This window comes from Equus quagga, chromosome 10 (assembly GCF_021613505.1).
Source record: "Equus quagga isolate Etosha38 chromosome 10, UCLA_HA_Equagga_1.0, whole genome shotgun sequence".
Lineage (NCBI taxonomy): Eukaryota > Metazoa > Chordata > Mammalia > Perissodactyla > Equidae > Equus > Equus quagga.
This window is the reverse complement of record NC_060276.1, coordinates 98,245,616-98,389,794: the sequence shown is the minus strand read 5'-3', so window position 1 is coordinate 98,389,794 and position 144,179 is coordinate 98,245,616. Positions and strand designations below refer to the sequence as shown.

General features: G+C 40.1%; 1 protein-coding gene and 2 pseudogenes across 5 annotated transcripts; 1 reads left to right on the top strand and 2 right to left on the bottom strand.

Annotated features, from left to right (window-relative positions):
• Nucleotides 1-31,500: 31,500 nt before the first annotated feature.
• On the bottom strand, nucleotides 31,501-40,405 carry LOC124245512 (myoneurin-like; annotated as a pseudogene).
• On the bottom strand, nucleotides 36,748-96,418 carry TAB3 (TGF-beta activated kinase 1 (MAP3K7) binding protein 3). 5 transcript variants are annotated; one of them, XM_046673169.1, is made up of 12 exons: nucleotides 96,243-96,415; nucleotides 82,541-82,643; nucleotides 78,999-79,083; nucleotides 78,631-78,753; nucleotides 69,998-70,121; nucleotides 67,888-68,079; nucleotides 61,978-63,439; nucleotides 60,731-60,891; nucleotides 54,942-55,035; nucleotides 51,740-51,823; nucleotides 45,028-45,129; nucleotides 36,748-40,901 (listed from the first exon to the last, which is right to left on the bottom strand). In XM_046673169.1, the coding sequence occupies exons 6-12, from the start codon at nucleotides 67,987-67,989 to the stop codon at nucleotides 40,753-40,755; spliced, it is 2,154 nt and encodes a 717-aa protein (XP_046529125.1). In that variant the 5' UTR covers nucleotides 67,990-68,079; nucleotides 69,998-70,121; nucleotides 78,631-78,753; nucleotides 78,999-79,083; nucleotides 82,541-82,643; nucleotides 96,243-96,415; the 3' UTR covers nucleotides 36,748-40,752. The 5 variants fall into 5 exon arrangements, 3 of the variants coding, with proteins under 3 accessions (XP_046529125.1, XP_046529126.1, XP_046529127.1); XM_046673170.1 differs by lacking the exon at nucleotides 96,243-96,415 and adding an exon at nucleotides 95,878-95,997; XM_046673171.1 differs by lacking the exon at nucleotides 45,028-45,129.
• A 16,013-nt stretch (nucleotides 96,419-112,431) lies between these two features.
• Nucleotides 112,432-113,169, top strand: LOC124245511 (tRNA 2'-phosphotransferase 1-like; annotated as a pseudogene).
• Nucleotides 113,170-144,179: the final 31,010 nt, after the last annotated feature.

Genomic DNA, 144,179 nt, shown 5'->3' with positions numbered 1-144,179 from the left:
TGGATTCTTTTTTTTTTTTTTTTTTTAAAGATTTTACTTTTCCTTTTTCTCCCCAAAGCCGCCTGGTACATAGTTGTGCATTTTTAGTTGTGGGTCCTTCTAGTTGTGGCATGTGGGATGCCACCTCAGCATGGCCTGACAAGCGGTGCCATGTCCGCGCCCAGGATTCGAACCGATGAAACCCTGGGCCACCAAAGTGGAGTGTGCGACCTTAACCACTCAGCCATGGGCTGGCCCCATGGATTCTTATTGAATTCATCTTATTGACTCTTTAGGCTTCTTGGACCTGGATGTCTATTTCTTTCTCCAGGTTAGGGAAGTTTTCAGCAATTATTTCTTTGAATAAATTTTCTGCCCCTTTGTCTCTCACTTCTCCTTCTGGATCCATATAACATAACATTATTCTATATTATTATATAATATCATGTAATATTATATATCATTATAATATATTATTATGGTATATTACATATATTGCTCCACTTGATGGTATCTCATAAGTCCCTTAAGCTATCTTCACTCTTTGTTTTTGCTCTTCTGATTGAATGAATTCCATGGCCCTGTCTTTGAGTTCTCTGATCCTTTCTCCTACCTGTCTAGTCTGCTTTTGAACCCCTCTATTGAATTTTTTATCTCAATTATTATATTGTTCAGCTCTATGATTTCTATTTGGTACTTGTTTTATATTTTCTATATCTTTATTGAAATTCTCACTTTGCTCATGCATTGCTCTCCTGACCTTGGTAAGCATCTTTATGACTGTTATTTTGAACTCTCTATTAGGTAAATTACCTGTATTTCATTAAGATTAGTTTCTGGACATTTATCTTGTTCTTTAGTTTCAAACATATTCCTTTGTTTCTTCATTTTCCTTGAATCTCTGTGTTGGTTTCTGCACATTAGATAAAACAGCCACCTCTACCAGTCTTGATAGGCCGGTCTTGTGTAGGAGATAGACCTCATCAACCAGCCCAGCCAGAGCACCTGGTTGCCTCTCAAACCTTTCTGCCATCTTTGTTCTCAGTGGATCCCAGTAGTTGAGGGTGTAACACCCATCAATGTTCCAAAGGGGAGAATATCTTTCAGCACCTAGGTGCAGGCCGTTTAGAAGCTGGACGCTCAGCAGCTTGTAAAGTATGCTGTCAGACCCCTTCCTGGGAAAGACTGGTGGTGGGCACTTTTTCCTGCTATGTCTGCATTGAGCCCTGGTGTGATATCTGTGGCAAGTGCTTGCACACCCATTAGCAATCACTTCTTTCTTTGCTGTAGTCCTGTGGGACTCATGAAATGCAAGCCCCAATGGTTCTCAGAGCTGGGTTATTTGAGGGCCCATCCTTCAAGTGGCAGCCTTTAAAGTTGGTGTGCTAGGTGTGTGGACAAGCTCCTTCCAGGGAGATGCTGGCAATTTGGCTTTATTGTTGGAGGAAGCTGGAGGGGGGAGGTTGGGGAAGTGCCCTTCAGCTCTTTTGGACTCTGGGGAAGATCACAGTCAAACTTAGATCCATGCTGATTGGAAGCTGGACTGTTAGGCAGCAGCTTGCAAAGTATACAGTCAAACCCCTTCCAGGGAAAGATTGGGAGATGGGTACATATCTAGAATGTTTCTAGATATGACACCAAAAGCATAAGCAACAAAAGAAAAATAGATACATTGGACGACATCAAAATTAAAAATTTTTGTGCTCTAAACAATACCATCAAGAAAGTGAAAAGAGACTCCAGACAAAGATGGTGACATAAGAGGCTCTTGAATTTCTCTACTTCCATAGATACGTTGAATATACAGCTACACACAGAATGAATTCCCGGGAAACACATTCCCTCTGCACTGAGCCCAGGGGGATAGCTGCAACAAGTGCCCATGTGCCCATAACAACTGCTTTTTTGTTTGCTATGATCCCATGGGACTTGTGAATGCAAGACCCATTGACTTTCAGAGCCAGGTGGTTTGGTGACCCATACTTTGAGAGGCAGCCTTCAAGTTGGGCCATTAAATGTGTGGTTCAAACCTTTGGCTCCTCGGGGACAAGCTGGGAATTGGGGATTCCCTCCCAATTGTATGGTGCTGTGCTGGGGGTGGGACTTATGGTGAGAGACTGTCTCAGCCATTCTTACCCATTTCGATATGGGTATTTCCTTAGCCACCCAATGTGTAAGAGTCACTCAACTAGTTTCTGGATTTCTCTCGAAGGGAATTCTCTCTGTGTGTAGCTGTATATTCAGTGTATCTATGGAAGTAGAGAAATTCAAGAGCCTCTTATGTCACCATATTTGTGTGGAGTCTCTTTTCTCTTCCTTTTTCTTTTTTCTTTCTTTCTTTCTTTCTTTCTTTTTGTTTTTTTTGAGGAAGATTAGCCCTGAGCTAACATCTGCTGCCAATCCTCCTCTTTTTGCCAAGGAAGGCTACCCCTGAACTAACATCTGTGCCCATCTTCCTCCACTTTATATGTCGGACGCCTACCACAGCATGGCTTGCCAAGCAGTGCCATGTCCGCACCCGGGATCCGAACTGGCGAACCCTGGGCTGCCGAGAAGCAGAACGTGTGAACTTAACTGCTGCGCCACTGGGCTGGCCCCTCTTTTCACTTTCTTGATGGTATTGCTTGGAGCACAGAAGTTTTTAATTTTGATGTCGTCCAATGTATCTATTTTTCTTTTGTTGCTTATGCTTTTCGTGTCATATCTAGAAACAGTGGCGTAATCCAAAGTCAGAAGGTTTACTCCCATGTTTTCTTCTTCTAAGAGTTTTATAGTTGTAGCTCTTACATTTAGGTCTATGATCCATTTTGAGTTAATTTTTGTATAGGTTGCAGGGAAGAGGTCAAACTTTATTATTTTGCATGTGGGGATCCAGTTGTCCCAGCACCGTTTGTTGAAAAGAGTATTTTCCCTTGTTGAATTGTCTTGGCACCTTTGTTGACAATCAGTTGACCTTAAATGTAAGGGTTTATTTCTGGACTCTCAGTTCTATTCCATTGATCTTTATGTCTATCTTTATGCCAGGACCATGCTGTGGCTTTGTAGTAAGTTTTGAAGTTAGGAAGCGTTAGTCCTCCAACTTTCTTCTTTTCAAGGTTTTACTGGCTTCTGATCCCTTGCATTTCCATATGAATTTTAGGATCAGCTTGTCAATTTCTACAAAGAAATCAGCTGGGCTTCTAATAGGTACTGCAGTAAATCTGTAGATCAATTTGGGGAGTACTACCATTTTAACAATGTCGTCTTCCCATCCGTACACATAGGATGTCTTTCCACTTATTTAGATCTCTAATTTCTTTACACCATGTTTTTTAGTTTTCAATGTACAAGTCTCACACTTCTTTTGTTAATTTTACTTCTAAGAGTTTTCTTCTTGTTGATGCTATTGTAAATGGAATTGTTATTTTACTTTTCATATTGTACATTGCTAGTGTATAGAAATGCAATTGATTTTCTGTATTGATCTTGTATCCTTCAACCTTGCTGAACTCATTTATTTTTTTGTTTTTTTTTTTTGTTTTTTTTGTTTGTTTGTTTGTTTGGCTTTTTTTGAGGAAGATTAGCCCTGAGCTAACTGCTGCCAATCCTCCTCTTTTTGCTGAGGAAGACTGGCCCTGAGCTAACATCTGTGCCCATCTTCCTCTACTTTATATGTGGGATGCCTACCACAGCATGGCTTGCCAAGCAGTGCCATGTCCACACCCAGGATCCAAACCAGCAAACCCCGGGCCGCCGAAACAGAACGTGCTTAATGAAGCAGAACTTAACCGCTTCACCACCGGGCCGGCCCTGAACTCATTTATTAATTTGAGTAGTGTTTTAGTAGATTCTTTAGGACTTTTTGTATACAAGATCATGTCATCTATGAATAAAGATAGTTTTACTTTTTCCTTTGCAATATGGATGCCTTTTCTTTCTTTTTCTTGCCTAACTGCTATGGCTAGAACCTCCAGTACAATGTTGAATAGAAGTGGTGAGAGTGGGCAGCCTTGTCATGTTCCTCATCTTAGGGGGAAAGCATCTGATCTTTCACCATTAAGTATAATGTTAGCTGTGAGTTTTTCATAAATGCCCTTAATCATGTTGAGGCAAATTCCCCTTATTCCTATTTTGTTGAGTGTTTTTATCACAAAAGCGTGTTGGATTTTGTCAAATGCTTTTTCTGCATCTATTTAGATGGTCATGTTGCTTTTGTCCTTATTTCTATTAATATGATGTATTACATTGATTTTGATATTAAATCCATCTTGCCTTCCTGGGATAAATGCCGCTTGGTCATGGTGTATAATCATTTTTATATTTATTTGGATTCAATTCGCTAGCATTTTGTTGAGGCTTTTCGCATCAATATTCATAAGGGATCTTGATGTGTAGTTTTCTTATGATGTTTTTGTCAAGTTTTGATATCAGTATTACTAGTCTCATAGAATGAGTTGAAAGTGTACCCTCCTATTCTGTTTTTTGGAAAAGATTGTGAAGGATTGGTAATAAATCTTCTTTACATGTTCAGTAGAATTCTCCAGTGAAGCCATCTGGGCCTGGGATTTTCTTTGTGGGAAGTTTTTAATTTTTTTATTTGTTACAACCTTATTAAATTTTTCTATTTCTTTTTGAGTTAGTTTCAGTAGTTTGTGTTTCTCTAAGAATTTGTCCATTTCATCTGTTTTCTAATTTGTTGCCATACAGTTGTTCATAATATCCCCTTACAACCATTTTTATTTCTGTAATGATGTCAGTAGTGATGGCCCCTCTTTTGTTCCTGATTGAGTGATTGGAGTTCTCTCTCTTTTTATTCTGGTCAGTCTGGCTAAAGTCTTACCAATTTTGCTGATCTTTTCAAATAACCAACTTTACATTGATTTTTCTCTAGTATTTTTCTATTCTCTCTTTCATTTAATTCTACTCTAATCTTAATTATTTCCTTCTTTCTGTTTGCTTTGAGTTTAGTTTGCTCTTCTTTCTCCAATGTCTTTAGGTGGAAGATTGGGTTATTGATTTGAGATCTTTCTTTTATAACGTAGGTGTTTACAGCTATAAACTTCCCTCTAAGCCCTGCTTTAGCTGCATCCCATAAATTTTGATATCTTTTGTCTTTATTTTATTTTATCTTTTTTTTAAATGTTTTTTTTTGAGGTAAGATTAGCCCTGAGTTAACATCTGCCACCAATCCTCCTGTTTTTGCTGAGGAAGACTGGCCTGGAGCTAACATGCATGCCCATCTTCCTCCACTTTATATGTGGGACACCTACCACAGCATGATGTGCCAAGCAGTGCCATGTCTGCACCCAGGATCCGAACCAGCGAACCCTGGGCCACTGAAGCAGAATGTGCGAACTTAACCACTGCGCCACCAGGCCGGCCCCATCTTTTGTCTTTTGATGGGTTGAGTCTGAGTTATCTGTGGAATGTTTGGGTGGAACGATTTTGTAGGAAGATGAAAACAGGCCTGGAATTTGAGAGAAAGTTCAGGACTAGCCATAAATGGAGATAGGAGTCATCAGTGTCCAAGTGATAGTTGGCAGGGGGTGGATGGGTTTGTCCAAGGAGAGGACATGGAGTGAAAAGAAAACAGGGTCAGTGATGAAACACTGTGTCAACAACATGAATATGATGCACAGGGGAGGCGGAATCCAAGAAGGAGGCTAGGAAGTCATCAAGAGTGGGAAGAACCCTGGAAGGTCTGAGGTCTTAGAGGCCAGGACAAGAGAGAAGCAGCTGCAGTTAACCTCACAAGGTCAAGTGAGACAAGGCCTGTGACCATGGCATTCTCAAGTTGAAAAACACTTTCAGCAAGCAGTTCGGCAGAGTCCAGTCTGTGGCAGAGGAATGGGCAGTAGTCAAGAAAGAGTAGAGAGCTAACTCAAGCAACAAGTGTCTATGAAAAAGACTGGGAGGAAATGAGTGGGGAATTTAAAAGTACATTTAAAAAGTCAGAGTGATTCATGCACATGGTTCAGATAATACCGAAGGGCTACTATTGACAAGCAACCATCTTCCACCCAGAGGTAAACACTGATAACTGTTTCTCTGCTCAGTGTTGTGTCTCTAAGTCATGTTTATACAAGTTCCTGATTTCACAACGAGAAGACCCCAAAAAAGTTCTTTTTTTTTTTTTTTTGAGGAAGATTAACCCTGAGCTAACTACTGCCAATCCTCCTCTTTTTGCTGAGGAAGACTGGCCCTGAGCTAACATCCATGCCCATCTTCCTCTACTTTATATGTGGGATGCCTACCACAGCATGGCTTTTTGCCGAGCGGTGCCATGTCCGCACCTGGGATCCGAACCGGCGAACCCCAGGCTGCTGAGAAGCAGAACGTGTGAACTTAACTGCTGTGCCATCAGGCGGGCCCCCCCAAAAAGTTCTTGATTGATCAAATTTAGATAAAACCCAGTGGCTTTCTGTTTTCACATATGAGGATTGAACTCATTTACACCTATGCCTTATCTTCCTTTTCCTCCCAGTAGAGTCATGTCACTATTTTAGTTCCCTACTCAGTTGCCATTGAAACTTTTAATAATATGCTTAGAGCTCTACTTCTTATGTCATCAGTTATAGCCAGTGTCCTTTCTCTCCACTTTATCATATTGGGACCTCAATGCCAGTACCCTCTTCATGTCTCCCTTCACCGGTCTCACCTCCCTGCTTCTGTCATATGTACTTTTACATTGACCACACTGATAACTTTTATACTCTAACTTCTAACCACAGTTCAGTCATTGCGGCTTGGCCTCCAGGTTGATTCTAAAAGTTAAAAATCAGTAGTGTTCGTATTGCTATGACTTTGTTAACTGTAGAACCAAATTGGGTATTAATGTGTGATTTCCTGGAGTTTCTAAGAAGCGAGAACACTCGCTTCTGTCCGCCTGTTGTCATCTGAGTTGATTGCCTCTGCACAGCATCATCTGGAGGCTTCTTTTCATTGCTCTGCTGAGAGGCACCACCTGGTACCTAGTTACCATTTCTCCTCCTCCTTCTTTACTCCCTCATTTTGCCAGAGCATATCCTCTAGAAATTTCTCCAAAAGGGTACGGAAAAGGTAAACTGCTGAGTCCTTGCTTGGTCTAAAAGTGTCTTTATTCTGTCTTCACACCTAATTGAAAGTCCTTAAGTATATAATTTTAGTTGGAAAATCATTTCTGCCCAACACTTAGGATGAAAACCCATGTGGTGTTAATGTTGAGCGTTCTGACACCAGGCTGATTGTTAATTCGTTTTAGGTGATGTACTTTTTTCTTCCTGGAAGCTTTTTGAGTCTGCTCGTTTTTAAGAAGGTCTCTGTGAGGTGTGCAGGTCTTCCGCTATTTATCCAGGTAAATCCTAGTATTTTCCTTAAACTGGAGGAACATTCTTGCGTCTCTCCTTTGATAAGTTTCTCCCTCTGTTTTCTCTCTGGAACTCAGGATTTGGAGACTGAACCTCTTGAGTTGAGCCTATTTCTCTTCGTTTTTCTCCTATTTTCTCTGGCCTTGTGTTTTGCTGTACATTTGGGAGATTTCCTCAACTTCCAACTTTTCTATAGATACTTACTATTTGAGTAATTGTATTTTGTAATTTCAAGGGGTTTTTATTCCATTCTGATTATTCCTGCTACAGCATCATGTTCCAGCTTACTGAACACAATTTCTATTCATATTTCTCTTACGGAAATAATGAGCTTTGTTTTCTTAAGTTTTCTTCTGATCCCTGAATGATCTTGGTTTTTTGCTGAGGTTAGTTATCTGTTCCTTGTAAGTTGCAGGCTTACTCAACTGTCTGGTGATCCTTGATTGTTGGTTATTTTAAAGGGCTCACTGGGCACAGGACTTGTTCTCTGGCAGAGTGTGTTGGTAGGAAGCTGCCGGTAGCTCCAATTTGTTCCGTTTCTTTGGAGAAATGTCCTCAGTTTTGTTGGGCTTTGCTGGATGATGAAACACATGGTTGCAAGCAGTTTTGAGCTGGAGTTTGGGAGAAGAATGCGGGGATTTGATGGTTTTCCATTCCACTTCTCTCTCCCGTCCTCCACAGAACCTGTAGACTCAACCTGAAACCTGTTCAGGACCTTGCGGTAATGTTGGCTGTCTCCTCGGCTGTAAGATCTTTCGCACATATTCTAGATGCTGGTTACTCCTATCTTCTGTCGTCAGTCCACTCATACTGCCCACCAGAAATTTGTTGTGATCGCTTGTTCCTCAATCGCCCCCATTCTGTTTGTTTAATGTTGTGGGTTTGTAGCTTTTTATTCCTTTATCACTTTAATGGAGTCTTGATGGGGAGAAGATAAATACTACCTGTGCCCATTCCACAACTTTGAACTCAAATTCTTGAGGATTTTGGGGGGAATAACACTTTTTTTTTTTTTTTGGCGAGGAAGATTGGCCCTGAGCTAACATTTGTTGCCTATCATCCTCTCTTTGCTTGAGGAAGAATCTCCCTGAGCTAACATCTCTGCCGATCTTCCTCTATTTTGTATGGGGGACACTGCCACAGCATGGCTTGATGAATGGTGTGTAGGTCCATACCTGGGATCCGAACCTGTGAACCCCGGGCTGCTGAAGTGGAGCACACAAACTTAACCACCACGCCACCAGGCTGGCCCCAGGAATAACTTTTTATGTGGATATAAAAATCATTTTGCAGGGCCGGCCCAGTGGCGCAGCAGTTAAGTTCGCACATTCTGCTTCAGTGGCCTAGGGTTCGCTGGTTGGGATCCCGGGTGCGGACCTACACACTGCTTGGCAAGCCATGCTGTGTTGGGCGTCCCACATAGAAAGTAGAGGAAGATGGGCATGGATGTTAGCTCAGGGCCAGTCTTCCTCAGCAAAAAGAGGAGGATTGGAAGCAGATGTTAGCTCAGGGCTAATCTTCCTCAAAAAAATATCATTTTTCTCTATTTGCTTTATCATTGTCACATGTGTGTATACTATATATACATATATGTACACCTATATACATATGCACATTTTTTCTGAACAATTTGAACGTACATTAATGATACTATCCCTTTTATCGCTATATACTTCAAGTATATATTTCCTAAGAATTAGACATTCTCTTACAAAAGATAGTACGATTTTCAAAATCAGGAAAATTATTTGATATGATACTACCTAACCCATGGTCAATATTCAAATGTCAATTTTCATGATAATGTTTTTATAGCAAATTTTCCTGGTCTAGGAGCAAATTCAGGATCTCACACATTACATTTAGTTGTCCTGTCTCTTTAATATAGAACAATTCTTCTGCCTTCTTTGTCTTTCCTAACATTGATATTTTGAGGCCATTGTTTTGTAGAGTGTTCCTTAATATTGAGTTTCTCTAATATTTATTTACGATTCAATTCAGTTGCGCAGTTTCGGCAGGAATACCACATGAGTGACGTGTAATTCTCAGGATGGTCTCCTGTCAGAAGCCACCCAACATGGGTTGCTTGCGTTGCTGGTGATGCGCACTTTGCCACTCGTTTTAGTTGGGGTCTGCCAGGTTTCTCCACTATGGAGCGACTGTTCTTTCCTTTGTAGGTTGTAAGCTGTTTGCGAGGTGATGGGGAATTTGAGGGTGGAGAAGCCTTGGGCATATTTGAGGAGGAAGGAGCCAGTGAAGAAGCAGAGTTTAGGGAAGGTAATTGAAAGCATGGGATCCTGGAGGCGGGGAAGGAGGGGTGCCACTGTGAGCGGATGCTCCTACCAAAAGTGTAATACCAAAGCATGGCAGCCGGCCCGGTGGTGCAGCGGTTAAGCGCGCACATTCCTCTTTGGGGGCCCCGGGTTTGCGGGTTCGGATCCCAGGTGTGCACACAGCACCGCTTGGCACGCCATGCTGTGCTAGGCATCCCATGTATAAAGTAGAGGAAGATGGGCATGGATGTTAGCCCAGTCTTCCTCAGCAAGAAGAGGAGGATTGGTACCAGTTAGCTCAGGGCTAATCTTCCTCAAAAAGAAAAAGAAAAAAAAAGAAAATATATGGGGCTGGCCTGGTGGCATAGTGGTTAAGTGCGCACGTTCTGCTTTGGCAGCCGGGGGCAGCCAGGGTTCGCCGATTCGGATCCCGGGTGTGGACATGGCACCGCTCAGAAGACCATGCTGTGGCAGGCGTCCCACATATAAAGTAGAGGAAGATGGGCACGGATGTTAGCTCAGGGCCAGGCTTCTTCAGCAAAAAGAGGAGGATTGGCGGCAGATGTTAGCTGAGGGCTAATCTTCCTCAAAAAAATTTAAAAAAATAAAAAGAAAAACCGTGGCAGTCCTACGAACAGGCATGTCGTTTGCTTTTTCACCAAGGCGGACAGATCTGATTCACAGATGATTCACTTTATTTCAGTGCCTTTCAAATCTAGTGCTCCTTCTAAAACCGGTAACAGGGGTTGTCACTGAGGAGCAGAAGTGGACAGGTGAGGACAGAGGTGGAGGGGCCGATTTTCTTTCTATGCTTCTCTGTAATATTTGGATGATAAGCCTTTTGGTTACATTACCTATTATAAAGTACAAATTGAAAAAGAAAACTTTTCTGATCATTCTGAAAAGTAGTTGCTAATTTCTTCTCTCTACAGGTCTAATTTGACCAAGGACATCAATATTCATATGGCTCATAATTATCAAATCTTATATCTGTAGCATTATCAATATTTTGTTTGAGCACAACTACTGTTCCCTTTCTTTTTTTTTTTTTTTTTTTTTTTTTAAAGATTTTTTTTTTTCCTTTTTCTCCCCAAAGCCCCCCAGTACATAGTTGTGTATTCTTCGTTGTGGGTCCTTCTAGTTGTGGCATGTGGGATGCTGCCTCAGCGTGGTCTGATGAGCAGTGCCATGTCCGCGCCCAGGATTCGAACCAACGAAACACTGGGCCGCCTGCAGCGGAGCGCGCGAACTTAACCACTCGGCCACGGGGCCAGCCCCTACTGTTCCCTTTCTTTACCTTCTTTTTGTCTTTTTAATTAAACTTTTTGTTTTGAGACAACTGGAGATTCACACACAGTTGTAAGAAATAATACAGAGAGATCCTGTGTAGCCTTTACCCAATTTCTTCCCATCTCAAAAAACGAAGATACAGTATCATAATTGTGTCACATCGATACAGTCAACACATAGAACATTTCCAACATGACAAGGATCCCTCCTGTTGCCCTTTTATAACCATAACCGCTTCCCTTTGTTGATGTAAATAATCCATAATCGATCTATAAATCAAAATTGCAGTGAGTTTATGATATGAGCCAGGTCTGAGGACTATAGGCCAGGGGCTTCCTTCCCAAGGAAGCAAGCGCTCCAAAGAAGTGGGGTGTACGGGGTGATTATATACCATCTTGGAGCAAAGAGCAGACATCACATATGACAGGAATCCCTCTTTTACGCTGAGCTAGCACAGCAGGCCAGTGGTCACCAGGTGAGCACGGCAAGTCGGTGGTCAGCAGATCTGTCATGAATCCTTAGTTTCCAGGAAGAAATGCTTAGCCTAAAGAAATGCTGCTATGGGGGAGGCAACATCCCTATCTTTAAGGGCACCATTCTTGGCTTTGGGACACTGTCAATGTTTGAAGCAGATGTACGATGCATGCTCACTAGGCCATGTCAGGCCTTTCTGGAAAAACAAGGTCAGGCCGAATTAATCTTAAACCAAATGGCTTCCTCATATCCTCCAATATATCCTATTGCTTTTCATTTATTCATCACCTCCCACCCTCACTCTTCCTTACCACCTGTGAGTTCAACTATTTAAAATGTCTTAATGTGTATATATTTAATGAAACAAAGATCTTTCTAGATGTGTGCTCCTATGATATCAGAGAAGAAGCATAAGAGAGCCTTTCTTTTCCCTGCCTTAATATTAGTTTGTAAATTGGCTGGCGAGTCTAATTCTGCCTAATAAGATGATGTAAATGGCAAACATTCACGATCTTCTGTAGCAAAGGCTAGTAATCAAAGGCTTACTACTTTATTTTTTTTAATAAAATTTCTGTTTTGGAACAATTTTAGATTTAGAGAAAAGCTGTAGAGATAGTACAGAGAGTTCCCATACACCCTTCACTTGGCTTCCCCTAATGTTAACGTCTTACATAGCGATGATACAGTTGTCAAAACTAAGAGGTGAATATTGGTACGTTACTGTTTACTGAACTCCAAACTTTATACTTGGATTTCACCAGTTTTTTCATTAATATCCTTTTCCTATTCCAGAATCCAATCTAGGATACCACAGTGTGTTTAATTATGGCATTAATTTAATTATAAGAATTCATCCTGGGCCGGCCTGGTGGTGCAGTGGTTAAACGCGCACGTTCCGCTCTGACAGCCTGGGGTTCGCTGGTTCGGATCCCGGGTGTGGACATGGCACCGCTTGGCACGCCATGCTGTGGTAGGCGTCACACATAGAAAGTAGAGGAAGATGGGCACGGATGTTAGCTCAGGGCCAGGCTTCCTCAGCAAAAAGAGGAGGATTGGCAGTAGTTAGCTCAGGGCTAATCTTCCTCAAAAAAAAAAAAAACAAAAAGAATTCATCCAGGGGCTGGCCTCTTGGCCAAGTGGCTAAGTTTGCGTGCTCTGCTTTGGTGGCCCAGGGTTTCACTGGTTCAGATCCTGGGTGTGGACATGACACCGCTCATCAGGCCACGCTGAGGCAGTGTCCCACATGCCACAACTAGAAGGACCCACAACTAAAATATACAACTATGTACTGGGGGGATTTGGGGAGAAAAAGCAGAAAAAAAAAAAAGATTGGCAACAGTTGTTAGCTCAGGTGCCAATCTTTAAAAAAAAAAAATTCATCCAGTGTGCGTTAGACAACAAAAAATTATAGAACAATTCTATTTCTGATCCTAAAATACGTGCATGTTAAGAGGCTATCCAAATCCAGCCAATTTAATAAATAACATCAGTTTAACATTTTTCCAGGAAACTCTGCCCTAGTACCCGAGGAAAAATTGAAGCAATAAACTGAGGGGCTATTAACGTGTTTCAAAGCTGCTTGGGGAATTGTGCTCATGTTGTTTTATGGTTATTTGCTTGCGAGAGAATTAGAACTGGGATTTTTTTCCTTTTTCTTTTGAGGAAGATTAGCCCTGAGCTAACTGCTGCCAATCCTCCTCTTTTTGCTGAGGAAGACTGGCCCTGAGCTAACATCCGTGCCCATCTTCCTCTACTTTCTATGTGGGACGCCTACCACAGCATGGCTTGACAAGTGGTGCCATGTCCGCCCCCAGGATCCGAACTGGTGAACTCCGGGCCACGGAAGTGGAACGTGCGAAATTAACCGCTGAGCCACCAGGCTGGCCCCAGAACTGGGATATTTTTAAAAAGGAAAATTGAAGGTTCACAAAAACAGGTACCATTGTCCTTCAGCTTATTCCCACTTTCTGGGTGGTGGAAATACAATATGATAATTATTTTAGAAGTCTTCCTTCAAACTTATTCATTTATTTCCACACTCTTTCATCAGATGTTTGCTGAATATGCCTACAGTATGCCAAGCACCGTTTTAAACCCTTGGGACTCCTGGGTGCAGAGTGGACATCCCGAGTATAAAGGGTTCTTGGTCTCTACCCACACATCGCAGCCACTGTCTTCATGGCTGTAGCTGTTAGTGATGCCGTTTGCCTCCACAGGTAGATCCACGTCACTCACACATTTAACAGTCACCTCCTCCGATGACACTATACTCGCCACTAATCCTTCTTTGCAGATAAGCAGTGGTTTTCCTCAGCTGTGCTGAGAAGGGTTTTCTAGCACACTCTGGCTTTTTCTGGTGGGAAGAGGCTTCCACAGTGTGACTTGCAAAGAGACTGCTTATATTCTACTCACTGCTTCCCCCCACCCCCCAATCCCACTGATGCGGGTTTGGTGAGTCAAGGAGTGAAAGAAAGATTTCTTGGACTCTCAAGGTCTGGTAGAAGTGCTCTTTTATTCAGAGAATAGCATGGGGACAGGACCCATGGGCAGTGAAGAGCCGCAACGTGTTGAGGGTTAGAGCTAAATTTATAAGGCTTAGGTATGTGAGTTATTTCTTTACAAGACAAAGGAAAGATCATGAAAAATATCGTTAAAATGGTAGCAGTGCAGGTGGGGTCTGGTTATTGGGTGGTCCTATAACTTTAGATAAGAATCAGATTGGATCAAGCCAGGACGTTTCCGGAGGATGATATAGATCATAGGTCTGAAGGACCAAGTCACCTTGAGCTTCTCTCCCTGGGGCAGCCTTGATCCTCATCACCATCATCAAGTGTCCTCTGGGCTACAGCAATCTTTTTTTTGTTTTTGTTGTTGTTGTTGTTGTTTTTTGTTTTGTTTTGAGGAAGATTAGCCCTCAGCTAACTACTGCCAGTCCTCCTCTTTTTGCTGAGGAAGCCTGGCTCTGAGCTAACATCCATGCCCATCTTCCTCTAGTTTATACGTGGGACGCCTACCACAGCATGGCTGCCAAGCAGTGCCATGTCCGCACCCGGGATCCGAACCAGCGAACCCCGGGCCGCCGAGAAGCGGAACGTGCGAACTTAACCGCTGCGCCACCGGGCCGGCCCCCTTGGGCTACAGCAATCTTAGTTTAAAACTATCCTCTCCGCAAAGAAGGCCCCACAGACTGCATGATTTCTTTATATAAAAGTGGGCAAACTGATGTATGATGGTCAATTAAAATAATGGTCACCCTTTGGGGAGAACTAACCCTGAGAGACCGCAAAGGAGCCTTCTAGGTGCTGGAAATATTCCAAATCTTGATGCGATGGTTACAGCAATGTCTACATATGTAAAATTTTTCAGGCTGTGTGGTGAAGATTTATGTGCTTTTATCAGTAACTCATATAAGGAAACAGACTTATTATCCTCTCTAAATTCTTGCTATCTGTGATATTATAGTTTATAATGAGACACATATATTTGTGCTTTCAGGGCACAGAGCTCCTAAAGCCTTTGGCATTTCCTAAGTGAGGAGAATGATAAAGATGTCTTTGTTATGTTAATGAGGTGACTTCTGGCATGCCCCTAAGTCACCTAAGGATGGGGGCTGGTTGCCAGGGGAACCAACCATGTGATTAGAGAGTTGGAACTTTCAGTCCCATCCCCCAGACCTCCCGGGAGGGCAGAGGGGCTGGAGGTTGAATCAATCACCAACGGCCAATGATTTAATCAATCGTGCCTATGTAAGGAAGCCTCCATAAAAACCCAAAAAGGACAGGGTCCGAAGAGCTTCCTGGTTGAACACGTGGAGAGGTGGGAAGAGCTGTGCGCCTGGAGAGGGCATGGACGCTCCGAGACCCCGCCCGGACGTCTCTTCCGTCTGGCGGTTACTGAATTATATCCTTTTACAATGCACCGGTGATCTAGTAAGTAAGTAAGATGTTTCTCTGATTTCTGCTGCTCTGGCAAATTAACTGAACCTGCGGAGGGGTCGTGGCAACCGCTGATCTATAGGCAGTGGGTCAGAAGTACAGGGAACGACCTGGACACTGCGTTTGGCATCTGAAGTGGGGAGGGAGGGGGCAGTCTTGTGGGACTGAGCCCTTACACTGTGAGATCTGACTCTATCCCCAGGGAAATGGTGTCAGAATTGAGGTGAATTGTAGAACACCCTGGTCAGTGTCACAGAGAATTGGATTGGTGGTGTGAAAAAAGCCACATTGGTCTATCTTTATAGAGTTTTTCCACTTAATCTTCTCATGTTTCTTTACCTGTATGTGTTTATTATTTTCACATCTCTCTTGTGTATTAAACTCTTTCTTTAGCTTTGCGTTATAGGATATTAGTAAAATCCCTGTATGATACGATGGAGGGGTTTCTGGAGTAGGTTGGAGTAGCGTGGAGAATAAAGATTCTCCTTGAAACAATAGAAACTCTTGGAAATACCACCAACAGAAGCCATACACTTGTATGCCGTAAACTCAAACTCAGAGGCTCTAGAACTAAGAAGCGGATGTGGAAAATGAATTCTGCAGGACAATTAGGGGGTCCGTCCCAGACCTGGTGTTTCTGGGAGTCCCCAAGACCCTTTCCATGTGTCCCCAGTTCTGGTGGGCGAAGACTGTCATGGCTAGAGGAGCTGGGATTCCACTGCTGAACCAACATGCCACTGGAGTGAAATCCTCAGCTGTGCCTTCATGCCCGTTCCTGATCATTTCAAAATTTCTCCACTATTTCTAGGGCCGGCCTGGTGGTGTAGCAGGTAAGTTCGCACGTTTCGCTGCGGTGGCCCAGAGTGCGCCGGTTCGGATCCTGGGTGCAGACATGGCGCCGCTTGGCAAGCCATGCTGTGGCCGGCGTCCCACATATAAAGTAGAGGAAGATGGGCACAGATGTTAGCTCAGGGCCAGTCTTCCTCAGCGAAAAGAGGAGGATTGGCACAGATGTTAGCTCAGGGCTAATCTTCCTCAAAAAAAAGAAAAAGAAAAAGACTTGTCTCAAAATTTCTCCACCATTTCCGCTCCAAAGAAGAAAGGCACAGGGCGCTCCTTCCCTCTGTTTTTCTCGGTAGGAGACTGAACCTAAAGAAGGGCGCCGGCCCAGAAACCCTGCAGTTAGCTCAGATCGGGCACACCTCCTGGGTGGCTTAAGCCAGAGCTGCTCTGGCACTGCCATGCAGCCGTAGTCTCACAGTGGGGGCAGAACTGTCACCTCCTTTTAACCTTCAGCTGAGACTGGCTTACCATATCGAGCTTCTCTTTCCCTTATGACAAAATCTCTCTCGGTGGTCCCGCTGTTCGCTCATAAAATAGCACTTTTGTCAGTTCCCTTCCTCAGCCCCGGCAGCCGCCTCCACTCATTGCCCCAAGTATACCAGACATTCATTCAACCGAGTCCTCAGCAAGCATTTATTATTTGCCAGGCAATGTGCACACCGTGTATTCGTGTCTATAAGACGTCACTGGGGACATGGGTTGAGTTTTTCTTTTGTCCTATGTGTCCCCTCAGCAGCATATAAATCAGGGAATGGAATTAAGTAGAAATATGTTGCTTAAATCTACCTACCAGAAGATTCAAGTCCCAGCCCCAAGTCAGGCAAAATGCTGTTACGTTTCCTTCTAAGAGTAGAGGAAACCTAGAATATTCCACATGGAAAGCCTGCCCATCACCCAAAGGTAATATGTTTATAGCAATCCCAATAACTGATTACCAGAAAACAAGCCAGAGTTCTAAGGCTGAGATTGAAAAGGAAGGGTGGGGGATGGAGAAGGGACGGGAGACCTAGGGAGAGAAAGGGAGGGGGAGGGGAAGGGGAGAAAAGAGAGGGGGGAGGGGTGCGGGGAGAGCGAGTTCTCCAGTTCTTTTCATTTGACTTTTTCTTGTGCCAAAAACAGCAGCACAAAATTGATCAGAATTGAAAAAGAGTTAATGATGTGAGGATACTTGAGGCCAAATAGATTTTGATGAGCATGTGATTCAACCAAACCTATGACTCACTTCCAATAAGGACACACTTAAATGTCTCAGAGGGAAGGAGCCCTACTCCCAGGGAACTGGCAAAGTCAAATTGTTGAGACGGATTGCTTCATGCACAGAGGATCTCGGGTATTTCGCTGAAGTAGGTGGCGTCTCCCAACAAAATCCTGGTGCTCGGACACCGTAACCAGGCTTGTCTTGTCCAGTGGTTCTGATCCCTGGCTGGAGATTAGAATTACCTAGGGAGCTTTGTCAAAATAATGATTCCTGGGTCCCACCGTCCATAAATTCTGACTCAGGCAGACTAGGGTGAGGTGTGAAGAAGATCTAATCCTGTAGACCAGCGCTGTGCCTTAGAAGGTTGAGGAATAATCTGTGGTCCACATTGGTTTAAAAAGATAATAAAGGGAATAAAACAATAATCCATCCATCAACTGAAATTCCTTAACTCCCGGAATCTTAGGGGACCCGATCATTAGGTATCATGCTCCAGGTGAACATCCTTAAAGACCAAACCAAGGACAAAAGTCATCCGCTCAAAGCTGGGGTATGAAACTTAATCTCCTCAAGTTTCTATGACTGAGATGGACGAGTTCCATCCCATTGCTGGAGATGAGACAGGGGGCTCCCTCAAAGGAGACCCAGAGACGGGAAATGAGATCAGCAGATGCTGCTGTCAAAATCCCCACTTGTGACAGTTACATTGAACTCAGGAACATAAGGCAGCAGTCCATTCGAGTCTTAACTTCACACAGTGGTGAACTCACCTGATGCCAAACCTCGCCCAATCCTCCTTCTGTAAACAATCATAATCAGTTTTAGCTTGGTTTTAAAACCATGGACTTGAGATACAATTTAGAATTCTAAACCTTTTTTTTTTTTTGGTGAAACAGTTCAAAAGACCCTAAAAATTAGACACATTTTAAGTGGCAATAGCATTCGAGATACACATGCACACACTTTTGTACCTGCAATACACATTGCTTCGTTTATTTCATCTCAGCTCCCAGGGAGAGAGTATGTGGAAGAATTAATTTGCAATTGGAGTAAGGCGTGGTCTATAAGAATTTTCATCAGGGCACACACAATGATTCTGGGGAAAAATGGAAATCTAAGCAGACAGGGTCCATCTTGTGTCCTATATTTCTCTATGAATGGACAAAGATTCACATCGCCAACAGCAGAAGTATATGCAATTATTTTTATTGGGATATAATTGACATACAACATATTAGTTTCAGGTGTACAACAAAATGATTCGATATTTGTATATTGCAAAGTGATCACCATGATAAGTCTAGTTAACATCCATCACCATACAGTTACAGAATTTTTTTTCTTGTGATGAGAACTTTTTTTTTTTAGGAGTAAAACATGGCCTCCAGGAGGCTGTTTATTAGAAGATTCTGGTTCAAGCCCCATGCCAGCTTAGCACGGCAACCCACTCAGGCTCGCCATTCTTGTGTCCTGCTGCTTCTGCTTCTTCAATGATGTGGACCAGGTGGGTGTGTGTGGGGGGGTGCCCACCGGGCCCTGGCGGGTGGCCTCCTGGGCCATGGTGGTGCCCTGGGCCATGGCCAGGGGGGTGCCCACCAGGCCCTGGAGGGGGGCTCCTGGGCCATGGTGGTGCCCAGGGCCGTGGCAGTGCCCCTTTGGATATGGCTCCCTCCTTATGGGGCAAGCACAGAGGGTGACAAATGGAACACCTGAGAGTGCAGAGCAGGGGAGCAGGAGGAAGTCTCGAGAACTTTTAAGATCTACTCTCTTAGCAGCTTTCAAATATGCAATAGAGTGTTATAAACTATAGTCGTCATGTTGTCCATTGCATCCCCATGTCTTATTTATTTTATGACTGGAAGTTTGTACCTTTTGACCCACTTCACCCATTTGGCCCACCCCTCAACCCCTACCTCCGTCCGGCAACTACCAATCTGTTCTCTGTATCTATGAGCTTGGTTTTTTGTTTTCCTTCGATTCCACGTACTAGTGAGATCATACACTATTTGTTTTTCTCCATCTGACTTGTTTCACTTAACAAAATGCCCTCAAGGTCCATCCCTGTTGTTGCCAATGACAAGATTTCATTTTCTTAATGGGTGAATAATATTCAATTGTGTGTGTGTTACATTTTCTTTATGCATTCATCTGTTGATGGATATTTAGGTTGTTGATATATGTTGGCTATTGTAAACAAGGCTGCAGTGAACATAAGGGTGCAGATATCTCTTTGAATTAGTGTTTTCATTTTCTTTGGATAAATACCCAGAAATGGAATTGCTGGATCACATGGAAATTCTATTTTTAATTTTTTGAGGAACTTCCATAGAGTTTTCTGCAGTGGCTGTACCAATTTACATTCCCACCGGCAGTGCACAAGGGTTTTCTTTTCTCCTCATCCTCACCAACACTTGTTATTTCTTGTCTTTTTGCTAATAGCCATTCCAACAGGTCTGATGTGATACATCTCATTGTGGTTTTGATTTGCGTTTCCCTGATGACTAGTGATGCTGAGCATCTTTTCATGAACCTGTTGGCCATCTGTATGTCTTTGGAAAAATGTCAATTCAGATCATCTGCCCACTTTTTAATTGGATTGTTTGTTTCTTTTCATTGAGTTGTATGAGTTCTTTATATATTTTGGATATTAACCCCTAATCAGATATGATTTACAAATATTTTTCCCCCATTCAGTAGGCTGCCCTTTCATTTTGTTGATGGTTTCCTTTGCTGTGCAGAAGCTTCTTAGTTTGATGTATTCCCACTTGTTTATTTTTGCTTTTGTTGCCTTTGCTTTTAGCATCAAATCCAAAAATTCATTGCTGAACTGATGCCAAGGAACTTGCCACCCATATTTTCTTTTAGGAGTTTTGTGGTTTCAGGTCTTACATTCAAGTCTTTAATCCATTTTGAGTTGATTTTTGTGTGTGGTGTGAGATAGTGGTCCAGTTTCATCCTTTTGCATGTGGCTGTCCAATTTTCCCAACACCATTTATTGAAGAGACTCTCCTTTCCCCACTCTATATTCTTGGCTCCCTTGTCATAAATTAATTGACATATATGCATGGGTTTATTTCTGGGCTCTCTATTCCGTTGATCTATGTGTCTGTTTTTATGCCAATACCATAGTGTTTTGATTACTGTAGCTTTGTAGTATAGTTTGAAATCAGGATGTGACAAAGATTCACACCACCAACAGCACAAGTGGAAATTTTTTTTTCCTCTTCTCCCCAAAGCCCCCCAGTACATAGTTGTATATTCTAGTTGTAGGTCCTTCTAGTTCTGCTATGTGGAACACTGCCTCAGCATGGCTTGCTGAGTGATGCTAGGTCCACGCCCAGGATCCAAACCGGTGAAACCTAGGCTGCTGAAGCGGAGCACACGAACTTAACCACTCAGCCATGGGGCCAGCCCCAGGACATGTAAATTTTAATGTCACCATTTTGTGGGGTTTTTTAAATGAAGTAAACAGTGTTTTATTTATTTTTCTTTTACCTATTTTTTTATTGAAATACATCTGACATATAACATTGTGAAATTTATGGTGCACATGTAAATTGGGTAATTTATATACAGTAATATGTTTGCCATTGTAGCAATAATTAGCATCTCTATCATGTTACCATAATTATCCTCTCTTTTTAGTGATTGGATTAAAGCAATAGTTTAAAAAACTCTTATGACTGAGAAAGGAGTAATGAAATAGTGACTCTTGGTATGTTGTTGTGGAAATCTCTATAATTATATTTAAAAATCAGAGTGGTGGTGCCAGCCCATGGCATAGTGGTGAAGCTCGTACGTTCTGCTTCGGTGGCCCAGGGTTTGCCAGTTTGGATCCTGGGTGCGGACCTATGAACTGCTCCTCAAGACATGCTGTGGTGGCATCCCACATAGAAGAACTAGAAGGACCTACAACTAGGATATACAACTATGTCCTGGGGCTTTGGGGAGAAGAAAAAAGGGAAGATTGGCAACAGATGTTAGCTCAGGGCCAATCTCCCAAAAAAAAAAAAAAATCAAAGTGGAAAATAGATTATGATTCTCTTGTATTAAGATAAGGTTCACCTGGGTCTAATTTAGATTTTTGAAAGTCAGTGTTACAGAGCACTCTTGTCAATGAAGATTTGTGGCAACATTGTGAAAACTAGATCCAGTCTGGACGCAGCATTCAGTGAATCACTTTGGAGAGCACGGTTATGGTTGGGTACCTAAGGTAATTTGATGTCTTTACAAACTTTTGACATCATTTTTAAAACTTTTTAATTTGGAGATAATTGCAGACCCATAGGAAGCAGCAAAGTAGCACATAGAGTCCCGTGAGTCCTCATTCGGTCCCCCCAATGGTGACATCTTATGTAACCGAAGGATAATACCATGATAGCATTTTATATTAATAATGGTTTTGGGTTCAGTCAAGATTTGCAGCAAACAGGCTGATTGAGCAAATAATTTCATCTGGCACCACTGAAGAAGATTGCACAGAAAAAGAGTGGTGGCATGTTCTTTTCAGATAAACAATGTGTAATCTTAGAAGAGGTGTCATTCATGTACACAAGAGAGCCCTTCACTAGTTAGGACATGTTTTGTTTAAGCTTCATCTGCTTTAAATTTAACACAATGCATCCTAATGGTTAGCTGATCAACCTTTGATTCTCTCTAAATTCATACATCCTCACAATTTTAGTTGAATGTCTTCTATACTCAATTGCCTATAATTAATGTGACAATCTTTAAGTCACATAATAAGACATTCAATTCTGTTGAGTAAATTGTGCTATTCTAAGAGATGATATGGCAGTTAAAGATCTAATGATATTCCTACACATTAATATCTCAATATAAATAATCATATTCACTATTTGATATCTGTTTAATTGAAGTATATATAGATATTTTGGCAAAGCAGCTGTAAGGGAGGAAGAACTATTCCTTTACCTTCTAGGTCCTTCTGGCTGGTCTGAGAATTAAATTGACATGAGACAGAATAACAGGAGAAAATCAAACAAAGTTTAATAACATGCATACATGGGGAAACCCAGGAAAACTGAGTAACTGTCCCAAATGGTCACCACGTCAAATGCCATCTTCAGCTAAAGACAAAGGAGGATGTTGGGGGTAGTGGTTTGGGACTTCAAAGGGGAGGAAGGCAATTCACATGGAGATGGAAAAGCAAATGTTTGGTAAACAAATGCTTGCTTGGCCATCTATAGACAATGTGACCCAGAGAGAGAACTTTGATAAAAATGGGCTTGGCACAGATCCTCCCAGCCTGCCATACCCAGAGTTATCTATGGTGATGGCCTGTCCTGGGACAGGCTTTCTATCTTAAATGCTTTTAGGCAGTTAGGGGAAACTCCAGTTTCTTTCAGAGTCTTTTGTTCTTAAAAATAATCGAGCCAAAGACACATTTTAGGGTGGCAAATTCTGATCTCCCACATAACCCATCCACGTGGATGAATGAACAGAGCTAAGACTTCCAGTATTTTACTTTAGGTTTACTTAAGTTTATAATCTATTCTGTAAGCATCTTAAATTTGCCTTCTAGGCATGCTGAGACCTCAGTGATATGGACTAGCAAAGTGGAAGAGGAGCTGAGAACCATCAAGGCCAAGACCAAGAGAGCAAATTTGATCACACACTTGGTCCTAGGGAAGCGTATTTTGCATTTTTAAACAGAACATTTTCCATAACTGAACCTTTAAACATGTTGGTATAGTCTATGCACCTGTTTTTCAAGATGAAGAAAGACATAATATTCTGCAGAAAAATGTCCCCAATTCAGAGCCCATCATTTGCTTTACCTTTTTATATCCAAACAAGGTTAGATAATTCCAACTGTATTTTAAGAAATATCCTTTACATAGGGGATTTGCACTGATCTGATCTTGACATCGTGTGGACAGGGGTGTGCCAACACATCTAGTCTGGATCAAGAAAAAAATATTTTTAAAGGATGAAGGAAATCTATTTGGGTTGTAAAGAAATCATAACTTTGAAATTTTTTTTGGATTATATCACAGTTTGCTCATATATGCATTTTACTTAGCATTTTGAAATATACCAACTGAAATATTTATTACTAGATTTAATAGCTTGGATTTACTAGGAAAGGAAGAAAAGCCAGATGATACAAGTTTAAATCATCTGAAACGGGTATTGCAGAAATTTTACTGGTGCAGTTGGAAATGGAAACCACTCTAGTTATGCCAAGCAGGAAGTTATTTAACACAGGGAATTAGACGCTCACATAATCGTTGGAAGGGATGGAGGAGGAGGAGTCTGGAGGGGCCGCCATGGTCTTTCAGATCACACTGATGGAACTGAGATCCAAAGATGAGGAAAGTCCAGAAAACTCCAGAAAAGCATCTAGTTCCATGCCCTCCTCTCCACAAAGCTGGTGTCTAAACAGTGATGTGGGGAATCTGGCCACTGCAAAAATTCATTTCTGTTAAGAACTATCAGCAACCCCTGCTACAAGATGATTTGTCTCTCCTCCTCCATCCAAATCTCACATGAATTGATGGAACTTAAATTGTATCTAGTTAGCGGAAGGCTGTCTGGGAAATAAAATTTTCAACCCTCTAGCCCTCATAATAGAAGGAGGAATGCCAAGTGCTAATTGACAATATCTGGGACTGAAGACATATATACGCATTTGGAAATACCATATGTATATATGTTACGTGGTTTAGCATGTCCCAAAGAATATTTTATGGAACATTCATTCGGCAGGTATCAATCAGGAAGAAACGGGATTCATGATGAAAAGGGTCTAGGGATCCTTGCATGCCCATCTTTTGGAGAGTCGCGGGGCATATTAGCATATTAAAGATCTTGAGAAGGCCTACAGCAGAGAAGTCCTCTTTTCCTGTCTGGAGGGCACACAATATACTATAACAGTGGTTGTCTCTGGGAAGTGGAAATAGGGCATCAATGACCGTTACTTGCCACTTTCTACCCTTCTAAACCAACAGAATTTGATACAATGGTGAGAAATTTTCATCTTTTATAAAAATAAGGTTTGTTTTCCTTCTAAGGTTCAAATAAAAATTTTAGGTGTAAAAGCTGTGGGTGTGAGCCCCATGGATGAAGGAGCCCGTGTGCTTTTTACACCAGAGGAACAATACGAGTGTTTTCAAAGTGAGATCTTTGGACTCCCTGTATCAGAATCCCCTGGGGGAAGAGTGGCTTATTAAAATCAAGATTCTGGGTCCCTCTTGAGATGTACTGTCAGAATTCTTGAGAGGGGGACCTGATTATTTGCATTTTTTAAATGGAGGCCCATAATTTTTTTCTTTCTTTTTCATTGTGGTAAAATAGACGTAACAATTTGCCATTTTAACCAGTTAAGTCCACAATTCAGTGGCATTAATTATATTCACAGTGTTGTGCAACTGTCACCACTATCTTGTTTCCAAAACTTTTGCATCACTCCAAGCAGAAACTCTGAAATCATTAAGCAATAGCTCCCATTCCTCCCTTCCCCCAGCCCCCAGTAACCTCTAATCTACTTTCTGTCTCTATTAATTTGCCTGTTAGAGATATTTCATATAAGTGGAATCATACAATATCTGTCCTTTTGTGTTTATTTCATTTTTTGTGTTTATTATGCTTATTTCACTTAGCATAATGTTTTCAAGATTTGTCTATGTCATAGCATGTATCAGAATTATGCCTTTTTTTAAAAAATGGCTGAATAATATTCCATTGTATGTATATACAGCATTTTATTTATCCATTCCTCTGCTAATGGACACTTTTGTGCTGTTTCCGCCATTTGGCGATTGTGAATAGTGCTGCAATGAACATTGGTGTACAAGTATCTATCTGAATCTGTTTTCAATGCTTTTGGAGGTATACCCAGGAGCGGAATTGCTGGGTCATATGGTAATTTTACATTTACATTTTTGAGGAACCACCATACTGTTTTCCACAGTAGCTGCACCATTTTACATTCCCACCAACAACGCACAAGTGTTCCAATTTCTCCATATCCTCACCAACACTTGTTATTTTCTGGGGTTTTTGAAATTTTTTTATAGCCATCCTAACAGGTTTGAAGTGGGATCTCACTGTGGTTTTGATTTGCACTTCTGTAATGACCAATGATGTTGAGCATCTTTTCATGTGCTCGTTGGCTATTTGTATATCTTTGTAGAAATGTCTATTCAAGTCCTTTGCCTATTTTTGAATTGGGTTGTTTTTTGTTGTTGAATCGTAGGAGTTCTTTACATATTCTGGATATTAAACTTACCAGATACATGATATGCAAACATTTTCTCCCATTCCATAGGTTGTCTTTTCACTTTCTTGATAATGTCCTTTGATGCACAAAAGTTTTTAATTTTGGTGAAGTTCAATTTATTTATTATTTATTGCTCATACTTGTGTCATATATAAGAATTCATTGCCAAATCCAAGGCCATGAAGATGTATCCTTGTGTTTTCTTCTAAGAATTGTACGGTTTTGGCTCTTATATTTAGGTCATTGATACATTTTGAGTTCATTTGTACATATGGTGTGGGGTGGGGGTCCAAATTCATTCTTTTGCCTGTGGAAATCCATTCGTCCTAGCACCATCTGTTGAAGAGACTATTCTTTTCTGCATTGAATGGATGAGGCACCCTTGTTAAAAATCAGTTTGCCATAGATGCATGGGTTTATTTCTGGACTCTTAATGTTATTTCACTGGTCTACTCATCTACTCTTATGCCAGTACCAGACTGTTTAGATTACTGTAGCTTTGTAGTAAGTTTTGAAATCGGGAAATTGAGTCCTCCAGCTTGTTCTTTTTCAAGATTGTTTTGGCTATCCAGGCCTCTTGAGATTTCATATGAATTTCAGGATCAGCCTTTCTATTTCTGAAAAAAAAGCTGTTAGAATTTTGATAGGAATTGCATTGAATCTGTAGATCACTTTGGATAGCGTTGGCATGTTAATACTAAGATGTCTCATCCATGAACATGGGATTTCTTTCCATTTATCTAGGTCTTTAATTTCTTTCCACAATGTTTTGTAGTTTTCAGTGTTCAAGTCTTTCTTTTAAATTTACTCCTAGGTATTTTATTCTGTTAGATGTTATTGCAAATGGAATTGCTTTCTTAATTTCCTTTTTAAATTGTTCATTGCTGGGGTATAGAAACAACTGAGTTTTGTATGCTGTTCTTTTACTCCCACAACTTTGCTGAATTTGTTAACTAGCTTTAGTAGCTTTTATTTTTGAGATTTTCTATATATGGGATATGTTATCTGAGAATAGAGATAGTCTTACTTTTCTTTCCAACACGGATGCCTTTTGTTTCTTTTTCTTGTCTATCGCTCTGGCCCTAACTTCCAGTACAATGTTGAATAGCAGTGGTAAAAGCAGGCATCCTTGTCTTGTTCATGATCTTAGGGGGAAATTTTAATCTTAGCTTTTAATCTTTCACCACTGAGTATGATGTTAACTGTGGGTTTTTCATAAATACCCTTTATCGTGTTGAGGAAGTTCCCTTCCATGCATAGTTTTCTGAGTGTTTTTTTTTTTTTTTTTTGAGGAAGATTAGCCCTGAGCTAACATCTGCTGCCAATCCTTCTCTTTTTGCTGAGGAAGGATGGCCCTGAGCTAACATCCGTGCCCATCTTCCTCTACTTTCTATGTGGGACGCCTGCCACAGCATGGCTTGCCAAGCAGTGCCATGTCCACACCTGGGATCTGAACCTGCGAACTCCAGGTAGCCGAAGTGGAACGTGTGAACTTAACCGCTGCACCACTGGGCCAGCCCCTGAGTGTTTTTTTTTTTTTTTATCATGAAAGGTTGTTGGATTTTGTTAAATGCCTATTCTGCATCAATTGAGATGATCATGTGGAGTTCCCCCTCTTTTTTCCATTAATGTGATATATTACATCGATGGATTTTTCTTATGTTGAACTCCTGCATTCCTGAGATAAATCACACTTGGTCATGGAGTATAATCCTTTTGATACGCCGTTATATTCAGTTTGCTGGTATTTTGATGAGGATTTTTGCATCTATTGCGTAAGGGATATTGGTCTGTAATTTTCTTTTCTTCTGATGTCTTTATTTGGCTTTGGTATCAGTGTAATGCTAGCCTAATAGAATAAGTTAGAAAGTATTCTCTCCACTTCTAGCTTTGGAAGGGTTTGAAAATAATTGGTGTTAATTCTTCTTTAAATGTTTTATAGAATTCACCAGTGAAGCAATCTGATCCTACACTTTTCTTTTTTGGGAGGTTTTTGATTACTGATTCAATGTCTTTGCTTGTTATAGGTCTGTTAAGGGTTTCTATTTCTTTGTGAATCAGTTAGGTAACGTGTGTGTTTCTAGGAATTTGTCCGTTTCATTTAGGTTATCTAATTTGTTATTCTCTTATAATCCATTTTATTTCTGTAACATGAGTGATGTCACCACTTTTACTTCTGATTTTAGGTATTTGCCTCACTTCTCTTTTTCACTTCATCAACCTAGCTAAAGGTTTGTCAATTTTGTTTTTCTTTTCAAACAGCCACCTTTTGGTTCTATTGTTTCTCTCTTCTTTTTCTATTTCCTATTTTATTTGCCTTTGCTCTTTTATTTCCTTCCTTCCACTAGCTTTTGGTTTGGTTTGCTCTTTTTCCAGTTCCTCAAGGTGTAAAGTGAGGTTATTAAGATCTTTGTGTATGTTTTTTTTAAAATACAGGGATTTACAGATCTAAATTTCCCTCTGAGCACTGCCATCATTTCATCCCAAAAGTTTTGTTGTGTTTTCATTTTCATTCATCTGTAAGTATTTGCTAATTTCCCTTGTGATTTCTTTTTTGACCCATTGGTTGGTTGCATATGTTGTTTAGTTTCCACGATTGTGAATTTTCCAGTTTTCCTTCTTTTATTGATTTCTAATTTCATTCTATTATGGTTCGAGAAGATACTTTGTGTAATTTCGATCTTTTACAATTTCTTGAGACTTGTTGGGTGGCTTAACATATGTTCTGTCCTGGAGAATGTTCCCTGCGCATTCCACTGTTGTTGGATAGAGCGTTCTATGTGTCTGTTAGGTATAGATGGTTTATAGTGTTGTTCCACTTCTCTATTTCTTTATCGATCTTCTGTCTAGGTATTTTATCCAGTATTTAAAGTGTTATATTGAAGTCTCCAACTGTTTGTATAACTATTTCTCCCTTCAATTCTGTCAGTTTGCTTCATATATCTTATAATAATAATGATAGTTTTAAAATAGTAATAATGACGTAATGATAATAATGCCTAACAGCTTTTGAGCATTTAAAATGTGCTCGGAACTATTCTACATGCTTCCAATATAATAATTCACTCAATCGTCACGCCAACCAGTGAGGTAGAGTGCTTTCATCATCCGCATGTTACAGGTGAGGTGAGTGAGTTTGAGGAAAATAAAGCAACTTGTAGAAGACAAGAAACGTGTAGATAGGACAGGCGGTCCGCCTGAACAGCTGGAATCCGTAACCATTAATGGTCCAGGCACTTCTCACTCCTTAAATAAGGGAGAACCCTGTAATAGGAATGTGTGTGGCATAAAAAAATGGAGTACGTAAGTGTGTGTGCTTATCATTGGAGGAATATGTTTATTTTAGAGAAAAAAACACAAATGGAGTGTTTCATTCATTGTGCTTCATTCACTGGGGCCATTCAGAAGGTGAACTTTTGTTTTTTGTACCTAAACGTTAATCCTGAGAGTAATTGATATTTGCTGGTGGAAACTAGCATACTGATGCGGTAGAAAGACATGTTTGTTCTTTTGTTTATTTGGTTTAGTACAAATACTTTAGTACAAGTCCTCCTTCTAAAATGAAAATATTTTGTGATACAACAGCAGAGATTCTAACTTTATGTCTGGGCCTCAAACAGCTTCTGTATAGGGGCCGGCCCAGTGGCGCAGTGGTTAAGTTCGCATGTTCTGCTTCTGCAGCCCGGGGTTTGCTGGTTCAGGTGCCAGGTGCGGACATGGCACTGCTTGGCACGCCATGCTGTGGCAGGCGTCCCACATAGAAAGTAGAGGAAGATGGGCACGGATGTTAGCTTAGGGCCAGTCTTCCTCAGCAAAAAGAGAAGGATTGGCAGCAGATGTTAGCTCAGGGCTAATCTTCCTCAAAAAAACAAAAAAACCCAAAAATTTTAAAAAAATCATTAGAGAAGGAAAGTATGAATAAAATTGACAAGATTTGGTAAGGTAGGGAAGCTACAATTTTCTTGATTATCTGTGTAGATCCTGTAATTGTCTCTCACAGATTTCTTTTTTTTTTTTTAAGATTTTATTTTTCCTTTTTCTCCTAAAGCCCCCGGGTACAGAGTTGTGTCTTTTTAGTTGTAGGTCCTTCTAGTTGTGCTATATGGGACGCCGTCTCAGCATGGCTTGATGAGCCGTGCCATGTCTGCGCTCAGGATCCGAACTGGCAAAACCCTGGGCCACCAAAGCAGAGCGCATGAATTTAACCACTGGGCCATGGGGCCGGCCCCTACAGTTTTCTAGTTTTAATGAGAAGCTTTTCTTTCATACTTCCTTAGAAAAGTTACTTCCAATTGAATATGTCAAGAGAAAAACAGCACAAAAATCTTGGTCAGAAATCTGAAATTCCATTTTCTTCCCCATAGTTTATTTATTGGTCTATGAACTATATAAACAGCAAAACTCTTGGGCTGATATTATAATAAATTTTGCTTAAATTTTGAGGAAAAAAGAATAACAAAAATCTCACATGAAAAGTAAATCATATTAATAGATTATATGTTGGATGGATTACAACGCAGATTCTACCTAAATAAATGAAGGGCAATTCTAAATTACAAAATAAAAATGGAATAAAGGCAGCTTGAAAAGAAAATTTAATTAAAAATTTTAAAAATTCAAAAATAAAAATGTAAATAAATAAATTAAAAACAATTTTAAAGTACTGCCATAGCAATTCATTCCTCAGAAAGCTGTGTGTAAATGGCAAGATTTCATCTTTTTGTAACTGATTAATATCCCATTGTGTACATATATCACATCTTTATCCATTCATCCATCGACGGGCCCTTAGGTTGCTTCCAAGTCCTGGCCATTGTGAGTAATGCTGCAATGAACAGAGGGGTGCATATCTTTTCAAAGTAGCATTTTCATGTTCTTTGAACAAATATACAGAAGAATAGCTGGATCATATGGTATTTCTATTTTTAATTTTTTGAGGAATCTCCATACTGTTTTCCATAGTGGCTGCACCAGTTTGCATTCCCACCTGCTGTGCACCAGGGTTCCTTTCTCTCCACATCCTCTCCAACGCTTGTTACTTCTTATCTTTAACAATAGCCATTCTGGGTGTAAGGTGCTCTCTCATTGCGGTTTTGGTTTGCATTTCCCTAATAATTAGTGGTGTTGAAACATCTTTTCATGTGTCTGTTGGCCATGTGTATATCTTCTTTGGAAAAATGTCTGTTCAGATCCTCTGCCCATTTTTTTGACCGGGTTGTTTTTTGTTGTTGTTGTTAAGTTCTATGAGTTCTTTATATATTTTGGATATTAACCCCTTATCAGATATATGATTTGCAAATCTCTTCTCTTGTTAGGTTGACTTTTCGTTTTGTTGATGGTTTCCTTTGCTGTGCAGAAGCTTTTTAGTTTGATGCAGTCCTATTTGTTTGTTAGTGGTTACCAGAGGGGAAGGTGGGTAGGGGTAGGGCAAAAGGGGTAAAGGGGCACACGTGTACAGTGACGGATGGCAACTAGACTATTGGTAGTGAACATGATACAGTGTGTACAGAAGCCGAAATATAATGATGTCCACCTGAAATCTATATGATGTTATAAACCAACGTGACTTCAGTAAAAAAAAAAAAAAAAGATCATAAAAAAAATTGAACTCTACACTTAAGATTGTTGCATTTCAATGTAGGCAAATTTTATTCCCTCAAAAAAAAAAAAAAAACTTGAATAAAGAAAAAAAAAGCTAGGTGCTATGTAGACTTGAAAGCCAAAAATCAAAACGATCATTGCACAGTTAAGATGCAGCATCAGGTGCTTTTACGTCGGTGAAGGAAAGTTACCAGATACTTAAGTTTACTAACAGAGACATTGGAGCAATTCCGCAGTCCTCACGAAGTCAGTTCCAACAACAACAACAACAACAACTCAACTCTACTCCCCAGCTCACCACGGCAAAGCATCTGACGGAGGAGACTGATGATCAGTCCTAAATGGGAGATCTAGTTAGTGGTAAAGTCATTTCAGAAAGCTTCAAATCCCGGCTTTCTGACACAGGACGTTTCTGTAGGGAATCTTGTTCTCTCAAAGCACTGGAATCGAGAGGTGTGTCTGTTCCAGAATGGACTTTCATTTTATGCTTTTCATTTTTAATAGCTTTGTAACAATTTCTACATAAGTGGCCTTTCTCAATGAGATCAAACGTTTTTGTTGAGCTAAAGTTTTCCCACAGAAAACCGCTGTGTGGCTTTCCCTTGTATGTTCCGAGCACGCCTGATAGGAGACCTAGGGACAGCAAATGGCTTCTCGCGTGTTTGACACACGCAAGGCCTTCCTCTGGTACGCCTGTGAATGTGACAGGTCAGTGTGCTGGCCTGGGTGAATCTTCGTCTGCTCCTGTCATAGACATAGCAGCTTCTCTCCACTGTGGATCCTTCCGTGAATCTTCAGTTTACTAGAAACTGTAAATTGTAAATCACATACATCACGTTTATAGGGTTTTTCCTCACCACAACGCATGCAGCTATGGATGAGGAGCTGGCATTTGTGAGCAAAGCCTCTGTCACCAAGGTCACATTTGTACGGCTTCTCGCCTGAATGACTTCTCTGAATTTTCAGCTGGTTACACTGGGTATCTTTCCATATATGTGGCAGGCCTAGTGTGTGACTCCTTTATGTGTACTCACATACCTTCTCAAGGTGCTGGCTTCTAAAAACCCTTTTCCATGCGCGTCACACATCAGCTTGGCCTTGAAGTACCTCTCCTCCAGCTCTTCCCTGCAGCTCTGCAGCTGTAAGGATTCTTGACACTGGCCACATCAGACGCAGCGTGTTCTCTCAGAGGATAGCTGAGCTGTGATTTTCCACATTTCGCTTTCACTGTTGGAATTTGCACAAAGACATCTTGTGCTGGAAATGTATTTCGTCAACTCAAGATCTGAATTATCATTTCTTTGAGCAACTTGTTCTGAGACAGGTGTGGACAATTTATTTGGATCTAGAAATAATTCAACAGACGCCTTCTCTAAAACGTCGCTGACATACTGCACTCTTTTATTCTGCCCTGTTTTCTGGGAATTGAAAGGCTTCTCTTTAGTTTGAGATAATGCCTTTGCTAAAGCCCCTTGTTGAGGATTTGCCTGAACCAAATCTGACTTTATTTTTAATTCTAGTTTTCAATCGAGTTATTTAGGAGAGTTTTTAAGTTTTCTTCCAGGTGGCTTGATTTGTTTCAGTAATTTTTAGATTTAATGTCTTGCAATCAGAAAAATGTGGCCTGTAGAATTGTTCTACAAATTGAGGTTTTCTTGATTTGTTTTTTTCTTTGTTTGCAAATGTTTGGTGGACTTGTGAAAGAATATTGAGTTGATGTGAGATAGAAAATTTCATTATGGAGATTTAACCAAGGTGATTATAATATTCACTATTATGATGTCTGTTTTGCATGTCACAATCAGAGTTGTGTTCGAGTTGTACATAAAGATTTAGGAGAATTCTGATGTCACCTTTGCTTATAGTTTATCTTTGTAGGTACTATTTTTTAAACCCTCCCCCTCCAATGTTTCTTTTTTCTTTATTTGTTGCTTCTCCCCTGTCTGCTGTGTTCCTTCCTTCTGGTATTCCTTGTTGCATTTTCTGGATCTAGAATTCACTCTTTTTACGTGTTAGCTCTTCACCTCTTTATGCCTTTCCTCTGAATTCTAGAATAATTTCTCTTATGGGCTCAGTTTTCTGCAGTTTCACTACCTGTGTAGTTCAGAATTTCCTAAAAGGTAGTTTTCATTTGAAAGCAACCGTTTCTGATCTGACTGATCCTTTTTGAGAGATAGGACATTGCTGTAAATTTTGTTTGGAATTAAAATGAGAAATTAAAGTTTTCTCTTTTGCGCCGATTCTGTAGAATGAGGTCCTTTCAGAATGCTAAATCTTTCCATACATTCACTGATTTTTAAGGGATTTTTTTAAAAGATTATGTGGGTCACACCGCTCAAATCTTTTAATCCTTAATGAAAAAGAAAGCATAGTTTTCTACTTTTTTCCTGTAGCTTTATTTTTCTCGGTTAGAAATTACTTGATTACAGAGTAGAGAGGAAAGACAGGGAAGTTCACTGCTTTGCTAAGCGTTTGTTTTTAGCCAGTCAACAAGCGAGCACCAGGGGGCGCTGCTTTAGGTATTTATCGTGGGCTTGAAAACTGCTCCCTGGAAACTCGACAGGACAAACAACTTAGTTTCTTCAACAATTAAGTGTCAAGAAAAAAAGGTTGGAGGCAAAAGTTATAAAGGAATCTTAAAAAACACATCAACCAATCACAATAGAATCAATCTTGTCTGACTCCCAATTCCAATGAACTATTTTTTTTTAAGCTACTCATTGTATTTATGGGAAAACATCGTTTGAACACTGACTGGATATTTGATAACATTAGGCAATTATTTATTTTTAGGGGTGATAGTATTATTCCTGTTTTTCAAAAGAATCCTTATCTTTTAAATACACATGCTGAAAAAAACATGGATGAAATGAAGTCTTGAATTTGTTTCTGAATGATGAGCCGGGGGGCAATACTTGGAGATGGATACAGGTTTGGCCCTGAATTGATGGCTGTTGAGGAGGAAGATGCTACAAGAGGATTCATTGTACCTTTGCCTACTAACTCTCCATAAGAAGACATTTTACCAAAAAGAAAAAACAAATTGCTCCACTGGAACCCAAAGCTAAGCCAAGTTTTTTCCTCCATGTTCTTTGTGGCAGCTTGCAGTTACGCCTCTTATCTACGTGGCCCACCACTCCCCTTAAGTGCCTTCCTTATTTATTGAACCGTGGCGCAAGAGACAGACAGTGAATGTGGCCGCCTCTCGTGCTTCCTGGCCAGCACGCAGATTCTTCCATCTGCCTGCTGCTCAGTTTGGGGTCTTCGTGGGCTCTGCTGGGGAGTCCCATGGACCTGCTTTGCAGGTTGACCTTCACTGGCAGCTGGAATTGTGGGCTGGCTGACGCTGTTTGCTACAGCCCTCGATACGTCCCCATCTGCACATTTCCTACTCCGAGAACACCCTTTCCTATTCTCCAACTCTTAAAAATGTTTTCAGTAATTACTTCAGTGGAATTTGGGAAGAGAAACTCAAACTGTAATCTTGAAATAGGAGTCCCCCACCATGTGTGACCATTTGGTTCACTGTCAAAGTGTATAGGGAATGCAAGCTATTTCAATCTGCTAACCCAATTTTCTCCTCCCCTCAACCCCAAATGTCTTTCAAATGATTATCTTTTTTTGAATCATGTACACCCAAAACAGACTATTCTTAGTGATTTAAAAGAAATCAGAATTGGGAGACGGGATTTAGAAATGGTTATAAATATTCGCACTTCTTCATCCAGGGAGTACAACTACCTTCAAACAGCCTCAGTCCCCAAGAGAATAAATGTACAAATAAGTCAAAAGGAAGCAAAGTAACACAGAATATAGTAACTAGCATTTTCTTCCCAACCACAATGCAAAACTCCAGGACTCTGGGCTCCATCACCTGACTTTTCCCACACTATGGATTTCTTAGCACCGGAATGTCATGAAAGCGTGTACAGGAGCACACCCACCACCGTTCGAGAGGGGGACAAGCGAGATGATTGGAGCGCTCTTAGAATCTGAAACTGGCAAGCCAAAGTCTCACCCGCATATACTCTACTAAAACCTCTGAAGCCTCCATCATGAAACATCACCTGGGAATGACCTAGGAAAAGGCCAAGAGGCCAAAGTCAGGAAGTCTTTGGAGGAATGCAGGCAGGAGACAAACACTGGGTGTCCCACACTTACCAGTGCCCTGCACTTCTGTGTGGAACACAGAGCTGGTCAATACTTACAGAGAAATCATTTTCTGAACAGCGGGACTGCATATAGACACTGTAATTCTCACGGTGCCTCTCTAGCAAAATGAGCACCATAAGGAATCACTATTGTAACCAAACAGATTTGAAGTAATTTTCTATTTCAAAATGAATCAGTTGTTTAAAAGGGACAACCCAGGATGTGGGAAATGACAAGGGGAGGAGGGGAGTAAGAAAAATACTTCACAGACTATTTTTCAAGTTATCTTTGATGCTCTTCCTGTGCATTACTTTACTGTCAAAGGTGGTGGAGGGTCACCAAATAATTGATGAGGGAAAGCTTCCTTACGATTTCCCATAGAGAGAGGTAGAGAGGAAGGGAAACTATATTTACAGATTCAAGATGTAAGAGACATCAATTTCAAGCATTCCAGTTGGACCCTAATTTTAGATTTTTTTTTTTAAAGTTTCAGATTCCTTGGTAAATTTAACACTAAATATTGGTATTAAATTATCTTGTAAGGTGTCATATGGTGCTTATGTTAAAAAAGTTTATAGATGAATTGCTATGATGTCTGGGATTTGTTTCAAAATAATCAGGGAGTGGATGAGAATATGGATGTGGTAGGATTGCTTATACATGGATAATTTTGGAAGCTGGGTAATGAGACAGCGGGGGAGCATTTTTAATTCTTCTGTACTTGTGTATGTTTGCAGACTTTCATATGCAGTCATGCATCGCTTAGTGATGGGGATGTGTTCTGAGAAATGTGTCATCAGGCAACTCTGCTGTTGTGCGAACATCATAGAGCGTACTGACACAAACCTAGATGGAATAGCCTACTACACACCTGGGCCACATGGTACTAACCTCACGGGACCACCATCCTCTGAGGTCCATGGCTGACTGAAGCATCCTTGGGCGGTACACGACTGTACTAACAAAATGCAGTGGAAATGATTTTGACTTTGCTTAATCACTGAAAAGCCTATGACTATAATTCATCTGTGGTGATTTCAGCGCAGAAGTTGGGAAGGTTGGCTACAGACCAAGATGAGGGTCAGGACCTCTGCGATTGTCTTTGAAAAACTAGCTGCAAATGATATAAAGATAAAAAAAGAAAATTACTCATTCTTTTGTAAGTAACATACTGAAGTGGAATGAAAAATGTAAGTTCCTAACATATTCCACCTTTTATATAAAATTTGTTTAAATATACTTTTGCCCAATTTTTGAATTAACATACACTAAATATCCCAAATCTAACATTACTACACGTTCTAAGAGAGGAGCAGAAAGATTAGGTTTCTGAGACAGCATATTTCAGTCCAGAAATATGAATGTTGGAACTAGGGCTGGTTTGATACTATAAATCATCTCTAACTACACAGAAAAGATGCAGAATGTAGTGTTTGCTTTTAGTTTATTAATTTATTTTGCAGGAATCTGACTTTCCGAATATGTACTGTTTGGAGGTACGATGCATGCATAGCCTAATTTAAAATGCTTTGTACAATTTCACCTCAAAATAATTTGATTCACAGCATACACAGAAATCTGAAAGAGACTGGTATTTACAAGATTTAATAAGTTCTTGCTGTTTTAATGAAGAAACTGATCAATTCTTTTACAGTAGAGAAACATGGACATTGGGTGTCATTATAAATAAGAATCAGAATTGTTCAGTCTCAAAGCAATATTTCATGGCTTTAGAAACTAAAATTCAGTCATCATTCTATTAATCTCTGAATGCCCAAGCCATGCAAAATCTACTCGTATTAAATATTTGGGGATGCAAATAATACAGAAAAAAAAATGCATGTCTGGTGAATGTGAAAACGTCATCAGAATTAACTTTTACAATAAGAAAATACTGTTAATTCTTTCAAACAGATACAGTAGTGGTGCAACACAGACAGTGCCCAATTTATTCTGATTTTTTAAAGTAATATTTCAATTGTCATTTTTCTTTCTCTACAGATATACAGACACACTGTAACATGGACTCATTCAAAGTCTGAACAATAATTACAATATTAAAATAAATCAACTTTAACTATAAAGGGACATCGTCACATTCCAGGATACATCATTTTTTATGCCTTATATTCTTGCTTTTGTTTATATACTGTCAAAGACATTACAATTACCTTTCAAAATACGATATAAAATTGAGTTTCCACAGAAAGTTGGATATGAACCCTAGATAACTGGGAAAAGCAATGACAAGATATAAGGAAACATTTATTTCTTTTAATAATTAAAAAGTACTAAATTGAGACCAGCTCCTTAAAAATTATTAAACTGCTCGTCACACTTCCCATTTCTTTCAGGGAAATAAACAAACAAATTAACAACACTTTCCCCACCATCATTAAATCTGCTCTAAAACTACCCTTTTTTTTTTTTTTTTTAACAATGCATTTCTTTTGTTTCTTTAAAACCCCCTGCCTCCACACTCTCCCAAACAAGGTCACTATCAATTCGAAACATTTTACAATGTTCAGAAAGTTTCTGGCTCCTCTATTACCACTTTAAACATTTAAGACCTACTCCAAAATTTAAGGGGCAATGTACTTTAACAAAACGGCAGATGTGCTTTCTAAAAACCCAGTTTCCAAAACAGCGAAATGACGTAAAATGTAGAGTCAGGTCTATGTGTTACCAGATACATCAAGCTAGTCGTATTTGAAGAAAACAACTTTTTACTCGAAACAAGATGTACAACAACTGATCCAAAGAGCACAGGCGCCTTGGCAGGCGGGCGCCAGCCGCTGCGTGTCCTACCACTGAAACGCCGATGGCCTGTCACAGCAGGCTGACCGCGAGATCCTGCTGAAAAGGCACCTTGAAAGGTGACTGAATTCTTATTCAAACTGGTCACAGGCAAGTAGTAGTCTATATATGGGACAGTTAAATATACCAAATTTATCACTGTCAAATAAGTTTGCTTATTTTAAAAACTGAATATAGCCGATGTTGGCGTATGAAACTTGTGCACAACCAGAAATGAACACATAACAAAACTTCCTTAAAATCAGTCTCTGATGTCTCATATCCCACCCTCTACACCTTTCAAACAGACTGGTTTCTCATTTTCCTGGCAGGTGAAAACAATGATTTACTAGATATATCACCAAAGGACTGGAACCATGCATCTACTGTATGATAACAGCTCAGTAACCTGGACGGATGGTCATGCAATAGTTTTAAAGTCATCTACATGGTTTTAATAAAGCATCAAATTGTTTTCATACATGCTACTTTCATTCTCAACTGACAACTGCCAAGTTAATTGCTGCCACTTCAGCATATCACTAAGAATACTGGTAAACCTTTAGCTAGAACACCAAGCAGTATATATATTATTCCCCTAAATGGTTACTTACTACCAGTAGGGTTGACCATCACTAAAGAGATATGAAACCATACAAAGGCACAGGCACTGGCATATGAAAGAACAGCGGGACTGACAGGCTGTTAGGGGAGACTGACAGGCACCAGTGTTACAAAAGCCGTTAAAGAATGCTGTTTTCAGGTTAATGCTTTTAAGCCCATCTGCTTTCTCACCATGATTTTCACAGTTTTGCCACAGTTGTTGTAGGAGAGATGTTTTATCAGTGTAATTACATAGCCACGTTTACTGTGAGACGAGTGGATATTTTTTAGAGAATTTTCCACATAGGAAAAAACGTCTTCAAAGTTGTAGGTAGAGTGTGAAATTATAATTTTGATGGAAAACTGATGAGTTATTATGCCTTTGGTTTCATTTTGCTATTAAGTGCAGCTTGTTTTTCCAGGTCTGCCAGAGATGACTGCTAAATTAGAACACAAGGACAGCTTTAAGAGTGCGTGTGTGCACACTGGGGGCACCTGGTATGGGAGAGTGGCTATTCCTAAGGTTCTATCAGGTGAAATCTTTTAGGATTAGAAAATCTACCAATTTTGTTGCTGTCTGTATTCACCCAAATAAGGGCAAGATTCCAAAATCCAATTCTGAGCTAAGAAGGAAATTCAATCATGGTAGAGACCTTAATTAAATGTCTTATTGATGATTTTCCAGTGGTGCACCCATTGAGTCATATGATTTTATATCTCTTCAGTTATTCACACCCTAAAGTTCTGGTTTCATAAATAAGGAGTGCTTTATTATCACCTGAACTACCTGAATGAACTCAATATTATCTCTGAATACAGTATGTTAAATTTTTTCAAAGTCCTTTGTCATCACCTTTCTTTTAATCATATTTCTTGACTAGCCTTCTCTTCCTCCCCAAATAATGCAGTGTGCAACTTTTATGATATTGGCCAAGTGCAATTTCCCTCACGCTGGTTTATTAACATACATGCAAATAAATCTTTATTGAACAGATAACATTTTTCTTTCAGCTAAGTTAGGATTATGGCACAAAGTATTATCTGTGCTGTAAACATCATGAATTTATCACAAATTGGAAAGAGGGAAAAAAAGGCCCTATGGACTGCAAACATTTCTTATAGAACCACAGCTGAGCTCAAGATTTCCAAATGGATTTTGGAATAGATTTATATTTGGCATACATTCACTGTGCTATTGGCAAAGCGCAGTTTTACGAGAAGGTCCTTCATAAAATCATACTTTGTAAGGACTTGTTTGTTATTTTTAAAACCAATGGCCTAATAAAAGCATGCAGTAACTTAAAAAATCTATCTATTATGTGGTGTAATTAGGTCTTAGTTACCAGTGTTGATACAGCTTGATGAATCATTGTACAAGCAAAAGGGATCTTATCACCTCTGATTGTACTCTCAAACAAAGGGCACCATATGCCTAATTCCTGACTGCTACAAATCACATTGTAAAACATCTTGTTTGTGTGTTTGAAATTACCCCCGAAAAAAGCAGCAATTACAGATAGCCTTATAATTTTGCCCAAAAAAACCCTACCCCCATCCTGGGTGCTTTTTCCTGTCCTCCTCTTCAGCAGGAAGCAACGGGAAGAAGCATGGGGAGCCTTGGCTTTCCAGAGAGCTGTGACCAGGTAAGTCTGCTCTGGGAATTCACAGTTTGTCTGCATCAACTGTAACATGTCACACTGTGATTCAGAGTTCTAGTTTATAAAATAAGGGTCGCTCAGCAGTAACTTTAACAATTGGGATTCCACAGAAGAGCTCTAGGCTTCTCTGTGTACGTTCTTTCAGGAGTGACTCCTTTCCCAGTTTCAAGTATCCTTTTCTATCTCTCACTCTGCAGTGAGTTAAGAAAGGGAAAAAAACCCTCCCCATTTCTCCTGTAGTGAGCACAAGCAGCTACAGTGTTCCTCCTCCCCCCACCACGGAAGCTGAAATGAAAAGGCTGAACAGATTCCCGGGGTTTTCTTTTCTTCTAATGGGTGCTCAAAGCTTCACTCTCAACCTGGTGCAGACTCTTCTGAATTCAAGTGTACCGTGGCATCTCACACTGCTCACAGCGATTTAGTGCTGGGTGGTTCAGAAAGGTGCAGCTGTCACAATTCCATGGGGCCCCTTCATAGTCTTCATCTCGGGGTTGTGTTCGAGGACTCTGTTTGGAGCCAGTTAGATGCTCTGAGGGAAGTTAGGATTAAAAGAGAGAGAGAGAAAATAGACTGAATTTCTTCCAAGTATAATCCAAACTGAAATGAAAAACTATCCAAAAAAAGCCCCGGAGGTCGTTTCCTACCTTACCTAATGTGAAAGCCAATGAGTACACACAGCTACTCGAAATGCAGAACCAAACAGGAAGTTCATGATATGTATTCTACTTTGTTCTGAACAATTTTCTTTTTCGCTCTAAGAAGATAGATACAAGTCTAGCATAGATTACTTTCCTAGTTCAGTATCCATAGATAGTGGATAGTTATGCTATATTCCAGCCAAACGAAAAAAATGAGAAACGTTACATTCTGCCTGGGTCGTCCTTGACAACTTCAGCCTGCCGCGTCTTCCCTGCATAGTACTAGCTGTACGATATTAAATGTGGGCCTTCTCCCAGGAGATCTTCAGCTCCACAATATGCATGGCTTTAATAATACTGGTTCATAAATGGCACTGACATTTCATAACAAAGTTTTTCCCAGAATGGTAAAAAGATAACGACTCTACAGTTAGTTTCTCACAAAGCTAAATTAATTCAAAATAAAAGGTCTTTTATTCTCAGATTCTTTCCTACCTTTCTGGCATTAAAATGTCCTTCAGATCTTAGTTTTAAAAAATGTCTATACCTGGCAACCTTATGTTGGTTCTTGGGATTTTATGTTAAAAACCTGAAACTTATCTTACATGCCTCCTAGGTCCTCATTCTCTCTGGCCTTGTGCTCAAAAAGGCTCTTTGCTTCTAGGTTAATCAGTAAATCCTCTTATAGGAACAGTCCCTACTGAAAGTGAGGTCAGTGACTAAAAGGCTAAAGACCTCCAGATGGAATTCGCCCTGGAATCTGGAGCAAGGTCAGGAGGCCAGAAAACATACGTGTGAAAACACTGGAAACGCTCACTGTGAACTGTACACGAGATTACGATCTAAGGTAAGCAGTCCTCCTAAGCAGGGGACAAAAGGCACTGAGATCTGGGGACGCTTTCAGCAGTTACCATTGGGGCTTAAGCACATCTTCCACTGGAAACTAATAAGCTGACTTGTGGTTTATCAATTTGTCTTTCATGCCAAATGGCTGGCGTGAACATTCCCAGGAGGTAAAGAGAAGTGAGTTCTAGACCCTGAACCTTTACGGAGGCAGAAGGCGGCTCGGGCTCAACCAGGAAGGTGATCTGGGCCTTATAACAGAACCAAAAACTCCTGGGTTCTTCAGCCTATTCCTAGGACTAGAAAAAGGAGATGAACTTGTTTCTCCAGCCTCAACTGACGCTTTTAACTGCCCTTATCACCCACCTTGTATCTTTTGGCTCATAACTCCAAAAAGATGCAGATTTTTAAAACAGTTTTCTTTTTTGTCTCGTGGAAGAATAAAATGTATATTGTTAAAGCTTTCTGTTACAGAAAAAATGTTCTGTGTGCCATTTCCAGAAAAGATCCTTTCTCATATAGTAGTCTTTACCCTTTAAAAGAACAAAATGCTCCGAAAACCGAACACTTAAAAAAAACCTTATCTTACTGCTGTTGGTTTTTAATAGACAGGCTCTAAAAACTCACTTTAATACTTTTCTAGGACAGGCGACTTTTTATGTTATGAAGTATTTATCACAGGGTGGGAAAACTTAAGATATTAAACTACTAAATGGTTACATTCTGTCCGTCTATGCTAACTCCAAACAGCCTTCAATTTTAGATTGTGGCAATGCAAATGTTTAATATGAAAAGGTTTTTCACACTCCTCTTTTTTCCAAACTACACACATAACTGATAAACCTCTTTGAACCTAACTAATCCAGGATACCTAGGGATTCTCTTGACTGTTTAATACTGTAGGGGAGGAAAAATTTTTCCCTCTACCTTTCTGAATTCTTGGCTGAGACCCTCCCTGTAGTAAAAAGACAGATTAATAACAGAAAAACAAAGTTTATTAACACGTCTACCTCACATATACGCGGGAGAGACCCAGGAAAACTGAGTAACTCCCCCAGATGGCCCAAGCTATCACCTTAAATACCATCTTCAGCTAAAGACAAAAGAAAGATGTTGGGGTGAAGGAGCCAGTTAAGGGAGGTTAACAGGCAAAGCACAGTAAATAAGGGTCAGGTTTGTTATGTAGATTTAAGCCAGTGCCTTTCTCCACTGATAAGATTCTCGTGATCCAGAGTCACAAGACTCTAAGTACAGAGAGACACTTAAAAATGGAGATTGTCTTGATAAATGTAAATATCCCTTACAAAAGGGTAACTTCATCCTGTTTTCAGAGCTGCTCTTGCAGTTTCTCAAAACAATCCCAAGGCCAAAGGCACATTCTAGGGTGGCATATTCTGCTACCCTTCAGCACCATAACGCTTTAATTTGGAATAAATCACTCTGAAGTAACTTAGCAAAAAATATATTTAAAAGGCATCTAATTTAGAGTTATCGTTGATCCTTACAAAAGACACTGTTCATTCCGTCATAGGGAAGTACTGTTTAAAGGGAAGCATCTAAAATCCGAAAGATGTTTTGGCTGTCTGCTTTCATCTGATTTACAGGTAAGAAATCTTTTCTTTTTCATGGAATATTTAAGAAATTAAGATATTTCAGGCCTCATGGAAAATAAAAACTGAAAAGGATACGCATAGTTATACACAAATAAGAACTGAAGTAAATAGGTTTTTCCTTTAAGACTTTTTTTTTTTATTAATGTTATGATAGATTACAAGCTTGTGAGATTTCAGTTGTACATTATTGTTAGTCATGTTGTGGGTACACCTCTTCCCCCTTTGTGCCCTCCCCCCACCCCCCCTTTTCCCTGGTAACCACTGATCAGATCTCCTTGTCAATATATGAACTTCCACCTATGAGTGGAGTCATATAGAGTTCGTCTTTCTCTGACTGGCTTATTTCGCTTAACATAATACCCTTTAAGACTATTTTTAAGTGGATTAATTGCAATAGACTAAATTTCCATTAAAATGACCATCCTCAGAAACATCACAAATCAACAATTTATCAGTTTAATCAATACTGTTTATATTATATAGTAATTAGAATATAGAAAACAAACTACTCAAAAGGATGCAACTAAAATTTCAAAAATTCTAAATATTTTCTAGTTTCTAAGATAAATGAAAAACTCATAGAAAAGCTGTTAATTTTCCAATAATGGGAAATATGCCAACGGTAAAGGAGGAAGGATCTGTTTTTTAATTATATCAAGTATAATGTTTCATTCTTGGCTTATTCTTAGGTTGGGATCTTTCCATCATTATTGTTTCTGTACTAAGGGGAATTTAAGAAATATCAAGTAGAATACTCGCACAAACTCAAACATATATAATATTTTTAGAAACCTTATTTCAACTGAATCCCAGGATAAAGTGCAAGAAGCATTAGAAAACTTCAGCGAGAAGTTATAAAGTCCAGAGCTTTCAAGTTTTTAAAATTATTTACTTGGCCTTGCTTTCTAGATACTAGTATCTTAGAGTGATCTGTCCAATATGGTGGCCACTTGAAATGTGGCCACTCTGAATTGAGATGTGCTGTAAGTGTAAAATATACATCAGATTTAAAAGATGTAGTATGAAATAAAGAATGTAAAATATCTCACTACTAATTTTATATTGACTTCTTATTGAAATTATAATACCTTGTATATATATATATACAGTCATGCACGGCATAATGACGTTTTGGTCAACGATGAACTGAATATATGATGGTGGTTCCATAAGGTTAGTACCATATAGCCTGGGTGTGTAACAGGCTATAGCATCTAAGAGGTTTGTGTGAATACATTCTATGATGTTCACACAATGACGAAGTCACCTAATGACACATTTCTCAGAATGCATCCCTGTTGTTAAATGGCACGACTGTACTAGATTAAAGATATTAAAATTAATTTCATTTGTTTTCTTTTTTACATTTTTAATTTGGCCACTAGAAAATTTTAAGTAATGTATGTGGCTTGTATTACATTTCTATGGGACAATGCAGCCGTAGAAACTCAATAGAGTAACTTTTTAAAGAAAAATAAAGTCGGTCTTTACACGTCACTCTTTGTGGGTTAGAGCATGTCTTTGGACATTTTGCAAAAACTCTGGACACACAAGTACGAACCATCTGCAGCTACTGCCTGGGTGTCATGGACGTCCGCCTGTACTTTGGAGGTCACGCTAATTCTTCGGGCTTTCCTCTCAATTGTGCAGGGGTCTGACGAGTCTGCATAAGAAGTGAAGCCAGGAAGAAGGGATCAAGCCATTCATTAGAAGAGTGGACAAGCTCACAAGGATCGCTCACAGGACTCGCCCAGGTGAGTGCTACCCTTTCTGTTACTTCATGTTGCCTCACCTTCTCCTCTGAGGGCATATTTAATCCTGCTTTCACAACCTATACAGAGCAGTGGCTCGACAACTTTTTCCATCCTCTGCAATTACTTGGAATAAGTGCCTTATTTCACCAGTTTCCCACTTTCTAGTGGGTTAGGGGCACAAACTTAGTGATAGTAATTCAATGTCAACGTGTAAGCAAAATTTAGGAGATTATACTTTAGCAATTCCCTGATTAAGCAAGTTACTAGAAAGTATACTGTCCACCTAGGGCTAACTAAAGAAACCATTACAATATTAAACTACAACAGTTTATAATTAAAGAGGAAGAATAGCAGTACCTGAAAAATCAGAACTGAACACCATGTACTGATCCCACGTGCTCCCCAATCATTTTCACAAATTCCAATTACCGATGTGTATAAAAGCCCAGGAGACACTTTACAACATGTACTGCAGGTGTCCCCATTTCTTGCTAGGGTATTATTTCTATTAATTTATAAGTTATTAGTAAGTAGTCCTTTGTATTAAGTAAAAACAAAAAATGGCAGACATATTGTTTGCCCTTAAGAACCAAAAAAGATCTTGCATTTTCAGTTAGTTCTGAGCCCTTATATATAAACAGTCCCCTAGCACAACCCAGGTTTGGAAATCACTGCTCCAGAATCCTAAACTGGTGCTCAGGCACTTAAACACTCCATTATCAGCGTAAACAAAAGCAGAATAAACATCTCCTTAGGCTCCAAAGAATAAGGTTAAAGTTCTATTATAGTATCACACCTCCTTTCACTGACTCTTAGGAACAACCCTACAAAATACACAAGCTGAGCATTTGGACTGATCACCTCTCTGGTGCACAGACTGGATCTGCACAAGGTCAGGTGGCCAAGACAACCGGGACTGGCACGCAAGCCCAGGGACACCAAGGCCAGCGCCCTCTCCGCTATGAGTTATGAATGATAGGGTGAGGGGTACTTGCTGAATCAGCTGAGGGAGGAGCTTACACGCATACTATATTGCCTAACTGCAAAGTCCAGTCCTAACAGGTTTCTCTGGTTCCCTGTCTTTCCTTCTGTTTCTTCCTAATTATCACACTTATTATTCAGATCAACGTGTAAATTCCTCTTGGATTTCTAGCATACATCTGTACATAAACTCCAAGACATTTATTCTAACCAATAAACCAATTCTACGAGTTATTTACATTTTAATTGCTTTTTAAACTTAAGTGGTACTGCAAGATAATCTGTATTAAACTAGATAAACTTGTAGAAAAGGCCGATTTAGTTTAAAAGAAAACAAATTTGACTTCAAAGAGAAAAACAAATAGCTTTTATGAATCTGTGATAAAAGGCTTCCTAAAGAATTATAGAATTTAATCAAGTTCTGTTGTTTTATAAGTTTTAACAGAAAAAGGTGAAAGGTTTAAAAACTACACGGTATATAACAGCACCATTTTATACTCACCAACAGCATGTATTACCTAGTAATTAAACCTCAATTCGATTTCTAAAGAAATTCACTTATAGTGAAGATGTTCCTTAGTTGGCTTTCTGGTCTACTTCTACTAAAGCTCTGCGTGCGGGGTGTAAGCTGCTCGGGGTAGGAGTCGTGTTTTGCCTCTGTGGCGCCCAGCATCTGTCTACATCATCCATCTACATATTGTGCATTGGAGACTTATTTAAGAAACTGAGAGAAATTGGAATCCCATTACGGCTGACTCTAAGGGACTATCCAAGATAGTTGGAGCTAATTTTGTTTGAATTCAAAGTGCCATAGAAAAGAGCCCTTTTAGTGTAGAGGCACCTGTAGAGGGGTAGATGCAGCTTGATATTAAGGGCACATTAAGGCAAGCCTTGCCAATTCCCAGCTGAGAAGTACCCAAATGGGAACCTCTCACCTCAAATACCTGGTGTTGGTCTCAACCACAGAAGGCAGAAGGACATCCCTGCAACACTAATATCACCACTGCTAGAAAACTGTGAGTGAATTCTCCTTTTCTTTGTGAGTTTTTGAGGTAAAATATATACGATGAAATAAATACACAAACCTTAAGTGTACCACTTGACGAGTTTTGACAAACGCATACACACCTGGGTAGTCCAAAGCCCTATCGAGACTTAGAATATCACCATCCTCCCGTGAAAATCCTCCCATGCCCTTTCCCAGTTCATCCCCAACCTCAACTCCCACAGACAACCACTGTTCTGACGATTTTTTTAAAACCATAATTTAGCTTGTTCTAGAATTTCATATAATGGTCACACCATTTTATACTTCCGCCAACAATGTGTAAGATTTCTGATTGCTCTATATCCTCACTAATGTCTCATATACCTTTGGAATTTTAGCCATTCTTGTGGGTGTGAGGTGGTATCTCAGGATATTAATTTGCCTTTCCCTAATATCTACTCAAGTTGAGCATTTTTCATGTGCTTATTGGCCATTTATGTATATTCTTTTGTGAAGTGTCTGCTCAAATGTTTTGCCCTTTTTGGGGGGAGGGCGGGGTCTTGTTATTATTGTGTTATAGAAGTTTCTCATATTCTGGATACCAGTTCTTTACCAGATATGTTTTGCAAATATTTTCTCCCGGTCTATGGCTTGCCTTTCCACTTTCTTCTTAATTGTGTCTCTTGATGAGCAGAAGTGTTGAATGTTAATGAAGGGTAATCTACCAATTGTTTTTCTTTTCATTGCTTCCTCTGTCCTGTCTAAAAATTTTTATCTACACCTAAGTTGCAAAGATATTCTATGTTTTATTTTGGAAGCTTTACAGTTTAGCTCTTACACTTAGGTGTGTACGACCTCTCTCAAATTCTTGTGTATAGAATCAGGTAAGAATCCAAATTTGGCTTTTTTCCATATGGATATCCAGTTCTTCTGGCACTGGTTGTTGAAAAGACTTTCCTTTCTTCACTGGTTGCTTGGGTGCTTTTTGTCAAACGTCAATTGGCAGTATAAGTGAAGTTCTAGTCTGCGCTCTCTATTCTGTTCCAATTATCTATTTTTTTTTAATCTCTGTGCCATTACCATACTGTGATTACTGTGGCTTTATAGTAAGGCCTAAAGCTGGTTAGCATAAGAATTTAAACTTTGCTCTTCTTTTCTGAGACTGTTCTGGATATTCTAAGTCTTCTCCATTTCCATGTGAACTTCAATTTCTACCAAAAAAGAAAAGCCTAGGGCTGGCCCTGTGGCCGAGTGGTTAAGTTCATGTGCTCCGCTGCAGGCGGCCCAGTGTTTCATTGGTTCAAATCCTGGGCGCGGACATGACACTGCTCATCAAACCACACTGAGGCGGCGTCCCACATGCCACAACTAGAAGGACCCACAACGAAGAATATACAACTATGTACCGGGGGGCTTTGGGGAGAAAAAGGAAAAAAATAAAATCTTAAAAAAAAAAAAAGAGAAAAGCCTAGTGGATTTACAATTGGTAGTGCATTGTATCCACAAATCAGTATGAAAAGAACAGGTATCTTAACAATATTGATTTAATCACAAACATGGTATATTACTCAATGTACATATCTCTGGTTAAATTTATTTGTGCCATGTTTTTTGATGGTGTGATTTTCTTTCTAATTTCATTTCCCAATTGTTTGCTAATATATAAAAATAGAGTTTTTTGTATACTGACCTTGCATCCCAAGACCTTGTTAAATTGACTTATTATTTCTAATAGCTATTTTTCAGTATTCTTAGGTTTTCCTTGTAAATGAATTTTGTCAGATGCTTTCCCTCTATCTAATGAAATGATCATATGCCTTTTCTCCTTTATGTTGTTGATAGTCCATTCCTGAGCTAAACCCAACTTGGTCATGATGTTTCATCTTTTTTAGATATTGTGAATTAAGGATATTTTTACTTTTATGTTCATGAGGGATATCGATCTGTAATTTTGTTTTCTTTTCGGGGGATGAGTAGGTAATGTCGCCTCAGGTTTTGGAATCAGAGTTCTGCTGGCTACATTTAAAAAAAAAAATGAGAAGTTTTCCTTCCTCTTCTATTTTCTCCAAGAGTTTGTTTAAGGTTGGCATTATCTCTTTAAATGTTTGAGAGGGGACTGGCCTTGTGGCCAAGTGGTTAAGTTCGTGCGCTCTGCTGCGGCGGCCCAGGGTTTTGCTGGTTCAAATCCTGGGCGCAGACATGGCACTGCTCATCAAGCCATGCTGAGGTGGTGTCCCACATGCCACAACTAGAAGGACCCACAACTATGTACTAGGGGGCTTTGGGGAGAAAAAGGAAAAATAAAATCTTTAAAAAAAAATGTTTGAGAGAAGTCAACCACTAGTGAAACTATCTGGGTCTGGAGTTTTCTTTGTGGAAAAATTTTTGATAATGGATTCAATTTCTTTAACAGATATATAGCTATTAATATTTCCTATTTAATCTTTCAGTAGGTTATATTTTTGAAGGAACATGTCTATTTCATCTAAGGTGTCGAGTTGATTGGCGTAAAGATCACATTCCCTTTTTTTTTTTTTTTTAAAAAGACTGGCACCTGAGCTAACATCTTTTGCCAATTTTCCTTTTTGTTTTTCCTTCTTCTCCCCAAAGCCCGGCAGTACATAGTTATATATATTAGTTGTAGGTCCTTGTGGTTCTGCTATGTGGGATGCTGCCTGAGCATGGCCTGATGAGAGGTGCTAGGTCCGTCACCAGGATCCCAACCAGAGAAACCCTGGGCCGCTGAAGTGGAGCGCGAACTTAACTACTCGGCCACGGGGCCAGCCCCAACCTTCCCTTATTATTTTAATGGATAACCCATTTTTCATTTCTGATTTTGGTAATTTGTGTTCTTTCTCTTTTTTTCTAGATCAGTCAACTTTAGGGTTTATTGACTTTGTTAACTCTGTTATTTCTATTTTCTATCTTCTATTTACTTTGTTCCTTTCTAGTTTCTTAAGGTGGAATTTTAGGTCATTGATTTTAGATCTTGTCTTATATAAGTTTTTAAAGCTATAAAAATTTCTTTCTAAACACAAGTTTTAACTATTGTGTAGTAAAGAAAATCTTGAAATTTCTCCAAGTGATAGGAGTGTCTTTATTATTTATGGTGGGCCCTTCAGACCATACCTGAGAATTTATGCTAATGAGGTAGCTCACGTCATGTCAGACATACTGTCCACCATTTCTCATCAACTTAGTCCTCTGTTCCGTTAACAACTTTTCAGTGCACTCCTTTAAATCAAGTAAGTAATGCTTCTTTAAAAGACACTCAGGCAAAATCAAGTTTAAAGACTCTCATATTATTAATCCAAATGGTTAAAAGTGATTTTAAATGCAGATCAGATGAAACATCTATGGTAGTATTAAACAATAAAAAGAAGAACAAATACTTCACTGCAACCTATAAAGGAAATACTTAAAAAAACACTCCGTACTGAGCTTAAAATATATTGAAAGCTATTCAACCAAAATATAAGTAATTTAGGTCAGATAACATTATTTAGATAGAGTTTATACATTCTCTGATTAAAAATGTCTGATGAGATTTTAAAATGTTACATCCTTAGGTAATTTTTTTTTTAAGTAAGGCATTCTCCACTATTCTATCTTCATGATCAATCTATCTTGACTTGCTTAAAGCAAAAAGGATTAAGATATGAAATGCATATACTTTAGCTCAGTCTTTTTTTTTTTTTTTTTAAGATTTTTTCCTTTTTCTCCCCAAAGCCCCTCCAGTACATAGTTGTATATTCTTCGTTGTGGGTCCTTCTAATTGTGGCATGTGGGACGCTGCCTCAGCGTGGTTTGATGAGCAGTGCCATGTCTGCACCCAGGATTTGAACCAATGAAACACTGGGCCGCCTGCAGCGGAGCGTGTGAACTTAACCACTCGGCCACGGGGCCAGCCCCTAGCTCAGTCTTGAGAATTTATAAAACATGGGCCATTATTATAATAATGGGGCAGAAGTTTATCTAAATTCAATGACAACATTTAAATTTAATTCAAATTAATTTTTTAACACACTGAAATGCCAATTGAACATCTGGTACATAAAAATAAGGAGAACAGGTTTGATGCCTTTAATGTTACATAGAAATGTGATTCTTCCAAATCTTGGTTATGTAGGATTTATTTTTATTTTTATTTTATTTTTTTTTGAGGAAGATTAGCCCTGAGCTAACATCTGCCGCCAATCCTCCTCTTTTTGCTGAGGAAGCCTGGCCCTGAGCTAACATCTGTGCCCATCTTCCTCTACTTTATATGTGGGACGCCTACTGCACAGCATGGCATGCCAAGCAATGCCATGCCCGCACCTGGGATCCGAACCGCTGCACCACCGGGCTGGCCCCAGGATGTATTTTGTTTTTGGTGAAAAAACACCTAGGATATCTAATCGTTATGCTCCCTGTTGAGAACACAAGGATTCTTTCGTGGCCTGTCAATTAAATAATCTTAGATTTACTGCAGATCAAACTTTCCATTCTAACGTAAGACTTTTAAATTTTAATATTTACTTCTATGATGTTTGTGACATTTCCCTACTCACCTTTTTTAGATGGCTTGGGTGGTACAACTGGGCCAGGTTCTATGTTGTCATAAAAATTATTCATGGCTTTTGGATCAAAGTTTCCTGTAAAGAAAATAAAATCACCAGGCATTTAGAACTCTTTCTCCTGCTATTGAATTTTTTGTTATTTATCTAAGAGGGGAAACTGTTTTCCAGGGTTTTAAAACTCATTATATCATCTTACCCTCCTCCCACTGAAATTTGTGAGAAAAGATCCAAGCAAACTACCACACCAGTGTCCTGTCTAAAAATCTGTCACCCAAAGGAATATTTTTCTAACTGTAAAGCTGAGTGTCCTTAGGCAGGATTAAGCATGTGGCGCATTTAGGGAGGGAAATGAAGAAGAGAAATGAAAGGATGGCTGAACTGTTTTCGCCTTTTTAAAAAAATTTTAATGAACAATGAAAAAATTTAAATATTGAAAGTTCACTTTCATGTCTTTCATAATTTACCTTAAAATTTTATCCATTATAAATTCAACTGGGGAAGAAGCCAAATATATAAATTTACAAAGATTAATCAAGTTGCACGATAGCAGTAGCTCATGGATTCCTATCTTCAAGAAAAACTTAAATGTTGCTTACAGATTTCTCAATGATAAAAGATGACATGGCGCCAATTTCAGAATAAGAGAACAATCCCTGAGAATTTTGTCTTGCCACAAAATTTTCACCTCTCTCAAAATGTTCACTCTCTGATCTACCTATGTCTATTTTCAGCCGCATCTCCTGCCATGAGTCCTCCAAGGTCACTTCGGATCCAGTGGCAGCTTTGCTGTGAACCTAACACTGCAATCTGCTTGTTCTGCACAATTCTAATTAAGCTTTATAACTGTACTTTTGCTTACTTACAGAAGATGCTATATGGTACTGGTAGTTCAAATATATTGGATCTCTTTATTTCTAGACCTAATTTTTTTCCCAACAAAAGAAAACCAACAATAAAGATGCTCTTCATCAAATCATTCACTGATTTGCATCTAGTCTAAATTTCCCCAAAAAATGTCCAGGTTCCTTCTCTCACTTTTTTAAAAGTTTAGATTGGAAACTCAGAATAAAATTTTTCCAGAACACGAAAGAGTAGAGTTTAGTATAAAATGGATATATTTGGACCCTTTATGAAAGGAGATTTAGAAATGCTTAAGCACCAAAAAGAGCTCTTCGCTGCCCAATGGAGACCAAAAACACAGCTCTTCGCTTATAAAACCTTAGTAGTGGTTTCCCCGGCAGGAACTATTTATTACAAATGCTTTTATCCATTTGGATATGCTATTTTAAGATAGTTCTGAAAATAATTCCTATGATGGCTCATGAAAGCCACAATGCTATATTAATTGGGTCTTTTTATACTTTAAGATGCTGCATATATATTTCTTCAATTACTTAAGTTACAGCTGATGTTCTAATTTCTAGATCCCATAAGGCTTACTATAATTAGCCTAACCAAATGTTTGAGTGTTTCTTTCTTTGCTTCAAAGAACACACAGCAAAAAAAAAAAAAAAAAAAAAATTGATGAAATCTTCTAATATAGTAGCCATAGTTTGTATAACCCCCACATTATGCATACTAATTCTTTCATTGCTTAAAACTAGTAGGCAGTAGAGTGACTAGGCTTCTGAAAATAACTTTAAGGGTACCTGACTAGGTTGCTCAACTTTCACATTCAAATTTGCTTCTGCCTATTGTTCACACAGTTCCTTATTTTTCGGGTTGTCTTGCTTCTACTGTTTAGTCTTGCCTAAAAATGGCAATGGGGTACTTTATTATATACTCTTAACGTACAGTAGAAGCTCTCTTAGCTGCCATGGTGGGGGGGGGGGCTGATTAAAACACAAAATTGTTAAGAAAAATCACATGTCAACTTTAATATAACAAAATATATAAACATAGCAATATTTTAATGTTGGACCAAGATCTTTCCTTTATGTCTATTGACTCAAGTTCTTTATCGTCTTTCTTACCTAAACTATACCTATGATGACCTAAAGTGGGGGTGGGCAAACTTTTTCTGTAAAGGGCCAGATAGCAAACATTTTCGGCTTTGTGGACCTATAATGCAGCCTCTGTTGCAAGCCCTCAACTGTGCTGCTGAAGCATAAAAGCGGCCCAGACAATAGGCAAACAAACTGGCATGGCTAGGCTCCACTACAGCTTTATTTACAAAAACAGGCAGCAGGCTAACTTGCTTAACCCTGATCTGTACTTTCCTGTTTTGATTTCTTTAGAATGGAATAAGAAAGATACTTTAATTTGAGGATAGAATCCTGAGAGAGATTTTTATGATTTTCCTCCTTAACCCTTTTCAGTTGTTTTCACCCATATCTAATGCACAGTCCCTATTTTTCTTAGTGAGTTGCCTTTGAGTCTTTAAAAAGCATTTGGTTTTTATAGAAAAAGCTTCTCCTGCATTCATGTCAGTTTAAGAGACATTAAATTAAATTACAGAAGTACAGTAATTGGCATAGACACGTTTGGGGAAGAGGCACAACTGACTATTGCTAAGTAGACAATCCAACTGATGGGCAAAAGCACATGGCCATGCCAGAACACAGCCTCCTAGTCAGGAGGATGCAGTGGCTGTGGACTCGGTCAGTTTCTATTTTACAAAGGAAATGAAGAACATCTCTAACCTAGTAAGCTGGGTAAATGAAAGTCAGTTAAGAGAGCTTCTACTTACTGCAGTTCACTTCTGTAAGAAATCCAATAAAACAAAACCTCTAAGATAGAGTTGGATGTTTTCATGCAATAGATAAAATATAAAAAAGTGGCATATGGAATTTATTTTAAAACTGAGAAATCTGATATTCTGATTTGGGATCCCTATTTTTACAGATACTTTAGATGAATATCACACAGTATGAATCGAATAAGTTTTAGATTTAAAACCCGTCAATTTATAAAATATTCACAGTAAATGACTAAAAGAGGATAAACGCAGAGTAACAACATAGAACAATCTTAATGATAAGAACTTAATGATGAAATTGCCGAAGTAAAACTATTTTTTGATCCTTCAAATCTGATCTCTTGACCATGGGGTTGGAGGGATCTCTTTACCAGGACTGGAATCTTATAATGGATAAAAACTCTCTCTTAAACTTGTAAAACCAAATGATTGCTATTTAAGCAGCTTAAAACACCACACTATTACTTATGGTTTACCAAATAATCAAGTCTATACCTCTAGATTGAAGGAGGTCAACTTCTTTCAGTGTACAGTCAACATTTATCTGGAGTTGTCTGTTCATGCTTCTCAATCTTGTCATTTCCTCAGGCTAGTAAGAAAGGACCCAAAATAGCAATTGTGGGAAAGTCATTATCAAGCCCAACATTTAAGAACTGCTATTCATGTTAATCGTTCTGATTGGTTATTATCAAGAATATGGCCTTAGTCCACAAGAGGGCATGTTTAAGAAGTCCTATATGTTATGTTTTTCAAGGAATAGTCAGGTATAATGGGGACGTCAGTGTGGCCACATATAAACAAAATCTGCATAAAATGTGGCAGACTAATACTAGACTGTGTTCTATCACACAAAATACTCCCATTTTAATCACAGAGCACTGAGAATACTTTACGTCTATGTTTTCATGATAAGGGAAAACTGTAAGGATAAATCTTGTAAACAAGCAATGTCCATGATTTTAGTCTTGTCCAGGCTGGTAAAAATTACAACAGTACTAATTTTAACTAGAGCTTACTAAGTGCCAGGCACCGTGTTCACCAGAATTCTCTCACTCTTAAAACAATCTTTCAAGGTAAATACTAATATCACTCCCAATTTATAGATGAGGAAACTAAGGCACAATGAGGTTATATGATTTTCCCAAAGTTATAAAAGCTAGTAATTGGTAAAGCTAGAACTTACACAGAAGTCTTCTATATAAATTTATATAAGAAATCTTTTTGTCTTTTTTCCTAGATCGAAGGAAGCAATTAACGTAGCACATGAAAATTTCAGGAAGAAATGGATTCCATTCTTTCTCCAACAGTGTTTCCTTCTGCCTCGACCTTTCCAGTCCAGCCTGCTCCCTAGGCCTTTGAAGGGCATACATGAGACACAAATGTGAAGAGAGCCCTACTCTTCAGTTAAATACAGCTTTTTGGAAGCCTTTATTTCCCCTGACATTCTGACTTTCTTTACTATTTACATATACATATATATATAGTAAAAAATAAAGTTAGGGTTTAGACTCCAGAAGCATGGGTAATGAAGCCTTCAGCACAGCCAGGTGGTAACTCAGTTACTAAAGTGATTTCAACTATATAAAGTAAAAGATAAATATCTGCTATGATAGGAAGACAGAATAAAATCCTCTTCTGTTAAAAAGATGTATTCTGCTAAAAACCAAATATATTAAGAGTGGAGAAAAATGAGCAAAAGGGGCTATCTTAATTCACAATAAGAAAAATGAGGAAAAAGGGCTATCTTAATTCACAGTAACGCAAGATCTTATGCTGTGTTAGGAGGTGTCATCGGAATAGGTGGGAATGCCCAGTAAATTAAAAGCTATCAAAAGTTTACAATAAGTGATAAAACGGGCAGCATATAATAAGGGCCATAATCCCTTAAAATGCTAGAGGAACACAGAAGGCATTTAGAAATATTAGGGATTGCTTTTCTTTTCTCATTCCTATGGGCAAACCTTATGTGACATTAACATGTAAAATGTTTACATGTTTACAGCTTGTCTATCAGGCAATATCAAATGAGTTTAAAACATACCTGAGCATTTATAGTAAAGATTAAACACTTGTTCAGGGGTTTCAAAGAGTGATGCTGTCTTCCTAGGAATTTGTGAAAGAAGCTGTTTTCTTTGTAGAATCATACTGGGAAGTCAACTACTTGAAGGAGCTGATCCTTCCTATTTTATTTTGGGGATGGGGGGATGTTGCAGCCATGGTGGTCCCAAATAGTAAAGCTCTGTAACTAAGTATGGAAATACTATAATACACTTTATAGTCAAGAGGCTACTGCACATTTGCTTATAACAACAACAAAAACAGCTCCGGTCAACAGGCTCACTTCCAAAGACAGTAGAAGCACTGGAACTCACCAAACTGACAGTTTGATGATTCCTATGTCCCTTTTCATAGCTTCTGATTAAATTTGGGGGGAAAAAGCTCTTTCATTTGTCAAAAAATATGCTGTATTTTCATGGAGGAGGGGTTTCAAGATTCGCTGTGTGTAATTTAGAGTTGTTTGTAAAATACCAGGATGTTTATATCTAACATCTCAAAGTAAAAAATTCTAAGCTTTTTTCAAAAGGTGACCAGAAATACCTTATTAAGTCAACTGTTTCAGCACTTTAAGAAGTTGTCTCACAGAGACCAAGGTAAGACCAGTGATATTCTTTGGTGGCTTGGCCCCAATCGTGCAGCTGGGGACTCAAAGCTGTGGGTTAGTCCGAAAATCAAATCAGAACAGGATTGGGGGGGAGGGGCGGGGAGACGGACTTGGGGGAGGGGTAGTCGGCAGCTCTCTACTTATTAAAATCTTATTTACCCTGCAAGGTATAACTTAAATTCCCCTCCTCCAGGAAACTGTCTCATCTTTGACCCCTACTAGCAAAAAGCTAACATTTCTACCTCAGAACTCTGAAACTACTTCATATCACTGCCACTGAGCTGGCCAGCACTTCTGATTTACTGTCTTACGTTATCTTCTCTCTCTCTCTCTCTCACACACACAAATGCATATCGTGTCACATACAGATCTCTTTAAGAGATGACATCTTCCACAGCATCTAATACAATGCTTTGCAAATAGCAGATTGAGAAAATGATGGCCCTCATGCATCTCGCACTTCTGCCCTTCTTAGAAAGATTATTTTAAATCCCTCTAAGTTTCTGCAACTGCATATGTAACTGGTCTCAAATGTGCTTTCCAGTCTCACCAGGCACACACATTTCTAACCAATTTTTTTATACACTGCTTGATAAGAAATTAGTTTGAAAACTTGAAAGTAAAAAAAGTCAATTCTCTATTGCGTAATCCTACATGAGTGGGACAATGATAAGGATAGCCATTTACTGAGCACCTACTCCACTTAAGGTACTTTACATACAATGTCTCTTTATTTGACAAGATTAAAATGTACTTGTTATAATGCCCTCTTACAGATAAGGGAAATCAAATGCAGAGAAGTTAGATATAGCCAGCAAGTACCAGAGCTATTCTGGCTCCACAGCCTATATGGAAGCTTGCAACTATGTCATTGTGCCTCAAACGAGCCCATGAAGAAAAAAAAAATTCTAACAAAATATTTATTTCTTGATTAATTTCCTACATAATATACTCTCATGCTTATACATGGTCCTAAAGTTAAAAGGAAATCAAAGTTTTGCAAAATGCTTCCGATTTGTGTACATATAGATATCTCAAGTAGATTTTTCAACATTTATTTTACAAGAAGACTTACTATTTGTTGGGCATTGTATAAACTGTTTAATGTATATTATCTTATTTAATCCTAACAAAAATCCATGAGATGGGTACTCACACATATTGTAGATAAGAAAACAAGCACAGAGAAAGTTACTTATCCAAAGATATGAGTGACACATAAGTAGCAGAAGTAGGTTTCAAATTCACACCTGAATTGGAAGCTCACTGTCTTAACCACCACATATAATTGTCCCTCAGCCGTGCACTCCTAATAGTCTTGCATTTTACTTTAGGCCTGGCAGCAGAAACACATGGGAATCACACACTCAAATTTCTCATCTCTCAAATATTATCACCCAAATGAGCTACCAATTTCTGAAGCTGGGTGATGGCTATGGTGGGGGGAGGGGGGGTTCACTATACTTTTCTGCCTATTTTATATATCTTTGAAATGCTCTACAATAAAAAGTTAAAAATAAAGTTACAGCCCAGGGCAGCAGTTTCACCAACTTCCCTCTTTTTCTAAGGAAGTCTTATCAATATAAGCTCTCATCTAAAATCTGTTGTTTTGAAGTAGCACTAACCTATACTACATTAGACAGCTGTCCACTTCCAACAACAAAAAGTCAACAGGGCTTTATTGAGCAGGGATTATCACACAGCAAGAGCTTCCTAGACAAAGCTTATAGGACTATTTTAGAGACAATGACTTCCATGCTACAAAGAATTTGTTTATGCTCTACAAGTACCTAAAGGGCTCCAAAGTGCCCAACAACCATAGGTGGATTCCCACATAGGTTACGCTCTTCAGCATCGCCCCCAATCAGGGGGTTCAGTTAAGATTTCAAGTGAGGAAAAAATGAGGCAGAAATTTGATTTACACTAATACTACCTTTCACTTAAAGATAGCTTTGTAATTTTCCAAGTGTTTTAAGTACAACCCTCCCTTCTTACTCTTAATATTGACTATACTTAGGAATTTAGACAATATTAGAAAAAATTTCATTAAAATATTAAATATGCCTATTTCTCAATTATCTCCTCCTCAAAAACTTCTACTGGTTCCCTATTACCAGCAGAATCAAGTTCAATCACCTCAAGCTTAGGGTCTAAGCCCCACTCCACCTATGCCCATTAACTTGTTAAGACATCAGAAATCTCAGCTGAAGTGAGAACTGTATTTACTGCCTCCCTAAAGTCAGTCTCCGTCTTGCCCTCAAGCCTTCGTTACCTCCTGTTCTTTCCCCTTCTAAATTGCCTTCCCCTTTGCTCACTACCTATAAGCAATATTATACCACTGAGGGCACTGGTTCCTCACTGTTTTTCCCTTCAACCTAATAACCTTATAAAAATCAGATGAAAGCTACAGACCCGCTTCCATATCAACACACATGTGAAACTGCACATAATTTCAGGTATTTACAGATCTCCTTTGAAGCCACAAACCTCAGTTAAAAACTGCTCTATGAGGGCAGAGCTGCAGACATGCTGTCTTCCAAGAGGCCTGACATACCTGCCCACTTCTCTAAACTTGCAAACTCTGAGAGATTACTCTCCATTTAGAGAAGGTAGAAAAATAAGGAATGGCTCTGTGGAAAAAGTAGAGGTTAAGGCGAGCCCTGAAGAACAGATAGTATTTATACATGCAGAGCTTTAGAAGGGCATTCCAACTGGAGGATAATGTGAGAGAGTGGAGTGAGAGAGTGGAGAAGTGTGTCAAGTATATACAGAAACTAGTTGATGTATGAGTTCTCTCATGACCCGTGAGCATACATGGCACTTACCACTGTAGTATAGTTATCTGTTGATGGATCTATTTCTCCCACTAGCAGGTATGCACTAAGTACCTAGCATAGGACCACATTCATAAACTAAAAATATGCTTGTTGAATGAATGAATGTGAAAAGGTGAAATGACATGTTGGATCATAGAAAGCTTGTGACGTCACAAGATTTTAGAAGACTGGTTTCAAAATGTTCAGACTTGTTTACGATGTTAAGAATTCATAAATATTAATAACATGTTAAATAGATATTATCTGAATCCTTTCATGAGAGCAGTTCCTGTTAGGACCACCGGCAATACTGTCGTCTTAGTTTCTACAGCTATTCACACCCAACAAAATTGCTCTGCCTTAAAATAGTCTAGAGTCAACACTTTCCCCAAATTCAAACTGATCTCATTCTAACTCGTTTGAATTAATGTACTTAGAAAAATAACATATTTTTGCTTAGAAGAATAAATGAACACATAAGAACTATTTACAAAATATGTGGTCACAGTGCACTTTTCATTTCTATTTTGACAGAAAGCAATTTATGGTAAATGAGATGCTATACCCTGATTGTAATGGTCAGTATTTGAAAATTCTGATGAGCCTATGGAATTTATACATGTGAAAAAAAACATCAAATTATGTCAAATTATCAAATTTGAGAACTACTGAAGGCAAAGTCCTTCATCTATTGTTTAGAAAACAGAAACAAAACTCTGCCAGGAAGAGAACCTAAAGGAAAAACAAGCGGCCTAGACAGCCAAAGCGCCCACCTTCCTATCCATACATCCCAACAGGTCACTTACCGTTGGGGTTGCAGTGCTGCAGCTGACCCTTCTGAGCCGTCTCTGCATCAAGTCATGCTCCATACCGTTCACTTCAGCCTTCAACCGCTCTAGCTCCTCTTTCTCAAGTTTCAATTGCTTTGCTAACCTCTCCATCCTTGCTCGCTGATGTAACAGCAAGGCTATAGCATTACAGATAAAGTCATTGCAGAGAATAACAATGAACAAGTGACCAGGAAATTTTTATATGCACTGCTAACGTATAAAATACCCATAAGGAACCCTGTCATCCAATTTGAGTTGGCATTTATTCTCATGTCTTTCTAATACTACTCTCCCTCCATATCTGCTTTAATTTAGCTCTTGTAACTACTGCCAAAATGACACCACCTCTACATCCCTCTTTCCCTAGTTTCCCTAAGAATCTCTTTAACTATAGCTGTGTGTGTTTTAAACAGGCTCAATACCACACATAGTGAATTACAATCATAACTACTTCCCTTCTTATATACTGAAAGGTATATAAGGTAAATTCTCAGGTATCTTGAAATAGATAGACTTCTAACATACTCTATTCTCCTTTACATTTAGTTAGGCCCACTATTAACTAATCCAACAATGTTTTTCATTACTAATCCCGCTTCTCTTAAATATACATTACTTATAAATATCATTAGACCCTTGAGGAGATCTTCTTTAGAAAAGATTCAAATTCTTTCACCTAGTGAACACTAGTCCACCCTCTATGAATACTTTTTCCCATTCTGTAGTTTGTATTTTTGACACTATCAACTTCACTTGTCTATATTTTTCTCCCAATGTTCTTCCTAAAACAAAGGCTTATTACGTCACTATTATCATGTCTACATTTTCTTTTTTCTTTTCTTTCTTTTTTTTTTTTTTTTGCTGAGGAAGATTCACCCTGAGCTAACATCCACTGCCAATCTTCCTCTTTTGTATGTGAGCTCCCGTCATGGCATGGCCACTGACAGACGCGTGGTGTGGGTCCATGCCCGGGAACCAAACCTGGGCTGCCGAAGTGGAGCTCACCAAACTTAACCACTAGGTCACTGGAGCTGGCCCTACATTTTCATATTTTAAACAAAGTCTATAGATGACTCTGAAGCACTAACCCTATTCTTAATAGTAATGCTATTGCCCAATATTTAATAAATACTAAATATTTAATTAAACTAAACTATTTTGTTTTGAACAGGAGATTGCTGCCTCCCCACAAAGATCAAATTTCATAAAAGGGTGAAAATTACCTTGTGTATAGGCATAGTCATCTGATCCAGAACTAGAACTCCTCTGATACCTATGGCTTCCCTTTTCTCCCCCAGAGCCCGGTATCACTGAAATGGGCTGGATAGGTTCTGGGGCTGCAGAACGCTCTTCTTGGTCCACTAAATTTAAAAGATTTTCAGTCGTTGCTCGGCCTACTGTAATTTTAAAAACTGTAGTTGGGTTTGGTATCACCCGAGGAGATGGTGATGGAGCACATGAAGGTCCGGTTGGCTGTGTATATGTAATATACACAGGGTTAACACTAAATGGAGGTTTCGGTTGACCGGATATCCCTCTTGAAGGAGAACTTGAAGGTGGCGTGGTGGCTGTGTACAGAGAATGCTGATTCCGTGGAGACGGTTGATTACTGATAGGTGAAGGACTCCTATTAATTGCTGTCCCAGGTCTCTGAGAAGGTTCAACTGTAATTTCAATCTTCTTCATGGATCCTTTGGGTAAGCTAGATGTTGTGTATGGGAGATAGGCTACCGAATGGCTTCCCTGTTTCTGATAGCTAGGAGGTCCTTGTTGATATGGATGGGGTGGAGTAGTTGAAGGACTAGGTGGCATAAAGACATGAGAACTTGGGTGGCCCAACTGGGAAGGTTGCACTTGATGCTGTGGAGAGCTGAAGGGTGAAGGACACTGAGAAGGAGGTGGTGAATGGTAAGCAGCTTGAGGAATCTGCTGTTGTTTGGGAGAATACTGAGAAGGCTGATAGTTCTGTTGATGTGGATAAACAGGTAAAGGACGTTGGCCATAATGAGGCACGGGGCCCTGCGGTGAGGACTGCCATGGCGCACTCTGAGGAGTTTGTCTTCCTGGTGAACTCTGAGATGTCTGTCTAATGTAAATAGAACCAGGAGACCCATAGAGATTGCTTGGAATTTGTGGAAGAATTTGTAAAGCTCTTGGTACAGTCTGTCCAGAGGGTAGGTTTTGGGATACTGTAACAGTAATTGGATTTGTACTATACCGAGGTATGTGCATGTATGAAGGAGGTGGCGGCGGTGGTGGTGAAGGCCCTTGCATAGCAGATGGATTCATTCCTGTTTGCATGGAAGATGGCTGTTGAGGTGGCTGTGAAGGAGGAGTAGCTGCACTTCTATTCTGTTCATTCATAAAAAAAGGATTGTAATTGGGAGTAGCAGCCACAACAGCTGGAGCCGAGTGTGGTTCCTGAACTAAACATATCAGCTGTTTACCTGCTGCATGCTGTGGATCAATATGTCCATCACTTGAGCTATGTACCAGTGTTCGACCACCATTAAGTTGTGCTCCATCTCCTGGGTGGTAGCTACCAGGAGAATGGATACCCAGGTTAATATGCAAAAGGCGATTTCTATTCATCCTGTTGTCATCTGGACTATGGTATTCCATATATAAGTATTTGCTACTCTCCTGTGAAAGGGCTCGGCAACAGGCTTCAAGATTGTTGTTATTCTAAGGGAGAAAAATGGTAAAAGTAACATTGGCAAAATTAACACACCCTAATAGTGGAAGTCAAGCTTTGCCAAAGAGTTATGCAAATACAATTGTCCTAGAATAATTAGAGAACACTACTTCAAGCACAAAAAGCTTCACGGTCATCTATCCTGAAAAGGAGATTCCAAACATTTCATATTATTGTACAGACATTTAGCTCACGTGACTAGTACTACCACTACTGCTACTGCTACAGAAACGTAAAGTACCTACTAATGAACATTGTGACTCAACCCCAACTGTTCTGACTCCAAATCCAGGACTCATTTTATACTTGTTGCATCTCAATAAATTAAAATGTTGGGCTAATCTTGGATTCACCACAATTGCTGCAATATACAAGTATAAGTAATATCCATCATTAATATTTAAACTGATAAACATGAAAATAACGATGTTTTAGTTTTCAAAAGACCACAAAAGGAGAAAAAAAATTATAATGAAATTCCTGAAGAGTCAAAACAATAAAAATTCTAAAGCAGCCTTCACTTTCCTTTTAACCAAAGTTATCACTATATAACTTCAACTGTCTGTATCATTATGAAAAATTAAGCTAAACAGAGAAATCAGTAAAAAATAAGCCCACTTTTTGAACTATGGTTCTATGACTTTACCAAAGCTATGGCAATTTAACACAAAAAACCAAGTCTTGACTGCCTTAACGAAATTCATTCACGCTCCCAGAGTCTCAAAACTTTATCCACTGAAAGGTAGCTGGGTAAACTTGCAAAATCATTTAAAGATTTGATTTTTTTGACTTATATACACACGCAAAGATGGTAATAGTAAATTGACATTTTAGATGTTCCAATCAGCAGTAGTCAAACTAATAAAAGGTTCCCGCTTTTTTAATTTTAGGATGTTATAACGTAGGTTTTCCATTAAAACACAGAATTCAGAGTAATAGTAAAATTAGGTTAGTAAAGTAGTAAAGTGACCATGACTGCTTTAAGTTTCAAATAAAACTCTAGTTTTTGTTCTCCCCTTAATCCACAGGTTTATAAACAACTTGAAGGAGAGACTTTATTTTCGCTTTTTGTATTTTTTTTTCTTTAGATAGCTGTCAGTGACATCTTCTAGTAGGCACTCAGTTTGAATCCTCCGGCTCCAAATTTGCTTAATATCAAGCTTCTCTCTCTCAATCAACGTGATTTTCAAACAGGATAAGAAAAAGCCCAGGGGCTGGCCCTGTGGCCGAGTGGTTAATTTTGCGTGCTCTGCTTCAGCGGCCCAGGGGTTCACCGGTTTGAATCCTGGGTGTGGACCTAGCACCACTCATCAGGCCACACTGAGGCAGCGTCCCACGTACCACAACTAGAAGGACCCACAACTAAAATATATACAACTATGTACTGGGGGGCTTTGGGGAGAAGGAAAAATAAAAATCTTTAAAAAAAACTTTTTTAAAAATGAAAAAAATTTAAAAAGAAAGAAAGAGAAAGCCCAAACTTTGAGTTTTCATTATTATTTTTCTTATATTTCAACAATTATGTTTTTTTCCTATGGCTCAGAAAATATTTTTTAAAGTATTTGAATTTTAGTATCAAAAACTTTATATAAGGAAAAGGATAAAAGTTATCTATGGAGTTTGATACAGCCAATTGTTTAAATTTCTGAGAATTCATTTTGCAAAGGTTTGCTTGACTGAATCTCTTCTACTTCCTAAAGCTTCAGTATAGTAATGTACTTTTGGCCTGACATCCTCTCTCTTGAAATTACTGTTATAGTGGAAAGAACAGTGGGAGTCAGGAGACCAAGAATCTAGAACTGGCTTTCCAGTTAACTAGTTAAGCGCCTGTTGTCAAGCCATGTAACTTCCCAGGATCTCTTTCCTCATCTGTAAATTACTTGAGTAGATGAACCCCAAGCACTCTCCCCACTCTGAAATTGTGGCATTGTATGTCCTGTTTTAGGTTTAACCTTATTTGATTCTCAGCAGAAGTGAAGTGTTTCATTTTTACATAAAATGTACTTTTTCCTAAAATAAATATATAGTAATATATGTATGTGCATATCTATGTATATTTATGAACTAGAGAGAAGGTCATCATAATTGAGAAACTTTAAGTTATTTCAAAGGGAATGAATACTAGCGTTTTAGGTTTAGCAAATTTGGAGCCGGAGGATTCAAACTGAGTGCCTACTAGAAAATGTCCCCGACAGCTATCTAAAGAAAAAAATATATAAAAAGTGAAAATAAAGTCTCTCCTTCAAGTTGTTTATAAACCTATGGATTAAGGGGAGAACAAAAACTAGAGTTTTATTTGAAAACTAAAGCAGTCGTGGTCACTTTACTATTTGACATTTTTATTAATGATCGGGAAATTTCATGTTTTCTACACTGAATTAGGTAGCCTAATCAGTATCATCACAAAAAGGATCCAAATTCGAAATGATACAAAGTTGGATTTGTCAGCCAATTTAAATGCATGTCTACAGTGACAAGTTGAGTAAATTTTTTTTAAAAAAGAAATTAAAACCACAAATACAAGATATTTAAGTATTATCTTTATGGAAGTATTTTCAAAAGAATACCACCAGAATAGATGCAAATGTCATATCTGACCTGCTAAATGTCTTAAAAGAAAAAAACTGGATAAAAATTTATCAAACAGTAAATATGAAGAATAGTTAAAGAAATCAAAATTGTTTAGTTGGATAAAGAGGTCAGAATTTTTTTTTTAAATTTTATTTTTTTCCTTTTTCTCCCCAAAGTACCCCGGTACATAGTTGTATATTCTTAGTTGTGGGTCCTTCTAGTTGTGGCGTGTAAGGGGTCAGAATTTTTAAGAACATATGAACACTCTTGAAAGGACTTAGGCACATAAGCGTCATACTCCTAAAAAGTGATCCTAAATCAAGGGATGACAGACCAGAGAGAGGCTTTAAGGCTTGTATATGAAATGCAAACTATTGAGTCTCATATTTTCATGCCAACAGAGAAACTTTCCAGAGCCAGTAGGTGGTAAGTCTTCCTACCAATAAACTCTATTAATGCCAAAGGGACAAAAAAAGTAAAAGACTTAGGACAATGTAAGTTATCAACAAATGTTCAGAGTTGAATTTAAAGTTCCATTCCTTCAGTTTACTAAGTGAGATGAAGACACTAAGCTATGAAAAAATACAGGTAATAAAGGGCTAAATAAAATTAAGTTAAAAATAAAACAAGGTTAGAGCTAGGTGCGGTCCTAAGATAGGTGTGGAAGGTGACTGCTAGGAAGTGGTTTTAACTAGAGGCCTCACTCATGTTTGGTTTCATGTCAGTGGGAAGTACCTTTGTTCTACCAGAGACCAAAATGGGGCTAAAATAAAGAGTGTAAATTCAGACTGGGAATGTGCGTTAGAAAAAACAAAAGCAAGCTATAGCACAAAACCCATAAGCCCAAAAGTCTAGACCTAGTAGAAGGGCTTGCAAATAAAGGAAGCAGCTCTGTTACCAGCACTGTTCAGTGAGTCTATTTCTGATTAACCTCAACTGTATATAGACTTAGGCTGTGTCCTGAGCCGCTCACGCTGCAGTAAGGTACAGTTTGCATATTGCGCCATAAGGCGGAGTTTGAACTGATCGTGTGTGCGAGAAGTCCAGTGGGCAGGACAGAAGTGCTGCTCCCAAAAGTCAACCAAATAGGGAAATGTTATAACCCCAAACCTACTGAGATCCTGTGAAGGATGATGCAAAACTCAACAGGGGGAGTGTTAGGCCTGTTTCTCTGTTGCCCCTTGACTGGGAAGACATGTTCTATCAGAGATGAAAGACTTATTTCAATAAAAGACAACAAGACAAAAAGAACATGATTAAACTAAAGAAAGTAGCCTTACACTTACAAATTAGGCATTAGTAAGCATTTACCAAGTAGAAAAACAATAAGAAGTGGACTTTACAAACTTTGAAAAATAGGTTCAAGAGAACATAGTCTAAGAAGTTATAATGATAAATTTGAGATTCAAAATTCAATTCTAAGGATTTGGGAACTGATGAGACAACCCAAAAAATTTAAGAAGGGAAATGTGAGGAGAACCTTTTTTTTTTTTTTTTTTTGCTGCATGCCTCTACTCTTTTCTCTAAATCAGTGGTTCTCAATGGGGGAGATTTTGCCTCCCATGGGACATTTGACAATGTCTGGAGACATTTTTGGTTGTCACAACTGCAAGGATATTATTGGCATCTAGAGGGTAGAGGCCAGGGATGCTGCGAAACATCCTATAATGCACAAGGCAGACTCCAACAACAAAGATTATCCAGCCCAAGATGTTGACAGTGCCAAGGTTGAGAAATCCTGCTCTAAATGCTGCCCCCGCACCACATATCTAAGAAAACTTAACTGAGTTCTAGTCAGCACGACACAAAGCCAGCTCTAATAAGGAAAACTGTAACTTAATATCACTATCAATGGTGGGCAATCTACCTGTAACATGCACTGAGACACCACACCCTCTGGAATCTCAGGGAAACGTTGTCGGAGGTCATGGAGAACCTGCATATCAAGCTGTGGACTGCTTTGCGCCATGCCAGAGCAAATGGTGGTCAAGTTTCTCTCAGGAAATGGATGCTAACCGGCCTTCCAATAGCAATGATCTTCCAACGCTACAATCATTTTCTATTAAAAGAAATTAAAGTATGGTTAAATTTAATTACATATTTCACTTTATTCAAACAGAAATCATCAATATATTAAAATGGAGAGAACTAAAATAAGTATATCTAATTCCAAAGTTGGAAAATTGACAAATTAAATGTAGCCAAAGCCCTTCTGATGTAATACAGCCAATCACTGGTTTAAAAAAAAGCCAAAAAAAAAATTCCCCAAAACTTCAGTTTCATTTTACTGTTTAAAAAAACACAAGCAGCTAGATTAAAAATAGAGTATTATTCTTTGGCCACCATATTTTTCTAGCCTTGAGAAATCCTCCTTGTGTATAATCATTCAGTTTCCCAAAGGCTATCACATCACTCCTCTAAAGCAGAGGAATCATTTTAATGTCTGAAATAATAAAATAAGGAAAGACTTGATAACAACACTGCAAGGCATACTTGTCCTCTTTGCCTTATATTCTCCCTATACTTTGAAGCCAAAAGGTTCAAATTTGAAGTCCAGGTAAAGGAAACCCAACGTCTAAATGAAACAACTGGGCAAAGAAAAATGAAAATGGAGAATCTTTTGTTTTCAAAGATGATGCTGGTAGCCTACTATCAGCCAGACCTGCCTAGCTAGGCCTTCGCCTAGTTCTGTGCGACTGGCACAGGTGCGAAGATGGTGGGATTGGCGGGGACAGTTTGATTAGAGGTAACTGACCTCAAATCTCACTGGCACTAGTCAAATTAAGCACCCATATAAATAAAGGCAACTACAGTCAAGTGCTGTCTAACAGCATTTCAGTCAACGCTAGACTGCATATACAAGGCTAGTCCCGTAAGATTAGTACCATATAGCCTAGGTGTATAGTAGGCTGTACCATCTACGTTTTGTAAGTACACTCTATGATGTTCGCACAACGAAAAAATCGCTTAACGACACATTTCTCGGAACAAATCCCCGTGATTAAGCAACACTTGACTGTAGTAAAGTAATAATGAAATGATAAATCAACTGGTAGCATCAAGGGACAATTAACTGATCCACTGTTTAACTTGTATTTCCCATTTTTAAAAGGGAAAAAACATACAGTGTATACCATACAATCTCGTAATATTTTTCCTGTGTTCACTCACTAGATAGTCAAATATTTTTAAGAATGAGAAGTAAACACCTGCATATTCATAGGATACACGGAAACCATGATTATAAGATACATGTCTAAACCACACACATATGAGAGTATCATCCCACACCAGATCTTTTATTTCTTGCAAATAGGCCCCAAAACTTAAATTACACCATTACTTGGGGCAATGTAGAGAACTATGGAGAATATTTTAAAAATAAAAAATGCTTAAGGAAAATATTGAATTACTTCTGCTGGTTTATAATTACATATGTAATTAAAAAATAAATATGTAATCTGAAATTTGACTTTCATTATAGGAAAGGAATTTCATTTTGCATGCAATCTGCTGACTTTTACTGGGCATCTAGCTCTCTCTCTTCTTTCTAAGCCAAGACTGTCAAGAGTTATGTAGGGGCCAGCCCCATGCCCAAGTGTTTAAGTTCAGCGTCCTCCACTTCAGTGGCCCGGGTTCACTTCCTGGGCATGGACCTATACCACTTGTCCACAGCCATGGTGTGGTGGCAACCCACATACAAAAATAGAGGAAGACTGGCACAGATGTTAGCTCAGGGCCAATCTTCCTCAGGGGGGAAAAAAAAAAAGGTGGGAGCTTGTTTGTTAGAATAACCTGGAAATCAGCTTGAAGAGGCTCCCGCTGGCTAAATCTCTGACAATTTGAGCACCAAAATAATTAAAAATAGTAATGAATTATAGGCCTGTAGAAAAGAGAAACCCATGAGTCCACATCAATAATAAGTAGACAGTTAAATACAAACATACATAGATGGAGAAGGGAGGGCTTTTGCTTACAGTGGAATCCAGCTGGTAAATGTGCAGAGAGTGTTGGAGCTGGAAAAATCATCATTTTGCAGCCATCACAGTACAGACTACTTCAAGCAAGAATCATCAAAGGATGCTAAATCTAGGGGGAAATCTGGATAAAGAGTAGGATATATTAATAAAGTGTTTCCCCAAAGAATTGCTTATTAGTTGCAAGGGGGAAAAATTTAACTATAGAGTGGATATAGCCAACAGTCTCTTGACTAGGTAATCAAAACATCACCAATGAGGGACAGATGCACAGCATACACCTCCTGATGTGATACCCTGAGAAGAATATATCATTATATGGTATTCCAGCCAGAAATGCATAACCTGAAACTACTCATGAAAACAGATAAATCCAAAATGAGAAATGTTCTATTATTAAAAAAAAGCAGGGAGGGGGCCGGCCCTGTGGCCGAGTGATTAAGTTCGCACGCTCCAGGGTTTTGCCAGTTTGGATCCTGGGCACCGACGTGGCACCGCTCATCAGGCCATGTTGAGGCGGCGTCCCACATGCCACCAACTAGAAGGACCCACAACTAAAATATACAACTATGTACTGGGGGGATTTGGGGAGAAAAAGCAATTAAAAAGAAAAAAAGATTGGCAACAGTTGTTAGCTCAGACGCCAATCTTTAAAAAAAAAAAAAAAGCAGGGAGTAGGGTAGTGAGAACGTCATCTTAAAATTGCCAATGTCGGGGCCGGCCCAGTGGTGCAGCGGTTAAGTTCGCACGTTTCACTTCTCGGCAGCCCAGGGTTTGCTGGTTCAGATCCCAGGTGCAGACATGGCACTGTTTGGCTAAAGCCATGCTGTGGTAGGCATCCCATGTATAAAGCAGAGGAAGATGGGCATGGATGTTAGCTTAGGGCCAGTCTTCCTCAGCAAAAAGAGGAGGATTGGCAGCAGATGTTAGCTCAGGGCTAATCTTCCTCAAAAAAAAAAAAAAACAAAACCACAAATTGCCAACGTCATACAAGGCAAAGGCTAGAAAAATATTACAGATTAAAGAAGACACAGCCATAACAACTAAATCCTAGACTGGATCCTATACTAAATGAAGAAAATATTTAAAAAAATAAATGGATCAACTGATAAAATTGAAATGTGGATGATAGATTAGGAAAAGTATTCTACCAATGTTAAATTTATTGAATCTACTAAGTTTACTGACTTGATAACTGCTGTAGTTATATATGAAAATATCCCTATTTTCAGGAATTAAGCAATGAAGCATTTAGGGGTAAAGGGCATGACATATGCAACTTACTCTCAAATTGTTCAGGAAAAAATACATATCCTATATATGTGTGTATGCACACATGCACACAGAGGGAAGGAACAAATTACAAAGCAAAAAGGGAGAAATGTTAACAACAGGTGAATCTGGTTAAAAGGTATACCATGTTCTTTGTACTATTTTTATTCTTGCAACTTCTGTAAGTTTGGAATTATTTCCAAATAAAAAGTCAAAACAAAATAAAACCAAACAGAAAGCCTGCAATTCTGTTAGGGGCTATGCATTGTTCACCACTGCATTTGCACCTAGTACCTGTTCAAGTGTTTGTTAAATGATGAAGAATTAAGTTTACTATACTAAACCAATCTAGCTAGTAAGACAGAGAAATATATATATGAACCTTTAGATGAACCTTGCCCCCCTCCTCCTGCACAAACTCCCAATAAAAATTTGGGGGTATCAGAGATCACCTATGTAGAGTGATTTGTGAATGCTTATAAAAAAAGGAAAATAGGGTTAGGCCACTGAATCAATGAGAATATTTTTACAGTTTGCCCCTTTTAAAATACCCCAAATCCAAAATGCTAAGAGATTCTACCAGATTAACAATCTAGGCTTTAATTTAAAATGCAAACTATTTCAAAGTCCTTAATGTTAATTTTTTTCTCAAACAAGGTTTGAATTATCCACCCTTTTGATCAAAGCAAACATTACCTGCCATTTTCACAGTAAGGCAATCCATAATTTGCACTAGCCACTGGAGTCCTAACTAGATGAGCAACCTTGCTAAGTCACTGAAGCTCTAAGGCAGCGCTGTCCAATAAAAATATAATGTAAATCATTTTAAATGTTCTAGTAGCCACATTAAGAAAGTAAAAAGAAACAGGTAAAATTAATTTTAATCTCATTTAAACCAATATATCAAAAATACTGTTTACTGCTTTAACATAAAATCAATATAAAAATCATTGATAAGCTATTTTACATACGTTTTTCAAAATAAGTCCTTGAAATCCAGTGTGTATTTCACACTTACAGCACATCTCAATTCGGACTGACCACATCTCAAGTGCTAAGCAGCCACCAGTAGTTAGTCACAGCTACCTTATCGGACAGCACAGCTTTAAGACTTCAGGATTTTCATTTAAATGACAGGCTAAGACCTAGAACTCTTAGATTCCAATTCAGCATGTCCTTTAAGGGTATACAACTGACTAGGCACAGACCAGGTATTTATTGAATATTTGTTAGGTGAAATGAAAAAAAAACGGAATTCACTGAATTTAATGATAGGAATGACCTTAGGTAATCAACTCTGCTTGTGTCTACAGAAATAACAGCTTTCCTACCAGGAATGATTCCTCAATATTTGAGGGGCTAACCACATTCCGAATACTTGATGACTATTTAATCATTGTCAGTAAAGAGATTCTGAAACACGCAAAGGCTTAACTTGAGCTTTCCTAGTGGCTTCAAAGAACAGTTTTATTCATTCTCAATCCTAATGTCAAGTCTTTAAAATATAAGGGCAATACAATTGCCTTTTTATGAGAAGAAAGAAAAGGCAACAAGGGTCAACAAGAACAAAGAGGTTTCAGGCGTCAAGAGCTTGGGCTCCGTGTATTTCAAAGCTCCTAGGAGCTGCTAGCTCTCAGCTTTGTCAGCCATCAGAACCTCAGATGCTACCAAGGCCAAAGGTACCATTAATTTTATCACTATTATCGTCAGCTATCACTTACTAAACAACTACGCCCTGAAAGGTAGCTATTATCATCTCCACTTTACAAATAAGAAAAGAAACTCAGAGAATGGGCATATGGCAGAAACATGACTCAAACACAAGCCTGCCTTCTCCAAAATCTCTGTTCTTTCCACTATGTCATTGGTAGGAATCAAGGACGTTCCCAGCAGAGCGATGATGAGTGCCCTTCTTTGACTGGCTGGGAAAAAAAGAAGCAAACCCTCATCAGTTTTATCATCCAAATAGGAGCTTACAGGCATTTGCAAGGTGGAGGGCTGAGAGGGGAGGAAAGAATCCTTGTACAAACAAGCTGTTTTAGGACACACAAGAGGCAGAGCTAAAGGGAAGAAGTTGCCTTTAAAAAAAAAAAATGGTTACAAATACTTGCCTTTGAAAAAACATATTAGAAAGCATCTTTAAAATTGAAGCCAACAACTTACACGCCCACAAAGATGGCTATCGTCTGAAAAAATGATTAATAGTAGACCTACTTTTTGAGTAGGAATCTAAACTGATAAAAATGTATTCTCTTTAAGGGCTTATGTATGTAATCTTAATAGTGGTTAGCACTCTGTCCTGTACAAACATTCGCTCACACAAGCATTAACAGACATGGATAATCATTAAGTATTTCAAAATAAATAACACTCTCAAATAAACTTAGTAATTTCTTGATGATTATTAAAATGTTAATATACTTCTTTTAAAAAAGCAATTTCCTGGGCCGGCCTGGGCACAGTGGTTAAGTGCACACCTTCTGCTTTGGCGGCCCGGGGTTTGCTGGTTTGGATCCCGGGTGCAGACACGGCACTGCTTGTCAAGCCATGCTGTGGCAGGCGTCCCACATATAAAGTAGAGGAAGATGGACACGGATGTTAGCTCAGGGCCAGGCTTCCTCAGCAAAAAAGAGGAGAACTGGTGGCAGATGTTAGCTCAAGGCTAATCTTCCTCAAAAAAAAAAAAGCAATTTCCTTTCTGCCCACTGGGAGGTTAAGCCAATAGATAGTTAACAAACAGAATATATTCCAGCCAATAAGATGGGCCTGTTTCCTTAAAAAGCACTTAAAGTTTTACACTAAAGTACTACACTGTATTTTTGTATTTAATTAATCCCATAGAATACAACTACAATGGAACATTGGCATATAGTATATTACAGATTTGGATATGGTGCAGATCAAAACATACAATCTATTCCAGTCCATATATATCAATGAATACAACAACTATGCAAAAACATATGGACTTTGTTTCTTAACAACTTTATAATAAAGTGATGGGTGATGATTTGACACCTTAAAACTAGGCAGAGGACTCAAGCAGTATCTGAACTGTCCTGGCTAGGCCAGGACGTGACCCCACTCCTGGAACACCCTTGAAACACCTCCAGTAAAGCACAGATGGCCACAGCTGTGGAATGTGGAGCTACGTAGGCGGTGACCCTAGATCAAGAAAGCAGAGATATCGAAGGCCTAAATCCTCTGATCGTCACCCAGTCCCGAAGCCACATAAACCAGGAGGCTGCAGGGTGGAGCCTTTACCGCCTCGCAGCCTTGCAGGGACTCCTGTAACTTCTGAAGCAGGAGGAGAATGGGGGGCCAGGATGGTACGCTTAGCAGGAGAACCACTCTGAGGCTTCCTCCAGGGGGGCAGCTACCCACCTCGTTCAGAAGTGCCAGCACCACAAGGCCCAGTGGGCTGTGTCCCTCAGAAAGCAAGTGCTGGGATTTCTCCCACAGAATTCCTGCTCCCAATCAGAGAGGCAGGTCCCCCAGAGCTCTGCTCTGATGCCGCCATTCTCCACACTCTAGAAAATGACCTCGACACCGAGTGCTTTGTTTCCACAGACTTTTCCAAGCTCAGCAAACGTGCAGGGCAGTGTTGCTGTGGCCGTGACTGTTTACCTCTGCCAGAATTTTAGTTCACTTCCTAAAATAATCATATCACAGGTTACAAACCAATGGTCTGTGGGCCGCATCCAGTTCATTGATCTGCTTGGTTTGGCTCTGGCAGTGTAAAAAAAAAAAAAAAATTGAGCCACACTTTAAAATAGGGAAATTTTACATAAAACTGTGGATATCTAGCTTTTCTCTGAAAAAATCAGAAGAGCTAGCAACAGTAGGCAACAATTGGCTAAAGCTGAGGCGTTGCTCCCATTTAGAAAGGACACATACTCTCCAGCCTGCCTAGTTCCTACACTCCCTAGGGTGTCCCACATACTCAGGCCAGCCTTGCTTCACTCACTGATATACTTGCTGGGTCTGTGACACCTGAAATGTGTTCGACAGTGAGGTTTAAAGATAATACTCTATCAGTCTAGTCTAGTGTGTCTCAACAGTATGCTACTGATGTGGTAATCTGGGCACAATAATTCTTCATAATGCGAGCCTGTTGTGTGTGTTGCAAGGTGCTTAGCATCCTGGCCCCTCCTGTAAAATCCCAGCAGCCCCCCCAAGTGGCCCCTGGACAGGCAACAGGATCTCGGGCTGACAACCACTACTAGCATGTTGTTTGGTGAGGCGAGCATTTCCCAAGTTTGAAGAAAAGTTAGCATCGTCCTGAGAGGACTTTTAAGATTAAAAATAAAGGAATCATTCATTTTTCTGACTGGTCTTGTCCAAGTAATAACGGTTGAACAAAAACACGTATACTAGTACAAAGCTTTGGAACATTCATCCATCTTCTTGCTGTTTTAGAGGTTTTAATTTTAGATAGTATTTCTTGAGCCATATCTATGTCCCAGGCGCTGTGCTAAGTGCTTTATCTCATTTAATCTCTGCTATCATCCATGGGAGACAGAATAACATCATCCACATTTTACAAATGAGGAAATGTGAGGCTCAGAAAGGGCAAATAATTTGCCTGTGGTCACACAGTTAACAAGCAGCAAAGCTAGGATACAAACTTGAAGGCTATGCTTTAACCATTATTCTCCTGTACTGTTGGCCACATGGTAAGACTTTGATGATATCATAACTCTTAAAGACAGTGTAAAGTTTAAACCAAAACCTGCTTTTAAAACAAGAATTTTTGTACCAGGTTGTGAATTCTTCAAGGTAAACAGCAACAAAAAGTGGCTGACATTGGGGCATAACAAATGGTCTTTTACTGGCAGAGGTAAGGGTCCTAATTTCAGGATTTTGCACATTTATATGCAAAGGTGCTACCAAAATAACAACAGAGAGATAGGAATATGGTGATTATTATTTCCCTTAAACGAGCCTTCCAAATAATTTCTCAGACAATTGTCCTATATGATTTTCCCTACAGTGGAAACCATTTTGAAATAGTTACATATTAACGACATCTATCTCATACTGTTATATTCTCAAAAGAGATATACTATGGATCAAAATAATATTCATATTAAAAGAATCATCAAAAGCATTTTCGTTTGTCTGTTTGTTTTGTTTTGTTTTGTTTTGTTTGAGGAAGATTAGCCCTGAGCTAACTACTGCCAGTCCTCCTCTTTTTGCTGAGGAAGCCTGGCCCTGAGCTAACATCCATGCCCATCTTCCTCTACTTTATATGTGGGACGCCTACCACAGCATGGTGTGCCAAGCAGTGCCATGTCCGCACCCGGGATCTGAACCAGTGAACCCCGGGCCACCAAGAAGCGGAATGTGCAAACTTAACCGCTGTGCCACCGGGCCAGCCCCATCATCAAAAGCATTTTCACATTAAACGTAGCCCCCCAGAAACAAATAGAAACATATTCAGATTAAATTTAAGCTTAACATCCTCCCCCTAAGTGACTATCTGTTTGCCAGCTGTCACCTATGCAGGACATATCATACAGGCCACCCCCTGCCTTCCTCCACTAACCTGTCCAACAAAAACAAAAATAAAGGTACTTGGCATCTCCTCCCAGTTCCGAGGTCAGTAACAAAGAGGTAAGATATTAAAAAATAAACAAAGTTTAATGACCTTCTATAATGGTGTATGAAAAAGAAATGCAAAAGCCTTCATTCTTATTTACTAGAAATATTTTGTTCAATTAAGAATATTGAATTGGTGGTTGGGAAAAAATGGTATCTAGGTTAGAGAAATCAAAGATTTCCTTTATAAAGTGACTAAAAATATCTCAAGAACATTCTGGAAAAGGCAAAACTATAGAGAAAGTAAAAAGATCACTGGTTACCAGGGGTTTGTGGGGAGGAAGAGAGGGTTCATGGGTGAAGCATAGGAGATGCTTAGGGCGGTGAAATTATTCTGTATGATATTGTAACGGTAGATACATGACATTATGCGCTTGTCAAAACCCATGGAACTTTATAAGACAAAGAGCAAACCTTAAAGCATGCAAATTTTAAAAAGCCTTTTAGGAGGTCAGGGGAATCCCAGGAAGGAATGGAGACCGTATGACAGCATCTAACTGTATTATAAATGTATGAAACAGTACCACTGCAGGGGATGAGGGAGGAAAATGCTGATCTAAATAACTTTAGAAATGAGCGGAATCTATAAGACTAAAAGCAGAGGGAACTGTACATAAGCACTGTACTCTAGTAACAACCTACAGAAATGATCCCTGAAAGTACAGTCTATAAGCATTGTACTCTACTTGATAAAACTGTTTCCCACGGGGGTACAGGTTGACAATTCTGATACATATCTATACACGTATACTAGGGCTGAACAATTAAGAAAATGAATGGTGAATGGTAGGAGCCAGGTTTCTCACTGTTATAGTGGAAGGTTACAGACAAGCAAGGGGAGAAGGCTAGAATGATAATGGATTAGAGTTGGAGATATCAGTATGATCTCATGTTTAGCTTAATATTGATACAGACAGATATACAGAAATGGGATACACAGAAATATTTATGGATGTGCATAAATATACAGATAGTATATACACGGGATTTCAGCTAAGAGGGCCTAGAGGCAACGATATCCCAGTAGCAACAAGCACACCTAGCACCCAGATCTTGATTTCCAATAGCACTCTCTAATAAAAGGAACCAGGGATTTGTAGAGAAATTGCTGATTCTAGAACTAGGACGGGGATATACAGGATGAGCCTGGAGTATCTTGTAGTGCCAGAAAGTAAGGATGTGCTCAAAAGAAGAACCCTATTACAATAGGGGCATGTCTAAGTGACACAGGAACCAACAGAAAGAGCTCCCAATGGCCAAAGCTGGAAAAATTTGAGCCAAAAAATAAATAAAGTAATATTGGATTATGACCCAAAGGATAAAATAAATATCCATGAGCCCATACTAATATAAAGAAATAACTGAATGAATGAATAAATAAATAAATGAGGGAGAAGAGACAATCTCCCACACAGAAGAATTCCCCTTCAGGAAATGGAGCATAACTCCCACTCCTTAAGTGTGGACTACACATAGTGACTTCTTTCCAAACAGCACAGTACAAAAAGGGGTTTTTTAAAAAAAAGGAGTAACTGTACTCTTACAGGTAGAGAAACCTGACAAACACCTTCTCAGCCAGGTGACCAAAGTCAACATTCACAGTGATAAATCATGTTGACGGTATATACTCTTGATACAATGTGATGAGAATGTGAGAATGGCAGTTTACCGGTAGTCATCCTCCCAAAAACCCATAACCCCAGTGTAACCGTGAGAAAAACATCGGACAAATCCCAACTGAGGGGCATTCTACAAAATACCTGATCAGGTCTCCTCAAAACTGACAAGGTCATCAAAACAAGGAAAGTCTGAGAATCTGTCACAGCCAAGAAGAACCTAAGGAGACATGATGACTAAACGTAACATGGTATCCTGGTGGGATCCTGAAAAAGAAAAAATACATTAGGTAAAAACTAAGGAAATCTGAATAGAGTACAGACTTTAGTTAGTGACAATGTTTTAATACTGGTTAGTTAATTGTAACAAATGTACTATGCTAATGAAAGCTGTTAATAATAGAGGAAACTTGGTGCAGCGTAGATGGGAACTCTATTATCTTCTCAGTTTTTCTGTAAAATTAAAACTGTTCCAAAAAATAAAGTATATTTAAAAGTTTTCTTTTAATTACCTCAAGATGGTTTATGAGCCCTGGCACAGGAGTCTTATACACATCTCCAGCTCTGAAAGCACCTTCTTTTCAGTAGTCTGGAAATCTAACAAAATGAGATAGTTATCCTTTTGTTAACTTCTCAACTCAATACGGAAAAATGACAAAAACTCATAGACTTCTGGTGCCTTAAAGTAACAGCAGACAGGATGCTAGACCATACTTTTAGGTCAGGTGGTTCTTTCCCAAGTATCATCATAAGCTGAATTTCCTTCTTTTCCTTTAGGTCACAAATATCTTTCACAGTAATTAAATTCTACATTATCCCACAGAAGAGAGCAGCAGTTCAAAGAGACAAAAAGATAGGCCATGGCTTGTTTTCTTAAGGCTTCTGTAGCACACCTGGTTGTGACTTACTATCCTGAGACCCCATTCTACTTAGAGAAGAAAGGATGAAGCCTGGGCCTAGGAAGCATATATAAAATTTCAATTGCATAGCCAAAATAGTATATAACTTTAAAAAAATGCTATTATATAACCCATTTCTGTTCCATGAAGAGCAATTTATCTAAAGAATAGTAGCCTTAATAGCTTATTTTGACAGATGAGCGTTCTCTCTCCCCATCATTTAGAAATTATCTTCATTCTCAGTAAACCTAGTCATTCAATGTTAACTTTATCATTTTAGGGCAAATATTGGCTTATATCAAAGCTATCATGCATATAACTTTCTAATTAATCTCCTGACTCAACCTCATTTTATAACCACAATAGAACTAAAATGACACACCCTATTTATATACTGTATATTTTCAGTGCTTTATCATACTTTTTATTTTTTAATTTCTCACTTTATCTTAAACATTACACAAAAAATAAACTTTAAGTATGAGCAAGAAGTACCGTGCACCTACATGAATGCTGTTTTCTACCCCGTGTAATCTTTTTCTAATCTCTGATACGACAATGCAAAATCTACCCCACATTCATATTAACCTTCTCCCATCAACTTGACTCAGCACAACTTTCTCCCCTTCCTAAACGCCTACAGAAGTCACTGTGTGTTTATTACTACTTTCAGCACTTGAAATGTTTATTAACTTTTTCTTCCCCTCTAGGTTTTATCACCATAAATCTTGAGAACGAAAACCAAACATGCTCTTTGAACTATAGTGCCTTGTGCACACTAAATACTTAGTATAAATGACAAAATATAGGACTTTAAAATAATTGGAAATCTAACTTGCTCTGGCTGAGGTGTTCCAAGGTCTTTGTTGGGACAACTCTTATTTGACTTATTTAAATATGACATTATTTAAAAAGAAAGACAGGACAACCTACTGGTAACATATGCCAGACACAGATCATCTCCACATTTTATTACTTAAGGAGATTACTTAGAACAGTGTTTTTCAAATGGTGGGTTGTGACCTATTAGTGAATTGTATAATAAATTTACTGGGTGATAACAAGTATTTAAGAAAAAAAAAGAAGGAAAGAAACATAACAGAAAATATCAGAGTGCTTCACACATTGTATGGTAACATTATTTCAAAAAACTTCTTTGAGGTATGTGTTTATGTGCAAGATGATGATTAAAATGTATTTCTTACTGTGGGTTGCTCTGAGAAATACTGACAGAATATGGTGAGGTGCTCTAGGTTATACAAGAAAAATATCTGCTACCTTTCCTTTTTATCTGAATAGATGGCAGCATTCTAATTAACAAAGTGGAGTTATCTGAGAAACATCTGGATATGAAAGCTGAAACAACTTAACCCTTTATGTTATCAATTTTTGTGTGACTGTATTTTCCTCAAATGCAGCCTTGATGTCTTTTCTGCAGCTCCCTCACACACACTATTTAACCTTCTAAAAGATTAAAACGAAAAAAAAAAGAGTAACCAGTCTCATTAACTCAGAAATTCAAGACCACAAACTGTTGGAATTTCATACTGGAAGAGTTTGAAAGATTAACAAAAATGCCATTCATAATCACTTCTTTAACAACGTCTAACCTGACAATACTCCTGACTCCACGGCTCACTCATTTAATAAAATCTGAGCACTCAGCTTGGAGATACAGGAGGCCCATGCCTCGAAGCGAGAGAGACACACTGATAGTTCTAATAGAGTGGGATTAAGTCCTATAAGTTGTGAGAAAAAGAAACAATTAAGGACAAGGAAAAGTAGCACCAAGGAAAGCTTCACAGAAGAGAGAACATTTAAGCTGGGTTGCAAAGAAGCACAGGATTTTTAAAAATAAAAACAATAGAATTATAAAGCTGGAAGGAACTCTACACATCATCTACCCGAGTCGTTCTCAGCTGGGGGCAATTCTGCCCCGCAAGGTAAATTGGGCAATGTTTGGAGACATTTTTGGCCGTCATACTGGGGAGGGGTGCTATTGGCATTTGGCAGGCAAAGGCCAGGGACACTACTAAACATCCTAAGTACACAGGACAGCCCCTGACAACAATTATCTGGCCCAAAGTGTCAATAGTGCCGAAGGTGAGGAACCCTGAACCCAACGTCAGTACAATCCCCTTGTTTTACATGAGATAACCAAAGGCTAGATGGATTTAAAAACTTGCTAAAAAGCTAAGATTATAAAACAGGCCTCATAACATCTTGTCCAGTGTTTAATTCACAACACACACCCACGTATGTTATTACACTACGAAACAGATGTTAAAGAGTGGGAACATTTTTATAAGGTGGAAAAACAAACTATCTAGAAACCAAAGCTGACACTGCTATATAGTCTTTCTTGATATAGATCTACCACCGGCTCAAAGCAAGAATTATATTGTGGGGGGCCAGCCCCACGGCCGAGTGGTTAAGTTCGTGCGCTCTGCTTCGGTGTCCGAGGGTTTCATCAGTTTGGATCCTGGGTGCAGACACAGCACCACTCATCAGGCCATGCTGAGGCCGCATCCCACATGCCACAACTAGAAGGACCCACAACTAAAAATATACAACTATGTACCGGGGGGCTTTGGGGAGAAAAAGGAAAAATAAAATCTTAAAAAAAAAAGAACTATACTGTAATAACACTTTAAAAATTATATCCTTATTCATTAATACTAGATCTATCATCTATACAACTGAGGTACTGATATAGATCTGAGATTAAGAAAAATTACAATAAAAACTAGAAAGCTGGAAGATCAGCACATGCACACACACCTAGTACTCCTTGGAGCAGGTCTTTCAAGCTCCAGCAGCTTCAGGTACTGCGTGTCTAGGTTCTGAGTGGGATGAGCCCCTTTGATTTCAAATCAACTGCTAAATTACCCTTTCGTCTGCTGGTGAGGTTTCTAGTAGCAAATAAATTGTACAAAGAATTTGCTTAGGGTCCTGACTTGGGGCCTAAATCTAAACATGAAATCACCTGGACATTTTTATTTTTTTCATCCTTGCTCTTAAATGCACAAAAGGGATGAGGATGAGGGGATGGGTTAAACAAACATGTGAAGAGCAATACAGATTAGTTTTCAAAAAAGTTTTTTGCTCTAATATGGCTACAAGAATACAGAGACACACAGATATACACTCCTTACCTCTAATTTTTCAATTGGTGAAACTTCAACTAAGATACCTTGTCCAGTTTGACATGCAACAAGTCACGGTGAAAATCTTGAAGAAAAGGCTGAAGACGCTGTCCTAAAAAAATGAAAGGCCAAAGAGGTAAGATTCAAACTGTGAAAGGTTTAAAGAAGACAGCACAAGCAAGTGATACAGTATATGAATGAAAGGTCAGGAAAAAGAAAGCAGCCATCTGTATACCTTTACTAACTGAAATTTTAGTGAATAAGATTTACATTCCATAGATACTAAAAGAAAGTTCAGGGGCTGGCCCCATGGCCTAGTGGTTAAGTTTGGTGCACTCCACTGGGGTGGCCTGGGTTCAGTTCCTGGGCATGGACCTACACCACTCGTCAGCCATACTGTGGCAGCAACTCACATACAAAATAGAGGAAGATTGGCACAGATGTTAGCTCAGGGTCAATCTTCCTCAAGCAAAAAGGAGAAGATTGGCAACAGAAGTTAGCTCAGGGCCAATCTTCCTCAGCAAAAAAGAAGAAAAGAAAAGAAAGTTTACCTGACTGCCTGAGTCACCCTGCTACCCTTTTCCAGTCACCTCTAGTGGCTAAGGCAGAGCTGGCAAAGCAGAGGGGACAGCCAAAGCTTTTCTGAGGTTTTGGCTTCAGAGAAAGCTGGCAAGAGGAATCTTAGTTGCATTCCTGGCAAACCATCAGGGGTCCCTGCAGCTCCCTATAATAAGTACATTAAACTATTGTATTAAATAAGTTATTAAATTGTAATGAGTTTGACTACAAAATTGTGCTGAGGGCCTTTAAGGGCCAGAGGTCTTTTTTTGGGGGAGGAAGATTAGCCCTGAGCTAACTGCCACCAATCCTCCTCTTTTTGCTGAGGGAGACTGCCCCTGAGCTAACATCCGTGCCCATCTTCCTCTACTTTATATGTGGGATGCCTGCCACAGCATGGCGTGCCAAGCGGCGCCATGTCCACACCCAGGATCCGAACTGGTGAACTCCAGGCCACCGAGAAGCGGAACATGCGCACTTAACTTTTGTGCCACTGGGCCAGCCCTGAGGGCCAGAGGTCTTTAAATTTAAACAACTCCATACTGAGTCTGATTTATTCTCTGGTAAAGAAGCGGAATTTTTAAAACTTCCACACCCCAAGTGAGCACCATACCCTCACTGCAAGGCCCAACAGCGAAAGGGGCTGACGGTTTTTTCTTTGTCCCCTCACTACCCCTTCTCAGTAGAATCAGAACTGCTCACTCAGGACCGGGAGGCCCTCGACAAGCCAAGCCATGAAATCACTAGTCTACCATTCAAGAGTAACTTTAACTTCCTCAAGAAGGGACAACAGTACTTATCAGAAGCCTTAGTGAATTAAAAAAGAGTCTGAGCTAAAGAAGAAAGCAGACTCTTGGTTCCTCACTAGGGGACCTTAACAACTCAAGAACTCATTAGTAGATATTTCAGGTTAACCAAATAGCCCTAGTGAATGAGGAAAAAGTTCTTCCATAAAGAAAAATTTCAGCTAATCATTGCAGAACTGATCAAATTAGAACAATCACAATTTTGCACCTTTCAATTAAATAGCTAATCCATGCAATGACAGTCGATGGACGGTAAAAGCATTAGGTGAAAAGTGGACCTTCATGAAGGGATCAAGCTGTCACCACCTGAATCCTCTGATGAATCAAACAAACCGACTATAAAAAAATCATTTTAGACAATTGGAAAAACTTGAACATGGACTAAGTATCATATATGTTACCAAGGAACCATTATCAGGTGTGTTGTATATAACAATGCATTGCAGTTATGTAAGAAAATGTCTTGTTTTATAGACATTATTTAGAGATTAAATGTCTTTGATAGGCTATAAATTCTCAGCAGAAAAAAGGGTTGGGGGAAGATGAAACAAGTATGGTGAAACGCTGATGACTGCAGCATCAGAGGTTCACTGAACTTGTTATTCATGTACACTCGGAAATGTTCAAAATAAGAACAATCGGGCCAGCCCCATTGACCTAGTGGTTAAGTTTGACGTGCTGTGCCTTGGCAGCCTCGGTTCAGTTCCCAGGACTGGACCTACACTGCTGTTAGAGGCCATGCTGTGCTGGCAGCCCACACACAAAAAATAGAGGAAGACCGTCACGGATGTCACCTCAGGGCAAATCCTTATACCCCCACCAAAGCAATCTTGAGAAAGAAGAACTAAACTGGAAGCATCATGCTCCCTGATTTCAAACTTTATTACAAAACTAATTAAAACAGCATGGTATTGGCATAAAAACAGACACATAAATCAGTGGAACAGACAGCCCAAAAATAAACCTACACATGTGATCAATTAATTTATGACAAAGGAGCCAAGAATATAAAGCGGAGAAAGGAGAATCTCTTCAATAAATGATGTTGGGAAAACTGGACAGCCACATGCAAAAAAATGAAACTGGACCACTATCTTATACCATATCCCCAAATTGATTCAAAATGGATTAAAGACTTGAATGTAAAACCTGAAACCATAAAACTGCTGGAAGAAAACATAGGTGGTAAGCTCCTTGACATAGGTCTTGGCAATGATTTTTTGGATCTGACACCAAAAGCAAAGACAACAAAAGCGAAAATAAACAAGTGGGCCTACATCAAACTAAAAAGCTTCTGCGTGGCAAAGAAAATCAACAGAATGAAAAGGCAACCTAATGAATGGAAGAAAATATTTCCAAATCAGATATCTGATAAGGGAATAATATACAAAATATAGCTATTATCAAAAAGACAAGAGGGCTTGGCCCGGTGGCGCAGTGGTTAAGTTCACACGTTCCACTTCGGCGGCCCAGGGTTCACCAGTTCGGATTCCGGGTGCAGACATGGCACCACTTGGCAAGCCATGCTGTGACAGGCGTCCCACCTATAAAGTAGAGGAAGACGGGCACGGATATTAGCTCAGGTCCAGTCTTCCTCAGCATAAAGAGGAGGATTGGCAGCAGATGTTAGCTCAGGGCTAATCTTCCTCAAAAAAAAAAAAAGACAAAAAATAAGTTTTGGTGAGGATGTGGAGAAAAAGGAGCCCTTGCGCACTGTTGGTGGGAATATAAATTGATGCAACCACTATGGAAGACAGTATGGAAGTTTCTCAAAAAATTAAAAATAGAATTACCATACGATCTAGCAATCCTACTTCTGGGTATGTATCTGAAGAAAATGAAAATACTCACTTGGAAAGATATATGCACCCTCGTGTTCAATGCAGCATTACTTACAGTAGTCAAGATATGGAAACAACCTAGGTGTCCATCAATGGATGAATAGATAAAGAAATTGTGGCGCGCGTGTGTGTATACACACACACACACACACACACACACAAAATAGAATACTATTCAGCCATAAAATGAATGAAATCTTGCTACTTGTGACAACATGGATGGATCTTGAGGGCATTATGCTAAGTGAAATAAGTCAGAGAAAGACAAATACCATATGGTCTTTTTTATATGTGGAATCTAAAAAACAAACTCATAGATACAAAGAACAGATTGGTGGTTTTAAGAGATGGGGAGTGAGGGTGCGAGAAATGGGTAAACTGGGTTTTTTAGTTAAAATAAGTTTTAAAAAAATTTTTTTAAAAAAAGAAAGAGGAGGTATATTCCTTAACTCATTCTACAAGGCCACCAAAATCTCACAAAGACAGTACCAGAAAACAAAATTAGAGGCCAATCTCACTCAAAAACAAAGATCCAAAATTCCTTAGAAAAATAAAAAGAAAATGTGATGATGACCAAACTGGGTTTATTTCTGGAATGCAAAGTTGATTTAGCATTAGGAAATCAACTGATATAATTTGATTCAAGGAGCAACATCATACGATTACATTAACAGTAGGGAAAGCATTTGATAAAATCCAGTATCATTCATGATATAAGCTCCTACCAAACCAAGAATAGAAACTTCCTTAATTTAATAGAGTGGGAAAAAATTAAAGCAAATGCCACATTTAGTGGAGAAATGTTGAAAGTTTTCCCTTTGAGAAGGGCAACAAAACAATGGTGCCCTCTATCACTACTACTATTCAATATTAGAAGCTAAGTACTAGTTAGCACAGTAATAAACAAATAAAAGTATAACAATTTGAAAGGAAGAAATAAAAAGACTCTAAAGAAAAATTACTAAAAGCAATAAACAGCACAATTGCTAGGTTTTGGTCAATATAAAAAAGTCAATTGTATTTTTATAAACAACAAACAAAATGAAGTCTATAAAAATTTACGATATCAAAAAATATCAAAAATCTAGGCATAAAACTCTCAAAAGTCGTGAACGACTTTCTGGAGAAAATTATAAACATTATCAAGAGAAATTAAAAAGGATCTAAATAAATGGAGCAGTATATTGTGTTCATGAATCAGAAAACGATATGATAAAGATGTCAGTTCTTCCTAAACTGCTCTGTAGATTCCATACAAACACAATCAAAATCACAAGTTCGTGTGTGTGTGTATTTGTGGTGTGTGGAAAGTGACAAGATGATACTAAAATTCATGTTAATGTGCAAAGGGCCAAGAATAGCCAAGACGCTCTCAAAGGACAACCAGGTGGAAGGACTTGTTCTACTCAACATCGAGACTTACGACAAAGCCATAGTAAAGGAGACAGTGTGGTATCAGTCCAAGGACCGACAGAACAGAATAGACAGCCAAGAAACAGAACCCTAGACATAGGGATATTTGACTCCTGACAACAGTAGGAAAAGATCGTGTGCTGGGACAGTTAGCCATCCATGTGGAAAAAAATAATATTGTCCCCTTTCTCACATGATGCACAAAAATCAATTTCAGGCAGACGCTAGACCTATACATGAAAGCCAAAATAATAAAGCTTCTGGAGGATGAGAGAGAACAGGAGAGGATATTTTAAACTGAACCTGATCTGATGTCTAGTTTAAACATTAAATAATGATAATTCATACTACATTAAAATTAAGAACTTTGGTTTATCAAAAGACGCATTAAAAATAAAAAACCATGCCCTTGCAACCAGCAAGGGCTCATTTCTAACATATAATAAAGAACTTCTAAAAATCAGCAACAAAATAGGCAAAGAAGTACATAACACATTTTTGAAGGAATTCCACCCAAAATAGCTATGAAAGCACAAATCTCAGTCACCTAGAAGATTTAGTTATGAATACGGACACTTTCCCTGAGATTTACAGAGTAAAGGAGTTTATTATATATTAACTCAAAAATTTTTTAGATGCCCATATTAAAACAAACCAGTTCTCCTATTCTTTCTCCAGTCAGAATTCTAAAAGAAGTATTTATCATTGAAAAAGTCCTGTTTAAGAAAGCTTTGCCCACTCCAAGGTCACAAAGACATTCTCCAAAAACTGAAGCCTACCTACACATCCCTCAACAAGAGAACAATACATAGTAACATATTTACACGATGGGATATATACAGTAATGAGAACCAGTAGTCTACAACTACACACAATGTAGCTAAATCTCACATTCATAAGGGTGCACAAGAGATCACAGTGAGATTCCATTTATATAAAGTACAAAAGTAGGCAAAACTAATCTGTGATGTTAAAAGTGGGGAAATAATTGGAGGACAGGATGATAAGTGACCAGAAGAGCACACAAAGGGGCTCCTAGGTGGCTGGTAACATTCACTCTCTTGATCTGGGTGCTCGTACACGAGTGGGCTCAGTTGGTGAAAATCCACTGAGCTGTTCACTACTGATGTGTACTTCTACACATATATTAAACTTTAATAAATTATTTTTTAAGTGTAAAGCAGTATCTGTTTTTCAAAATTGGTTAAGGGATACAACAGCAAAAAAGTTTGAAGTCCATTGCTTCAGGTCAAAGCACAGAAATAACTAACAAAAACTAAAAAAGCAGGTATTAGACAACATGCTAGTTACCAAAAAATATTAATAGAGGTGTCAAACCAACTAGTGACTCTCAAACTTACAGTAACATTGGTTAGAAACTATTCGAATCCAAAAAGATAAACTGATTTATAACTAGATTTAGTGACTAGTGTTGATTCATAAAGATCAAAGACACGCAACTCGATCTTACAGGTTTTTATTAAATAAGAGGGTCTTTCAAACCTCAGAAATGAACTAATAAACGCACACATCTAGTCAAATTTCCTAACTTTACAAATGAAGAAACCAAGGTCCTTTGAAGTTGGGTGATTTATACAAGGTCATAAGCAGCTCTCAGTAAGTAGAAACAACCTAAGTTAAGTTCACCCCTCTCCCAATTTTCTGTAAGTTCTAGGGGATTTCCACCCACCAAGAGAATTTGTTTACTGGCAGTGTGTCTCAATGCATATCATATTCAATTGAAATATTTTCATCCAAATGTTATCAACTCAAAATTAATTTCTTTGCCATCCATGACTAATAGCCAAAAGCTCTTTCTGAGGCAGAAAAGATAAGACTTTCTAGAAGTCAAGTTCATGCTGTGCAGCCTAACAGATAACTTTCTGTTTACGCTAAATGATGACTCTTACGTCAAACTTAAGGCATATGTGATAATTTAGAATGACAATGGCACCACAGCATATGGTACTCCTGAAAAAGACTTAAAAAAAAATCAATCATGACGACAAACTGAAACCAGTACGTATAAACAAATGTGCTAAGTAATTGACATTAAATTATTGTACTAAATATTAATTTCTTATTAAATCATAAGTACAAAAAATTAATTTCTCCCATTCATTCCAGTTACCTTCTATATCCAATATGAAGAAAATATGCTTTCTATATAACTTTAACATTTTTAAAAGGAAGGATGAGTTGTCATTTTGAAGCTAAATCCATCAAAAGTGAACAGTACATAAAACAACCCATTTAATCCTGTGAAAACATTTTTTTAAATTATAAAAATGCTTTAGTCTCTACCCCATCCCTATAGCATTCTTTCCACTCTCATTAAGTCTCTCTACTTTTATGTCAAACTATAAAGTTCAGGGCTAAGATGAATCCCTGGACTTGCCATCACCAGGGGAAACCCCTGGCCTTTTGAGGACCTGCAGACAACTCAAATCAGAAAATGGTTTTGTGGCCACAGAAACTCATTCACTAAAGAACAGGAGATCTCAATGATATAAACGCAAACAACTAAAAATGACAACTAAATGCAACGTGGTATCCTACATTAGCAAGAAAACTGGTGAAATCGAATAAAATTGCAGTTTAGCTAATCTTAATATACCAATGTTAGTGTCTTAGTTTTGACAAATGAAGCATGGTTATGCGTACCTGGGTGAAGGGTATACGGGAACTCAGTACTATCTTTGCAACTTTTCTATAGATTTAAAATTATTCCAAAATAAAAAGCTTACTTAAAAACAAAGGACTTAGCGTGAACTACCAAAGGTTGAGAAGTTTGTACCTCAGTTCCAACCCAATCAAATGTCCACAGTCAGTACCTTCAAGTAATGTATCGCCATCCCCGCAAGGCCTGCATAGGGGACAGGGGTGGGTTCACAGAAGAAATGTTACCTATTTCTCCAATGTTACTAAATAAAGTAAACCCCAGAAAAGCCTCCAAAAAAAAAAAAAAGATGCTTACTTTAGGCAGGGATGAAAATAAAAAGTTATGAAACCATCTCAGTGGATAAAGGAGGAGACCAATCCTATTTAAGTACAACAGATATGGGCATGGACACCCAAGCAAAGGGGCGGGAGTTGGTGTAATTCTAAAGGCTCTAAAACAGTAAAGCTTCATAATAAATATATAACACTTCTTATGCACTCACCTATGGGCCAGGTGCTGTTCTAAGTGCTTTATATATATTCATACATGTAACCCTCCCAAGAGCCCTGTAAGCTAGGCAGTATCTGTACCTGCATTTTACAGACGAGAAGTCCTGTAAGCAATGGAACAGAGATTTGAGGGCAAGCACTATACTACACAGCCTTTTGAGGAGCCAAGCCAGGAAAAAGCTCCCGCCTTCTAGAGATCAGGTCCCACCCTCCACTCTCTCCTCAGCCTCCACCAGAGGAGAAAGCCCTCCGCCCAAGGCTTGAGTCCTTGCTAAAATCACAAAGGAATGTGACCCCGCTGCCGCATCTTCGAGACTGTTCTCATAATCTCTCAGTACCCATTCTCAGCGCATGTTCTTGCTGAGACACTATTATACAGAGAAGTTCGTTTTTAGTACTATCAGTCTTCAAATTCAGATATGTTGGGCTGGACAGGGAATCTGAAGGCCATATATGACATTATTTCTGTGGGAAAATGGTGCTGATTTCCAAAAAGAAAGTCTTATAAATGGACCATTTAGAAATTGAGGCTCTGTCTACGCAGACTCTGGTCTTATAGATGCCAAGATAATAAAACAGATTTTAATAAAGACACTGTGGTTATTCAAATAACCAGTTTTGCTCATACATCAAAGTAGCATAGTTCCTTATACTTAACACAATAGGAATGGTGTTACTGAAAAAAATTAGCTTAATATGTTATGGATTTCCTGCCCTATGGCCAATTTTGGATATATCTAATAGTTAATACACTGTTCTCCCGGGACCCCCATAAGCTTTGCACCAAAAAATTACTACTGAATAAACAAGTATATCTTTCACACACACACATCCAAGACAGAAGAGGTGTCATTTCAGAAGGTAGCTAAAGTAGTAACAGCAGCAGTAATAATGACAATGACAATGTAATAATAACAGGAAGAACCAACTTTGAGCATTTACCATTGCCAGGCATGTTCTAAGCATTATACATCCTCTGGCTCATTTAATCTGCACAAAAAAGTCCTGTGAGGTAGCTATTACACGATCCCAATTTCAAAAATGAGGCAACAGGTCAGAGATTAAGCAATTTGCCAAAGACCATCACAAAACTAGTTAAGTGTCAAAAGTAAGATTCGAACATCTGAGCCTTTTACCTCTAGAGATCACGTTTTTAACCACTGCACTCTGTGTGTAATGAAATAATTTGGTAAACTCTTTTTTTTAATTGAGGTAACACTGATTTTGGTAAACTCATTTTTAAAATAAAGGGTGCTTACTCAAATTCATTTTTAAAAAAAGAGTGGTTTGGAGATTAAAAAGAACACCCATCTTGCCTTTTATTAGGAATGTTCTTCAACCAAGCTAAGACTGAACACATTCATGGAGAACAAATTTAAAATATATTTTACTTTGATCACTTTGAAATCCCTCACTTAACTGTTTGAACACTACAGACAGCGCTAACAGCATCTAACTTCACCAAGACTACTAAAACTTTACTTCAAAATCTTCAGGAAAAACATACTGTCCACATTTACCATTAGTTAAACTAGGGTAAAATAACTGCACGAGTTCCAAGACCCTTGAAAAGTTTCAAAACAGCAGCAAGAAATAGTGGGAACAAGATATTCCTTTCATGACAAAGCAAAACTGTTCTTTCCACAACACTGTAACATCTGCTTTAATGACAAACATTAACCTGAGATGGACTGAACTTCAACTGTATTTCAAAACATGTGCCTAAATGCAGAAATTCTTCACTGACAATCTAAAAAGGCTATCAGTCTATCTCCTAGAAGAGCCATCTGATCCACGTAACACATCTAATTTTGGATAGCTAAAGGTGCACTCCCTACCATCCCACCGAATGATTAACAAAAAGCACCGAACCTCCAACAACTTCTAGAGCACAAGCTGATTTTTTAAAATCATCTATTTGAATCTCAGAAGTTGCCTTCCCAGGAAACAAAGGTCTATGTACCAGGTTTCCAAACCAGCACACAAAAGCTTAAAGCTTAAACACCCATAAGGTTACAGAAGGATAATAAAATACCAGACCTGCATGGGCAGTGTTTCTATGGGAAAACCCATTTAGCATTCAACTTAAACTAAAAGCAACTGCCCCTGCCCTATTCAATTCTGGAAGTCGGAAACTATTCTTTCCTCCCCTACCTGGGAGTCTGAGCTCCCCTAGGACCACAGGCCTAGGCTTCCATGTTCAAGGCAGAGCCACGAGGAAAGGCGGTGCATTAGGCTGCAGAGTTAGAAGGACAAAAAGGCAGAGCTTCGGTGGGAGGAGATCCTGAGATAAGAAAGGCAAAACCTACTTGGGAGAGAAGGATGAAGGGTGAGATGGCAGCTAAAAGGAGAGAGGACAAAGTGCGGGGGTCGGCGTGGGCTGTAGAAAAGGACGAGGGAACAATGCCTGCTCCCGCAGCAGTGGGTTTTGACACACTCTCCTCCTTAACGCTTAGGAGAGGAAAGGAAAAGAAAAAGAGAAACCATGGCAAGAGTCTTAACACTGCCTCCCTCACTCTGGCTACTCTCATTCTCCTTTTCAAGAAAGAACGGACTGGGCTAAGGGGTCTTGTCCAAGTCCCTCTTGACCTTCTAGAGCACCGGGATTCGGAGAAGGGGAATCGACTTAGAGGAGTCTCCTTGCCCACCGTGTCAGCAGCCACTCTGCCCAAAGACTTCAGCGTCAACTGAGAACTACAGCAAGGCTCCAGTTATCAGTAGAGCAGTGTCAGAAAGAGGAAGAAAAGGAGAGAAATCTGAAGCAGGAGGGAAGTGGGATGTTGAAGGGTCGGACAAATAAACGAATAGAACTGCCCATGAGGTAAACTATAATAAATGCTCTTAAATATTTAGGATTAACTCATTTTGACAGTTCCAAATATTTCATCAGGTCCATTTCACTTTTAGACAAACGAATATTTGTGGCCATGGGAATAAATTGAGGCTTATTATGGGGAAGGTATAAAAATAAACTTCTAAAGACATCTGAGACAATTTCCTGGTGTCTTTTCTTTATATAGTGGCAATATAAATCATTTCAGAAAAGCTTTTTTATTTACTTGGTGAGCACTCAGTTACATTATCATTCGTCAATTTTTTCACCCAATAGCCCAAATACCATGAGTAATTACCTTCACAAATAAGGAAGTATGTTTAACTCTTTCTTGGGAGTATAACTATAATGAAAAACTTGCTCCTTCAGACCAAACGCTGCCTGTCAGGACTCCAAGGTATTTCAAGCAAAGCTCCAAACTCCATATAACACACACACGAGCAGATGTGTCCTGAGGAGCACAGGACTTCTTTTGCCTCCAGCCTCTAATGCCCATTGCTTCCGGGAGATACGGTTACTTAACCGAAGGCTCCCAAATAATTTATTTCTTAAAAGCAGCAGCAGCAAATCCCAAGTTCCATAATAACTTTCCCAGAACTTTCAGCCAGGGGTAATTAATTCAACAGGTAAACCTAACCAAATAACCTGCTGGAGGATGAATGCCAGACACTTAACAACCTTTCCTTTTTTTTAAATTTCAGCAGCTACTCTTCCAGATGAACTCTCTCTTGAGTAGAGATAATGGCCAGGATTGGCAAGTCAGCAGCACATCAAAGATGCAAGAGCAGAGACCAGTGGGGGACAAAAGTCACTAATGGCTGTGCACTAGCAAGACGTTCCTCCTGTTTGCCAGACATCTCAGATACTGCCTGGGAACCCGGAAAGTCTTTTATTCCCTAGCCCCATAGAAGATTATGCTGGATCCCAGAATAGCTGCCGTATTTTCTGGAAACCTCGAACTGGGTCTGAAACCTCTGTACTAAATTAAAAAGAAGAAAAACAGTGTCTGTTATCAAGTACTCTACTTGTTGGAGAAGTAGGTGGGTGGGTGAGTAGGTGGGAGGGTATGGGTGTGTGTACCTCCCAGCTACGATAAAGCAAATTCAAACCCCTACAAACAGTTGATATTTTATTTTAGTAATGCAATTTGGAAAACTATTCAGGACCAGAATAAACAAAATATTTGATCTTTGAATTATCTTGGGTGTACTGAAACTGGACACAAAATTGCTGAACATCTGAATTTCAGCTAGGTCTCTAATGGCTACTGGGAATCTTTAATAATCAGCAGACTTCTGCTAAAATGTTACCTCTGGCTAGAAAATGGACATAAAAAGAAAAAAAACGAGATTATCTTCAGTCAAGGACACTGAAAGCTTTCGAGATTACCAACAGAATTGAAAGGTTTCTTTGAAACAAAAATTTCCATTTTCATAAACTTTGTATTAGTCAGCACATACACTTATGCAGAGTACGGTAGAAAAAGCACATATTCTAGAATCAGACACACATGAGTTTGAGTTCTAGCTCTGCAACTCACTAGCTATACGAAAAGGAAAAGTTAGTGAAAAATACTGGGGTTACTGTCGATATTTGTACAACAGAGATAACATTATCTTTAGCACAGAGTAGCTACGAGGATTACATGCAGATGGACATAACTCACTGAGCCCAGTGCCTGAATATATTCAACGTTAGCTCCCTTCACTCCAACACAAACTATGGTATCCATAATTGAGAAGGCTGTGTCAAATAAACGTGGAAGAAAACTAAGAGTGACAAAACACAGATTATTATGTTCTGCCAAATGTAAAGATGGAAATCACATATCTAATATTTACCTTCACTAAAGCGTTTCCCTTGATTAAGCCAGTTGTAGGCAAATGGGGGGCAGGGGAGGTCTAAAGCTGAAAAACTTTGTATCACACACTGACTTAAAATTATGTACATGTATATGCTTGCATTCTTCTTCCAGAGTTCATCAAAAGACACCATCACAAAACTTACCATGGGTGATGACACCTTTTATAACTTAATACTGTGAAAAACTAAACCCTGATCTCAAAAGCCCTTTCTTGGTTGAAACGCTTCTTTCTTCTCACAAATGTTCTTGCATACTACTGCAAAACATTTGCAAAGCAAAGAAAAAAAGTAAATCCCCTTATCCTTCCAAAACGAAAAAGTGTGCCAAAGAAGCGAAGTTTGTCAAATTGTTCTTCTTTCCCATTCATTCTTGTCCTTTTACAAACCAGAGTTAAATACATCACAAGCCAAAATTATTGTCTAACTGACAAACATCCCGAAAGAACACATGGAATTGACAAGCCCTGTCTGGACCCAAAGTGACAAGGTGTCTTAAGCAATTTAAAAAATTATGTTTCAGTAAAGACAGAAGTGCTTTTCATCACCAATATGAAAGTTTGACTTTATACGTAGCTTACTTGATAACCCACCTTGTCCGTCCATCCCATCCCCCAAGTCCTGCTTTTATGCGCTTTAACGAGCTGGTACATGGTAATAAACTAGAGAATTCCAACTGGGACTAACTCACATCTGTTACTGGACCTCACAGAACTGCTTCTGTGATCTTCTTTAAACGAACAGAGACAACGCTTTCTCCTGACTCCACACCTGCCAACAGCCATCTGCAAACCTCTTTTAGAACAATTATTACGATCACTACTAATCTTCCCCACGTCTCTCAAAACCCTCAACAGCCCCAACCTTGGCGGTGCTAGTCCTCATCCCCAAACGCCTTGCTGGGGCTTGAAGCCCGTCCACAGAGGTTCACTCTTCGCAAGGACATCATCCCCTCCGTTGGAGGGGCCAAGGCCAACCCAGGCCCCCGGCCACTCCCTCTCTCCTCGGCCTCCCGGGGCGTCCGGGGCGGGAGCGGGAGCGCGAGGCCCTGCGCAGACCTCCTGCCGCCCCGCGGTTCCCGGTGTCCGCCGCAGCCCCAGGCCGAGCCGAGCCCCCGGGGCACCCGCAGTCGCGCACACGCCCACCGCCCGAGCGCGGGGTCACCGGGACGACCCCGGGGCCACCCCCGACGCACTGGGCAGGTGACGGGCCTCCTCGAGGACACTCACCCGGCAGCCGCTGCTCCCCGTCCGCCGCTGCCACCGCCTGCTCCCACGGGGGGTCCGGGCCGGCGCCGCTTCCCCGCCCGACCCCCCTCGGGTGCGCGCCGCGCGGGGCCCGGATCTGGTGAGAGCCGCCGCCGCCGCCGCCGCCGCCGCCGCCGCCGCCCCCTTTCCTCCCTCCTCCCTCAGTGCGTCCCTCCCACCGAGGCCCGCCTCGTATTTCCTGGATCCGGTCTCGGCGAGTGCTTGGCAAGCGAACCGCCGGCTTCAGGGCTCCCGTCGGGCGCCGTCGCTCGCCAGGCACAAAGATGGCCCCGCCGGGGACTGCCGAAGGCGATCTCGCGAGGCTTCCCCCACAGCCATCGGAGGGCGGGGGCCCACGGGAAAGGTGGTCAATTAGGGTAGCCTGAACTGGCTTGGGAGCAAACGCTCCCCTGCATCGAAAATGGGCAGTCCCGGTTACTGCGGAAGCTACTGCGCCTGCGCGCGGGCGGGTAGTGACGCATGCCCAGAACGGGCCCCGGAGTAAAAAAGAAAAACCCGGTTCTCCGTGTTTTACCTGTTTCCTCTAGAGACGCGGGGCGGAGACGAAGGGGGCGGAGGAACCCAGAACGAAACCCAGGAAGGGGCGGAGCGGGAGCCTGCGGGGGAGTGAGAGGCGTCCCTTAAAGGCATAACAGTCTCTCGAGAGCCCGAAGGGCCAACACACTTTGGCGTCCCGGGAGTCCTCCATCCCTTTCCTTCTCCCTACCCTCCTTGTCACCGAGTATTCTTTGCAGAGTCCTAGCGGCCCCTCCATCCTCTTGTTGATTCGTGTTATTGAGAGCTTGCCGTGTGATCGGAGCTGGGCGCACAGCTGGCAGCCACAGCCCTCCTGTTTCTCACATTACCATCTAACTTTCTCTTTCATTTTGGCGCTCCATGAGCCGTCCAAATCTCATACTATTAACTGCTTCTGTTTTATTTTTCCTCGCTCATTCATCTGTTCATTCATTCAAACGTGTCTTGATCAGAGTTGCCTGTGTGCCAAGAACTGAGGAAATACGTGCTCTGACCTCAGGGAGCTATTGGCCTGGGATGGAGATGGATGAGAAAAAAACAATGATGACAGTTCAGCACAGTAAATTCTATGATAAAAATGAGTACAGAGAAGAGTGACAGATATTGGGGGCAGGATGTCATGAAGTGTATCAGAGAGAAAATAGTGAAGGGGAGTCTCACAGGCATTGAATTTAGTCCAGTGAATCATTCAGGATGATGTCAGGAAACAAACCACCTCCATTATTTTAACAGAATTTAATATAAAGCATTAATAATTAGATAACTGAAAAAGCAAGAAGAGAACTCACTATATCACAGAGATAGCAACTGCAGGAAGCAGCTGCTATGCAAGAGCTAGGGGGACCAAGGCAAGAGGTTGGGATTATTACCGTTTAGACATTTAGAGGGGGAGCCTTGTGGAGCCGAAACTCAGACCTCTGAGGATGGAGCAGCAACTGCTGGTGCTGGTGTCTCTGAGGGGGCCTCAAGATGCCGTGTCTGCAGGTTTAGGGAAAACTTCAAGCTGGATCCAACTGCTGCTATGGGAGGGGACTGTCACTGTCCTTCTGAGAACTTGCAGTCTCCCTCCAGCCTGTGGATGAGAATGAGACGCCTGGAGCGGAGCCTAACTTGACCCACATCCCAAAGCAGAGCAGCTCCAGTGTTGAGAGCCACTCATTTTGGAAGCCAGATCTGGTCAGAAAGGGGCCATTCACTCCTGTCACACACCTCACGTAGTGGGGACCATCATATTAAAACATTCGTAGAAGACTTGTTCAAGTTCAGGGTTTTATACTAAACAGAGCTGCCCCAGCTGACTCACAAACCCATGAGTGAGAAACAAATGTACATCATAGTACGGCACTGAGACTTTTTGCTTACTAAATGCCAAAGTGGACTAATACAGCAGCTTCGTTCCACAAAGTGAGCAGGCGTTTGTCTCCTGTCTTCTTCCTCCACCATCCCTAGAGTACACCATAATATATTTGGTCCAGAAGGGCTCAGCACCATGTCACATTCCAGTCATCAGGAAAGGGAAGGCCTACCCATTTCCTTTAAGGGAATGACCCAAAAGTTGTTAACATCACCTATATTCACAATCCGTTGGCCAGAACTTAATCACATTACTGTGATTAAGGGAGACTGGGAAATGTGGTCTTATTCTAAGCAGTCTTGAATCTAGCTAAAAATTCTGACTTTAGAAAAAAGGTTGGGGGGACAACCAGCAGTCCCATAAAATAATCAAAACTTTAAATTTGATTTAAAGTTATATCTTGTCCTGTCTCCCAGTTGGGTCCTGCCACCTGTGAGGAGCTTGAAGTCAAAGAGGGTATAATCCTTCTCTCTCTGTTACTTAGGCTTCTACTTCTCCTCCTCCATTTTGCTAACCAGTTTCTCCTCCTCCAAAGATGAAGAGGGCGGGAATGGAGGTGGGCAAGTGATTGCTTTACAGGTACAGTCATAAGATGGCTTTGTCCTCTCTGGACATGGCAGAGGCCTAAAATCGGCTCTTGCTCTCTTGGTTTCTTTTGGGGGTTCTTCTTATCTCCCACTGGGAAGATTTGATAGTACATCTTAGGACACAAATGATGCCCTTTCCTCTGTCTGGCCTCTCTTGCCTCAGCCCCCGGTCTCTTTTACTTTTTGATGTTGCTGTAAGTCCCGTCTTGGTTGTCCATGCCTTCTATGTGACTGGCATCCAAATGCCAGCTCTCTCATGAGGTGAATGTGTTTCTCCAGCACCCTCCACGCAGCACAGTTCTTCGAAATAGGCTCAACCTTTTCTAACTTCTTCTCAACCTCTGCCTCTTGTGGAAGACCTCTCTTGGAATACCCAAACTGCCAGGATCCCCTCACCCACTGGCACGGCGTTTGGGAGGGCACAAGCAAGAGGCTCAAGCTTTTTTGCTTTCTGTGATAGTCACTTGATCCGTGGGAAACTCACATACCCTTGCCATGCTGGAGCAACAGACATGCTGCCCTGTCATTGCTGTTCCGGCAAGCTTCCTGTCTTCTGAATTCTTCTGGCAAGAGGCGGGCAGCAGTGTCTATGCTGACTCCACTCGCCAAACTCCAAGGGTATGTGGTCAGCTCTCCCTAAAATTCTCTGTGTGAGTTGGCCCTGTAGATAGCTGCAGTTCAGTAAGCAAGCAGCTGAAGGGTGATACATCGTGAAGACGCTCCTAACTCAGCTCTCGGAGGCCCCCTCTCTTAGCGTTGCCTTCCCCAATGGGAGGGAAAATCTACAACACTCCCTCAAAAATGACAACTAATAAAACTCTTCCTTCTCGTCCTCTTCTATTTAGGCTGGAGGGAGTGTTTGGGTGATAGTCATAGAACCGGTTTTGCTGCCTCTTCTGAGCCTTTAGGGAAGGGCCCAGAAGCTCTCTTTAGCATGTGATAGAACTTTGCAGGTATTTTCTTCAGCTGTATCACATACGTCTTATGTACTATGTCAAATATTTTGGCCTCATTTGTTGTATCAATAATCTATTGCCACGTAACAAACCACTCCAAAACATAATAGTCTAAAATAATAACCTGTTTATTTGCTCATTGTGCAGTAGGTCAGCAATTTGGGTTGGGCTCAGCTGGTCAGCTCTTCTTCTAGTCTTACTCAGGGTCTCTCATGGTGACAAGTATAATAGCTACTCATGGGACTAACCAAGGCTTCCTCTCACCAAGGCACCCCGACTCCACAGGATATGGTCTAAAAGCAAAAAGCTTAGCTGGGCCTTTAATGGGCCATTTCATTAGGCCGTGTGCTCCTGGGTGATGACATATTTGGTGAGACCCATGATTCTCGTGGTCATGTGCAACTCCTTTGCAATAACAGGGGTCCATTGATTTTAGGCAATACTGTATGGGATACCACGTCAATAGATGACCATTTTGTAAACTCTTGAATGGTAGTGCTGCTAGAGGAACTGTGGATAGGAAAGGCAAACATAACAACAGTATGAATCAGTTCTGGAAAGAATGAATTTCTTCTGCACAGTCACACACACCTCATGTGGAAGGGATCCAAAGTAATCAATTTGCCCAAGTGGCTGGCTATCTCCTTTAGAAATGGTGCCATACTGTGGCTCAGTGTTGATTTCTGCAGGTGGCAGGTTGGGCCAAGAGTAGCTAATTGAGCCTTGGTGAGAGGAAATCTTTGTTGGACCTGAAGGGTGAGTCTGGGTTCCATTGATGGGATCCCTTGCTCTCCCTTCTTCTGGAGCAAGCCTACAAGGAACCTTGTCAGTGAGGGACTACTCAGGCACATTTAAAGTAGAAAACATGCTCAATATCTACTTCTAAATAAACTCATTATGACTCTCAATTTTCTCTCCTCAATGCTAGATAAGCTCAACGATGCTCTTAGAGAATCCTCATACACAGGCTGACAGTTGCCCACCTTCCTCAATTCTCAAGCTGAGAGAATCACAAATAGATTTCTTTAAAAAAAATCTCTTCTCTAATGAGCTAGTAGGTAAGTTTGCTATAGATCCAGTGGGTAGATAACAGTGGTAGGAGAAGACAGCAGAGGAAAACACTTGTTGTGTATTGGTTTGATATGATTTCAAATCCACTTATTTATGACTTAAGTGAAGTTATTTTAATTCATTTGTTTATGACAAAGAAAAAAGTTGTCTTAATATAAAAATGAAGCAAATTGTGTCAAGATGTCATCATCTCATCTGTTGTCATTAGTAACTCAGTAGCCTAGCTGCTGAGGGGACCTGATTGGGGCTTATCAATAAGAGCATGTGGAGAAGCAACTATGGCAAGGGGACATTTAGACTATAAATACCAAGAGTTGGTGAAAATTATTCGAGAGTTTTGGTCTGGGGATGGCACTCTTTGCTGACCTAAATAAACTATCCGAAGACTGGGGGGCATTAGCTCCTATCGTGGTAAGGGTGACTGCCTTATCAGTAGTGGTGACAAATCACGCAGTGGCCCCATGAAGATTAGCCTGCCCTCCAACACCAGCACCATCATTCCCTAGCAACGTGCTTTAGCAACAGGGGACTTTTCGCTTTCATTTTGCACTGGCAGCCAGACATCAGCTCTCAGTTGATCAAGCCATCTCTCCTGAGTACCTACTCATATAAAAAGGTACACCTTAATTAATTTGGACTTGATTCCTTTCATCTCCCCTTGCCTGAAACAATAATGTGATTAATCTATCGTTGTTTTGGAGTATGTTCCGGTGTTTCTTGACTGGCTTATTAAGACACATTATCCTATATGCTGTTGGCTTGTGAAACTATTATCAACCCCACAGCAAATCTGTGAAATAAACTATTGGCAAAGACAGTCTCAGTCTCTGAGCATAACTTTGCCTTCCAAAACAAAACATCACCGTTTCAGGCTAGGCAGGTACAAGAGAATGAGTGGATAGGTGAATTAGGAAGAGTTCATATGGAGTGACCTCACTAAGATTACAGCAATGGTAGAGAGCATTTGTAGTGGACACTATGGTGCTCCACCAAGATCCCCTCTTCAGGGCAATGTATCTATCCCCAAGTTGCTGGGACTATCAGTTCCTGACAGCTGACATCTATGTCCTTCACTGGGAAGTGCCTTTGCTTCAAGGATCTGCCTCACAAAGTTTATGCACTTTCCCAGTGGGTGGCCCACAGCCAATGACTGGCTGACGTGGAAATACAAAGACTTGGCATCCTTGCATGAATTTGAGTCAACTTTGAAGGACTGTTACCAAAACGGAAGTGGATCCCTTCCTGGTGAGTTAAATCAGACTCTATACCAGAAGTAGTTGTCTCACAAAGTAAAGCATATTTGCCGCAAATAGGAGACCATGAGGAATCATTTCCAAAGTCATGGCATCCCCAAACAAAGGGAAGCAGGGACATTTATTTTGGATGGGGAATGAATAGTCAAAAGGGAGAGGTGGGTATTGACTTTCTCGGGCTCACTTGGAAAACACGTTTCCACATACACTGTAGGTGATGGTAATAAGACCTAAGCTCCTCCTGAAGAGATCTTAGCGCTAAAAATAAAGCAAAGTTCATAGGCATAGCTCTTATGGTGAGGCTTGGTCTGGTTCCGGGTGGTTGGTTGGTGCTTGCATCTCCTTAACATAACAAAGGGAAAAAAATTGGAACAACAATTAAATGCTTCCAAACCCCTCCTTGAGTTCCTCAGGGCGGCCAGTCAGTGACAGGACCGGTCTAGCTTCAGAGCTCTATATAAGATAGGCTGAAGCCTTGCTTACAACCTCATCATGGGTCAGTGTCTCCCTCTGTCCAATCTTGCTTTTCTTACTTCCTTACAGGTGTATTTCCCAAGAGACTTTCTCAATAAACCTGCACTCAGTTATTCATCTCAAAATCTGTTTCCAGAGAACCTAATCTAAGACCTCTGTATAATAAACCTATGTATACTGGACTGAGTTGTTTTACTGTCTTGTGCCTACCAACCCTTCTTCTAGTAATTGTTCCAGATTTTCCTTGGTGGGAGATGGAGGAGACTACTCCTCTCTTTGACTGTATGTGCCTCTAGTGAAGTTGGCTTCACTCTGGCTCCAAGGGTAATTATATTATTCAGTCCTGGCCAATCAGAGCTGCACAATCCTCAGGCCACAGTAATTGGTTCAGGGGTGGGCACATGACTTAGGCAGAGCCAATCAGATGCAATGAGACTTTTGCTGAGACATCTAGGAAAGACACATTCACTTTTTTCTAGAGGATGGAAGATCTGGAGTTCCCACAGCCATGTCATGACTACAGTGAGAACTCCTGTCTAAAGAATGGTACCGGGGCTGGCCCGCTGGCACAGCGGTTAAGTTCGCCCATCCCACTTCTTGGCGGCCTGGGGTTCGCCAGTTCAGATCCTGGGTGCGAACATGGCACCGCTTGACAAAAACCACGCTGTGGTAGGCGCCTCATGTATAAAGCAGAGGAATATGGGCATGGATGTTAGCTCAGGGCCAGTCTTCCTCAGCAAAAAGAGGAGGATTGGCAGTAGTTAGCTCAGGGCTAATCCTCCTCAAAAAATGGTACCAACCCAAAAGAAGTGAAACTAGAGCTGGAGAGAAAGAGAGAAGAACTAGATCGGGAGGATGTCATTTCAACTCCAGTCCTATCCCCTATCCTATTCAGTGACATGAACTAATACATTTTCCTTTTACATAAGCCTGTTTAGGATAAATTTTCTGTTGCTTGCAAACAAAAAATTCTAAACTGATATGCCATGAATCAATGAGTATAAGAAATAACTTGTTTGAACACCAAAGACCATGATTGAGTGTAGGGAAAGCAAAGTGACCAAAAATATTTATATTCTGTGTTAATAAAATGCATCCTATCTTTGCCTAGTGCTTAGTGCTCAACATATAATAAGTGCTCAAGACATAAGTGCTCCATAAACATCTTTTAAATTAATTGTAATTCTACAAAAGGAAACAAACCTGGAGAATTTAAGTTGACACAGTAAGTTTGGACAGAGGCAGGATTTAAATCCTTCCACACCAAAAGTAAGTGATTTATGGATTAATACTGCTGACAAAATGTTGTAACTGAGTCTTCATTGCTCTTGGGAAGATTAGAGCCAAGCCCTCAATACATATGAAAAAATGACTTCTGGGGCCGGCCCGGTGGCACAGCGGTTAAGTTCACACTTTCCGCTTCTAGGCGGCCTGGGGTTGGCCCGTTCGGATCTTGGCTGTGGACATGGCACCACTTGGCAAAAGCCATGCTGTGGTAGGCGGCCCACATATAAAGTACAGGAAGATGGGCATGATGTTAGCTCAGGGCCAGTCTTCCTCAGCAAAAAGAGGAGGATTGACAGCAGTTAGCTGAGGGCTAATCTTCCTGAAATTAATTAATTAATTAATTTAATTAAATAAAAAAATGGCTTCTGTTTCAGCCACTTTCTCTCCCAGATGGTCTTGAGATCTTTCTGGACCACAGAGTTTCCTTTTCATAGTAAACATGGCATAGTACAAAGAGACATTTGACAGATGAAGATTAAAGTTAAGAGAATTGCCCAAGGTAATAGGTAACTGGTCCAGCCAAAATGAGAATTCGGCCCTTGCTTTCCCAGATGCAATGAACTCTGTCAGGAACACCAGAATCAGTGAGTGTCATTTACTCATAGCCTTAGGAATTCATTCATTGCTCAACATACATTTACTGAGCCAGGTTTTGAGGATATAGAGATGAATAAAACAATGCCCTTGGCTTCAAGGTATTTCCAGTCCATTCGAAAAAAGTGCCACATAAACAAATAAGCATAATGGAATGAAATAAATGAAGCTATAGTTCACATCTTTGGTGTTCTAGAAACTATGGGTTGAGAGGAAGTATTTGGGAGAGTTGGGGATGGGAGAAGTTACAGGATGGACAAATTTGTCTGGGGATATTATCCTTAAAGAGGTCATGTGTAAACTCATAATGAAAATGAGTAAATATATGTTCAGTTGTTATTAATGAAATAATAAATATTTAAAAGTAAAGTTTATTATTATTTCAGTTTTAGCAGGGAAAAATTATGTAGAGAGTTTTTTTTTAAACTTCTCCTTTTGGTACCTAAAAAGATCATTTGTGGGGCCGGCCTGGTGGTGCAGCAGTTAAGTGCACGTGTTCCGCTTTGGCAGCCTGGGGTTCGCCGGTTCGGATCCTGGGTGCGGACATGGCACCCCTTGTCAAGCCATGCTGTGGCAGGCGTCCCACATATAGAGTAGAGGAAGATGGGCATGGATGTTAGCTCAGGGCCAGTCTTCCTCAGCAAAAAAGAGGAGGATTAGCAGCAGATGTTAGCTCAGGGCTAATCTTTGTCAAAAAAAAAAAATCATTTGTTTACTCTCAAACTTCATGCTCTCAATTAGAGATTCGTGACATCACAAGAATTCTTTCTTAACTTCTCATTTTATAATTTTCTGACCCATTGTCATGAGCCTAATGATGTAGGAGGGAATAGCTGGGAGATAGTAAATCAGGGTGCAAGAGAGTGGGCCCTTGTGATTTATCATAAGAAATGTATATTTGGTCTTTGTCCCCATTCCTGGCACAGAGCTCCTAAAACCCTTGGAATTTTCTAAGTGATAAGAACTATAAAAGTGCCTTTTGTTATTCATAACAAGTCCCTTTCAACCACACCTGAGTTTATGTTAATGAGGTGACTTTTGGAAAGCCCCTAAGGATCCCTAAGGATGGGGGCTGGTTGCCAAGGGAACCAACCCTGTATTTAGAGGGTTGGAACTTTAAGCCCCACCTCCAAAACTCTGGGGAAGGGAGAAGGGTTGGAGGTTGAATTAATCACCAATGGCCAATGATTTAATCATGCTTACTTAATGAATCCTACATAAGAACCCAAAAGGACTGGGTTCAGAGAGCTTCCTGGTTGGTGAACATGTAGAGATGCCAGGAAGGTGGCATGCCAGAGAGAACATGGAAGCTCCAAGCCCCTTCCACCATACTTTGCCATAGGCATCTCTTCCATCTGGCTGTTTCTGAGTTCTATCCTCTTATAATACACTGGTAATCCAGTAAGTAAATTGTTTTCCTAAATTCTGTGAGCTCTGATAGCAAATTAATTGAGCCCAAGAAGGGGGTCGTGGGAACTTCCAGTTTATAGCCAGTTGGTCAGAAGCATGAGTGACAACCCGGACTTGCAATTGGCATCTGAAGTGGGGAGGGTGCGCAGCACTGTGAGACTGAGCTCTTAACCTGTGGGATTTGACGCTATCTCCAGGTAGAGTGTATTATTGACTAGAATCTTAGTCGTATGACTACATCTAACTTCATATGCCTAGGAAACAGATTGGAATGGATTTTGCTGGACAGCTAGCAGACGCCACCATGATAGTGTATATAAAATCTTTTTGTATATTCTTACTTTCCTTATCATTATATCAAACATTTTCTATGTTTCTTCATAGTCTTCATTACTTTGGTAGATTTTATTATGGTTGAAAATATTTGCTGCCCTTTCCTCTGGGGCCATATTTACAGAGCCAGCTCCTGATGGGCATTCACTGTAGGACCAGTATCGGCTTCATCGATATCAGGCTTGGTCATATGACTTACTTGGCCAGTGGAATTTGAGCAGCAATGACATATCCCACATCTGGGCATAAGCTTTAAGAGTGATTGTATTATTCTGTTCTTGCTCTTTTTCCACTGCCTTGAGACCCTGGGTCCTGCAGAGCTGCAGCTAGCCTGCAAAGGATAGATCACTGAGTGAGAAATAAGCCTGTGGTAAATCAGAGATTTGGGGATCATTTCTTACTGCAGCATAATCTAGCAAAAGCTGACTGATACAATAATTATAATGGCTGCATTTTATTTCATTGTATTATATACCCTGATTTTTTAGTCTGTTCTCCTAATATTGAACATTCAGGTGATTTCCAATTTTCTGCTATTATAAATAATGCTGAAATAGACATCTATGTGCAAATTCTTTTGCTGTTGTTTCTTTTAAATTATTTCCTTAGGCTACATTTTTAAGGGTAGAAAACTACGTCAACATGTATCATCATCATTATTGCCCTTATTCCCAAAAGGGATATATTGTCTGTGTATTAGGTCAGGTTCCAGCAAAAACCACAGAAACCACTCTAGTACTTTTAACAAAAGAAAAATAAAACAGGAAATTGACTTTACAAGTAATAGAGAAGCTGAGAAGTCAGTGGTGAAATAACTCAGAGATTGGCAACAGCAGAAATATGCTGCCACCCCTAGGGATGGAGGGATGAGGTGGTATTACCAGAGCCCAGAAACCAGAGCTATCTAAAGGGAACTAGAGATGCTCCCTGGTGGTCTAGTGGTTAGGATTCGGCACTCTCACCGCCGTGGCCCGGGTTCGATTCCCAGTGAGGGAAGCCTTTCTTCTGGAGGCCGGCCCGGTGGCACAGCGGTTAAGTTCCCACGTTCTGCTTCTCTGCGGCCCGGGGTTTGCCGGTTTGGATCCCGGGTACGGACATGACACCGCTTGGCAAAAGCCATGCTGTGGTAGGCATCCCACGTATAAAATAGAGGAAGATGGACATGGATGTTAGCTCAGGGCCTGTCTTCCTCAGCCAAAAGAGGAAGACTGGCAGTAGTTAGCTCAGGGCTAATCTTCCTCAAAATACATAAATAAATAAAAACAAAGGGAACTAGAAGCATGACTAAGTCTGCCTAGTCAGAACCGTCCAGTAGTTTCTGGGACTATCAAGGGAGGTTTGGTCTGGCAAAAGCTGGGTCCACAGAAGAGATGCTGTAAGAAGCAGAAAGAGAGAGAGAGAAAAGAATTGGAACTCTCTTCTTGCTCTCCAATCTTCCGCAAGTACTGTCCGTTGGGCAAAACCACCTAGAAGCCAGAGAACAAAGGAACTTGGAAAATTTAGTCTCCCATGTTGCAGAACAGAGCAAGAGAAGGGCAGCAAGGTATCTGAAAGCAAACTGGACAACCATGAATGAGAAACCACTTACCGGTCTTTCCAGCAATGTGTGTTATCATCAGTATAAATGTGACTCTGGGCATGGGAGGTAATATAGTTTAGTAGTTGAGAGTACTGACTCTGAAGTCAGAAACCCCTGGATTTAAAATCCTGCTCTAAGTACTTCTTAATTATGTGACTTTCGGTGAGTTGCTTAACCTCTTCAAGTCTTGGTTTTTCATATATAAAATGCTGTGAAGATTAAGTGATATAAAACACTTAGCATAGTGCCTAGCATGAAATAGGTCCTCAATAAGCATTAGCTAATATAATTATCAGGGGGTAACATGAAATTTCTTGATTAGTTTAATCTTTGCTCCTTTGATATCTATAGAGGATAAACATCTTCCAAGTGATTTTCCTTCACCATATGTATTTCCTCAAGAATCACTTGACTGTTTATTCTCTTAACTACAGGATTTAGATGTCTTTCTTATAAATTTAAATGACTTGTTAATATGGTATAGTTATTAATCCTTTGTCTATCACATTTTACATTTCATATTGCTCAAAGCTAAAGAAGTTGTCATTCTTAGACAACTATTTTCTTCTGGGTTTCTAGAATTTGATTGTGATGTATAATTACTTATTAATTAAGATATAAGTTTGACTATGTATAACAGATAAATAAAATTTCTCCTATAAAAGCCTAGGCTAGTATAGTGCTCTATAGTGTCAGAAAACCAGGCTCCTTTTGTCTTGTTCTGCCATTCATAGAGTGCTGCCATGATTTCCTGATCCCAGATGGCTCTCCCACCTCAATATTCCAACTAGCAGGAAAGAGGAAAGGGAAAGACACATGTCTTCCCTTTAAGGGCATAACCTGGAAGTTGCACACGTGCCCTCTCACACACCATTGGCTAGAACTTAGTCTCATGACCACATCCAACTACAAAGGAGACTGGGAAATAAAGTTTTTATTTTCGGTGGTCATATACTCAGCTCAAAATTGTATTATGGTAGAAGAAGAGGCAAACAGATATTGGGGGAAAACTGTTGCCTCTGCTGTAACTGCAGGCCCTCCAGGACCAGTTCAACAGACCCTGTCTTCTCAACAGAGTGATTAAGAATTGCCTTTCAGGGGGCTGGCCCCGTGGCCGAGTGGTTAAGTTCGCGCGCTCCGCTGCAGGCGGCCCAGTGTTTCGTTGGTTCGAATCCTGGGCGCGGACATGGCACTGCTCGTCAAGCCACGCTGAGGCAGCATCCCATGTATCACAACTAGAAGAATCCACAACGAAGAATATACAACTATGTACTGGGGGCTTTGGGGAGAAAAAGGAAAAAATAAAATCTTTAAAAAAAAAAAAAAAAAAAAAAAAGAATTGCCTTTCAGGGGCCAGCCCTGTGGCTGAGTGGTTAAGTTCATGCGCTCTGCTTCGGTGGCCTGGGGTTTCGCCAGTTCAGATCCTGGGTGCAGACCTAGCACCGCTCATCAAGCCATGCTGAGGCGGCATCCCACATAGCACAACCAGAAGGACCCACAACTAGAGTATACAACTATATATTGGGGGGCTTTGGGGAGAAGAAGAAGAAAAAAACGAAGACTGGCAACAGATGTTAGCTCAGGTGCCAGTCTTTAAGGGAAAATAAACCCCAAAGAATTGCCTTTCAGAAAATGTGCAGAAGAAGAAATCTTAATCTGAAATGACTGCAGAACCAAAGATTCTCCACCCCATGAAAGGAGACGACTGGGATATGACCAGAACTTAAAAGAAGTGAGGGGTCTGTCATTCAGGAAGACCTGGTGTTAAAATTCCTTCCCCACCTTACCATAAATGTTTAGAACCTCATCAGAAATATTTAGAACCTCATCAAAAATGTTTAGAATCTGGGGCTGGCCCCGTGGCCGAGTGGTTAAGTTTGCGCGCTCCGCTGCAGGCGGCCCAGTGTTTCGTTAGTTCGAATCCTGGGTGCGGACATGGCACTGCTCATCAGACCACGCTGAGGCAGCGTCCCACATGCCACAACTAGAAGAACCCACAACGAAGAATACACAACTATGTACAGGGGACTTTGGGGAGAAAAAGGAAAAAATAAAATCTTTAAAAAAAAAAAATGTTTAGAATCTTATCATAAATGTTTAGAACCTTACCATAAATGCTCGAAGCCCACCAATCAAATCCTATCCTGCCAGCGTTTCCATGTGTCAGCCTGTTCTCCCTAACCTCTTAAATTTCAGCCCTAACCCTGAATCAAGGAGACAGATCTGAGGGCATATGCCCCCTGTCTCCCTCCAGATCAATCTTGCAGGATAAAGCTGATTTCTTTTCCCAAAGGCTGATGCCATAATTAATTGGCTTGTTTATGTGCATCAGGCAACAGAACCCCAGTGTTGTGCCACAACACTGCCACTCTGCTTTTCTGGCCACATAAACATCTATGCATGCACTTCTTCCCGCACATAGAAAATATGTGTTGCCAAGGGAGAGAACTCCTAAGGACAATTCCATTGCTACTGAAGGGGAGCAGAATATGCCACCCCACAATACACCTATTTGGCATGTTGATTATCTCGAGCTGATTATTTTTAAGAAACAGCAGACACAGGAGAAGCTCTGAAAACTGAGTAGAAGTTATCATCTTTTTAAGAGACTTAACATTTAAAAGGGAATTTACATTGTAAGAGTGTTTCTCCCTCTACACCAGGAAGAGGAGAGTGGCCAAAATTCTAGAAACTCTTATCCATGGAAAAGGCAGGGTCTTAAATCTGCATAACAAGCTTGCCCTTGTTTACTGTGTTTTTCCTGATAATGTCTCATAACTGGCTCCCCAACATCTTTCTTTTGTCTTTAGCAGGAGATGGTATTTAAGACAGTGACTTCGGCCATTTTGGTGAGTTACTCAGTTTTCCTGAGTCTCTCCCACGTGTACAGGAAGCATGCGTGTTATTAAACTTCTGTTTGTTTTTCTCCTATTAATCTTTTATTACATGGGGGCCTCAGCCAAGAACCTAGAAGGGTACAGGGAAAATTATTTTTCTTCCCCTAGACTACATACATCTCAAAGTCCAGGATCTCTGAGTGATGTATGATCCTCTATGTCAGGTTCAGATGTGTCTCCTTGTGATCCTGGAAACTATAAAAAATAAGACAAGTGATATGCCCCATCCACAACATAATGGTAGAGCAGGAGCAAGGTGACAAGAACAGAAACACTGATCTTAGAAAGTGTCAATGAAAATAATCCATGACCAATCTATAAATGAAAATTTGGGAGAGTTTATTCTGAGCTAAAATGTGAGGACCATGGCCTGGGGCCTTTCTTCCCGAAGGAAGAAAGGGCACCAAAGAAGTGAGGTGTACAGAGTGGTTATATACCCCCAAAGAGGATGCTTTACATATGATTGAAAGGTCCCTCCCCCAATAGTCACAAGATTCCCCTGTTGGCACAGCGCTTGATGGATACAGCAGGTAGTGGGTCTGCTATCTCGCTGGGCGCAGCAGGAAGCAAGTCTGTTGTCTCGAGCTGGGTGGTCACAGGTGAGTGCAGCAATCAGTTCCTAGCCTAAGGAAAGATGCTTAACCTTTAAGGAAATGCAAATGTTGGGAGGGGGAGGGAAGTTGCACCTTTATCTTAAGGGCCTTTGTTCTTGCCATAGGAAATGTCTAAAGCAGATACACAATGCATGCTCAACGGCCACGGTCAGGTCCTTTTGCAAAAACAAGTTCAGGCCGAATTAGGTTTACACCAAATGGCTTCCTCATATACTCCAATATATCCTATTGCTTGCCACTTCTATTTGTCAAAAGGGAGAAGTGGAACCACTCAGTGCTCATCAGTTCACGGCAAATATTGAGTCCTACTGGCTTAGAAATGCAAAAGTTCCATGTCCTAGCATTGGGTTAAATTCCTTAGTTAGCTCATCTGACAGCCCTTAGCTCTGCTCTCTTAAAGGAACTGCTTTTCAGTGATTATTGTGGTCACATCTGCAGTGGGCCTTTCTCAACGATTGCTCAGCTTTCACAGCCTGCTTCCTGCTGAGCAGTTTGGGGGTCCCAACACTGCTTGGAGGTGAAGGGGAAGAGAACTTGCCATCCCAAAATATGTCTCTTTGGCATAAGGATTATTTTGAGCTGATTATTTTTAAGAAACAGCAGAGACAGGAGAAGCTCTGAAAACCAAGTAGAAGTTACCTTTTTGTAAGAGATATTTGCATTTATAAAGGAAATTTCTATTTCTAAGTGTCTCCCTCTCTTCACCAGGAAAAGGAGGCAGACTCTAAATCTCTGGAAACTCTTATCAGTGGAGAAGGCAATGACCTAAATCTGCATAACAACCTTACCCTTGTTTACTGTGCTTTTCCTGATAATGTCCCATAACTGGCTCCCCACCCCCAACATTTTCTTTTGTCTTTAGCTGGAGACGGTATTTAAGGTGATAACTTGGGCCATTTTGGGGAGTTACTCAGTTTTCCTGGATCTCTCTCCTGTATACAAGAGGCGTATGTGTTATTAAACTTCTGTTTGCTTTTTCCTGTTAATCTATGTTTTATTTCAGAGGGTTCTCAGCCAAGAACTTAGAAGGGTGGAGGGAAAATCATTTTTCCTGCCTTACAGATGCTCTAATCATCACAGACATTTGCCAGGCTTTTGGTTGCTTTGGCTTTTAGATTCCCTGTAACACTTAATAGGCTTCTGGTCTATTTGTTGCTTGTCAATTAGATATAGAAGTAACCATCCTGCACGGTCAGCTGCTCAGCAGCAGGAGTGTGTCTTGGCCATGAACTCCTCTGGCGGAAGGAGGCAGGAAGCAGCAGGGCCTGGGGGCAGAAGGACTCACAGATCCCAAGAATCAGATGTGCAACTGTCCAAGGCTCTGCCCTGCGCCCTGTGCCACGGGGCCCTGCAGCTGAGGTTTCCCACGGGGGCCAACAGCTTTGTGCCCCTGGGCGCCCTCCTGCAGCTCCCCAGTTCCGAAGCATCTCAGCTAAAGGTGTGCACTGTGTGGTGGACACCAAAGGGAAGCAGCGCTTTGCCCTGCAGCTGGGGGACTCCAGCACTGGCCTTCTCATCCAGGCCAATCAGGGACACTCTCTGTAGGTACCTTAGTTGGAGTTGATGCCCCTGGGGACCCCACAGGCCCTGCCCTGATGCTCATCCATGGCACATTCTGGCAGCACTGGCCATCCATCTTGCTCAAGGGCCTGTCCTGCTGGGGAAGGATGCACATCCACCTGGCCCTAGGACTGCCTGGGGATCCTGGTGTCAGTGGCATGTGGTCAAACTGCAGATGGGTCATGTTCATCAACGGGCCCCTGGCCCTGGCAGATGGAACCCTTTTCTTCAGCTCTGCCAATGAAGTGATTCTGACTCCAGGGAAAGCTGATGGCTTCCTGCTTCCCAAGTACTTCAAGGAGGCCCTGCAGCTATGCCCTACCGAAACCCTCTCTCCTTGGCTGATAATGAAAAGACAGAGTGTCAGAGTGGCCCTGAGCACACTCCAGAGGAAGAAGGATAATAATAAAATATATATTTAAAAAAAAAAAAGAAATGTAAAAAGATAACAAAAAAGAAACTCTAGTTTGAAAAACAAAAAATAAAAAGGAAGTAACCATAGCCCAGGATCTGTTCCAGGCAAATTCTCTTGCTGTTTCACGGTTCTCTGTGCTGACTCATTGTCCTCTCATTCAACTTGGTAGCTGCTTCTTTAAGGTCTTCTTAATAGGTTTGGGTGGGAAGTTGTCATCCTTAATATCCTCTTTACCTCTGCTCTGGCTCTCATTTACCAGTCAAGAAGGAAGGTGCTTGAGGAGCCAAAGTAGTATCTTTTGCCAAATCTTCCCCTTTTTGCAGCCTCTTTAAACTGCTTCACTGTGGAGCTGCAGACAGCAGTTGGCTGTTTCAACTGTATGGGGCTCTGAAATCGCAGGCCACAGGCATCGAATGACTCCTGACAGAGCTATGTTCTCTTCCATTTTTGGTTGCTGTCTGGCTACCTCTGAGTGGGGTCCATCCCTCTGTAGGATGTTGCTAAAAGTAGTGAGAAGCAGCAGACAGTGTTCAACATTATAAATCTTTCTTATTTACCCTAATGCTATTGCTTCTGATGCGGGTGAGCTGCTTTCCAAGATCTGGCCGACCTTTGTTAATGCTGTGCCTAGCTAAAATTTCTGTTTCCTTAGAAGAAAGAGAAAATGGGTGTTGGGGAAGAACTAGCACTCTCTGCCACAGATGCCTATTGATTCAGCCGCATTCTTAATTCTACTCTGTAAAGTGAGTCAGCAACTTGGAGAAGGCATGGGGCCAGCGAACTAGAAAACTGGCACCTTCAGATTGCCATATCATACAGTATCAAAGGACTCACTATGAAAAAGGAGACACAGACAGCTCTCCCGCTGCAAAAAAAAATTGCAGCTAAGCTTTAGCTAGTTTTGGTATGATTGGTATAAAGGCTCAAAGACTATCTCATAACTAGTAATGAAGCTGACTTTCTGGGCCCTGTTCAAACTTGATTTTGAAAGTCTAGCAAAACAGCTGCACGGTGACTTTAAAAACTGTAAAGATGAGAAACCCCACACACCATTATAATTTTTCAATATGATTATCGGATTGCTGAAGTTACTTACAAAAATTTTCATTTCTCTTTTAGATATGTTTAATGTGGATTTAGAGCTTGTAATATATTCTAAATACCTCATGATGTTTCCTCCCTTCTTACATTATGAAATAAACCTTTAAAGAGAATGAGAAATTAATGATTGCCACAGAGATTTTTCTTTTTCTTCTCAGCATGTTTATTTTCTTATTATATGTCATTTATTTTAAAGATTGACACTGGAACTAACATCTGTTGCCAATCTTTTCTTTTTCTTTCTCCCCAAAGCCCCCCAGTACATAGTTGTATATTCTAGTTGTGGGTCCTTCTAGTTGTGCTGTGTGGGACGCTACCTCAGCACGGCCTGATGAGCGGTGCCATGTCCACACCCAGGATCCGAACTGGCGAAACCCTGGGCCGCCAAAGTGAAGTGTACAAACTTAACCACGCCGCCACAGGGCCAGCCCCTACGTGTCATTTTCTTGATGTTCATTTCATCTGATAAATCTACTCCAGATCCCTTCATCTCTAACACTAAAGATACTTTCCTCAGTTTGCATGTCAAAATACAAATTAAATACCAGTTTTATTTGAGAATAGAGACAATGACCAGTCTAAACACTAGTTCTGGAACAAAGTCAGCAGACTTGGAGAAGTTTATATTATTACAATTGTTTATCCTAGTATGAAATATAAGGGACTTTGGTCTATTTTGTTCACTGCTATATACCTGGTACCTAGGACAGTACTTGGTGGACCCAATAAATATTTATTGAGTTAATGAATTAATAGATTTTTCTTTTTAATAATCTTAAACTACACTGAAAATATTTAACCAAAATAGTTGGAAGATAGTTGGATCTTTTTGATTCTAACAAGGAGAAGTCCTGGTGGGATGATATAATTCAGACTATTAAAATTCATGAAAGCATTCAGACTGGGTGAAAAGGCATTGAACTTCGGTTTAATGTCTCTGAGTATTCATACCAGGAAATAGGAGGAAGGGTACAAACTGTGGGAACACAATTATGTGATACAGTGTCTCAGATGTGTGGACCTGACGGGAGATAATGGATGAGAAGACACTGACCCAAATAATTAGCAACACTAACATTGAAATAAACATTTTCAAGTATCCTTCATATAGTCTCTTGCTCTCGAAACAAACTTGAGAAGTGCTTTCTATTACTATTCTCATTTTACAAATGTGACACTTGGGCTTTGGAGAGATAAGTAACTTGTCCACAGCTGATGATTGGTAGAGCCAAGACCTGAAGGTCTTTGATAATCAAGGTCAAGTTGGATAAGAAGTCATGCCTTTGCTTCATTGGCATTCAGCTACTCGGCAGTTCTCTCTGCCCTTCACCCGCTTCTGCAGCATATCTCCCTTTCTTCTTGTTAAGGATATTGTACTAACATTGTAATGGCGCTATGTGCTCTGAGTTCATAAAGGGCTTCTTTTCTCTTCTAGCATCCAAAGGGAAGTACAATATTTGCTGGGTCTTCAAGGAGGAAATAATGATGACTGGAACCAAAGTCCCAGAATTCTTCACAAGCAACCTGCCGTGTTACAGACTTCTGGGAAAGGTCTTTAGTAGGAACACTCTATTACGGACTGAATGTTTGCCTACCTCGCAAATTCACATGCTAAAGCCTTAATCCCCAGTGTGATGGTATTTGGAGATGGGGCCTTTGGGAGGTGATTAGGGTCAGATGAGGTCTGGAGGGTAGGGCCCTCATGATGGGATTAGTGGCTTCATAAGAAGAGGAAGAGAGAGAGACAGATCTCTTCTTCTCTCTCTCCACACAGTGCACTGAGGAAAGGCCATGTGAGGACATAGCACGAAGTTGATCATTTGCATTCCAAGAAGAGAGCGCTCACCAGGAACTGCATTGGCCAGCACCTTGATCTTGGACTTCCCATTCTCCAGAGCTGTGAGAAAATAATTTCTGCTGTTTAAATCACCCCATCTATGGTATTTTGTTATGGCAGCCTAAGCTGGTTAGTATATACTCTGTAGTGCTTTGACCCCCAAACCTCTGTGTGCACATCAGCCCAGGTGAGGTGGACTGGATCACTAGTGAGGAGCGAGCACTGTTTTTGCCTAGACTGGAAACTAGCCTCAACGCCCTTTCTCATGTGTTCTTTCTCCTGAACCTGAACTTGGCTTCTGCTCAAGCTTCTAAGGGGATGCAAATGGGGGTGGGGAGCTTCTTCCTAGCTGAGAGGGTAGTGACAGAAAGAAGGGATATGGCCCATTGTCATTACCAGTCACCAAAAGAGGCCAAGAGTAAGAATCTCAAAAAAGAGAATCCAGAGGAAGAGAATCTATGTAGAGATAATCTCTGTACATGTCTTGTACAGGATCAGTTAAGTTCCCAGCTAATCATGGAAGCTGAGGTCACTGATTTCAGACCTTTCTTCTTTTGTGGTATAGGTGTTTAGTGCTATAACTTTTCCTCTGAGCATTGCTTTAGGTGCATCCCACAAATTTTAATATGTCATTTTTCATTTTCATACAGTTCAAAATACTTTCCAATTTTTCTTTTGATTTCTTCTTTGCCCATGCATTATTTAGAGTTGTGTTACCTGAGGATTTTCCAGAGATCTTTCTGTTATTGATTTCTAATTTAATTCCACTGTGGTCATGTAATGCACTTTGCATAATTTGAATCCTTTTAAATTTATTGAAACTTGCTTTATGGCCCAGAGTATGACCTATCTTGGTAAATATTCCACACGTACTTGAAAAGAATGCATATTCTGCTTTTGGTGGATGGAATATTTTATAAATGTTAATTAGGTCACATTAGTTAATAGTGTTTTTCAAGTCTCCTATAAACTTGCTGATTTTCTGTTTACTTGTTCTATTAATTATTGAGAGAAGGGTATTTAAATTTCTGACTGTAATTGTGGAATTATCTACTTTACCTTTCAGTTCTATCAGTTTTTGCTTCAGGTATTTTGAAGCTCTGTTATTAAGCTCATAAACATTTATGATTGTTATATACTATTGATGAATTAACTCATTTATCAAACAAATGTTACAAAATGACCCTCTGTATCCTTGGTATTATTTTTTGCTCTGAAATTTACTTTGATGTTACTATAACCACTCCAGCTTTATTTTGATTAGTGTTAGCATAGGATATACTTTCCCATGCTTTTACTCTTAACTTATTCACATCTTTAAATTCGAAGTGAGTTTCTTATAGGCAGCATATTTGGATCTTGCTTTTTCATCCAATATGATGATTTTAAAAATTATTAGACATTCTATACCTATTTAATTTGTATTTCAAACTTTAAAAAATTCTTTATTGTGTGTGCTGGCACATGTATATATTTTATAAATATAAGTATGAACAGTTGTCCCTTGGTATCTGAGGGGGATTGGTTCCAGGAACTTCCCCAGATACCAAAATCCACAGATGCTCAAGTCCCTTCTATAAAATAGCATAGTACGATGAACACAGTCGGCCCTACATAGCCATGGGTTTCGCATCTGCAGATACAGAGGGCTGGCTGTATATATTTTGGAGAGTGCAATCAAAAAATCCTTTTACTGATGGGGCAATCAATCAAAAAAGCGTGGAAACCATGGCTTTAAGGACAACGTGAACAACTGACCAATACTCATTTCAGGTGAAAAGAAATAACACTGGAGGGTGAGACAAGGCCTAGACATCACACAACTCTAGTTGAGTAGCACCCATTGGATTATGTGAATGGTGCTCCCTGGAATTGTGTTAAGTTAGGGCTTTGGCTAGAGGATCCATTTGGAGGGAAGAATTAGAGTCATGTGTGACAAAGGCTGTGAAGGATTTGTTCCCAAGCAGACACAAAGCCAAGCAAACTTTTCCAATGCACATCATTGCCCATGTAGGGGAGGAAAAATAATTTTTCCTCTACCCTTCCAAGTTCTTGGTTGAGACCTCCCTGTAATAAAAGATAGATTAATAGGAGAAAAGCAAACAGAAGTTTAATAACATGTATACCTCCTATACACGTGGGAGAGACCCAGGAAAACTGAGTAACTCCCCAAAATGACCCCAGCCACCACCCTAAATACCATCTCCAGCTAAAGACAAAAGAAGATGTGGGGAGAACCAGTTATGGGAGGTTTCCAGGAAAAGCACAGTAAACAAAGGTAAGGTTGTTATGCAGATTTAGGTCATTGCCTTCTCCACTGGTGACAGTTTCTAGAGATTTAGTCATCCTCTTCCTGGTACAAAGAAGAAGACACCCTGATACACAGATTTCCCTTATAAATATACATGTCCCTTACAAAAGGGCAACCTCTACTCTGCTTTCAGAGATATTCTTGAGTCTGAAGCCTCCTAGAAACAATCAGCCTCAAATAATCAATATGCCCAAGAGGCATATTTTGGGATGGCAAATTCTGCTCTCCTTTATCCATGTGTCCAGAAAGATTGTCTGGTGAAGGGAGATGTGTATGCTGAGTAAAGTACTGGAGGGGAGGGGACTAGACAGAAAAGATCCAGAAACCTGTATAGGGGTCCCTTTGAGGTCTATGGCTGAATACTAAGCTGTGTACATGCAGGGTTGAAATACACAGTGTGTCCAAATGTCATGAAGGCAAAAGTTTAAAGTACTGTCTCTGAAAAGGAGAAATTTTACAAAAGTGAATGATTACAAAACATGCTACTCAAACAGTTTACTTACGTAAACAAGTACATTCTGCTGAAGAATATCAGTAATCACCTATTTTAAAATGATAGTTTTGTAACCACGGGCCAGTTCGAACAGGCTCCATCTCTTATCAGCACAGTGATTAAGAATTGCCTTTGAGACAATTGTCAAAACTTGAACAGGGCTTGTAGATTAGTGGATAGTAATGGATGAATGTTAATCTCCTGATTGCGATGGTTGTATAGTGGTTATGTAGGAGAACATCCCTGTTTGCAGCAATCATACACTAAAGTTTTAGGCAGTCACTGGGGTATCATGTTGGCAATTTACTCTCAACTGTTTCAGGAAAAAAGTTATTTGTACTATTATTGTTGCAACTCTTGTAAGTTTGGAATTATTTCAAAATAAAAATTAAAAAGTTATGTTTAAATAAAAAAAAAAAGAAACGCCTTTCAGAAAATTTGCAAACTCGCGTAGCCAGACCACACACAGAAGAAAAAATCTCGACCTGAAATGACCACAAAACCAAAGATTCTCCTCCCCACGGAACCAAAGGACCAGGGCATGACCAGAACTTAAAAGTCAGACTCTTATCAGAAGGAAGGGGTCTGTCATTCAGTAAGATTCGCAGTTAAAATTCCTTCCCCACTTTACCATAAATGTTTAGAACCTCATTATAAATGTTTAGAACCCCATCATAATTGTTTAGAACCTTACCATAAATGCTTGAAGCCCACCGATCAAATCCTATTCCACCAGTGTTTCCATGTGCCAGCCTGTTCTCCCCAACCTCTTAAATTTCACCCCAAATCCCGAATTGGGGAGACAACTCTGAGGGCACATGCCCCCTGTCCCCCTGCAGATTGATCTTGCAGGATAAAGCTGATTTCTCTCCCAAAAGCTGTTGCCATAATTAATTGGCTTCTTTATGCGCATTGGGCAGGAGAACCCCATTTTTGTGAGGTAACAGTTGTAAAGACTAAGTGTGTATGTAGACTGTCTAAGATGATCTCATTCAATATCAGGCTTGTTGAATTTATTCTGTGAACTTCCAAAAGCAATCTAAAGCCTGATACTTTCTGAGTTGGGGATTGAAGGTGCGAATTTCCCTCAGCCCTTGCAGGGAAGCACTTTGAATTCATTTCCCTGACAGGAGATTGCTCTCCCCAAAGCAATTTTGGAGGGAACATTAAGTGTTATGGAACTAGAATTGGAGAAACAGGCCCCAGAAAATGTTTTTAATCAGATCTTTGTGGGAGCCCATTTAATCATTGTGTAATAGAAGACGTTAAAGGAACAACATTTTGTTTAAAGGACTTACTGACTGAGAAGTTCATTTAAACCGGGTCCTCTCTTCTCTGGCTTCCCATTTTGGAAATGTTTGGCCAAGATTGAACTCAATACTTCCGTTTGATAGCTATTCTGCAGCCCACCCTTACCACCTGCCCCCAGCATCTTTATCCTTTGAACTATAAATGGAAATGCACATGTTTTGGTTTTTGTCCTTGCAAGTTATAGTTGTCTCTGACAATTCCCTTTTTGTCTGAGAAAAGCCAGAGTGGTGCTGTGTATTTTCAGTCATATTCTCTTTGGTATCAAATGTCACAGCTGGGTTGCATGAAGGTTTATTTGTATTATAATAGCATTTCCTGTAGATCTCAAGGGGCCTCTATCTCTAAAATCACTTGTCTACAGGAACTTCAGCGAGAATAACTTGACCTTTTTAAATGTAAACTTTCCAACTGAATATCTCCCTCTGGATCTAAGTTCAGATGGTTCTGTGTGTGTGTGCGCGCGCGTGCACGTGTGACTTGAGCTTTTAGGTTAATGCAGATTCTGACTTTTCAAAGTGATGTAGTGTGTCTTTGATTTCCCAAACAGAGAGATCTTTTGTTAATTGTGATGATGAGTAAACTGTAAGTGTTGTAGGGAGGTAATTTATGGAGATCATAATTTATGCTCCTCCTCCCCCCATTCCAAAAAGTTAATTAATTGTTTTCGTGCTTCTTCCCAAATTTATATTATATTTGTAGGCAGAAGTCGGGTGGCCAACTGTCCCAGTTTGCCCAGGACTTGGACAGAAGGGGTTCTTGGCATGTGGAACTTTCCATAAAAAAACTGGGAAAGTCCCAGGCAAACTGGGACAAGTTGGTCACCCTGGGCAAAAGTCATGTACAAGACGTCTCCCATCTTGGAATTTTTTGTAAACCCTGAGTTCACTGAAGAGAAATGTCCATAAGGGCAAAAGGAGAGTGGGATACCATATTAATTAAAATATAACATATATATAATGCACAAATCATAAGTGTGTAGCTCTACAAAATTTCACCAAGTGAACACACATGTCACCAGTATCCAGATCAAGAAAGAGAATATTTCCAGAATCCCGGAAGCTCCCTTGTGCAGCCTTTCAAGTCACTATCTCCTTGAATAACCATGAAAAGGAGGAAACACAATTTTCCCTCTACTATACTGAGCTCTTGACTGACATACCCCTGTAGTAAAAGAGAGATCAACAGGACAGAAAACACAAGCTTAATAACATATATACCTCTTGGATACATGGGAGTTACCAGCAAAACTGAGTAAAACTCTCCAAAATGGCCCAAGACACCGTCTTAAGTACTATCTTTGGCTAAAGGCAAAAGAAAGATGTTGGGGTGTGAGCATAGGGAGGCCAGTGATGGGAAGTTATCAAGAAAAACACAGTTAGACTGTTATGCAGATTTAAGTTGGGCACCTTGTCCATTGATAAGAGTTTCTTGTGATTTAGAGTCATTTTTCTCTTCCTGGTATGGAAAGGGAGAAACCCATGTAAATGGAGATTAACCTTATAAATGTAAATGTCCCTCACAAAAGGGTAAATTCTACTCTGTTTTTAGAGCTTCTCTTGTGTCTGCTTTTTCTCAAAAATACACCACCTCAAAATAATTCTTATGCCAGAGAGACATATTTTGGCGTGGCCTATTCTGTTACCCTTCAATTGTTATCCTTGTAAGCGCGGGCCCTCCAGGACCAGTTCAACAGAACCCATCTCTTATCAACAGAGTGATTAAGAAATTGTCCTTCAGAAAGTTGCAAAGTCATGTAGCCAGAGTATGCACAGAAAAAATCTTGACCTGAAATGACCGCAGAACCAAAGACTCTTCTCCCTACAGAACCAAGAGAACAGAATAGGACCTGAACTTACAAGTTGGACTCTTATCAGAGGGGTTCATCATTTGGGAATATCTGGCATTAAAATTCCTTCCCTACCTTACCGTAAATGTTTAAAACCTTACCATAAAAGTTTAGAACCTTACCATAAATGTTTAGAATCTCATCATAAATGTTTAGAACCTTACCATAAATGCTTGAAGCCCACTGATCAAAACCTGTCCTACCAGTGTTTCCATGTGCCAGCCTGTTCTCCCTAACCTCTTAAATTTCATCCCAAATCCTGAATCAGGGAGACAGATCTGAGGGCACAAGCCCTGTGTCTCTCTGCCGATTGATCTCGCAGAATAAAGCTGATCTCTTTTCCCAAAAGCTGATGCTGTAATTAATTTGCTTGCTTATATGCATCAGGTAGGAGAAGCCCAATTTTGTGCACTAACAGCTTTACTTAAAATACTTTAGATTGGTTTTACCTGTTTTTAAAATTTATACATATGGAAACATACAGTTTATACTCTTGTTTCTAGTTTCTTTCATTCAGCATTAAGTTTGTGAGATTCATCCATGTTGTTGTGTGTCATTTAGTTTATTCATTCTTGTTGCTGTATAATATCCCATTGTCTGACTAGACCACAATTTACTGATCCATTCTACTTTTGATGGACATTTGGATTGTTTCCAATTTGGGGCTATTACGAACAGTGCTACTATGAATACTTTTGATGGAAAGGAGAGAAAGGGGCCAGTGATTTGGCAGAATCTCAGGGAGGCAGCAAACACTCAAAGGGGTTGGTGCAAGGTGGACATTGACCCTAGCCATGGAGGTTCTCACCTCTGCAAATTCTGTGACCCATGCAGGGCACAAAAGTAGGAGATTGCTGTACCTCAAGGGAAAGTCAGTCTTTAACAACAGAACAATCAGCCGCGATGAAAGGATAACTTTCATGGGCCTACATGGTGTTAGCCAAACTGCAAGGTTAAGGGCACAACCCTCCGGACTGCCGAGTCTGCTCAAGACTTCTGACACCAACTACAAGTGCAGGGGTTTCCTTTTTTTTTCAGTTTTATTGAGAGATAATTGACATACGGTACTGTATAAGTTTAAGGTATACAGCATAATGACTTGTCACATATATATTGTGAAATGATTACTACAATAAGTTTAGTTAACATTCATTACCTCCTAAGTCACAAATTTTTTTTTTCAGTGATAAGAACTTTTAGGGTTTTCTCTCTTAGCAACTTTCAAATATACCTATCCATGCAAATAATAAATAATCAATCTATAAATCAAAATTGGGGTGAGTTTATCATATGAGCCAGTTTTGAGGTCTATATTGCCCAGGAGAACACCTTCACCAAGGAAGGAAGCACTCTGAAGAAGCGAGGTGCACAGTATGCCTATATACCTTCTTGGAACAAGGAACATACATCAAGTATGATAGGAACATCTCTCTTACTACAGTCATAAGACGTTTTGCTAGCACAGCAGTCAGTGGTCAAAGATGAGCACAGTAGGTCAGTTTGGCCCTTAGTTTCTGGGAAGAAATGCTTATCTTCGAAGAAATGCTGATATAGGGGGAGGCATACATTTCTGTCTTTAAGGGCATCACTTTTGGCTTTGGGATGTTGTAAATGTTTAAAGCAGATGTACAACACATGCTGGACAGGACACGTCAGGCTTTTCTGGAAAAACAAGTTCAGGTCGAATTAGTTTTAAACCAAATGGTTTCCTCATATACGTCAATATATATATTTTTCTTACAGCTTTTCATTTATTCATCATACCATACGGCAGTGTTAACTATAGTCACCATGCCATACATTACATCCACAGTACTTATTTCTCTTATAACTGGAAGTTTGTGCCTTTTGACCAGCTTCCTCCAATTCCCGCATCCTCTACCCCTCACATTTGCAACCACAAATCTGATCTTTTTTCTGTGAGTTTGGTTTTATTTTATTGTTTTTTTTAGATTCCACATATAAGTGAGATCATACAATATTAGTCTTTCTCTGCCTGACTTATTTCACTTAGCATAATGCTTTCAAGCTCCATCCATATTGTTGCAAATGGCAGGATTTCCTTCTTTTTTATGGCTGCATAATATTCCATTATATATGTTTTACATATATTATATGTATACTATATATATAATGTATATTTCACATTTTCTTTGTCCATTCATCCATCGATGAACACTTAGGTTGTTTTCATATCTTGGCTATTGTTAATAATGCTGCAATGAACACGGGGGTGCAGATATCACTTTGACATAGTGATTTTGTTTTCTTTTTTTTTTTCCTTTTTCTTAGTTGTGGGTCCTTCCAGTTGTGGCATGTGGGATGCCACTTCAGTGTGGCTCGATGAGTGGTACCATGTCCACACCCAGGATTCGAACCAACAAAACACTGGGCCACCTGCAGCAGAGCACACAAACTTAACCACTCGGCCGCGGGGCTGGCCCCTGATTTTGTTTTCTTTAGATATATACCCAGAAGTGGAATTGCTGGATCATATGGTAGTTCTATTTTTAATTTTTGGAGGAACCTCCACACTGTTTTTCATAGTTGCTGTACCAATTTACATTCCCACCAACAGTGTACAAGCAGGGGTTTCTCAAAACTACCTTCAGGTTGGATAATTCCCTAGAAAGACTCACTGAAACCTATGATACTCACAATTAGATTTATTACAGGAAATGTATACATTAAAATCAGCCAAGGATGCACAGGGCACAGTCTGGAAGGGTTCCAAAGGGTTCCAAACTCGAAGCTTCCATTCTCCTCAGGATGCGTTACCCTCCTGACATCGATGTGTAATAATGTGCACAGAGCATTGCCAACAATATTCCACGTGTATTGTCAATCCAGGAAGCTCATCCAAGCTTTGTTGTTCAGAGTTTTTATTGGGGCTAAATCATGTAGGTATGATTGATTGAAGTGTGGTTGAATTCAATCTCCAGCCTCACCCCCAATCACATGGTTAGTCTTTCTAGTGTGGCCAGTCCACACAGAAAGACTATCTAGTGTGGCTGGCCCCACCCTGAGTCATCTTGTTAGCATAAACTATCAGGTGTGGTCCAAGGAGCTCACTATGAAAAACAAAGACACTCCTATCACATGGGAATTTCCAAGGGTTTAGAAGTTACCTCCAGGAGACAAGATTGCCAACACTCTTTTGGCAAGGCCAAATTCCTTGTTACACAGGATCTTTTCCCCTTTTCTCTATAAGACTCCTGGTTTCCGATGTTACAATGAGAGGGGAGTTGTTCCAATATTGATTGAGATCATCTTCCCAGAGGGAATGGATCCTCAAAATGGAATTTAAGGTGATTTATAGAAAACAAAGCAATGTCATATTTCCTGTAGCAGAATAGGTTCTGTTTTGTTTTGGTTGGAAAGATTCTCTCTGAGCTAACATCTGTTGCCAATCTTCCTCTCTCTTTTTTTTTTCCTCCCCAAAGCCCCAGTACATAGTTGCATATTCTAGTTGCAAGTCCTTCTAGTTCTTCTATGTGAGCCACTGCCACAGCATGGCTACTAACAGATGAGTGGTGTGGTTCCACGCGTAGGAACCAAACCTGGGCCACCAAAGTGGAGTGCACCAAACTTTAACCACTAGGCCATCAGGGCTGGCTCAGCAGAATAGTATTTTGAAATATAAACCAATATGTTTTTCATTATTGATAATTTCTTTATACCTCCATATCCCCTCCCTTATTAAAAGTGAGCAGAAACACAGGCAAGAGAAACATTTACTTTTGTGCTATAAAACAAGCTTTTGAAACTGTTTGCAGAGCTGATATTTATGAGAGAAAAGGTTTTGGGATTGCAAGACCTTGAGTGGTTTGGGTATCAAAAGCCAAGGCCCTGAAGGCTTCTGGGTATACACAGAAAGATCTGGAAGAAGACCAGATCAATCAGAACCACCTAAAGCTATATAAAGGCTTCCCAGGACTAGAAGAGAGAAGAGTCAGAGGGGAAAAAGAAACTTACAAATGTGTTCCTGAGAAGGGGCTTTATATTCTGTGTGCACTCTCTTGACTCCCACCTAGGCAAAGAGAATGAAAAGGTAGACACACAGTCAAATGTTGCTTATAGCCAACACTCTCAGTGCCCCATCCATGGCCCTCCCATCTTAATCATTTCAGTGTGCTGTCTCTGCCTCCACTGACCAATAGCTGCATCTGTGTCTAAAGGTTTTTTTCCCCCCAGAACTACCCTGTTTGGTGCAGCAGTGCAGAAGTGCCAGGGAATCAACTCTCTGAGAACAGCTCTCAGCCAAAACTCTCATTATAATTATTTCCCTTCATTATAAATCATACTGTATCTCATTATTAATACCCCAGCTCTGGCCCGCTCTTGGGCAGGATAATTCTGAGGTATGTGTTTTATATCATTTCTCTGAGTTGCCTCATGGGGTCAAGCTCCAGGTGCCCACCAGAGTAGTTGGCTTAATAATGCACCTTATCTGCTTTGCCTTCTCTGCATCACCCCCTCCTCCACCGCCCCCCCCCCCCAACCAACCACTTCCAGTGATTTCTGTACAGTTCAAGTCAATTACTTGCACTTGAATCCTTGTCTCAGAGTCAGCTTCTGGAGGTGCCAAAACTAAGGCACAGTTCTTTCCATTCCTTAAAGAGGCAAATTCTCCCTTTTAATAGGCTCATTAATAAGAAGGAAAAAGGAGAAGATGCTTCCCCCACACCTATTAGATTTTTCTGTGGTTCCTTGCAATGGCTTCTCTGATTAATAGCATCACCCAGGGCAGACTTTCAGGGAAGAGACTGTTCTCATGTAGTTTGTAATTTTTTTGCTGTGGGCTTATTTTCAGTGGGAATTAGCTTCCATTAGAGTCCTCTGTGTGCCCTGGGTTGAGGAGGTCTCTCAACTGGATGGCTTAACATTTGCCTCTCTTCTAGTCTTGCAAAATTCATCAATTCAAGATCAGTTTCAAGCAAGTTTCTCAGCAGAGAAAACTCATACTCTAAGGTACTGCAAACTTGTAGCCACCCCAGGCAGAGGTCATGCTTGGGGTTCCAGTTGCTTGCAGGCAGCTGTCTTTCCTCCAGTGGCTCAAGGAGGGCACCCTGCTTGTGTATACTCTACTTCTACTTTCTGACTAAGGACAGGGAAACCCCTTCCTAGTGCCTACCTTTATTTAGAGAGGCTAGGTCTGGTTTTCTGATGTGACTTGTTCCTTTAGCCTGGATTCCAGTCCTGTTCTTGTGTCAATAGTGTAACCCCTAAGTTGTATCTCCAGACCCAATACTCCAAAAACTGCCTGGCTTCAATTCTTCCTCACTGCTTTGATTCCAACATCCCTCATTCTTCTGACAACTGGGGATTTGCTTAGGAGCTCAACTATGTTTTAAAAATATTTTCTCATTTCTTATCTAGAATTTCTGTGTGTTAGAAATAGGAGAAGGGACTCTAGCATCTTGCCAGGCAACAATGGTCACCATGATACTGTAGGGGAGCAGAATTTGCTACCCCAAAATGTGTCTCTTTCGTTTGATTATTTTTAAGAACAAAAGGCTCAGGAAGAAACTTTGACCTTCCCCCTAACTGCCTGAAAGAATTTAAGATAGGGGCCAACCTGCTGGTGCAGCAGTGGAGTTCACATGTTCTGCCTCGGCAGCCCAGGGTTCAGCAGTTTGGATCCTGGGTGCAGACCCATGCACTGCTTGTTGAGCCATGCTGTGGCAGGCGTCCCACATATAAAGTAGAGGAAGATGAGCACGAATGTTAGCTCAGGGCCAGTCTTCCTCAGAAAAAAAGGTGAGGATTGGCAGCAGATGTTAGCTCAGGGCTAATCTTCCTAAAAAGAAAAAAAAGAATTTAAGATAGAAGGCCTATTCCAGGAAGGAGCTATCACCATAGATAACTATAGTATAACATGAACTAGGTGTGGTAGACAAGGAGGAACCTAGCAAGGCCCACTTGATTAAAGTCCTCTCCAGGTCCCATTGTCTTTGCAAGGCATAGCAAACGTTTGTATATGAAACATTTGCTTTTCCATTTCCGTGTGAATTGCCTTGCTCCCCTTTGAAGCCTCAAACCACTGCCCCCAACATCCTCTTTTATCTTTAGTTGGAGATGATATTTAAGGTGGTGGCTTTGGATATTTGGTGAGTTACTCAGTTTTCCTGGGTTTCCCCCATGTATACATGTTATTACACTTTGTTTGATTTACTCCTGTTCTTCTGTCTTGTGTCAATTTAATTCTTATATCACCCAGAAGAACCTAGAAGAGTAGAGGAAAATTTCCTCCTCCCCTACAACACAAAGCAGCATAAACTCTCAGCATGTCACCCTGCTCACAATGAAGACAATTTTGTACATTATACAGAGTAGATTAGCTCTTCATAGTCTATTCTGGAATAGGATCTTGGCTTTACTTTTATATATCCCAAAGGCTTCCCAAAGCAAAAGAGCCCTCAAAGAGGAATATAAGCATCCACTTCAAGCACTTAGGCTTTGTTTTAAGATTTCAGTTATCTGGGGACAGCCTGGTAGCGCAGCGGTTAAGTTCACATGTTCTGCTTTGGCGGCCTGGGGTTTGCCGGTTCAGAACCAGGTGCGGACATGGCACCGCTTGGCAAGCCATGCTGTGGTAGGCGTCCCAGATACAAAGTAGAAGAAGATGGGCAAAGATGTTAGCTCAGGACCAGTCTTCCTCAGCAAAAAGAGGAGGATTGGCAGTAGATGTTAGCTCAAGGCTAATCTTCCTCAAAAAAAAAAAGAAAGGATCTCCAGGGCCGGCCCCATGGCTGAGTGGTTATGTTCCCGCGCTCTGCTTCGGCAGCCCAGGGTTTTGCCAGTTTGAATTCTGGGCGTGCACATGGCACTGCTCATCAGGCCATGCTGAGGCGGCATCGCACATGCCACAACTAGAAGGACCCATAACTAAAAATACACAACTATGGGGCTGGCCCCGTGGCCGAGTGGTTAAGTTCACGCACTCCGCTGCAGGCGGCCCAGTGTTTTGTTGGTTCGAATCCTGGGCGCGGACATGGTACTGCTCATCAAACCACGCTGAGGCAGCGTTCCACATGCCACAACTAGAAGGACCCACAACGAAGAATATACAACTATGTACGGGGGGCTTTGGGGAGAAAAAGGAAAAATAAAATCTTTAAAAAAAATACACAACTATGTATTGGGGGCTTAGAGGAGAAAAAGGAAAAAATAAAAAATCTTTAAAAAAAAGATTTCAGTGATCTCAGGAACAACATTTTAGGCAGATCTGATGTCAGTGTACCTGTGATATTCCTTTCCCCGGAAATCTCTACAAGAGGAAAGCTCTTCTCACACAAATGGCCCAAGATGGGGGCCTATCCTTGACATGAGCAGAAATAAGCAGCATAAGATATCTCTCTCAATTCTAGAGAAAATTAACCTCAGGGGATCACAGCTCTTTTTCTGTTCCAACGTATATCAACATGCCCATACTGAAAGGTCATCTAGTAGAGGGAAAGATCAAGAACTTTGAAGACATTATCATGGTGTCAAAGAGTGATTTTCAAAAGTTAAAAACATGGCTCTCATACAAATATAGAGTGGGACTATGCCAAAGATTGTATTTAACTCATTAATGAGGGAATGAATAAGATGGTAATGCTGGTTCAAACAGCATTTTGAGGACTGGAATATTTACAGTCCACCAGAAAAGGAAGCTTGAAATCAGTTTGTTAAGTTAGAGACAAAACTGGTTAATGTCTGAAGGGCAATGAAATGGTAATTTTGGGTTATATTTTTTATTTGACATAAAAATGACCATATAACTTCAGAGTCTGAGCCCTTAATTAATAGCAAATGTCAGTTGCACACAGATATATCCCTTAAATAATTAAATAATCCTTAGGCGATCCTGTAAACATCCTAAGATGGCACTGAAAGGACATGCAACCTAATTTTCCCCTTATTTCCCAAGTTTTAAATATGTCTCTTAACAGTAGCTAGGACACCTAGCTATGAAAAATACTAGCTTTTGAGCAATTACCTAAATTCTCTTGGACTCGGTTTTTGCATCTGTAAAATAGAGGTAAAAATATCTATCTTGTCCTATTATTTTTTCTTACTCCTCAACTAATGGAGACCAAGCAGGGATGACCCCTTGGTAGGCACTTGGGTGCCTTTTAAACTCACGATTGGGAGCAAAGACCTGAGAGTACCAGGGTGTGGGTCAGGAAATAGACCAAAGCCTGGGTCGCTGTATCTGAGGGACAGAAACCTAGAAGGCCAACCAAGTGAAAATGAGCAGCAAATCTAAGGAGCAGTCAAATTATCCATGGAAATAGAACAAAGACTCCTAAAATTCATATGGGGCAACAAAAGACCCTGAAGCTAAAGCAATCCTGAGAAAAAAGAACAAAGCTGGAGGCATCACCATCCTTGACTTCAAAATGTACTACAAAGCTATAGTAATCAAAACAGCATGGTACTGGCACAAAAACAGACACACAGATCAACAGAACAGAATCTGAAGCCCAGAAATAAAATGATACATCTATGGGCAGCTAATCTTCAACAAAGGAGTCAAGAACATACAATGGAGAAAGGAAAGTCTCTTCAATCAATGGTGTTGGGAAATCTGGATGGCTTTGTGTAAAAGAATGGAAGTAGACCATTATCTTACACATACACACAGATTAACTCAAAATGGATTAAAGACTTGAATGTAAGACCTGAAACTATAAAACTCATAGAAGAAAATATATGCAATACACTCTTTGATGTCGGTATTAGCGGCATCTTTTTGAATGCCATGTCTACTTAGGCAAGGGAAACAAAAGAAATAATAGACAAATGGGACTACAACAGACTAAAGAGTTTCTGCAAGGCAAAGGAAACCATGAAAAAAATGAAAAGTCAACCCACCAACTGGGAGAAAATATTTGCAAATCATATATCCAACAAGGGGTTAATTTCCAAAATATATACAGAACTCATACAACTCAGTAACAACAACAACAACAACAACAAAACGCGATCCAAAAATGGGCAGAGGATATGAACAGACATTTTTCCAAAGAAGATATATAGATGGCCAACAGGCACATGAAAAGATGTTCAACATCACTGATTATTAAGGAAATGTAAATCAAAACTACCACGAGATATCACCTTACACCTATCATAATGGCTATAATTACCAAGACAAAAAACAACAAATGTTGGCAAGGATGTGGAGAAAAGGGAACCTTCATACACTACTGGTGGGAATGCAAACTGGTGTAGCCACTATGGAAACCAGTATGGAGATTTCTCAAAAAATTAAAAATAGAAATACCGTACGACTCAGCTATTCCACTACTGGGTATTTAGCCAAAGAACTTGAAATCAACAGTTCAAAGAGACTTATGCACCCCTATGTTCATTGTAGCATTATTCACAATAGCCAAGACGTGGAAGAAACCCAAGTAGTCATCAACTCATGAATGGATAAAGCAGATGTGTATATATATATACACAATGGAATACTACTCAGCTATAAAAAAGAGACAAAATTGTCCCATTTGCAACAACATGGCTGGTCCTTGAGGTTATTATGTTAAGTGAAATGAGCCAGACAGAGAAAGACAAACACCATAGGATTTCACTCATATGTGGAAGATAAACTAACCCATGGATAAAGAGAACAGATTAGTGGTCACCAGAGGGGAAGGGGATAGTGGGTGGGCAAAAGGGGTAAAGGGGCACATATGTATATGGGGATGGATAAAAACTAGACTATTAGTGGTGAGCACAATGCAGTCTATACAGAAACTGATCAATAATAATGTACACCTGAAATTACACAATGTTACAAACCATTATGACCTCAATAAAATAATTGAAAAAAAAAGAATCCCCCCCCCCGCCCCCAAAAAAATCTAAGGCATAGTCAAAAGGAGAAGAAACCCAGAGATAAAGCCAGGAATGTGTGTCAGCCAAAGTCACACACAAGTTTGGAGTTGAAAAAACAAAGCAGTGGGAGAAAGGGGACCAGAGTGAATCTGAAGCTGAGTCAGTGAGGGTGGCAGCTTATGTTCTATTCAGTTTTGACAATAGCGTGGGATGGCCCATCCTTGGAGATTAGGGTTACCCTTGGACAATGAATAGTGTAAAGGTTTAAGAGAATTTATACCAGACACCTTGCTTAGCATCTAAAAATAGCAGGTGCTTAATAAATGGCAGTGACACACTCTTTATCTACTTTTCTCTCTGTGGAGGTTGTAGGTGAGGCAGTTTTCTTTAAAAAGGAACCATAAGAATAAAAGCCTCTACGACTTACTTGTTTAGTATAGAAGGTGTTCATACTACTGATGCAAATGAGGTCAACATCTGGTGTTACTGCCTGCTAAGGCGAACAAAGAGATGCACCACTTGCATCTTCCTTCGAGAAAGAACTTGTTCACCAGCTGCAAGGAGTGCAGTTAGATGACAGCCTCCACACGCAATGTCTTCAGGGTCTCTGTCAGCACATAATTGTGAGGCTCTGCTGTTCTGGGGCCAGCCCTAGCCAAAGACTGAGCAGGATGTGCCTATAAAGGCCCGGCCATTTCTGCAGAACATAGGTAATCACTATCGGGCAATCTTTGTTCGGAACTCCCCACCAGGTTGGCTGAGACTTTGTGAGATCTGCACTGCAGTCTGAGGCTCTTTCTGCCCAATTCGACTTTCCCCTGCCTTTTATCATAGGTGACAGATCTGCGTCACGGTTTGAAGCCTTTCTCTGTTGATTCTTCTTCCTCTCTCTTCATTTTTCCCAAGTGTTAACCTCCCCCCAATAAACCGTAGGCACTCTTCACTCTGTCTCACCGTTTGCTGCCCAGAGGACCTGAACTGACGCAGTTGGTACTGGAAATGGTCTGAGAAAGCTGGAGGAAAGAAGGGGATTGGTGACTGGGTCACTCATCACCTGTTTGGCAATGAGGACCCCATCTGGGATAGCATGTAGGACATGGAGAGTCCCTGACCTATTGTCACGGTCTAATTGCTAAAACTTGCACTGGTGGTGACTGGGAGAAGGTTCCAATGGAAGGGAATGCTCTGGCTGGTGCAAGGATTTGAAAGTCCAGAGGTGGGGGGTGGGGAAGGGAGGGAGGTGGCAATGCACATAAGAACAATGGAATTGTCTGGTTGCTATTAAGTTTCAATGACAGCCCACAGAGAGATAATGAAAAACTGAGGGCGGTTAGTAAACAACTGAAAAAAACAGGTGCGGAGGCCCCAAGACTTCTTTGGTAGGTTACAAAGAGGCCCTTATCTCTTGCAGTGGGAGAACAGAAAAGCTGAAAACAAAACTCAAGATTTAATAATCACTGACCTTCAAAGATGATGGAACGCTCAGCTGAGGCAGTTTATGTCAAGGTCAGAGCGCTATTTGGGGTAACGCGGACTCTGCTATGTGGGATGAGGACGTGTGGGTGGATGCCCCTGAAGATGTTGGCTTCCCAGTGTTAAAGAAACCACATTAGGCTCAAGATGGAGTCACTCATGCTAAGCCTCACATCAGCAAAACAAAACTTTACTAAATTTCTATGCCAGTTCTCCCCGAAAAGGAAGGCCTAGGTCAACCAATCAGTGCTTGCCTGCTCAGCACAGGTTGCCTGACCTGGCGCCAACACTTCTCTTTGCTCGGTACAAAGAAAGTAATCCTGCTTTAACCAACTAGCAAATGCCCAGCATAACTTTCTTCTTCTTACTTACTTATTCTTACTCATCTTGGTCTATAAAACTGTATCAAATTGTACAACTCTTTGGAGCTCCTTTCTATCTGATAGATTCGATGCTGCCCGATTCACAAATCACTGAATAAAGCCAATAAGATCTTTAAAATTTACTCAGTTGGGTTTTGTTCTTTGCACCAGACTTCTTTGAACCCCGAGAGCCTTCGGAGGCGGCCTGCTCATCCCTATTAAGAGCTAGCATGCTCCTTACCTCTAGTGTAGAAAGATGCTATAGAGACTTCTCCCTAACGAGGCAACGGAGTCCACCCTCAGGATCTGCCCTACGTTATCTCCTGGTTGCCAGGCCAATAACTAGGATCACGTGGCAGCATGACTCAGCTGGGAAGTGCTGGGTCTGATAAAGGAGGAAAGGGACCATACCCCAATGGAGCTGCAAGACCTGTTAAGCATGTACAGGCAGGAGCTGAGGGGTACCAATGAACTGGGGCCAAAAACTATGACTGGATGGGGGAGAGTTTATTGACTTAACACCCTTAAGGATCCCAGGGGATGAGGCAAACTCATTGTTAGGGTGGCTTCTAGATGCCCTGAGAAAGTGATGGCCCAAGATGAGCCAAACTGAAATGCCTAAATTGCCATAACAAATGGTAGAGCGAGGAATAAAGAGTCTGAGAGAAGCGGGCGGACAGGAATGCATATATTATATGAGACCAGATGACTCTCCAGTGGATTATGCCCTATGGAAAAGCCCAGAGAACACACCATTCACCAAGACCATCAGAAATGCACTGGGGAGCCAGGTTTCAGCATTACTAAGACATTTAGTGGTGGCTTCCTCTGCATGAAGGCCGGGATTAAGTCAGAGAGACTGTCGCAAAGCTTGGCTTGTTGATAGCAAGGGAGATGATGGGGTGGGACTCAAAAGCAATAGAGGCCAGGTGGTGGTGCTTAAACTTCAGAAGCCATGGGAGCGCAATTATCATCGTGACCAGAAAGTTTGGAGTAGCCACCAAGAGGCCTTAACTAGGAGAAAATTGTGAAGATGGTTAAAAACTTACAGCTCCCTATGGGCAACACTATAGCTCCCTAGGGGAAAACTGATGGGTACACAACAAGAGTGCTGCTTAATATACACAATCAAAAGGAAGCAAACATGCATGTGTAAAAGGCTTAAAGTGTTGCTCCAATAAACAGTCATGACCCATTGCTCATTTCATTGTCTAGTGAGCCAGTTTTCAGAATTGGAGCCCCTTGAATGAATAGATGGCGAGGGGGCCATGTCCTTAGGTCCCCAGGTAGAAGGAGCCTGCAACACTATGGCCAATATAGACCACAATGATTCCCCCAGTGTTTTTCCAAAGGAACCAGCTGTCGTTTACTCAGGTGACTGGACACTTGTGAAAAGGAGCAGAATTCGCCACCCCAAAATAATGCCTTTGGCATAGGGATTATTACAGGCTGCTTATTTTTAAGAAACTGCAGACACAGGAGAAGTTCTGAAAATCGAGTAAAAATTATCTTTTGGTAAGAGATATTCTACATTTATAAGGGAAATCTCCATTTGTAAGGGTGTCTCCCTCTCTGTACCAGCAAGAGAAGGATGATTCTAAATCTTTAGAATCTTTATCAATGGAGAAGGCAAAGACGTAATCTGCATAACAACCTTATCCTTGTTTACCGTGCTTTTCCTGGCCACCTCCCACAACTGGTCTCCCCCAACCCCAACATCTTTTTTTTTTAGTTGAAGATGGTATTTAAGGTGGTGGCTTGGGCCATTTTGGGGAGTTACTCAGTTTTTCTGGGTCTCTCCCATGTATATGGGAGGCATACATATTATTAAACTTCTGTTTTTCTCCTGTTAATCTGTCTTTTATTACAGGAGGATCTCAGCCGAGAACCTGGAAGAATAGAGGGAAAATTATTTTTGCTCCCCTACAGTTGGGAAAGGGAAATATGCAGACATTTTGAGGACTATTGGACATAGGCTCTGAGTTGACGTTGATATACAGAGACTCAGGGCACCATCATGGACCCCTGTTAGCATGGAGGCATATGGGGGCCAAAGTCTAGCTTACAATGTCTCTTTTTTTAATGAATCCACCTGGTAGTCATTTTCTCAGTCTTTGAATGTGTAATTGGGATGGACGTACTTGGCAATTGATTTGCCCCCCACATTGTGCTTGGCCTGTGTGTGGGGTAAGAGCTATCATAGGAGGGAAGACCAAGTGGATGAAACACAACCCTCCCTCTACCCTCTACTCCCTTACCCTCACCCCCAGTAGCCAATGTAGTAACTCAAAAACAATAGTCTGTTTCAGGGGATGGTAGAGATTATTGCTACTCTTAAGGGTCTAAAAGGAGCTCATGAATCCTTTAATTTGCTAGTCTGGCCCCTGTAGAACTGGATGGATCCTGGGGAATGATCAGGGACTGCTGCACGATAGGCCCATCCACTGCTGCCATGCCAGACTTGGTGTCTGTGTTAGAGCAGATTAACGTGGCATCAGGTACATGATATGCAGCCACTGATTTGGCAAATGTCTTCTTTTCTATCCTAGTCAGTAAAGAGGATCAGAAATCATTCTCATTTACCTGAAATGGACAAAAATGCATTTTCAGTTTTGCCACGAAGCTATGTTTACTTGCCTGTCCTCTGTCATCACATAGTCCAAAGAGATCTGAGCAGTCCCAAAGAATATCACATCGATCCATTACATTGGTGACATTATGCTGATTGGGAAGAATGAGGAAGAAAGTGGCTAGTAAGCTAGAGGCCAAGGTAAGTCACATGCACTCCAGAGCGTGAGAGATAAACCGTATGCTTCAGTATATGAGAGAGAAATAAGCTTCTGTTGGGTTTAAGCTAATGTTTTTTGAGTTACTGGCACTCACAGCCAATCCTAATTGTGATACAGGATGATTTGCCCAAAATAATGGTGTTTTAGAGTAATTGATCTTAAGAAGTATTTCTGATGGTAATTAGATAACAAAACTAATTGCCTATCCATATTGCTGCAAGTTCATGTCAATAAATAAACATGCTGATTTTCCTATTCTACAATGGGAGTTAAAGTGAGATGGTATGATTCTAAGTTATCTAAAAGAAGTTTACATACAGTCAAGATACAAAGTGAGGGGAGGAAGATAGAATGCAGATCTATAAAATTAAAATTATTCACTTATCTATCAGGAGGCCATTTGAACAGAGCCTAACTCTCACAGTAGCACTGAGGGAGGAGCCCTAGTAGGTATGAATAATCATGAGTCAATGTTTAAGGAACAGTCAATTCAATCAAACCTGCACATAACTTGTTATTCTTAACAGATGTCCCTAAAAGTTAGGAAAAAGTATATTAGTAGCCATTCATGCCCGTGTAAAATATTGTCTGATCAATCTCATACACAAAATTTGCTAAGTAGGAACAGCTATTGAATTTAAATTGAGTGATCAGCAGGCCAATATGTCTGTAGTTTGGAATGACTCAGAAGATCGCACATAAAAATAATTTGATACTGTATGAAGAAGACTTACCAGCAACACAATTTAAGAGGGCTTAATAAAACTGTAGGTAGCTGTCCTTGGATGATAAAAGCTGAGTCAAGGAAGCTGCCTGAGTGTCAACTGAAATCTGAACGCGCTTCTTCAATTTCATTTACTAGATTCAAAATCTGGATTCACTACGTCCTCTGAACTGTGTTCATCAGTGCTTCCAGAGGCCCAATGTGGGATGATCGTATAATTTAACAAGGACCTGCTTCACCTATGCAATTTTTTTTACTTAAAACATTTAAAAACATTGTTATTTTACTTAAGCAATTTCTTAGGCAGTAAGGGTTAACTGTAATAAGACCCCTCCAGGTGGCCTCTTCTATCTCCATTCTTCTGGCACCGAACTCACCTAGTTAAGGTTTGGTTTTGTTTTGTTTTGTTGCATCCCAACAAGTACTTGTCAAACCAGAAACTGTAAGGGCGAGGCCTCATTTACCAAAACCTGCAACATCATTTTAATTTTCATTGGTCTGTTGGAAACGAAAGGGGAAGTGTCGCTCAGGCCCCAAGGGCAGTTTCAAGAAATAGCAGGAAATTGCTAATGGAATTCAAAAAAACCCTTGCTCTGGATTACTTTTCTCAACCTTTTAATCTGCCCATCCAATTAAATTAATTAGACTTCAGGACAAGTTAAGTCACCAGCTGAAGTGGAAGAGAATTGTATACTTTCTACCGAGTTCAAAGTATCTATAATAAAATATATAGCACTGGCCTCAAGGGTATAGACATTATTTTCCCAAGATTTGTCGCATTTCCTATGACTCAGCAAAATGCAATTTTTAATTGTAGGTGGTTTGTTGGGAAATTTTACATTTAAACAAACACCGCTCGCTTAGAACAACCAGCTTATGGAGAAGCAGCCTGGCAGCCTTCTGTTAGTTGGGAAGTTTGGGTTTCCAGAGACCCGTAAATAAAGACTATTAAAACCGGGAAAGACTAAAACAGAGAGAAACACCATCTCAGATACACTTGCAGTGTAAATTGGAATATATTTTTCTGAAGAGCAACTTGACAATATGTATTGAAGCTTTACGAAGTGCACTTCTTTTATCTAAACAGCTTCACTGTAAGGAATGTTTTAGAAGAACACAATCACATAATTGAACAGACATTTGTAAAATAATATTTATTTTAGTTTGGATGTGACAATAAGATAATGGAAATAAATATATGACACTACAGGATTGGTTAAAAATTATGATATAAATGTGTAATGAAATATTATAAGCCATTAAGATATTTTAAATATATATTCATTAATGTAAAAGATATTCATGATACTGTGGAGTGAAAAAAGCATGTAACAAAGTACTATGAATTCTATGAGCTCAATCTTCTGTAAAACCTGAACTTTTTTTGCATGTATATATGCATAGATGTCTGGAGGTTTACAGTAGATGTTAACTGACTATCGCTAGGTGCTAGAAATATTTTATTATGAGATATTGCAAGCACACAAAGTTATGGAAGATAAAATAACAAATACTTGTGTGCCTAGCAGTTGGTGTTATCAAATGTTACCATTTTGCCATATTTGCTTCAGTTACTCTCCAAGTAATGAAACATTTCCGAGATAGATGAAGCCCCCTGGATTGCCCCTCCAACCCATTCCTCTTTCTCCCTCCTCAAGTTCACTACTATCCTAAATTTGCCAAAATGTTATATTTGCCAGAATTATATATTTAATATACATAATAATGCAAATATTATACCTGCATATGTGTATATACGCGAATAGCATAGGTATTATATATATTACAGGTATGTAATGTACAGTATTGCTTGCATTTTTAAAGCTTTATATAAATGTTATTATAAAGTATGGGTCCTGCAACTTCCTTTCTTTATCAGCGTGTTTTTAAGATTTATACATATTGATAGATTGCCATATAGCCCTGGGTCATTTAAACAGTTAATATTGCATTCTATTTTTTGATACACCACAAATTATTTATTCCTTCAACTACTGATGCACATTTAGGTTATTTCCAGTTTTGTGCTATTAAAAACAGTGCAATTCAACTCACAGATAAAAATTCTTTTGCATCTCTTCATGAACCGCCCATGTAATAGTATCTTTACACTATATTCCTAGAAGCGGAATTGCTGAGTCTGTTTCTGTCCCAATGTCCCAATCTCATAGTTTATATAGCTTTATAATGAGGAGGGATATTTCATAAAGGAAATCTCCCCTCCTTAATTGTCTCCCTTAAAATGGCTTTGACAACTCTTGGTCCTGTGTGCTGCCACACGCATTTTAGAATCAGCTTTGCAGGTTCTGCAAAAGCGAGACAGATGAGCGAAACAAAAGCTAAATCAATCAGGCAAGCAATTAATCAATTAATCGTCCCCCGTAACAGCAATAAACATGCAGGGAATTTTTTGGAATTGCATCAAACTAATCACTTTTGGAAGAATTGACATCTTTCCAGTATTGAGTTTTCATATCTGGGGTAGATTACATGATTATTCAAAATATCCACTTTCCCTTTCTGGGAGAGCATCATATACCCTTGCCCGTTTCAAGTAAGGTTTGTCCGTGACTTGCTTTAATCAAGTTGATGTGAGAAGTAACCTGACCACTTTTGGACGAAACTTGAAGAGCCATCCCATGCCTCCTTTCCCTCTGCAATGCCCCAGACAGAGGCTGCCCCTTTAGCCAGCATGCCAGAATGAAGACAAACTAGAGCAGAGCCACCAATGTCCTGTGACAGAAATGTCACAAAAGCAAAAGGTCAACTTCGTTGTCGTAAGGCACTGAACTCTTTGTGCGTTGTTTGTTACTGCTTTGTAACTAAGCCTAAACTGACTAAAGGAGATAATTAGTACCAGAAGTCAGGTGCTGCCATAAAACTACGGGGCATTGGCTCTGAAGTTAAGTGGTGTTTCGAAAAGAAACAGTTAAAGACTGGGAAGAAGGCAATCATATTGTGAAGTGATGACCATTTGGTAAAACATCACTAGTGATACCTTGGAGAGACAGATATGATGCTGAACGAGCCTGCGGGTTTAGGAAGAGGGGGCAAGAAACAATATTAGTGATGGGATTTTGCTCGTATTGGCTGCATTGGAAGAGATACTACAAGTAAGAGATACGCACAGGCAAGATTTGGATGCTTTGTAAGCAAGAATGAGAGGGAGTAGAGTGAGCCCTGAATTCAGGGACTTCGTAGGAATAGATGAAGCAACAGATTCTTAACTCCAAAGTCAGCACACTTTAGCCTAAGCTGACTGATGCGCCAGCCATGAATGCCATCTCGCTCTTAGTTTCTTTAGATATTCTTTTGTCCTTTAATAACAGTGAAACTGGTTTGTAGGTACCCAAGCATTTCTGTGATTGTTGCAAATGGAATCTCTCTTTTTAAATACTTCTTAGTTTTATGGGTAAAAAAAATAATTTTATTTCTCCATATAACAGGCCATCAAATTTACCAAAATATTCGTGAGTCCCATGATCACTGTTCTTTTTCTTTTCCTGCTTCTTCCCTTTAGTTTCATTTTCTTGTTGCTGAAGTTTTTCCTTTAATATTTATTTTTGGGACAGTCTGTGAGTCTGTGTTACACCGTCCCTCACTCTTGAATTATAGTTTTGCAGTCCGTTGTCAGACTGTCATTCTGATATAGATAATCTGGGTTTTTTTCTCTCTGTCTTTAGTAGCTGTGGCAGAGACTAGCATATGATTAACAACCCAGTTTTCTCTTCTTAAGCACAAAGCTAAACTACATTTCCCAGTCCCTTGCATTGAAGTGGAGCCATGTGACTAGTGGTTCTTGCCGGTGTAGGGTGACTGGGAGCGATGTGTCCCTTCTGATACGAGGCAGTTAGGAGCTGGTGTGTGTCTTAGCCACACACTTTCTTTTTCCTTATCTCCTGGCTGGTCACAGCGGTTCCAGAGGAAGGACCACAGAGATCCCAAGGACCTAGAAAATAGAAAGAGACTGGATTTTGGAAGGTCACGTGGAAGACTTTTCTCCCCACCCCACCACAGCTTTTCTGAGATATAATTCACATATAACGTTGTGTAATTTCTTCTTCTTCTTCTCCCCAAAGCTCTCTAGGACATGGTTGTATATTCTAGTTGTACGTCCTTCCGGTTGTTCTATGTGGGATGCCGCCCCAGCATGGCCTGACGAGCGGTGCCATGTCTGCGCCCAGGATCCGAACTGGTGAAACCCTGGGCCACCTAAGCGGAGCGTGCAAACTTAACCACTTGGTCACAGGGCTGGCCCCACATTGTGTAATTTTAAGGTGTACAACATGTTGATTTGAAACACTTATAGATTGCAAAATGGTTACCACCACAGTCTTAGCTAACACCTCCATCGGGTCATATAATTACCATATTTTTACGTGTGGTGAGAACACTTAAGATCTACTCTCTTAGCAACTTCCAAGTATACAACACAGTATTATTAGCTATAATAACCATGTTGTACATTAGATCCCTAGAACTTATTCATCTCATAGCTGGAAATTTGTACTCTTTGCCCAACATCCCCCCATTTCCCCCACCCTCCGGCCCCTGGTAAGCACCATTCTACTCTCTGTTTCTATCAGTTTGGCTTTTTTAGATTCCACATATAAGGGAGATCAGATAGCATTTGTCTTTCTCTGTCTGACTTATTTCACTTAGAATAATGTCCTCGAGGTCCATCCATGTTGTCACAAATGGCAGAATTTCCTTCTTTCTCATGGCAGAAAATTATTCCATTGTGTATATATATATCTAGAAGGCTTTTCTTTTTTTTTTTAATTGAGGTCATGATAGTTTACAACATTGTGAAATTTCAGTTGTACATTATTATTTGTCAGTCACCTTATACGTGCACCCCTTCACCCTTTGTGCCCACCCCTCCCCCCCTTCCCCCTGGTAACCACTAAATAGTTCTCTTTGTTCATGTGTTTGTTTAACTTCCACATATGAGTGAAATCGTACAGTGTTTGTCTTTCTCTATCTGGCTTATTTCGCTTAACATAATACTCTCAAGGTCCATCCATGTTGTTGTGAATGGGATGATTTTGTCATTTCCTTTGGCTGAGTAATATTCTATTGTATATATATACCACATCTTCTTTATCCAATCATCAGTTGATGGGCACTTGGGTTGCTTCCACGTCTTGGCTATTGTGAATAATGCTGCAATGAACATAGGAGTGCATAAGTCTCTTTGAGTTGCTGACTTCAAGTTCTTTGGCTAAACACCCAGTAGTGGGATAGCTGGGTCATATGACATTTCTATTTTTAGTTTTTTGAGAAATCTCCGTACTATTTTCCATAGTGGCTGCACCAGTTTGCATTCCCACCAGCAGTGGATGAGGGTTCCCTTTTCTCCACAACCTCTCCAACATTTGTTATTTTTTGTCTTGGTTATTATAGTGGAAGCCTTTTCTTAAATACCCACTAGATCTTTGATATGAACAAGAAATGCATCTTTTATTTTCTTAAGCCACTGAGATTTGAAACTTGTTTGTTACAGCATCTGGCTTTACTTACCCTGAATAGTAGAGTAGATAACGAAGATTTTCTTTCAATTTTTGATATTTTGCAGCTTCACCACAATATATATGATTGTGGATTCATGTTTTCTGCTGATAGCATGCACTTTTTTAAAAAGTGAGAACTTGGGGCCGGCCCTGTGGCCGAGTGGTTAAGTTCACGTGCTCTGCTTTGGCAGCCCAGGGTTTCACTGGTTCAGATCCTGGGCGTGGACATGGCACTGCTCATCAGGCTCATCATGCTGAGGTGGCGTCCCACATGCCACAACTAGAAGGACTCAAAAAAAAAAAATATACAACTATGTACCGGGGGCGGGGGGGGGGCCTTTGGGGAGAAAAGGAAAAATAAAATCTTTTTTTAAAAAAAAATGAGAACTCAATTCTTTAATACAGAAAAGTTCTTGGGGCCGGCCCGGTGGCACAGCAGTTAAGTTCGCACATTCTGCTTCTCGGCGACCCAGGGTTTGAGGGTTTGGATCCTGGGTGCGGACATGGCACTGCTTGGCAAAAAGCCATGCTGTGGTAGGCATCCCACATATAAAGTAGAGGAAGATGGGCACGGATGTTAGCTCAGGGCCAGTCTTCCTCAGCAAAAAGAGGAGGATTGGCAGTAGTTAGCTCAGGGCTAATCTTCCTCAAAAAAAGAAAAAGAAAAGAAAAGTTCTCAAATAGTATTTCTTCAAATATTACTCTTTTTGCTATTTCCCTCTTTCTCTTCTTCTCTAACCCTATCAGACATATTATGTAACTTCACAATGTATTTTCCACGTCTTTTTTTTACCATTTATTGAGCACCTATTCTATGTCAAACACAGGGCTAGGCATGGTACATTATCTGTAAACCTCATAATATCCCTCTAAGGTAGATATTATCATCCCATATTACAGATGAGAAAACTGAGGTTCAGAGAGTTTTTTTTTTTTAGGAAGATTAGTCCTGAGCTAACTACTGCCAATCCTCCTCTTTTTGCTGAGGAAGCCTGGCCCTGAGCTAACATCATGCCCATCTTCCTCCACTTTATATGTGGGACGCCTACCACAGCATGGCATGTCAAGCAGTGCCATGTCCGCACCCAGGATCCGAACCAGCGAACCCCGGGCCGCCGAGAAGTGGAACGTGCGAACTTAACCGCTGCGCCTCTGGGCCGACCCCCACATGGCAATTCTGTTGAACTTTTTGAGGAACTGTCAAAGTGTTTTCCACAGAGGCTGTACCATTTTACATTCTCACCACAATGCACAATGGTGATGCACAAGGGTTCCAATTTCTCCACATTCTCAAAAACAATTATTTTCAAGGTTTTTTTTTTTTGATAATAGCCATCCTAATCAGTATAAAGTGATATCTTACTGTGGTTTTGATTTGCATTTTCCTAATGACTAATTATGTTGACC

Coding starts and splice junctions, on each gene's coding strand:
- TAB3 (XM_046673169.1), bottom strand. CDS start 67,989: ATGGCGCAAAGCAGTCCACAGCTTGATATGCAGGTTCTCCATGACCTC. Junction 60,892..61,977: donor TGACTATGCCTATACACAAG/GTAATTTTCACC, acceptor GTAATGCTATAG/CCTTGCTGTTACATCAGCGA. Junction 40,902..45,027: donor CCAGGCAGTAGCTGCAGATG/GTTCGTACTTGT, acceptor AACTTCCCTCAG/AGCATCTAACTGGCTCCAAA.